Source organism: Manis pentadactyla, chromosome 10 (genome assembly GCF_030020395.1).
Source record: "Manis pentadactyla isolate mManPen7 chromosome 10, mManPen7.hap1, whole genome shotgun sequence".
Taxonomy (NCBI): domain Eukaryota; kingdom Metazoa; phylum Chordata; class Mammalia; order Pholidota; family Manidae; genus Manis; species Manis pentadactyla.
Window position 1 is genome coordinate 32605207 of NC_080028.1, and position 121896 is coordinate 32727102.

At 49.4% G+C, this 121896-nt stretch overlaps 5 protein-coding genes across 17 annotated transcripts; 4 read left to right on the plus strand and 1 right to left on the minus strand.

Moving 5' to 3' along the window:
- The first annotated feature begins 21901 nt into the window (after positions 1 to 21901).
- On the plus strand, positions 21902 to 29859 carry AQP2 (aquaporin 2). The gene is made up of 4 exons (XM_036890897.2): positions 21902 to 22370; positions 25090 to 25254; positions 25621 to 25701; positions 26394 to 29859. The coding sequence occupies exons 1-4, from the start codon at positions 22011 to 22013 to the stop codon at positions 26601 to 26603; spliced, it is 816 nt and encodes a 271-aa protein (XP_036746792.1). The 5' UTR covers positions 21902 to 22010; the 3' UTR covers positions 26604 to 29859.
- A 1890-nt stretch (positions 29860 to 31749) lies between these two features.
- Positions 31750 to 36385, plus strand: LOC118915274 (aquaporin-5). Its single transcript, XM_036890872.2, has 4 exons — positions 31750 to 33274; positions 34273 to 34437; positions 34844 to 34927; positions 35706 to 36385. The coding sequence occupies exons 1-4, from the start codon at positions 32510 to 32512 to the stop codon at positions 35889 to 35891; spliced, it is 1200 nt and encodes a 399-aa protein (XP_036746767.2). The 5' UTR covers positions 31750 to 32509; the 3' UTR covers positions 35892 to 36385.
- Positions 36386 to 42529: 6144 nt separating this feature from the next.
- AQP6 (aquaporin 6) lies at positions 42530 to 48007 on the plus strand. 4 transcript variants are annotated; one of them, XM_036890845.2, is made up of 5 exons: positions 42530 to 43045; positions 43792 to 43950; positions 44210 to 44290; positions 44921 to 45175; positions 47816 to 48007. In XM_036890845.2, the coding sequence occupies exons 1-4, from the start codon at positions 42683 to 42685 to the stop codon at positions 45131 to 45133; spliced, it is 816 nt and encodes a 271-aa protein (XP_036746740.1). In that variant the 5' UTR covers positions 42530 to 42682; the 3' UTR covers positions 45134 to 45175; positions 47816 to 48007. The 4 variants fall into 4 exon arrangements, with proteins under 4 accessions (XP_036746740.1, XP_036746753.1, XP_036746730.1 ...); XM_036890858.2 differs by lacking the exon at positions 44921 to 45175; XM_036890835.2 differs by lacking the exon at positions 47816 to 48007 and having other exon boundaries at positions 44921 to 45560.
- A 7321-nt stretch (positions 48008 to 55328) lies between these two features.
- RACGAP1 (Rac GTPase activating protein 1) lies at positions 55329 to 78691 on the minus strand. Of its 6 annotated transcripts, none has more exons than XM_036890779.2 (17): positions 78577 to 78691; positions 72121 to 72209; positions 66913 to 67115; positions 65780 to 65916; positions 64711 to 64780; positions 63038 to 63091; positions 62320 to 62400; positions 61792 to 61909; positions 61305 to 61435; positions 60477 to 60641; positions 59216 to 59311; positions 58933 to 59131; positions 57627 to 57732; positions 57322 to 57454; positions 57048 to 57183; positions 55897 to 56005; positions 55329 to 55568 (listed from the first exon to the last, which is right to left on the minus strand). In XM_036890779.2, exons 2-17 carry the CDS (start codon positions 72203 to 72205, stop codon positions 55493 to 55495), a joined length of 1899 nt encoding a protein of 632 aa, XP_036746674.1. In that variant the 5' UTR covers positions 72206 to 72209; positions 78577 to 78691; the 3' UTR covers positions 55329 to 55492. The 6 variants fall into 6 exon arrangements, with proteins under 6 accessions (XP_036746674.1, XP_036746702.1, XP_036746665.1 ...); XM_036890807.2 differs by having other exon boundaries at positions 72121 to 72205; positions 78577 to 78673; XM_036890770.2 differs by having other exon boundaries at positions 78545 to 78652.
- Positions 78692 to 98008: 19317 nt separating this feature from the next.
- Positions 98009 to 121578, plus strand: ASIC1 (acid sensing ion channel subunit 1). Of its 5 annotated transcripts, none has more exons than XM_036890723.2 (12): positions 98009 to 98702; positions 99532 to 99909; positions 100528 to 100723; positions 117145 to 117295; positions 117916 to 118043; positions 118332 to 118485; positions 118862 to 118918; positions 119379 to 119532; positions 119956 to 120047; positions 120558 to 120637; positions 120729 to 120833; positions 120990 to 121578. In XM_036890723.2, exons 2-12 carry the CDS (start codon positions 99548 to 99550, stop codon positions 121092 to 121094), a joined length of 1584 nt encoding a protein of 527 aa, XP_036746618.1. In that variant the 5' UTR covers positions 98009 to 98702; positions 99532 to 99547; the 3' UTR covers positions 121095 to 121578. The 5 variants fall into 5 exon arrangements, with proteins under 5 accessions (XP_036746618.1, XP_036746636.1, XP_057342546.1 ...); XM_036890741.2 differs by having other exon boundaries at positions 98010 to 98702; positions 118335 to 118485; XM_036890705.2 differs by lacking the exons at positions 98009 to 98702; positions 99532 to 99909; positions 100528 to 100723 and adding an exon at positions 113438 to 114577.
- Positions 121579 to 121896: the final 318 nt, after the last annotated feature.

Genomic DNA, 121896 nt, shown 5'->3' on the forward strand with positions numbered 1-121896 from the left:
AAGAGTGAGACACAGGGAGTTCAAGCCAGACCACAAAGATGAGGCGAGGGAGGGGTTCCCTCTGCCATCCTGCCTCCTACAATGCCACACACTGAGCTGGCCTCCCATCAGCTGCCACCCACAGCCCTCTACCACCACCTGCACCCTCTTCCCCCAACTTCCTGCCCGGCTCTTTTCCTGAGCAGCCTCTGTGGGCATGTGTAGAAAGAGCTGAGGTCTGGACAAAGCCTTCTGACCCAGATTTCCTGAAATGACTAGGCAACCCGTATTGAGCAACTGTGTCCAGGCAAGCTGCACGTGGGTTGCCACACATACCAAGCCACAGGGACCCTCGGGCCTGGAGCTCCTGCAGCCAGTCGCAGCCCAAGACCCAGCCTCCTACGAGGACAATCCTGCCCAAGGGAGATGCTTTGCCCTTCATTCTCACCCAGGTCTTCATGTTCTTTATTGCAGCACATGGGAGGTGCTGGGAGACAGGAGGAGGGTTTGTGTGGTCTCCCTGTCTTGCTCTCTACCTATGCAAAGCGTGTGCCTTATTCTGCATGCAGCAAGAGGTTTCCTGTGTGTGGATGGTGACTTCACACTGCTCAAGTAACTGCAGGGCCACGGAAAAGGAGGTGAGCACTGTGATTCATGCTGAGGTGTGGATTCCACACTTCCTTTGGTAGAAGAACTACCAGCTGGCGTACAAAGTGGCTGATGTGGGATCTGAATATTCTGGAACCTCTGGCCCACTTCTGTGAGAAATGATGACCCAGCCCTTTTACCAGGCCCATCCTTAATTTTTGCAGGATCCAGGCATGGTTCTCATACCATGTGTCTAAATATTGAAAAGTTATCAGTCAAGCTAACAAAGTATCCAAGTGTTAAATGAAACATATTCTACCAGACTACCTTGACAATATACTTTCAGAAGGACATTTTTTTCTAAATATGTAAAGCTCTGGTTATTATATAGCTGAATGTTGACAAAACACCAAAACACTAAATTCAATTATTATTGCACTTGACTGTGAGTATGGTTAATGGGCTGGCAATGCTTGGTTGAGTAATAAATGTATTTATAATTATACATTAATAAATGATTATATGTTTATTCAATAATTTTTTTTACTTTCCTTTGTCAAGGAAATTTACCACTTATGTGGTAATAGTCAAGATTTTCACATAATTTGTGTTCTGCTGACAATCATGCCAAATTAGGCAATCCTCCTTGACTCATTAGGGTTCCTCGTTTTTTTATTAACTTCAATTTGGGGAAACTTCACTCTGCTGAGCCTAGAAATTATCACTATAATTCTCAAAGCAATACATGGATTCAGAGCTAAACCACAGATTTTATGTATCATGTGCAAACAAAATAATGGGATGGCATATGATATATTACTGCTGCCTCAAAATAATTACAAAATGTTTTTATTTCATCATATAAGCTGCTATCTGAAGCCATAGCTAGATCTATAGAACAGTAGTTCTCAAACATTTTTATGCTGTTTTGTATTTTTTAAAATTGTTTTGAGGATTCCAAAGACCTTTTGTTATTGCAAATTATAACTGTCAATATTTATCATATTAGAAGTTAAAATGGATGACTCTTACAACACAACACATAAGCACACATTCCATGAGCCACCAGAGCAATGATGATATCACCTGTCAGCCAGCCTCTGGAAGACACTGTATACTCGTGACAGAACTAGCATGAAAAGGGCAAATGATGCCTTAGTATTATTATGAAAATGGTTTGGACCTCATGGACCTTCTGGAAGGGCTCAGCAATCCTCAGGAATCCTCGGACCACACTTTCAAAACTGCTTTGGTAGAACAATATGAAGAATTAGTATTGTGCTCCTTACGTGTTACTTGGACGTATAAATATACAAATAGAAGAGTTAATAAGAATTAGTCTTAAATGTTCCTCAACTGCTCTGTGCAACTTTTGTGAACACTGCACTAACCCCTGAGTACATGCAGAACCATGAACTGGAACATGAAGGGAAGCAGGGAGATGGACCTGCTGCTACGTGCTTTGTCACAGGCAAACTCAGAAAGGCCTCTCAGCTTCGCAGTTTGGGTTTTCTTTTTGTGGAATGAAGACAGCATCCATCTATGCTTCCCACCTCAGTTGTGTACCTTGCTTGAGGGTGGGCCCTGTCTTAGTTACCATTGGGTCCCCAGCGCCCAGTGCAGTGTGTGTTCTGAATTAGGAGCTCGCGGAGTATTGTTGAGGTCAGCACATGTCTGGTGGCCGTCCTGCCAAAGGCGGCCATTCCATGCACCTGGGAGTCAGTCAGGTTGGGAGTGTGAGCTCGGAGGGCTTTTCTCCTGAGGTGGAAGGTCTACCACTTCCAGGTAAGTTGCTGACCTGTCAAGGGCTCAGTTTCATCATCTATAAAAGGGAATCATAATGCTAGTAACTACCTCGTAACTGTCAAGGGACGTAAATGGAATAATCTGTATAAGTCAGTTAGTGCATGACAGAGAGAGGGCTTGATTAATGTTAACTATTTACTAGGCAGGCGATTTCAATATGGAGCAGATAGATTCGTTATAAATTAACTCTTAGCTTGGTGAGGGCAAGGACTGTGTCTCACATACAAATGAATTCTAGAGCTGAGCTCCACACCTAACACACAGCAGGTATTCATCAAACAGGCAAATGAATGCACTAATGAATGAATACATGAAGGGATGAAGTTAGTTACAGCTAACGTGTTTTACCTTCTGCTCACTGGCAGTATGGACCTACCTTGCTTCTTCAGCTATTAAATTTCTAGAATCACATTCTCATCCTCTGAGCTCCTGGCTCTGCCGTTTGCTGAAAGTAGAAAACAAACCACTTATGAATTATTATTGACCTGGTAATGTTGCCTTCTACCACCACAGGGTTCACCATGGATTCTCCCATGAATAACCGGAAAATTGGCAAAATACGATTTTCTTTCTACCAGTTTACCTAAATTAATGTTTATCTTTATTCTTTTAGTTAGTAACCCATGTTCATTATAGAAAATAATTTTTAAGCAGAAAACACAAAACAAAGTCAAGCAGAGAACTATCAGTAACATTTTAGCTTATTTCTCTCTACTCATATATAAACATGGGGGTATGAGTAACTTTTTCTTTTCTTTACAAAACCAAGTTCTTACACATGCTCTTTTTTACTTAATGTATCTTAAACATCTTTCCATGTGACATTCTCTCCCACGACTGCAGGGACCTTATTGTTGGACACCTGTGTGGTTTCCATTTTCTTTCTCTTACACATAAGGCTGCCATCCCCACTCATTGTTTCCTGTGCATGCACACTGTGAACATGTGCTGGTTTACAATAAAAAGAACACATTTTCAGTATCCAGTGGGATGTGACCATTACTGGAGCCTACTTCTTGCCCAGATTCTTACATGACCTCCTAACTGCAGCAAGAGCCCTTCTGCTCTCCCCAGGGCCTATGGCTCCTCCTTGCCCCTCATGTGGTCTAAGCTGGCATTCAGGCCCTTGACAGGTTTGTGCCCATCGCCCAGAGGACACTTCCTCTGCTCAGCCCAGCCTTTCCCACCTTCTTTGCTGATGGGACCTCTGGCCCATGACATCCTCCAGGTGATGGTGTGGGAGGGTGCTTTTTCTTCTTTTTTAAGATATTTGTGTCCAAACTTACTATGAGAAGCACGACCTGCCTTTTCTATTGACGTGTAATTCACGTAACATAAAATTCACTCTTTCAAAGTGTACAGTTCAGTGCATCTTAGTATATTTGCAAGGTTGTGCCACCATCAGCACTATCTAATTTCAGAACATGTTCATCGCCCCAAAAAGAAACCCCATAACCATTGGCAGTTTTTCCCATTATCCCTCTCCCTCAACCCTGGGGAACCACTAATCTACTTGCTATCACTGTGGGTTTGCCTATTCAGGATATTTCACATAAATGGAATCATAAAATAGGTGGCCTTTCACGTCTGGCTTATTTCACTTAGTATAATGTCTTCAAGGTTCATCCATGTTGTTGCATGTGTCTAAATATCCTTCCTTTTTAAGGCTGAATGCTATTTAATTGTGCTGATACACCACACTGTGGTTATCCATTCATCTGTTGATGGGCGTGGGTGGGTTGTTTCCACCTTGGGCTGTGGTAAATAACAGTGCAATGAATGTTGGCACATGATGATCTTTTTGAGTCTCTGTTTTCAATGATTTTGGGTATGAAATGGAATAGGACTGGAAGATGAGCTCATTGAGGGCTGGGGTCATGCCTATTTATGTGAAAATATTTCCTATGGCCCTTGGCATGGAGCCTAGAACTATGGGGGCGCTGTGTATAGGCTGAATGAATAAATGAATGTGTGGATAAATAAGTGAATGGTATCGAGTCACTCATACAGTTTATATTCTGGTCAGACATTCTTTTTTTTTTAAATTTTCTATTAAGGTATGATTGATATACACTCTTACATGAAAAACATGAAAAAACAATGTGGTTACTACATTTACCCATATTATCAAGTCCCCACCCATACCCCAATGCAGTCACTGTCCATCAGTGCAGCAAGTTGTCCGGTCAGACATTCTTAACAAAGAAGAGCTTAGGAAATGCATTCATTAAAGTCATGATTACACCTCTATTGACAGGTATAGTCATGTGTTGTTTCATCTGAGGTCTCCCTAGTTTATTATAGTCATTATAATGCTTGTTAATAAGGGAAAAATGTGCCCAATTTACTGGAGGAGTTGTATCTGAATTGCATACTCAGGCATTCCACAGCCAGGGCCTCCTTCGATCAATACTGTAACATAAGGACCAGTCTTATCAAAGCATTAGAACTTGCTTAAGCTAAAAGATTATTAGCCTTTGAATTAGCACTCCAAACAGGGCTCTTTATTAATCTGTTAATGATTTTTGTTATTTAGAGGGATAAGCCCTAATCACTGTGGATACATGCTCCCAGAGGTACATGCCCATAGTTGTCCCTTAAACATTCCTTTGCGAAGCAGAGCTTAGAGTCTAGGAGCACACAGTCCAGGAGTGGAGTTGCACACACCAGTCTTCTGAGTCAGGGGGCCCAGAAGAGGAAGGCGGGAGTAACGCTGCCTGGGAGGCAGGGAGGTGTCAGGCCACATCAAACCTTTGAACTGAGCCTGGAAACCTGCCTAGGATTTTGTCAGGTACAGACAAGGACTGGAGGGTTTGGGGCAGGGTGGGCAATGTGTTCCAGGCAGATGGAATGGCTAGAGGCATATGCACAGGTACACACTTGCACCTATACACACACACACATGCTCAGATGCATCCTTCTCCCAAGAATGGGGACAGTCAGAACCTGCTGGGAAGATGTCATCATGTCCACTGGAGTCAGCACACAGCTCAAATTTCCACAAGGCCCTGGGTTCCAGGTGTCTGTTCCTCAAGAGGACATTTAATGTCTGCCATCCCCTGCCTTTCTTCCCATCAGTACAGGCCCTCTCTGGCACCAGGCTGGGCATTCTCTACCAGGTCCTCATCACAGCAGATCACAGCATGAATTCCAGGAGGCCCAGCATGAAGTGGGCCAGAGGTTACTGGTCCTGATGTAACTCAGGTGTTGCAAGATGGAGACTCTACCGCATGCCGCTGCTGGGGCCTCTGGCTGGCCAGCCACACTGTGGGGCAGGGGAAGCATCCATGGCACTGCGGACCATTGAGAGGGGTGTAGTTTTGTCCAATATTTAAAGCATTGCTTAGAAACAGTACCAAAGTGCTTTCTTCCTTCCATTAATGACAAGTATTTATTGATCACACACCTCTTAAATTTTTTAATTGGTGTATTACAAACATACATGAAGATGCACATGTTATTAGTATAAAGCCTGATGCAGCTTCACCAACTGAACACGCCCATGTAACCAGAACTTGGATAGACAGAACGTGACCAACATCCCAAACCAACTCCTGTTCCCAGTCTCCACCTTCCCCAAGGACAACCGAGTATGTAATAGCACAGATTGGTCTTGTCTGATTTTATACTTTATATAAATGGAATCCTCTAGTATGGACTCTCTTGGCCTTTACTTTTTTTAAAAAATTGAGGTGTAACTGACATAAAACTTTATAGTAGTTTCAGGTGTACGATATAATGATTTGATGTTGGTATCCACTGCCAAATGACCATCACAATAAGTCTAGTCACCGTATGTCACCGTATCAACTTAAAAATTTTTTTTCTTATGATGAGAACTTTTAATATTTATTCTCTTAGCAACTTTCAAATATGCAATACAGTACTATTAACTGTAGTTACCATGCTGTACATAACATCCCCATGACTTATTTATTTTATAACTGGAAGTTCGTACCTCTTGACCCTCTACATCTCCTTCACCCACCCTCCAAACTCCCTGCCTCTGGCAGCCACCAATCCCATCTCTGGATCTGTGAGTTTTGTTTTGTTTGTTCATTTGTTTTGTTTTTTAGATTCTACATTTAAGTGAAATCATATGGTATTTTCTTTCCCTGTCTGACTTATTTCACTTAGCATAATGCCCCCAAGGTCCATCCATGTTATTACATTTAGTATGAACTCTCTTGGCACTTTTTTAAAATTGAGGTACAACTGACACATAACATTATATTAATTCATGTATACAACATCATGACATGGTATTTGTATATACTACCAAATGACACCACAGTGTCTACTTAACATCTGTCACCATAACAACTTATAAAAATTTTTTCTTGTGATGAGAATTTTTAAGTTTACTCTCTTAGCAATTTTCAAATATGTGCTACAATATTATTGATCACAATCATCATGCCTGAACACGTAGATTGGTCAAAGACTGAAAAGGGAAAGCAAGATAGCATTTGAAGGACTAGCTCTCATGTGGAATATGGATCCACAAATGTGAAAAGGAGTAAATCACATGGATGGGGGTCTCTATGGTCTCTGAGAGGGTGGAGAGGGCAGGTGGTCCAGTGGCAAATGCTCTGGTCTAGGAGTCAAGGACTTGTGTTCAAATTTGATATCGGTCCACAGTTTGCTGTGCAACCTTGGAAAATCTCCCTTTCTGGACCTCAGTTGCATCCTCTGCAAGGTCAGAGTGGATAATAGTTTCCTACCTTCTTTCCACCACCTTCTGTTATCTGTCCCCACTCCCCACCACTGCCATGGACATCATGCTTTAAGAATGTTACCAACTGAGCAGACTGCATGTAAGTAATGATTAATTTGTTTCCCCATTTCTAGTTAAAGGAAGACATATGGAGCAGACTCAGATCTGTAGCTGATTGTGAGTGGTGCCACCCCGAGTTGACAGAATTCCAGGGAAATGGAGAGGCCCTTTATGGCTGAGTTACTTGATTGCAGCCTCTTATCAGGGCAATGTTCACAGCCTGGTGCACCCAGTGAATTACAGTGAACGGCTTGAGAAGCCCCATCCCAGCTTTCGCACAGCCCTGGGCCCTGTACCTCTGATGAAATAGGCAATCTTCTGACTTCCAGCCCTGATAAGCCAAGGGTGTGGGGGTTGCCCAGCTCTCCTTGGAATGGACTGCAGAATTCAAGAGTGTGGGACCCCTACCCTGAGGGCCTCCTTCTCCAGTTGACCTCAGCCCCCAAACCCAGTCTGTACCCTTTACTTCAGTAAGTCCCTGGCCTGGCCATAGTTGGACAAGTCCTCGGGGACCCAGAGCCATCTTATACTGCTCCAGGGTACTATTTGAAAAATGCTGACAGAAAGTGAATTCCTGGAGCACTGTGATAGCTGCCCTCTGCAGCTCCAGGCAACCCCTCCAGTCTGGGGAAAGAACTCCAGGGTGCTCTTCAGGAATACAGCTTGCCACCTCCTCCAGGGCCTGCCTCTTCCTCCAGTCCTGGCTGCCCAGCGCTCGGGCTCTGCGGCCTCACTCTGTCATCCCCGAGCACTCCCTACTTCCCAGCCCTCTCCCCATTTCTGTCCATGACCGAAGGAGGGCTGAAGTCTGCTTGAGACCACGATTTGGGCTCGCTGATGGGGAGCGGAACCACACCCAGAATAAGCCAGAATGGGTCTAAGCTGGGGGCAGGGAGGAAGGAAGCTTAGGCAGGAAAAGATTTGGTTAAAGAGAGCTTCTTGATAAAGGAGACATGGATGTAGCAGATGGAGGGGGCAGAACTATGTGGAAAAAGGTGTTTGGGGGAGAGGGACACACTGCAGCTTGGATGGTCTCCATGCACCATGCAGGGCAGTATGAGTGTGCAGGGCACCCAAGGAGTAACCTCTAGAGGAATGGAGTAACCAGAAACTCTCTAGGGTAATGAAGAGGGATTCTCTGGGGCAGGAAGACAGATGCAACTAGGTGGGGGTTGGAGGTGGGGAGCAGTGTGCAGTGAGTTTTCTGAGTACTTGAAACTTGAGATGAAGACATCTAGACTTGGTTGGACATTTGGACATGCCTGGGGCAAATAACTGGATGGGCAACATAGAACAACCTGTCAATCCAGCATATGATCCAGTTTCACTGTCTTCAAGGCAGGGTGCTGGGCCGTTGTACAGGGGAAAACAGAGGGAACTGAGGGTAAGGCTTGAGGTGTCACCTTGGGATTTAGAAGAGCTTGCCTGCTAGTCCATCTGGGTAGGATTCTTGAAAGAGAAGTAATTTCTGAAACAATGTGATAGATCATCTGGTTATAGGAAACAGTTTGAATATGTGCTATGGACTGGTGCCATTCTAGAAAACAAGGGTGAATAGTTGTGACCCCTGCTGACATCATTGTGGAGAAGGCAGATCATGGAAAATTCAACCCAGTAAAGATACAGTGCTTGAGAAAGGCTCTGATGGGGGTGAGAAGAGTCTAGAGTCAGGTAAATTGCATTTTGACAGATGAACAGTTCTCCAAGGGGTGAAGCAGGTACATACTCAGAGACTCAAAGATCCTATGAGGATCTGATGAAAGTTATGGCCCTCTGAGAAACACACACACACACTTCACATACATCTAAGTGGGAATCACCAGAAAAGTCCCTGAGCCAGCAGGAGCACAACAATGATCAAGGACATTGATCTCTGGAGCAAAGATGAATCCCAAGGACAAGGACTCCAGTCAGGGCACAGCCTGTCCATTGGTGGGACAGGAAGGTGGGCCTCAGCAGGAGCTGGTTCCCCGTGACCAAGCTCTGCTAAGGGTGAGGCCAGCATGGCTGTCGGATGAGGCACTGGGTGAGGAGGGTGACAGGGGTGAACACCTGAGAAGGCAGTTAGTGGCAGTTCCCATCATGAAGGTGGGGGTGGCGGTCATGGTGAGGACAGAGTGTGTAAAGGCAGAGGTTTCAGAGTTCAGTGAGCCTTAGTTTGATCACATCAAAGATGGCCCAGAATTCAGGTGTGGACAGTAGTTTCTGGGGGGCTGGGCATGTGGAGGGTCAGCATCGACCAGAGAGCCTTGTTGAAGGGTCTGTGCCATCCTCTCCTCATTCTCACCCCTACATGGTTCAGACGATATGACCTCTGGAGTCTGGCAATTGCATTGTGAAATGCTCTGCAGGTAATTCCGATCCATCCCTGGTACTTGGTCTTTGTCTCCCAGAACAATTTTTCAGGAAGGTCATTGAAAAAGGAACAAGACACTGATGTTCTGAACCAATTAGACCACTGGCATCTCAGCCTAGCCCAATTAAGCCAACTAACCAATTCATTTGACACATTTTTACTCAGCTTCCATACTGGCCAGGTGTTGGAGACCCAAGACCCAGCTCTGATACCATCCATGGTGGGGAAGGCAGACCTCAGCAGGGACATCACAATGCTGTGACAGCTCTGTGATAAGGGAAGTGCAGAGGACTCTAGGAACCCCTAGGAGGGGCAGTCTTGGGTCACTGGGGAAGGCTTCCTGGAGGAAGAATAGGCCCAGGTCAAGAGCCAGCCAGGAGGGTGGAAAAGGCTTTTCAGGAGAAGCCACCTGTGCACAGCCTGGAGGCAAGAGCGAAAAGACAGTTCAAGGGAGTGCAAGTGATCTCAAATGTGGCCTGTGCCTTGAGAGAGGGGCTGAGGGGCCAGGGGTGGAGTTTACCCTGCAGGAAATGGGGGTGGGAAAGGGCTCAGAGGGGTGCTGTGGGCTCCACTGTTGCTCAGGCCTGGAGAAAGAGAACCCTGGGGCTAGGGGGTGGAAGAATTGGCTCCTTTGGGGATCTTGGCAAGAGATATTGAAGGCCTGAATGAAGAGAGTATTCATGGGGCCAGAGATGAAGGGCTGGGTTTCTCAAAAGCACAACCCCAGCTGTGGCTGACCCCTCCTGAGAGGCCTGGTCCCCCATGCACCAGGGGCCTGCAGAGAGAATTGTTTTGGAAACCCAGTGTCCAGCCTTCACCACTGGAGCTGTGAGTCCACATGGCCATCCAGCTTTTCTCTGCTCTTCTCTCTGCTTCCTCTTCCCTCTCTCCTCCTGTCATTGCAGGGTCCTCTGATAGCCTTTCTCTTTCCTCAGCATTGTCCTAAAACTCCTCTCCACCTCCTGGAAGCCCAGCTCTCCACCTTTGTGGGGATGGTCCACATCTGTTTTGTTCATTCACTTTCTCAGTTCCAAAGGCCTTCCCATCAACTTTTCAGTCAACCCCTCCCATACCACACCTTGGAGCTTGTCTTTCCTAAAACACCCAGATTTCTCAAAGCTTAAACTCTGCACTTGCTGGCCACATCCCTCCATGCTTCTGCTTCTGACTTCCGCATTTCTGCCTGTCTGTCCCAGTCTCACTCACCGAGACTTCCGGCCCCCGTGTCTCACCTCTACCTTCTACTCAGGCACCAAGACCCTCTGGCCTCCACACGCTCCCCTGTCTGCCGCCCCCTACCCAGTTGCCCATTGCAGCCACCCAGCATCCCCTGGGTGGATGGAGTTGGCTGCCTTCCTGGCTTCTAGCACTAGGCTGCTGTGTCTCCCTGAAGAACAGCAAACCACCATGGAGATCCTGGCCTCTTCCCTCAGACAGGACCTTTCCACTGCTCCCCACTGGTCTGCTCTCTGTTCTCCACTGCGGCTCCTTCAAACCTTCTCCAGCACCCTCAAGCCTCAGCTCTCACTTGCTCTTGGAGCAGCTAACTTCCCTCCTCATTCACAAAGAAGGCAGGAGCCTGGAGGTGAGAACGCCCTCAAGTTCCTGCCACCCGCCTTCACGCTGCAGCAGCATCCCTACCTCCCTTCCTTCTGAAGCGCCAACCCCCTCCTCCTGGATCCCAGCTCCTCCCTGGCCCTGGAGGGTGTCGCTACCACCTCTCTTGTCCCTCTCTCCAACCTTTCATTCTTCCCTAGCAACTCCCGTAAGCATTGAAAGCCCCTCTGCCCTTCCCTTCTGTCCTGCCCACATTCACTGCCACCCACCGCCTCTAGTTTCTGTGACTTCCCAGAATCTTCTCTTTCCCATCCCAGAAGCACCTCAACATTAGAACTCATCTCATCATTTCTTCCCAACCTGCTCTTCCTCCAGTGCTCCCCATCTTGGTAAAGGGCAACAGGGACCAACTACACATTTTGAGTCATTCTGTACTCCTCCTTCCCTCAACCCTGCATCCCGCCATCCACCAAGTCCCCCCTAGGGCTCCTCCTTAATATCTCCAGAATCCATCGTTATGCTGTGATGTGCCATACACTCACCCTGCAAGTCTTCAGCATGTTATTCTTTAGGTATTCATTCAACAAGCATTTCTTGCAAAGCCCATCCGGTGTAGCACTGGCAGGACTCACGTTCACAATTCCAACTCAGGCAGTTGCCCCACTTGGCACTTGACTCCTCTCATACTAATACCAATAATTGACCTGACCTTCACCCTCATTGACCAACCCAGTCTCACCTCCTAAGCCACTTGGAAGTTTGTGCTCCTCCTCACTGCCATCTCTGGTTTCTGTTGGCCTCATCCTGACCTGTCGGTGGCAATTATGATTAGGAGTGGTGAGGGCTAAGAAGCCTCAATGGCAGAAGTGGCGGTGCTGGGGAAACCATCTGAGATGGAGCCGGTTGGGGTAATAACTCTATTAGAGCTCCTTTCAGGGCATTTATTAATTTATGAACTTAATAAATACTTACTGAGCACCTACAGTGTGCCAGGCACTGAACGAGGCCCTAGGGATACATCAGGGAGCAAAAAATACACAGGTTCCCCTTTCTCTCGAGGAGCTCACAGTTTAGTGGGGGAGGCTTTCATCATATAAACATCATAACTATGATCAGGTGAGTGCCCCAGCAGGGTAGCATGTGGTGCTCGAACATGTAACAGGGGGGCTTCATCCTCTTGGAGGAAGTGATGGTTAAACTCGGATCTGAAGGATGGAGATGTGCTGGGAAAAGAGAGGAGGGACGGAGCAACCCCGGTAGAAGGATCAGCATGAGCAAACGCCCTGGGGGCAAGCTGAGGCAATGCATAGGACAAGAAATCTTGCACAGCACACACTTTGGTTTTTTAATTATAAAATAACATAACATAAAGCTCACCATTTCAAGCATCTCAAAATGTACATTCCACGGCATTTAGCAAATTCACCATGTTGGGCAACCACCACCACTCTCTGGTTCCAGAACATTGCATCACCCCAAAGGGAAACCCCGCACTCATTAGGGAGTCACTCCCCATTCCTGCCTTCCCGCAGCACCCGCCAACCACTCTTCTAACTTTCTGTCTCTGTGGATTTCCCTATTCTGGACATTTCATATAAATGGAATCTCACAATTGGTGGCCTTTCGTGCCTGGCTTCTTTCACTCAGCATAATGTTTACAAGGTTCATCCATGTAGCACGTACAAGTACCTCATTCCTTTTGATGACTGGAGCATATTCCATTGTGTGGAGAGACTGCATTTTGTTTATCCATTTATCAGTTGGACATTTGTGTTGTTTCCACCTTTTGGCTATTGTGAATAGCACTGCTATGAACATGTGTGTACAAGTTTTTGTTTGAACACCTGACTTCACTCTTTCAGATATACACCCAGGAGTGGAATTGTGGGGCAAAAGGGTACCTCTGTGTTTAACTTTTTGAGGAATAGCACACACTTCCACTGAACTTGTTTGACATTACTTAAGTTCAAGCTCTGTTGGTAAAACAGGGGCAAAGGTGACATCTGAGAGTAAGCACTGTTATTTTCTGATATTTGTAATTTCTTTCCATCTCTCTCCATTCAGGTTGTTTAAAGTGGAGAACAGGCTGAGCAGGGCCATCCAAAAAACTGTCCCACAGACTGAATAAATGGCCCCTTATGGGCAGCCCCTCCAAGCCAGGGCTCTTTGTCAGTTTTATTCCATGAGGCATCTCAAAGGCCTAAAACAGCACTTGGCACATGGCTGATGCTCAAAAACTATTTGCTGCATGAATAAATAAATACAGTGAACTGTTCCAAGTGCTCTAAAATCCCAAGAAAACAGACATTCGTCAGCTAGAATCAGAGAGAATGGGCCAACCTTAAAGCCAGAAGGTGGGTGCTGAGATAAGACAAGGATTTCCTAGAGCCAAGGCCCTCAGCCCATGGGGAAGCCTCACCTCATATTTTTGAACACTCACCATGTGCAGGTACTTTCACATTTGTTTACCCAGAAACTGGAGAGCATGAGTGGCTCTGGATTCCACAGCCAGGCAGCCTAAGAGGTGGACCCAGAATCCCCCTCCAGGCTGGTGAACATCCAGGCCTTGCTCCTGTGGTGGGGCCAGCAGTCCCTCCATCCCATGGGCACCCGGCCCTTTGGTGGGGGAAGGTGAGCCCGAGGGGCCCCTGCGGAGAGTGTTCAGTTCTCTCCTCCCCAGCGGAGGCTGGAGGGGGGAGGGAAGGATAGCAGCCAGGCGTGCAAATTGGAGGAGGATATTGAATTGCAGCAAAATGAGCAGAGGATTAGGTGCCTCACCTGGAAAATACCAACGCCTGGGCCGCTCTCCTGAGAAGCTGGCGGGCCCAGCGCCGGGCAGAGCTGTGGTTGGACAAGGGTTCAGGAGGCGGCTGGGCACAGGCAGGGAGACACAGTTTGTTTGGCTGAAGCCCTCCTCTCCAGGCTCTCCACCCTGGCCTGAGCATCCTGCACTCACGGGGCTCTGCCTGCCTTCTGAGGGCACAGCTGGGGGGATCAGAACTGGGATGAGACACTGTCCTCAGGCCCTTCCTTCAGGGAGTGTTGGGGAGAGGGGGATAAGAACACACCCAAACACCCAGAATTCTGAGGGGTGGGGTGGGGGAGGCGGCCTTGACTAAGTCAGGGAAGGCTTCCTGGAGGAAGGTGAAGGGTGTGGGGCTGGGTTAGGTTTCAGGCAGATCTGAGTTTGAATTACCCCTTAACTACTTCTTAGCTGTTTGACCTTGGGCAAACTGCTCATTCTATAAACACTTTTTTGAGCACTTAGCATGATTCATTCCAATCACACGTTAAGTGTTTGACCATCTAGGTGAATTAGGTACAGCTCTTGTCCTCAGAGCTGTAACAAAGCATTCAGGACAGCAGAATTCATCATGCTGCCACAGAGGGGAAGCAGGGTGCTGTGGGGCAGGGGCAGAGGGGTAGCCAGCTTAGCAACCCTGAGCCTCCCGTACCCTAATCCATAAAATGGGGTTGGTACCACTTCACCACATCGTTGAGACAACTGGTTGAGATGTGTATGAGGCTAGCTGGGCACCTCACACAGCAGGCTGGCAGGACAGGCCTTGAGGAGGTGAGGCTGTTAGAGGCCAAGGCCTGGTAGGGGCATGAGGGGGTGTGGTGCCAGGGTGGGAGGCAGGCGGGCCAGATGGCATGGTGGGGAGGAGAGAGACCCTGCACAGAGTCTGAACAAGGTCCCTCCACCCAGTCGCTGGAGCCCACAGATGCTGGAGGCAGGCACTGGGGAGCAGGGCTGTTTGGCTGCAGCTGTTCTGAGTGGGAAGTCAAACAGGTTTGGGTGACCTTTGCGAGCAAGGTTATGGGATGCTGCCTGCAACCTTTCCAGCTTGTCACCACGCTTTCTCTGGTAATGACCTCAGCATGGCCCACCTTGACATTCACAGCCCCTCTCTAGGGCCAGCTGGTAAATGCTTTCCTCCTCTGCATCCAGACCTGTGGGGAGGAGCCCCCCCAGGGTGGGCAGAAGCCCAGGGAGCCGTGGGGCAACCATGGTACCCTTGGTTCTTTGGGGCCTCCAGCCTGGCCAGGCTCCCCCAGATGGGAGGAGGGAGGAAGCCAGGAACTAGGAGTCCAGACAGGGAGATCTGCCCTCCTCCTCCCAGCTGGTCTTCCCTCCTACTAGCACCCACCATGCCTCCCAGCTGCCCTCCTGTAAAGAGGCTTTATTAACCTGCAGCTGGGGCTTCTCCCTGCTGCAGAGCTGCAGGGGACCCCATTAGTCAGCTTGCCCAACACTTCCCCTGGTGTACAAACTCCTGTCACAGTTTCCCTGGGTTTGCTCAACCTTTTTGGATTCCTCCAAGCAACTGGGTACTCACTACTTTACAAGGCAGGGAGACCTTTCTAAAACCCCTTTACAAGGCAGAGGTTTTAGAAAGGTCTCCCTGCCTTCAGCCTTTACTCACACCTAATCCTTTCCAAATTAGGACAAACTTGTTCCAGACCCCTCCCCACCCCACCAATGCACAAATGCACACTCCCTCTCTCTGTCCAGGCTCCAAGAATCAACTTCTGTCCTGAATTGGGTCCTTGAGGAATGCCAGGTGGCTGCATAGGGTGCAGGGCAGGGCACAGGTAGGCTTAGGGGGATAAGGGCTAGCAGTTTTACCCATTTATTCACTTGACAACTTTTAGTGAGCACATCTAGCATGCCAGACCCTGTGCTAGGCGCTGGGGGTGCAATGGCGAGCAAACCCAGATGTGGGCCCTGCTCTCTGGGAGTTCACCGTCTGGAGAATCCAAACACTGAACAGGTAATTATAAGCCTTTGGGTGACGCAAAGGTGCAAGGCACACAGTGGGTAGAAGGTCCCGGGAGTGTGTGTTGCTGGGGCTATAGGAAACCTTCCCCAATGAGAAAACTATTTTTAAGCCAGGATCGAAAGCAGTGTTATTCAAACTGGAGTGGCAATCCATTAGTGGGTCATGAGATCAATTTAGCAGTTGGGACCTAAATTATTTTTTTGGTAAAATACAGTAAAGCAATGTAAAATATCACATTTAGAAAATATTGTTTTGTGAAATGTTAGTTTTAATTTATATATATATATATATCTGTCTTTCTATGTATTGAGATGATGTTGATGGGTTAGGATATGAAATGTGTTTCTTCTGATAGGTCTCAATCAAAAAAGTATGAGGCCTGGAGTTTGAGGAGGTTAGCCCTGAGACAATGCTGGTGACACATGGTCCAGGCAGAGGGAATAACACGTCTCAGGCCCAAAGATGAAGGGGTGGAAGGAGGATATGCCAAGCCCATCTGGCCTTGCCCCATGGGCAGTGGGGAGCTTTGGGAAGTTGGGTGAGAGCTCATGTTCTTCATCACTGGACCCCACTCTGTGGGCAGTAGGGAAGCTGCAGGGAGCTGTCCAGGCGCGAAGACCTGCAGCCTTCTCCGCACCATCTGGGCCTTGGCTGGCAGGGCGGTCTGGCCTTTGGGGTGGGGCTTGGAGGATGAAGTCAGCCAGTCACTGGGCGGAAAGCCTGAATTTCTGAGTCAGACAGACCTGTATTCATAGCTTGTCTCTGCTGCTTAGCAGACATGTGATCTTAGGCAACTTTTACAACCCCTTGGGGTCCCCCTGTGTAAAATGGGGCTAATAAGACTCATTCCCCAAAAGTCCTTGTGAGGATTTACCTTGAAATGCAGATGTCCCTAGGCATTCAGTCCTCTGGGTTCCCCTCTGCTTTCACATAAAATAGCGTTGCCAGATTTAGCAAATAAAAACACAGGGCACCCAGTTAAATTTCAATTTCAGATAACAAATAATTTTTCAGTGTGAGTATGGCCCAAATATTGCTTGGCATATACCTATGCTAAAAATGTAATTGTTATTTTTCTGAAATTTAAACTTGGGCATCCCTATTTTATCTGTAGAACCCCAACGTATGAGATCCAATAACTTCTACTTGCAACCCTACATAGAAATCCAGTGGCTCACGCTCTGCCCCAGAACTGCATGGATCCGAAACCTTATAATTCTTCTCAGACTTCCTGAGGGGCCAGAGCCCCGGCACCCCACTTTCCCACTGGCTGCTTCCTGGCGCTGCTCCCTTCACTCTGTCCCACTTCATGTGACTGTGGATCTGCCCTGCCCCTTCTCCCTCATCCCCCAGATTTCCAGCCTCATAGGCTGTGGTGTGTGACCCACTTTTACCAACCTTGTGGGGAGGATGGAGAGCATTTGGCCACTTGACTCAGAGCTGGAAGCACACCTTATGTCAACTCTCAGCACTGGCCCTGAATTCTGTCACTGTGCCCCACATGGGTCATCCTCTTTGGCCAGCATCGACACCCAGCTCCTTCCTCCACTTTTCCAGATCTCAGCCCCCTCCTTCTAGCCCTCAGCAAATGACACACAAATCCCTCTTTCTTTATTATTCAGAATCCAGCCTTCTTTCTCACTTCTTTCTGATCATGATTATTTCAGGGTGAAAGAGATTCCCTTTCACCATCAAAAAACTCCTCTTAAAGCCAGACTCCTGGGGTTCTATTTCTGCCTTCTGACTTGCTAGCTGTGTGACCTCAGGAAAGTTACTTAACTTCTCTGTCTCATTTTCTTCATCTCTAAAAAATGGGATGCTAAAAGGATTATCACAGGATTGCTGTGAGAATTGAGAGAGTTAATACATATATGAATGTCTAGAGCAGTGCATGACAGAGTGAGCACTAAATATGTGTTTAATACTATAACTGCTACATTTCATCAATTCTAAGGTGTACTTTTGTCTCATTTTAATGTCTCTTACAACTGTGGTATCTTACAGCAGCTGAAAGTGGTTGTTTCTACCTGTGCACACTTAAGCTTGGCCAGGTGAGTTCCATGCCTTCTCACTCCTACATCTGTCCAGTTTAATTACCATTTAAAATGTCTTCAAAAAGACAGTATGGAAGATCCTCAAAAAATTAAAAATAGAGCTACCGTATTGTCTTGCCAGAGGGTTTCAGCCCCGGGCAAGTTCACTATGGATTCAATGTGACCAAAGAAATTGATGGCAAAACATTCTTGGGGTGAAAGGGTTTTACCCAACTTTATTTCCAGGTGGCAGGTCAGTCACTAAAATCCCGTTCACTCAGAGTGAGTCTGCATGCAGCAAGCTGATCTCTGCCTCTGGGCCCCTCTGTCCGCACAGCTGTCCTCTGGGCCTCTCTGCCTGCACAGCCGTCCCACACAGCTGTCCTCTGGGCCTGTCTGCACAGTCGTCCCGCACAGCCATTCTCTGGGCCTCTGTCCTTGGCATTGCCACCACTCCAGCCTCTGCTCTGCTCTCCTGCAGCCTTGCAGCCCTGCCATAGTGTCACTCACAGAGCCCTGGGCAGAGCTCTTCATATAGAGTCAACAGCTATGTATTGACCACAGTTGTGCAGTGAGCTGGTCAACCAGGGCCAAGTGAGAATCCTGGCCACAGGAACTCTCATTTTATCCACACGTATGAGCCAGCAATTCCACTTCTGGGAATACATCCAAAGGAAATGAAAACACTAGCTCAAAAAGTTATCTGCACCCGTATGTTCACTGCAGCATTATTCACAATAGCCAAGACACAGAAGCAACCTAAATGTCTATCTGTGGATGAATAGATAAAGAAGTCATGGTAGAGATAGGCAATGGAATATTATTCAGTCATAAAAAATAAGGGATTCTTATCATTTTCAAGAACATGAATGAACCTTGAAGGTATTATGCTAAATGAAACAAGTCAGAGGAAAACAAATGTTGTATGATCTCATTTATATATGTGGAATCATAAAAACAGAAAACCAAACTCAGAAAAAGAGATCAGACTTGTGGTTACCAGAGGGGAAGGGGAATTGGAGAAAGGTAGTCAAAAGGAACAGATTTCCAGTTATAAGATAAAAAAAAGTACTAGGGACGTAATATACAGCATGGTGACTACAGCTGACACTGCTGTATGATACATAGGCAAGGTGTTAAGAGGGTAAGTCCTAAGAGTTCTCATCACAAGGAGAAACTTTTTTCTCTTATTGTATCTATATGAGAAGATGGATGTTAGCTGAGCCGATTGTGGCCATCGTTTCACAGTATATGAAAAATCAAGCCATCATGCTGTGTGTCTCAAACTTATGTAGTGATGTTTGTCAATTATTTCTAAATAAAACTTGGGGGAAAAGTTTACACTGTGGTTTAGGAGTTGAACTAAGTTACTGTGTATGCAGAAAGACATGGAACTGAGGGGCACCGCAAAAATTTGACATTTAGTGAAGCAAGTAGTTATCATTGAAGAATGACCACAGTTCCATATTTACTTGCAAAACAACAGCCAAGTGTTTTGTGGAACCTAAGAAGAGTCCCACAAGTAGATGAAACTATGTTATGTTTTATTACTGAGAAAAGGGCAAAATAATTGCCAGTCACATCCATGATAAAGCTTACAGGAGTATCTGAGACTTGGGAAGATATTCTGGAAACAGCAGTGGACAATCTTGTAAGAATGGCACATCACTACACTCCTGACGGCACAGAGGGTGATACTGTGTAGAAAAACATCAGGAGCTCTGAATCAAAGAGGAATTTAGGAAAGCTGGACTCTGAATGTGATGAAATTTGGGGACTGTTTTAGCCAATTTGTTTTGCCAATGATTTCCTTTTTTATGCATGCACAGGAGTGATTTTGACTTTAAAAATGGATGTCTTAAATAAATCTGAAAGCCTTCCTTCAATACACACAAAACAGAAATTGTTTAAAAAAATATTTTGGGGGTTGTTTTCCTTCACTGCTTTTAAAAGTTATTTTTAATTATGGTAAAAAACCACATAACATAAAACTTAACTATCCTGACCATTTTTAAGGACACAGTTCAATAGTATTAGGTACATTGATATTGTTGTGCAACCATTGCCACAATCCATCTCCAAGAAAGCATTTCTGTTATACTCCAATTAGTTGTGCATGATACAATTGATGGCACCTGGGACCTCATGAGACATGGCACAGTGGCCACTGCAGACAAAATGCAGCCCTTCCCCCCTCCAGGACTCACTGCGTGAACCCCACTGGCTTAAACAGGCACACCTTCCTCCCTGGCTCAAATGGAAAACACGGCATAAGTAGGAGTCCATTCATGTTGGTGCCCTCCTCTCCTCCCAGCTCCAGGCCCAAACCAGAATGTGGGCAAGTGGCAATCTCTCTGTAGTTCATGTTCTAATCTGTAAAATGAGATACATAGGCTAGATGACCTCTAAGAGCCCATTGGTTCTAGATTTAGGGCTGTGTGACTGAATGGCCACATATACACATACACACATGTGGACTGGGGTTTAATGAGCCACAGAGAGAAGCTGTGACACTTCTGGATTTATCAGCAGGTAAGAGATTTTCACTTGATGAGGTTAGGAGAGGTCCTGCCCACAATCAAGGGTCAGCAGGTCCTTCTCTCTCTCAAGATCATGAACACCTTGACCAAAGAGGAGAGACTGGAAAGGGTGTGTAGTCCATCCAAGGGCACACAGCAGCACAGGGGGCTGTACTCTGCAGTTTCCAATTCCTCCCAGATTTCTGTTCCTGCAGCTGTGACTTGCCCAGGGATAGGAGGCAGAGCAGGGTCCAGAAGGGTCCTCATAACTGCACTCTGTGTCTAACCTTGCCTTTGGGTCCCTGGAGAGGAAGCAGGGCTGAAGAGGCCAGGAAAGAGCAGTGGAGTGGCACCTGGGGACTCCAGGACCTAAATGTCTCCTAGACCCCAGGCCAGCGCAGCACTGACAGCAGGCAGGGGCATCACCCAGATGCTGGCCTGAGTGGTCGCCGAGGCCGGAGAGTCCCTTCTCGAGCATTGCAGCCTCTCTGAGCCTACACAGCTCACCGCCCCACAGAAATGTCCTCCGCCTGTGGCAGGGGTGGCTCCGAGCCCCAGGGGGTGCCTTGAGTCCGTCACAGCTTCCGAGAACCTGAACTGTTCTCTGCCTCAAGGTATAAATAATGCTATTAATAATAGCTGATATTAATTGACAGCTTACCAAGGGTCAAGCACAGCTCTGAGCACTTTACATACCTGATTTCATTTAATCCAAAAACCAATCCCACTTAGGTTTATTATTCTCTTTTTACAGAGACAGACAAGAAAGGGGCAAGTCACAGAGATGGACCAGGTGATGGTGGAATGGAAGCCCCCAGCTGCCTTAGACAACTCCAGTTTGACTCTATCACCCAGGGCCAGGGTCCCAGGGCCACTCCAACCACCCCCTGCCTTCAGGCTATGGGAGCTGCCATTTGGCTGGAGTTCCAGGGAGGAGGGGAAGCCTGACAACCTATAGGTGACTGCAAGACAGCCAGCACAGAAGAGACACAAAAAAATCTTCATGCTTTGGAAGGTTCACATCACAAGCCACCCAGTGGTTTTCCATCCCCTTCAAGAAGGAATAATTGGAGGTCAGACAGCAGGAGGAACTTCCCAATCACTAGATGGCATAGCATTGACATCCTCTTTCATGGGCATTGGGTGAGGTATTGCCCCTGCATTGGCCAAAAGTTGGAGTAAGAGAGAAGGGGGTTGGCACAATCCCCTACAGGAGCCCCATCTGCAGAACTGGTGGGGGGCAGCGGGAGGTCCAGGGGCAGCAGCTTGGGGTAACTGAGGGAACAAACACGGAAAACCAGGTACGTCAGTCCTTATCTGGAGCTCATTAATGGGGAGCGTTAGTCAGCTGTGAAGGCCTAGATGGGGTGATAGGCATGCGGGTGGGCAGGGGTGGAGAGTGGGGGCAGGAGGCAGCCATAGGGGAGCAGAGGGCCTGATCTCCACCTCCACCCCACGTGTCCAAATCGAGGATGGAACGACCCTATAAATGCCCATGGCCCAGCCTCCCCAAAGACCCTAAGACAGAGAGAAAGAGAGAGACAGGGACTGAGAGAGCTGCAAGTTTCCGGGTCCCGAGACCTCTGGGCCAGCCCACGGAAGGCTCACGGCATGTGGGAACTCCGGTCCATAGCCTTCTCCAGGGCCGTGTTCGCAGAGTTCCTGGCCACACTCCTCTTTGTCTTCTTTGGCCTTGGCTCAGCCCTCAACTGGCCACAGGCCCTGCCCTCTGTGCTGCAGATCGCCATGGCCTTCGGCCTGGCTATTGGCACCCTGGTGCAGGCTCTGGGCCACATCAGTGGGGCCCACATCAATCCTGCTGTGACTGTGGCTTGCCTGGTAGGCTGCCATGTCTCCTTTCTCCGAGCTGCCTTCTACGTAGCTGCCCAGCTGCTGGGGGCCGTGGCAGGGGCTGCTCTGCTCCACGAGATCACACCACCAGACATCCGAGGGGACCTGGCTGTCAATGCAGTGAGTAGCCAGAACTCCATCTTTCCCACAAGGGGCAGATCCTGGGGTGTGTCTGGTAAAGGATAAGAAGGAACTAGAGCTGGGAGAGAGTCTGGGTGGGGAGAGAGAGAGACAGAGAGGGACAGAGGGAGGGAGGGAGATGCCGGAGCCAGGAACACAGCTGACAGGAGTCGGTGCAAGGAGCAATGAAGCCAGAGCAGAGGCAGGATCCACATGGGCCTGCTGGTGCCTTCTGCCCTGAGCGACATGCAGGAAGAGCAGCAGCATGGTGTCTGCTGATTCGAGGCCTGCATTACAAGGGCTGGGAAGAACTCGGCAGAGGGCAGGGCTCCTGCACAGACCTGCTTTCTGAGCTAGGAGGAACCTCGGAATGCAGGTCCCAAGGGTATTCGCCAGGGAGGAAGGACCCACCATTTCTTCAGCACCTACTGTGTACGGACTTCATGGCAGGTCCTCCGCACAAGCCACACGCTGACCCTCACAACCGCCCTGTGAGGTATGGATGGGCATATCTGTTTCTTAAGGGGTTGGAAACTGAGGCTCAGAGAGGGCAAGCACCAGACCAGCCTTCAAAACCAGGCCTGACTACAAACCTGTGACCTTCCCACCTGATCACTGTTCTCTCCCTGAGCCATCATCTAAGCCTTGTTTTGCAAACAAGGAAACTGAGGCTCAGAGAAGGGAAGTGACAGGTGAAAAGTTTTGTAGTTTGTCAATAGCAGAGAAAGCACCAGAACCCAGGGGAATGCAGAAGGGACAGGCCTCTCCAGACCGCGGAGAAGGGCCCTGGATCCCATGAGCTAACTGTTGATTATATGAACAGGGGCACCTGCGGAGCTGAGGGGGCTGCTGCAGCCCATTCCCACCACCACATGCCACCCTCCGCCATTCCTGGGTCTGTGCAAGGCCTGGACATCTGAGGGCATGGGTGGGGACACTGAGGAGTGTGACCATTTCCATTGAGAATGAAATTAATTCACTCTGCAGCAAGTAAAGATCCAGTTAGACTGAAAGAGGGACTTCCTGAGAACATGACCAAGAAAGCCTCAGAGTGTGTGACTGGGGAATCTTCTCTAATAGCTAGGCAATGGGAGTGCTAAGGGGCCATGGGGACCCTCAGTCCTGCTCCTCTGTCATTTCACAACTGACTGGGCCCTTAGAAGGGAAGGGCCGGGGAAGCCTCCCCCAAGTTATTGCTCAGCATTTACCATCCTGAAGAACTGGGGACAGCCCTGCCTGGGTGGAATGGGGCAGCAGTGGGGAGACTCACCCTGAGCTAGACAGAGCTACATGGCCCCCAAGGCTGTTCTGAGTGTCCTCTGAGGCCATTGGAAAGGCCAGCCTGGCCACCAGGAAGTTACCATTGATGCATACCTGCTCTGTGCCAGGCCAGATAGCATCTCCTTCTCGGTACAACATTATAAGGTAAATTCTGTGATCCCTCTACCCTTAGTGGTAAATTGAGGCTTAGCATTCAATTGATTCAAATAACAGAACCAGTAAGTGTCAGCACCTGGGAATGGACCCAGAGCTGTCTGACATCAAACTCATGTCCACACCCACACCCTTAGAGCCACTATCTACCAGTGGGAATGGGGCTCTGGCTCTGCCCTTGTCATTTCCAGTCCTCCAGAATCCATTCGGTCACCCCCATTTTACGGAAGGACAGATTGAGGCTGAAGTAAATAAGATCCCACAGCAGGTCAGAGGCACCCAAAGTGGCTACCTTCAAAGCTCTTTTCACTGACTCCACTAGTGCCTCTGACACTGGACGGCAGGGTGGACTAAGGTTAGGCCCTAGAGAGACCCACAGGAGCCAGCCTGATGGCTAGGACCCAGGAGAAGGAGCCTGGGAGCTGAGGGCTGTCACAGCTCTGCCTGGTGTGGTACCTAGCCCTAGGGGGCAGGGTGTAGGAACAGATGGCAAAATCCAGGGTTGGATGTGGCCCAGTTGTGAAATCACCTCTTTGCACTGCCCCAAGTTCTTTGTTACCTAAGGCAGGGTCTGCTGGGACCACAGGCACCCCACATGGGTGTGGAGGCATCATGGTACAGGGCACAGTATGCCCACCCCACCCTTCACAGGGTGTGCAGGGAGCAAATCCACAGGGCAAAACTGAGGCCATGTGGGGTGGGCAAGGTCAAGGGGAGCAGGCAAATGTCAGAGGAAATAGTTGTCCACGGAACCCATAGAGGGAGGGCGCACACTAGGATGAACCCCAGACCCAAGTCCCTAGGCTCTGCCCCTGGGAGCCCTTTGACCATGGGAAGAAAGACCACAGGCCTCTCATTACACCACTATTTGTGGCCTAGAGAGAGAGGAAGGCCTTCCTGTTACCTGGCCTAAAACTTCCTGCTATAATCAAAAACCTCTTCCTTTCTCGTCCTTCAGGAAACTGAAGTGCTGGACCTCAGCATCCTTTGCCTCTCACATTGTAGGCACATAACCCCAGCCCCCAAATCTAATGGGCTTTGGAGTCAGTTTTCCTACCTCTGGCCTGGGGACCATGAGCAGTCCTGTGGTCCATCTCTCTGCCTTTGGGCCACAATCCAGGAAGAGACTGTCAGTAGTTTAAACTAATATGGCCAGTGAGCACAGCTGTTTGACTCCCAGCCTGGAAGCGTCTCTGGAGCCTTGACTGCGGGTGGGCAGGAAGATGGAGGCAGTGTGAGGAGCATGCTCTCAGCGTTCCTCCACCCACCCACTCTCTGTCCCCAGCTCAGCAACAACACAACAGCTGGCCAGGCCGTTACTGTGGAGCTGTTCCTGACCCTGCAGCTGGTGTTCTGCATTTTCGCCTCTACTGATGAACGCCGTGGAGACAACCTGGGCACTCCCGCCCTCTCCATTGGTTTCTCCGTGGTCCTGGGCCACCTCCTCGGGGTAGGTCATGGACACTGATTCCAGGCTCCCTGGAGGGACGAGACATACAGATCTTCTCCCCCGAAAAAGACACATAGATCTCTCTAGAAACAGATACAGAGAACCCCCAAAAGTGACAGGCACAAGACCCACAGAGGAACAGATGTTCAGAACTCCCAAGAGGGACAGCCACATGTACACACTCGAAGGGGCTGACTTCCAGCACCCTAAGGGGACAGATATCACTCCAGTGAACACAGAGCCCTGTAAATGTAACAAGAACTTAATTGTCCATCACATGGATTCGCTTCAGATAGAGGTCAGGCACTGGAGAGACGCCCAAGGACTCTCCCCTCTTCCTTCCTTGACCACCTCCCCCTGTTGCAGATCCACTACACGGGCTGCTCCATGAATCCTGCCCGCTCCCTGGCTCCTGCCGTCGTCACCGGCAAGTTTGATGACCACTGGGTAATGGCTGAAACTTCCCTGCCTTTCCCATCCCCAGAAACCCATCTCTGCAAGGGCTGGAATGAGTGGGGTGGAGGACTCGGCAGACCCTTCATGCTCTTCCTCCTGGGGCCCTGGGGGGCTTTGGGCTCCACCCCTGAGGTCTGCTATCGGAGACTCCGTTTCCACATCTGTGAGGGAGGATAACAGCATTTGCTGCCTCCTTGACGTTTTGCAAGGATTAAGTGAGGTTACTGGTATAGGACAGATCACAGTGCGTAAGGGCTCGAAAATTGGCCATATTTATAGTAGCTAACATATATTTTAACTATTTAGCACTTATCTGGTGCCCAAGATTGTGCCAAGACTCACCCTAAGAGCTTTGCGAATATTAATCCATTTAGTTGGCACAACAATTGCAGAAGTAGGTAGGACTATAATCAAAGGACACTGAGGCAGACAGGTAAGTAACTTGCCCAAGTTCACCCAGGCCGTCCGCTTGGGAAGTCGCGCCCTTAACCCCCAACTGACAGTCTTCCCTAACAGCGAGTGTTGACAATACGTATTGCACGAACACGCGTTTTATTACGTTAGTCGCGTGCGGGTCTCCCTTTCGCACCGAGTGCGAGTGCGGAGCGGAGCGCATCCCCAGCCAGGAAGGCGCTGTCGGGCTGGCCCCGTGCCTGCCGCCAGCCGCGCTCTCCACTCCACAGGTCTTCTGGGTCGGACCCCTGGTGGGCGCCATCCTGGGCTCGCTCCTCTACAACTACGTACTGTTCCCGTCTGCCAAGAGCCTGTCGGAGCGCATGGCTGTGCTCAAGGGGCTGGAGCCCGACGCCGACTGGGAGGAGCGCGAGGTGCGGCGGCGGCAGTCGGTGGAGTTGCACTCCCCACAGAGCCTGCCCCGCGGCAGCAAGGCCTGAGTGCCTCCCGCCCGCCCCGAAGGCCCCTGGCCCGGGCCCAGGGGGGCTCAGAGTGACTGCCTGCGACCCCAGGTCGCGTCCCAGGCTCGGGGCACCCGCCACCCCCGCCAGGCCCGGCCCTCCTCTCCTCAGGGCCAAAGGTGGCCCCCAGTGCAGTAGCTGCCTCAGGACCTGCGGGCAGCTGCGGCCAGGGCTGCAGGGGTAGCAGTGAGCCTGTCCTGAGGCTGAGGCAGCAAGTTGTGGACCCCCTGGCCCCTGCAGGGAGTGGGGAACTTGGGGACTGAGCTGGGGAGAGAGGGCAAGCAAGCAGGCAGAGGAAGGCTCTGGAGAGCCAGCCCAGTTACTGGGGGGAAGAGGACCAGGGTCTGCAGACCCCCACCTTGGAGGAGGGTGGTCTGGGAATGGTGCATCAGGTTTTGCTAGTGTGCAAGTATGTGTTCACCCATGAGGACCTCTCTGTCCCCAGAAACAGGTGTGTCTGGGGTGGTGCAAGTGTGTATTGGCTGGCAGCCTCTCACTCTCCTCTTGACCCCTTTGTTTCTTCCTACCTGTAATAAATCCACTTCTTCTACAGTGGATGAGTCCCCACTGCCAGTCCTTCCCAGGAGCTCTAAGAGTGTGCTCCCAGGAGAAGGGGAGGGGAGGGTCTGGAGAACCCTTGCAGAGGGCTGAAAGGAGGCCCTGATTTCCAACCCCTAACCTGCCCCTCCTGGAAAATTCCCTCAAGCTGCAGCACTGGGCCCCAAAACTTGCTGAGATCCATTGCTAGAAACAGAGAGGTATCAAACCAGAGACTTGCTCCTGCAGAAGGGGCCTCTGGAGAAAAGGAGGGTTGGGTGGCCAAGGACCCACTTTCTTCCCTGAGGGAGGCCCTCTCCAAAGGAGGAAGCAGGCATGTGCATGTGCATGCCTGTATGTGTGTGTGCATACTGTACATCTCCAGGGGGCTCCAGACCCAAAGATTAGCCTCCCCTTGTTGCAGAGAAAACAACAGCTCTTTGTGGGCCCCTGACCTTTGTCTTGGGAGAGGGGGAGATTTGCAACTAGACACTTCTTGAAAGGAGACACTCAGTTTCGCAAGTGAGCCTTCTCGCTCAGCGCACACCTATGGCTGGCTGGGCAAGGCACTCAGTCACGCAACCACAGGCCCCAGGTAACACCCCTCCATCACCCATCCCCAGGTAGCAGCTCTTTCCCCCAGGAATCTCTCTCCCCACCACCTCCCCCTTCCGATTCCCACCACAGTACAGTTATTGGGGAGAGAGCAGCTTAGCACTCTCAGGACCAGAGAAAGGAAATGACTTGTCCAGGCAGAGGCATGTTTGTGTCTAGAGCCTGGGCTTCTAAATTTCCAGGCCAATGCAATGGTTCTCAAATAACATTATCTGAGATTAAGTGAAATGATGCATGTAAAGATGCTGTGTGAACTGTATTCTTCATATCAATCATGCATTATTGGGATCATTTCATTACTTCTGCTTCCAGTAGAGAAGGGGCCTGATCCTTGGCTTCTTCTACCTCTTTTAATTGGTGGTCAGCACAAAGGCAGTGCCCCGGGAACCCCGAGGTGCTGGCAGAGGGAGATGGGTTTGGCCTGGCTCCATCCCGGTCCACTCCCCACCCTGAGGGTACCCTGGCTGTTCTCACCCTTTCTCCCTCCCACCATTCAGACAACCCATATTCTCCCTCTGCCTCCAGTCTGCTGGACACTCACTTTGAGCCCCCTTCTGCATGCTGTCTGTTGCCTCCCTGATTTCTAGGCTTTTATCTGTGTCCATCCCACACTGTGTCAACCCAGTACCTGGAGTCTCCACCCCGTTCCTGCCCTCCACAGATGGACTACAGATGCGGAGCATCACTGTAATGTGCCCACCTCCTCATCTATCTCTTGACCAAAGCTCCCTTTGAAATCAGGAAAAGCCTTCCCTGAGCCACAGATGCTATGGAGATGATTCTCCCAAACCACTAACAGCTGGTGACAGCCCCTGACCTCACTACTTGGGGAGGGATTGAGTCAGAGACTGAAGTGACCTCTGGGGCTGTACTCCTGGTAGCTGAGCGTCCTTGCTCTGAAATTTCAAAGGCAGCAAGGCATTGAGGTGTTAGCTAAGCCTGAATGTGTCCCAGACACCTCATCCCCACCCGACCTAACCCCAACAGCTCCCTCTGGAAGTTGCCAAGAATTTCTATGCCTGTTCCACTTCCTGCATTGCACTTCCCCTAAAACTAGATGTGAGATTCCCTACCACTTCCAGCCCTGATTGCCCAGATTAGGGTCATTAAGGTCAGAAGTCAAAGCAGGATTCAAAGTGATGGGAGTGGAGGGGAACTGACACCTATTGAGCATCTTTTGTGTCCCAGCTCTGTGCTGGCTGCTTTACATGCATTAGCTCACCTAGTCCTCCTAAAACTTCAGGCAGGTTAGGGAAGGACAATGACCCCCACCCCCTGCCAACCATGCAGGGTTTTACTATTTTCAAAGCTTTCCCTTATCATCTCCTGTGATTTCTCCGAGCTTTGTGAGATAGGCTGAGCAAATATTGTTCTACCCATTTCATAGATTAAGAAACAGAAACTAAGGGACTGTCTAAAGTCACACAGCTGTGTGTGGTGGAGCCAAGACTTGAATTCAGGTTTTCCTATTCAAAACTCCATGATCTTGCCGCTCAGAACTCAGAGGAGACCAGGTATGGTCTGAGGCAAGTACTAGGCCCCTCTTGGGAGTCCCTGGCAGAAACCGAGCACACAACTGAGACTGTGAAGCCCAACCTGCTGTCCTGTGGTAGACACAGACCTTGGGGATAGCCATGGCAAGGTAGGGAGAAAATGACAAAGAACGTGGGACTGATTTCTGCCCTTATAGAGATCCCAGACTGGAAGAGGGTGGAGGTCAGGCACACCCCAAACAGGACAGCAGCAAGGCAGCATAAAGGCAGGTGGACAGGCCTCCAGGTCCCCAAGCTGGGAACAGAGAAGGCTCTGAGCTGAGGGGTGGAGGTGGGCGACCACTGGGTCCCAGCAACAGCCAGTCCGACATTCCCACTTTGTGCCAGATGACTTTGCACTGCAAATGTTGCTTTGATGTCATTTTGTATCTTTAAGCTGTGATTCTGTATGTATGCAATGCCTCCCAGCAAGACTGTCACCCCCATGGGCTGACATTCTCCAATACAACTTCTCTCATCTGTCTTATCTAGCACAATGCTCTGAATATAGTAAGCACTCAATATATGCTCATTTGTCAATAAATGCTGTTTCTTCCCCAATCTAAAAGTGATCAATACAGTCCAAAGTGCCAGAAGACAGACTGGAGTCCCTGGTACATCCTGAGCTCCTCAGAGCTGCTGTTCGGAATGGTGTAGAGGGGATTTCAATGCTGAACAAGAAGCTCAACTAAGGTAGCCTGTGGTGGCAAATTCCTGCTGCCAACATGGCCAAAGAGGGATCCCAAGCTTTGTGACCCAGTGGCACAGTGGAGAGGGCACCAAGACATGGGCAGGCTGTGGCCTCTAGAGAGAGCCTCTGAGGCTGGCAGGGTAGGGTGAAGTGCTAAGGGCAAAGACGATTCCAGGACACAGCAGCTCCTGTTGTTTCTTTTGACAACCTGGAGACCAAATGACCCTGATGATTAGAGAGAGATGGAAGGACCTCAAGCACAGGCCTAGGAAACATACCCAGCTGCTCGCTCTGAGCAACCTTGACAGATCAGCCCCACAGGCCACTCCTGGCAATGCCCAGGTCATGGTGCGACCCTGGGCCAGGCAGTAACCTCTGAGTCTGACTTCTTGACAGGTAGCGCAGAATCAAATCACACAGTGGAGGCCAAAGCCCTCTATTAGCTGTAAAGGACTGGACTCAAATTCTCAAATAGGAGCTTCCCCTGGTGGCCCACTTTCCTGTCCTTCCCACTCTGAGACGACGGAGTTTGAGACCTGTGGATTCATGAAAACATTGCCTGAAGAGAAAAGATAAAAAAGAAGTTGGGAAAAGTGCAGACCGGAAGCAAATTCAACATTAAAGGGGCCTGACCCCCAAAGGCCTTGGGGGCATCAGAGTCATTGTTCCCGTCTGGCCCAGGCCCGTGCAGTGCCCTGAACCCCAAGCCCAGATGGAAATCCCGTTCACAGGACCCATGGCACAAAGGAGGGACAAACCTCCTGCCTTAAGAGAAGAGACGCAGAGGAGGAGCTGCTCCAGCAGGAAACATGGGACAGAGGAACAATAGCGGGGTTTCTTCGGTCCCTGTTTTCTTTGGCCTCTTAGCTGCCACCAGGCACACAGCCTGCCCCTTGGCTTTCCTCCAGGTGCCTCCCCTCAGCGCCTGCCTGAGGGACTGCCTGACAGACTGCCTGAGGAACACCTGTGCTCTCCCTCCGCTGGACCCTGTGGCTTAGCTCTGCGCACAGCCCTCGGGGGCTTTTTGTGATACTGTCACAACCCAGAGGAAACTTTACTAAGCCTTATTCTGGGCCAGGCGCTGTGTAAAGTGCTTCCCAAGGACATGTCATTGGTGGGGGTAGGGGGTGAAGGGAGGGAGGTCTTTAGTATAACTACTCTCCTGGGATCCTATGGTGCACCCCCCACGTCTCCAAGTCCTGGAGGGCCCTACAGCCTCATTCCCCAAATGCCTAACCAGGGAATGGAAGAGGGTGGGGCAGGAGGGACTGTGGCGAAGAGCTGGGGGCTCTGACAGGAGTGGGAACTGGGACGAAGTGTTAGCCAGTCCAGCAGTGGGAGGACTTGACTTCAGGGGGATGGAGGAAGACCACACGTAGGACAGACATGGAAAATGAGGTAGAGACAGTCAGAAACGAAGGAAGTCACAGAAATTAAAGAGGCAGAGGAAAGGTCAAATAGGAGATAGAAACTGAGAGATGAATAGAGACTGAAACAGAGACTGAGGCTAAGACTGTAAAGAAAAGAAGAGAAAAACAGAACTTGAAAAGAAAGGGAGACAGAGGGAGAGCCTAAGAGGGACCAGAATGAAATGAGAGAGGTAGGGAGACTGACAGAGAGGACCAGACAGACAGAGGGAGAAAGACGGGGAGACTGAAGAGACAGCCCGAAAGGACTGAAGGAGAAAAAGGAGAGATGGAGAGACTGCAAGAAGGGAAGAAGACTGGTTTCAAGGAAGAGAAGAGTAAGGAGGCTGAGGGGAGGCAGAGAAGGAGAACCTGAGATCCAGAGTCGGGGGCTTCTCCCAGGAAGTCCCGAGAGGCCCGGCTGGGAAAAGGGCGGTCAATGGAGCGCCTTCGCCCACACGGCTCCCCACTCCCAGGGCCTCTTGCCTGACGCAAAGCAAAACCGAACCCGGTCATGCCCTCTCCCATCCTAGGGACAAAGTGGACCCCTGGCCCCCACTCCCTCCGGGACTCGCTGGGATCCCACGGGGAAGGGCTATGCTGCTGGAGGGGCTGGGATGACTGTCATGGGGAGGGCGCCGTCCAGGGTCCGCCGCCCGCTCTCGGGCCGCCCCGCCACTGGGCGTCTCGGCCTGACAGGCGCGGGGCCCACTTTTCCCCAGACGCCCCTGCTCCAAGCCCGCAGGCCAGCCCGGCCCGGGCCGCGGAGAGGCCGCGACGGCCGGCCTCCCCGCCCGGCCCAGCCCGGCCGCCCGCCCCCGCCCCCGGCGGGCGGCGAGCTGAGCAGCGCCGCGCTCAGGAAATCGCCTCACTGCCGCCCTGCCCGCCGAGGCCGGGTCAGGATGCCCGGGTCGCCGAGGTGAAGGAGGAGCTGGACCCAGGTCCGAAGGGAGGAAAAGGGCAAGGCCTCGCGCAGAGATGAAGGCCCGGCGGAGGTAGACGCCCCGAGGTCGGCAGGACCCGGGAGGCTGGACCGGGCGAGACCTCCCGAAGAGCCGGAGCCAAGCCGCGCGGACAGAGCGCGGGAGGCGCAGGGGGCGCACCATGCGCGGGCCCCCGGCCGCGGGCCCGGGCTACACCGCCGCCTGGGTCTCGTGGCCCGCGCGGGTGCGCTGCTGTCCCGGAGGCGGGACGGGCGCCGGGCCGCGGGCGCGCGGAGCCCCGGGCCACGGCGAGCCCGCGCCGGCCGCAAGCTCCCCTCCTGGCGGGCCGCGCCTGCCCCTGGGCGCGGGAGCCGCCCTCGCTCCCCCCGCGCCGGCCCCGCGCCGGGGCGCCCGCCCACTATATAGCGCGCCCCTGCCGGGCCCGCGCCAGGCCGCCAGCCACGCAGCGGGCGCCGCAGAGCGCGCCGCGCCCCGGAGACAGCCCCCCGCCCCCAGCGCCGCCGCCGCCCCGACGGGCGCCCCCCGCCGCCGCCGCCGGCGCGGCCCGGCCCCTGCAGCCACCATGAAGAAGGAGGTGTGCTCCGTGGCCTTCCTCAAGGCCGTGTTCGCCGAGTTCCTGGCCACCCTCATCTTCGTCTTCTTGGGACTCGGCTCGGCCCTCAAGTGGCCGTCGGCGCTGCCCTCCGTTCTGCAGATCTCTCTGGCCTTTGGCCTGGCCATAGGCACCCTGGCCCAGGCCCTAGGGCCTGTGAGCGGCGGGCACATCAACCCTGCCATCACACTGGCCCTCTTAGTGGGCAACCAGATCTCCCTGCTGCGGGCTGTCTTCTACGTGGTGGCCCAGCTGGTGGGCGCCATTGCCGGGGCGGGCATTCTCTATGGGCTGGCACCGGTCAATGTCCGGGGCAATCTGGCTGTCAACTCGGTGAGTGCCCTCAGGGCTGGGGGTGGGACAGGGACCCTCAGGTGGGCTCCAGACCAGGCCCCCTTACCCCGTTTCAAGAATGGGTGTCATAGAGCGGACCAGTGCACACCCTTACCAGGAAGGAGACAGCCTCCCAAAGAAGATGAATCCCCTCCCGCTGCCCCTTCTTTCTCACAGGAAACCCCTGCCCTTTCTCCTGTCTCACGCCTGACTTCTGCTTTCCTCTGGGCACCCGACTGTACCTGCCTGCTCTTCAGTGGAATGGTTTCATGGAACCATCAAAGAGAGATGGGTTGTAATCTGGGCTTGGCTGACCCTGGCCTCCCTGGGTGTTATTTTTCTCAGCCATTACATGCATTGGTCATAACCTACCACAGCAGGTGTCAAGGGGATAATATTTAGAAACCATGCATATGAACCCCATAATATGGTGCCAGTGCATAGGATCTCTGTTGAATATTGGTTCCTGCCCCTGGCCCCCTGCTGCCTCCTTCTCCTACAGCCCCAGATTTAACCCCCATGTCCCATGCAAACTGGGTTCATTAATCAAACACAGAGGAGGATTTTCTCAGCCATTGTCAATCTGTGAGTCAGCCCCACTGGAGAGACGGGTTTGAGGTTGGCACCGGCAGCGGGTCAGGCATGGGCGGGAGGCAGGCTGGGAGTACAGTAGGCAAACTGGGCATCTGCCCAGAGAAGGGAGGGTAAATGCCTGCTTGTGGGGTTAGGGACTGGGCAGAAAGGTGGACAGGACTGTGTCCAGGAAAAGCTCCCCCCACACTCTGCCCTTTGACCACAGGCCTGTGCTCTGGGCTTTGTGTACACTGTAAAGTACGTAGTCTCTTCGGCAAATGACCAACTTGATGTGTCATGCACAGGGCTTGATTTCCAGGTGCTCAGGCTATAGGTGTCCTTGGAAACCAAAAGCCTCAACCCCCCAAACCCCTGGCCATAGACCCAGAAGGAGGCAGGGGCCCTAACACACCCTCCCCTTGCAGCTCAACAACAACACGACCCCAGGCCAGGCCATGGCGGTGGAGCTGATTCTAACCTTCCAGCTGGCGCTCTGCATCTTCTCCTCCACTGACTCCCGCCGCACCAGCCCTATGGGCTCCCCAGCCTTGTCCATAGGCCTCTCTGTCACTCTCGGCCACTTTGTGGGGGTGAGTGGTGCTGCCATTCGCCTGGGGTTGTGAGGAACCCCTTAGGGCAAAAAATGGGGCCTAGATCAGAACCCCTCCAGACCAATGAGCCCTGCAGTTAGGGCCTGGAGTGAGGCTGCTCTACTCTGGTTCAGACTTGATCCCCCAAAACATTCTCTAGCCTGAGGAAAGATGGGAATAAGTGGGAGTTGGGGTAGGGCCAGGAAATAAATCCAAGCTGAGGACAGAGATGAGGGGGGGGTGCCAAGGGACCCATGGAGGGAGAGGTCACTGGCCTAGGAACTGGGACACTTGAGTTGGAGACCTGGCTGAGCCCCTGAATTGCTGGATGACCCTGGGAGGGTCGGGACCCTGTGGGAGTGGACAAGCACATCACTCTCCTCACCGCCTCCCTGTCTCTGTGCAGATCTACTTCACCGGCTGCTCCATGAACCCAGCCCGCTCCTTCGGCCCATCAGTAGTCATGAAGTGGTTCAGCCCTGCACACTGGGTGAGTCTGGACCCTACCTCGGCTCCCTGGCAGTTAAGGCCTGGAAACCCAGCCATGGCAGCCTAGAGCAAACTGGCCTTTCTGAATGCTGTGCACCCAGCCTTGGGGATAGGCCCCAGGATATGTGGCTGGAGAGAGCAGAGCATATGGTAGGGGATGAAATATGAAACAACCAGAACCAGGGCAGAGGTAGATTTATATGGTAGGTGACCCCAATTGGCCAGGGTGGGGTGTGTTAATGTCTGTCCCTCTAGGGAAGGGAAGAGGAAATGTACTTCTGTGTTGGTCTCTGAGGATTTTCTGTCTGTCCTTCTGGGGATTTTCTGTCTGTCCTTCTGTGTTTCTATCCTCTCTGATGTTTTGTCCCTGCTGAAGGAGTTAGGAGAGTCTTCCTTTCTGTGGGTCTGTCCCCCTGGACAATCTGTCACCTCCTTTGAGAGCTCATGGTCTCTCTCTCTGTTTGTCTCTCTGAGGGTCTACATGTCTCTTCCCTCTGAAGGTTCATTTATCTCTTTTTAGGGTGGGGTTGGAGGGGCGCTGTCCCTCTGGGGGTCTGTCTGTACCCTTTGAGGATCTGGGTGTCTGTTATCCATGTCCCTGTCGCTGGGGAGTAGGGTGTCAGTATATATCTGTCCCTGAGGTGGGAGGAAGTCCTTCCCTCTGGAAGTCTGGACATCCATGTCTTCTGAGTGTCCTTGGGTCTGTCCTCTGGCGGGGGAGAGGTCTTGGTTTCCAAGGCCTGGGGCTCAGCCCCCTGATGCTGCCCTGTCTCCACCAGGTGTTCTGGGTGGGGCCCATTGTGGGGGCTGCCCTGGCTGCCATCCTCTACTTCTACCTGCTCTTCCCCAACTCCCTAAGCCTGAGTGAGCGTGTGGCTGTCATCAAGGGCACGTATGAGCCCGAGGAGGACTGGGAGGAGCAGCGAGAGGAGCAGAAGAAGACCATGGAGCTGACCGCCCACTGACCAGCGTCAGGCAGGGGCCAGCCCCTCAGTGCCTGAACTGCAGGGGAAAAAAGAAAAAAATATGACAGTGAAGCCTCCTTTCTCCACAGCTGGGTCCCCTGGGCTGGGGAGGAGGTTCTGGCTCCCCAGGCCCCACGGTTAGAGGTGGAGCAGGAACCCATCATGGGACTGTTGGGATGGGGGCCAGAGGCTTGGGGCTGGTGGGGAGGGGTCTCTCTGAGCCAGGGAAGACTGATGCCGTGAGTCAGTGCCAAGCTCACAGGCAGCCTCAGGGCCAAGCCTGCAGTCGGCATCCCCCCACTGTCCCCATCCTCTCCTTAGGAGGCAGAGGGATCCCAGCCCCTAGAAGAGCAGAGGCTGACCTTCTCGAGAGCACCTTGGGAGGGAGACGACCAGTCCATTAAATGCTGCCTTACTTATTTCTGCTCAAGAATGCATGGGGTAGAAATGCTGGTGTTTGGGGTGGGGGCTTCCCAATAAACCACTGACATTCATGCTCTGTCTTGTCTTTCCTCAGAAGCCTCGCCTGGGGACACTGGTTCGTCACCTCTCCTCTTCGTCATCCCTCTCCCTCCCCCACCATCTCTACACTCTTCTGTAGAAAGACAGGGAAGCTGAGGCCGGGGGAGGCTTAGAAAGTCAGAGAGATGGGGTTGGGAAGAGAAAGAGACAAAATCGAGAAACAGAGCTAGAGGTCAGGAGGGGGCAGTGGGCGCAGAGAAGGAGGGGTCCTCATCCAGTCGCCTGTCTGCTCACCCCTCCCACCTCAGCTATGTCAAGTCCCTGCCACTTGAGGGCCTGGCACCAGTGCCAGGGTGTACCAGGCAGGGTGGAGGAGAATTGAACCAGTCGGCAGCCCCTTGAGATACCAAGGGGCTGTCATTGGAAGGAGGCACAGATCTGGACTCCCCATAATGCATCTCAGTGTTCCAAGAAGATGCCAGGTTGGGGCCTGTGCTCAGAGGGAGAAACCCCCTGCCCCCTCCCCCATATGCAGAAGCCACTCCCGCCTAGCCCTGTGTTCTCCCACCATCTTCCCCTCAGGGCCTCCAGCTCTGCCCTTACCGGTTCTTGTCCCCTTGCCACTGACATGCCTTTGGAAGCCTCCCTAAACTTGCTGAGCCTCCACCGCTTAAGCTCTAAAATGAGGAATAAAAATGCTTTCCTCACAGGGTTATAGGAATATGATGAGAAGAAGGAGGGAGATTCCTGGGATGGGTCTGTTGGGGTGGGGGGTGGGGTGAAGGGCAGGAGTTCCTGCAGGTAAGCTACTCAGGCACAACCCCGGAGCACAGTTAAGGAGTCTGGTTTGGAGTTCAACTCTTGGGCAACTTTGGGTAACATAAGCTCTCTTAGTTTTAATGACCTCATCTATAAGATAGGGTACTTGTACCCACCTCATGGATTGTTGTATGAATAAAATGAGACAATGGGTGGAAGAAAAACGCTTGTGCAAACACGGCCAGGCACCTCAGAGTGAGCGCTCCACAAACTAATGGGAAAGAAGCCAGCACATGCATTTCTGGGGCCCCAGCCACATGCAGTCCAGGGTCTGTGCAGGTGGGGGTTAGGCCCAGAGGCCGGGGTGAGGTGGGGCACACTCCCTGGCCTTCGTCCAAACTCGAGTCTAGTAGCTGTAAATGGAAGCTGCAGCCACCCCTGCCCTGCCTGCCTCATTGGCTTACAGTTAGCACCAGATGGCAGCGTGGGGGGGGAGCCTGGGTTCCCCAGTAAAGAGCAGTCCCCCACCAGCCATCTCCACTCCGCCCAGGCCGTAGAGCCAGGCCGCAAGTGCAGCTCCTGCCAGCAGGGGGGGACCTCGACCACCGAATCCACAGCGGTTGGGCTTCCTCCGCAAGTCCGCGGTCTCGGCTCTGGCCAGCTGGGGCGTGGGGGTGGAAGACACAGGGAGTCGCTCAGGCCGGGGCCAGCAACCCCCCGCCCCAACCCCGCTGTCTGGGAGGGCAGGCAGAAGAAAAGGGGATCCCTTGCCTACTCAGTCTCCGTAAGACGCTGGTACAGACACAGCCATGACTGGAGGCTGGCCTCTCCCTCCAACCCAGAAACTTGCGTTCCTTCCTCTGACGGGCCTCAGAGAGAGCCTGACGGGGTGAACGGTGGGCCTGTGGGGGAAAGACCGTTAGCGGTGGGAAGGAACCCCCCAGTGCGAGGGAGTTACAGGCCCAGCCAGAGGGCGAGGGCCCACCTAAGGCTTCGGCTTCACAAGTCGCAGCGGTTCGGGCTGTTTGGCCAGCAGAGGGCGCTGTGCTCCTTGTTGTCCGCTCCTCCCGACGCTGCTCAGCCGGGGCTCACAAAGGCCTCCGCACACAGGAGCACACACACTCGGACCCCGCACGTCTACACCGCCCTTGAGTGGTACCCAGGGGATTGGGTCTTCTCGGCATGGCCTGCGCACTCCGCGTGTGTGCAGAGCCACATTACCAGACCTGGAAGCCTGGCTCCAAGAGTTCTTGCCGAGGCACCTGTGCGTCACACCCAGGTACACACGTGGTCCGTCACCCCGCTGACCCTCTGCTCCACTTGACGATGGAACCCAGGAACTGCCTTGGTTCTTTTATAGGGGGCTTCCTTCTCTTCCTCCCCCTCCCCCTCTGCCCAGGGGCTGCCGGTTTTCACCAGATAGGAGGGTGGACGTGGTGACACGAAGGAGAGCTGAAGGACTAGAGTAAAGACAGAATGGACGGACGGAGGGTTGGTTGTCGAAATGGATGGCCAGAAGGAGTTGTAGCGGGGAGGGCCAGCCCTCTCAGCCCCACGTTGCCTCGGCCGCCTCCTCAGTCAGGTGTGGGGTAGGATATCAGACCGCCTTACTCTTCCACATTTTGTGGGGTTTGGTGGGATGATGCAAGGGAAGCTACCCCGAATCCTTCTATTTCTGACGTGCTTTCATTTTCCCTCTTCTTCTCTCCCAGCACCTTTCTCCTCCTCTCTCGCTCCCCTACATCTCCAAGCATGAAAGGACCTCAGTTGGGGCTCACGTTACCCTGTGTGCACAGGCACATACACCTCCCCATGGAGACGCCCACCCCAGTGGTCTGGGGAGACAGCCAGGTGTGGAGCCTTGGCAAACGCCCCGGAGCATGAGTGGCCTCAGAGCTTGGCACTATAGCCCAGGACTGGCCAGGCCCAGGGAGGTGCTGGTGGGAGCTGGAGCAAGCTGTGGCCAGTGCCCACCTGATCTTGGGATGAAGGGCCTTGTCCTAGGTCAGGCAGGGCCTGGGGGCTCTGCCTCAGGCCAGCTGGAGACAAGGGCTGCTGCTGCACTTAAATCTCAGCTGCCAGGGCCTGGACAGGGGCTGCTGTACTGCTTGTTCTGGAGCTGCCACAGCAACCAGGCTCTTCCCACCAGAGCCCAGCTGCACACCTGCCTCACTAGAGAAGGGAGGGGCTTATAACCAACATTCCTGACTTGGAGACACTCACTTAGATATCAGCACCTTGACTCCTAATAAAACATGGGGAATTGGGAATTATCTCCATTTTATAAGTCGGGAAACTGAGGTCCAGAAGTTAAGCACTGCTCAGGGGTGCAGTATACCCAGCAACGTTCAAATGCTCTGACATGTGTTGTCGTATCAAAGGCTCTCAGCAGATAGGTATTGCTGTTCTTTGGTGCCTGGTGTGCTGAGAAGCTGAGGGTCAGTAAAATGTAGGCACTGGTGTTGACCTGAAGCCCTTTATGGCCCTGGGAGGCCATACAGGAGGCAAGGAAAGAGAGGTCTTTAAGGTTCCCTGGGGCAGCCCCAAAGCAAGGAAGCTACCATGCCAGGGAGAAATGTCACCTGCACTGCTCCACAGCCACATTCCTTCATCCCTTGAGCATTTATGGAAAGACTCCTTTATACCAGGCATGCATGGGAGTCTGCAGTGAACAGTGGAGGCACTGAGGAGGCTGAAGCCTTAAGTAGTCGTTGGCTTTGCTCAGCCCAGCTTCTCTACGAAGTTTGCCCTGACTGCTGGAGAGGAAAATCAGGGCAGGCTGCCTAGAGGAACTGGACTTGAGTAAAATCTTGAAAAAGAGACAACAAGGAAAAGCATTTCAAACCCATGGTCTCTCCACTGCTCTGTGATTACCCAGGCACCTTATAAAGAAGCCAGTAAAGGGAGAAGTAAAGACCTCAGATGAGATGGGGTCTGGCTAAGAGAGGGCCCGAGTCACTCCAGGGGAGCCAGAAGGACAGGGAGGTGGCACTGACTTGGACACAGGAGAAGAGCAGCCTCTTCTTCAGGGCCAGAGGGAAGCTGGTGAGGGCCTGGGGAAGCTGCAGAAGAGTTTGCAGCTGGGGAGGAAGGACTGGAAGACATCATGGGGCTTGTTTTGCTTTCTAGGTGGGACAGGAGGCAAGTTGATCTTCTGAAAGAAAGCCAGAGTGAGTCAAGCACCAGAAGAGAGTGGGGGAATATTCAAGTAGGCCTTGGAAGAATGGGAGAGAGGCGACTGGGGGTGGTGGAAGGCTTGCTGAGCAGAGCCGCAACCCCTGCTGAGGCCAGAGACCATGGACTTGTCATGGCAGCAGTCTGCATGGCTGGGCGAGTTTCTCCAGCAGTGCTCAGCAGCACAGATGGGGGCAGTGGGGTGTGGAGGAGAATGAGAAGGGAGAGGTGCAGGCGGGGTGGGGGAAGGAACAGGAGCTAGGACAGTGGGGCACTGATGCCAGGGGACCTGGTTGCAGAGGGAGGGTGAAGCCAGGATGGCTGGGTAGGGAGGGAGTTTTCTAGGACTGAGACAGGGGACAGAGGAAGGACAGGGGCTAGGACGGTTCACTTGAAGATTTCAGAGGGCCCAGTCCCTGGTGAGGATAGGTGTAAGGCCCTATGAATAGGCAGCTGAAATGAAGCAACCATGAAAGTCGCCAGCCTCCAGGAGGTCAACAAGCTTTTATTCATCTATTTCATTAATTGAACAAATATTTAATGAGCACCTACTGTGGCCAATCCTTGTGCAAGATACTATATGTAGGGTTCCTGCCCCCTAAGGGGCTTGCTGTCTCATTAGGGAGACACATTAGCACCATGACAACACCCTATGGTAACAGTCATGTCTGAAAATGCCCAGGTGTGATGGGAACATACAGAGGGGTCCTCACCCAGAAGAGGAGATGACATGGAAGCTGAGCCTTAGGGATGGGTCAGGAGTTACCAAGCAAAGTGGGGCAAGGGCTCTCCTAGGAGAAGAGGGAACATCCTCCAAGGAGAGCCCAGCATGCAGTGCTCCAGAACCACTGGCCATTTGGTGAGGCCAGCCAGAGGGTAAAGGGCAAGCCAAGGAGTGGGGAGAGGTAGGTAGGAGGAGCAGGATGGCAGAGGCCCTTGTAGGCCAGTGCAGAGCCTGCAGAAGGGACAGGGAGGCTTTGAAGGGATTTTAGCAGGGGAGCAGCAGGATCAGATTTGCATTTTAGAAAGATCACTGGGGCTGCAGTGTGGATAATTGATTGGAGCGGAGCAAGGGAGCCGACAGAGAAAGCCTGCAGGGCAGCAGGGGTGGCGAGAAGAGGGCACAGTCAAGAAATATTTAGGATTCAAAATCAGCAGGACTTGATGCCTTATTGGATGGGGCAGGAGGGAGAGAGGGGGTCAAGGATGCTTCTCAGGTGCCACCAGCTGAGCTGGAGAAAACAGGATGAGTGCATTTGGGAGAGTGCAGGGGAAGATGAGGATCTCATTTCCAGATAGCTTGCATTTGAGGAGCCTGAGGACAACCAAAGGGCACCCAGGGGGTGGGAAGACATGGCCAGGGATGAGGTCAGGGCACCTGAGGTGGCTAAGAGGGGGGACTGTATTATTTTAACAGCTAGGCAGATTCTTCTTAGGGAGGGAACACCTTTATCTGAGAAAATACCTTATGCTGCTGTAAGAAGGCAGAGCCCAGGGCATGGGCAACCAGAGGGCCAGCATAGCCACGAAAATGGGTAAGCTGCCCTGTGTGAGGCATGAGGAATTGTTTTGGCGCCTGAGCAGGGAGGCTAAGGGAGAGGAAAGCAGGAAGAGGCAAGGAGAAGCTGATGAGGGACAGTGGAAATTCCCAGCTGGCAGGTGGCAGAGGTGCCCACAGCCATGCGTGTCATCTGATTAGCTGTGGGACAAACCCCTCCCCCCTCTGGCCCTCTGTACCCACACACGCCTGTCCTTAGTAGAGTTGACTATTCACATCTGCTTTCTGTGAGTGGGGTTTTAGGTAGAGGAGAGAGCATTATTTCACATCTAGGTTTATGGGGCACAGCAGTGAGCCCATTTGGAGGCAGAGCCTACAGGCAGAGGAGGCAGAAGAGGGTCCCTGGGAATGCACAGGACCCTCTGAAGCAGGCTCTGGACTTGGGGATCTGAGTGATCTTGCTCTATCTAAGCTGACACTGGGGATCGTGAGCGCCCTGGCATCCTGACCCACCGCTACTCCTGTGCCTGCACCCTCAGGCTGGGCCTCTGAGAGTTAGGCCGGTCCAGCCTGGAAACTTGCTGGGAAGTTCCAGCTCAGCGTCTGGGTAGCCCCCGCACCAGATGTCAGGTGAGCTCAGGGTGGAGCAAGCATGTGAGCACCACACCTCATTCCACCCGCACACCTCCACCCACCCAGACACACTGAACCGTCAGCTTGCTTACTGCCATTCTGACCAGCCAGAGAAGCCTCTACGCAGTGAGACAGCCAGAGACAAGAGACCAGAGGAGACAGGAGATCGGAGGCAAGAGAACAGAGACCCCGGGAGCAGAGGAGGTGACAGCCAAGGCACCAGGAGCTGGAAACAGTGGAGCCAAGAGGGCACAGCTTAACCAGGATGCTGATGGGCCCATTGTGGACAGCCATCAGCAAGGCGCTGTTTGCCGAGTTCCTGGCCACGGGGCTTTATGTGTTTTTTGGCGTGGGCTCAGCCCTGCGCTGGCCTTCGGCCCTTCCCTCTGTACTGCAGATCGCCATCACCTTCAACCTGGCCACGGCTATGGCTGTGCAGGTCACCTGGAAGGCCAGTGGGGCCCACGTCAACCCTGCTGTGACTCTGGCCTTCCTCGTGGGCTCCCAAATCTCCCTGCCCCGTGCTGTGGCCTATGTGGCTGCCCAGCTGGCAGGGGCCACAGTGGGAGCTGCTCTGCTTTATGGGGTCACACCAGGGGACATCCGAGAGACCCTTGGGGTCAATGTGGTAGGTGCAGGGAGGGGCACCTGGCTGGGTCAGGAAGAGGGTATCCAAAAAGGTAGTAAGGGTAGAAGGCTAGGCACGAGGGGAGGGGACAGGAAGGTAACAACTTGGCCACATGCTCCATATCAGCTCTGGGCTGGACTCGCACCCAGGAGAATCAGACTGTGGCCTGAGTGCAGGCAAGACAGGAATGGGATTGTGGTACAAGGAACAGGTGGAGTGGGAAAAAGCCACACTAAGGAACAGGGGTACCAGGTATTCAAGGGTCAAGGTAGCCAGAGGGCTGGGGCTGTGGGTAGTGGCAGGGGACCCTGAGTGCACTCCATTCTCTCCCCAGCCTACCCCATGTGCCCCACTCCTGTTTTCCCATGTTCCTCCTCCCCCCGGGTTCCCCTCATCATCTCTCCTTCCACCTGCTTCCCTGTCTCTTTCTTCCACTCCTAGCCAGTCTCCTCCTAGTTGGCTTGCAAACACTCATCCCAGCTTCCCTTTCCCACTCCTGAGCCCCTGCCTCTCCACCAAACCACTGGCCCCAAACAAGCGCTGGTGGAGGTGCCACTCAGTTGCACAGTGAGCAAGTATCCGGGGCTGACCTGAGCCCCCCGCACAGCTCTCCCCAGTCTGTCATCTCCATAGGTCCTGGGACTGGCAGAGGTAAGGTGTCCCCCTTTACAGTGAGGAAATGAGGCCCAGGGGGTCACCATCCCCTGGCAGAGCCCCCCAGGCTCCAGCATACCCCCCTCGCCCAGGTCCGGAGCAGCACCTCGACCGGCCAGGCAGTGACAGTGGAGCTGGTGCTCACCTTGCAGCTGGTGCTCTGTGTGTTAGCTTCCACCGACAGTCGTCAGGCATCCGGCTCCCCGGCCACCATGATTGGGATCTCTGTGGCACTGGGCCACCTCATCGGGGTGAGGGACAGACAGAACGCCATGTACAAGCACACACTGGTCCCCCCTGGGGAGAATGCAGGGGCTCTGAGGACCAGGAAGTGCCTTTCCCTGAGCCCCTCATGCCTTGGGGCTGTGGCTGGGCCCCCACGCCCCGGCCCAGGATACTGTGCTGTGGTGACGATGCTGGGACCAGGGCTCTGAGGTAGGGCAGAGGGGACTGTCCTTTCCCAGGCCCTTCTTGATCCTCCTCATACCCGAACTCACACTTGCTCCCCAGATCTACTTCACGGGCTGCTCCATGAACCCAGCTCGCTCCTTCGGTCCTGCTGTCATCATTGGCAAGTTCACAGTTCACTGGGTGAGACCCCCTGCTGGCAGCCATGGGGAAGGGAGAGGGTCCGGGTAGGGGCATAGGGACTGTGGCTGCACCTGTGCTGGGTCCACAGAGATCTGGGGGGACAAGTCTCCCTACCACAGACCATCTTGACCCCCAGAAGACCAGGGTGAGTATCCTAGCTTGTACTTCCTTTCTGCCCAGCTTCAGTAGCACAGGGTACCCAGTCAACTGGCAATAAATAGGCCAGCACGGGAGCTGCAGCCTTGGCCCAGGCCTCAAGTTCTGGCTGTTTCTTTATTCACTTTCTCCAGCTGGACCATTTTCCAAACTTGGGTAAAGAAAAGACAAACAGAAATAGACACACACCCCAGCAGAGACAGGAACAGCAGTAGCCAGGGCTCCTGACTGGGACAGGGGAGGCCAGAGGAGACCGGCAGGATGGCTGAGGAGGCTAGCCCACCCCCTGCAAGGCAAGGTCCCCTCATCTGTGTGGACATGGGGCCAGAGCTTGTGCTTGTCAGATTTGCCACCTCGTAGAGAGTGCAAGAGCTCCTCAGAGATCAAGTCAACACTAGGGAGGGAGGTAAGGGTCTCGAGCCACCCCATGATCCTGATAGCTCACAGGCAGTGCTCATCTCTCTGCCTCCTCAGATCTTCTGGGTGGGACCCCTGACAGGAGCTGTCCTGGCTTCACTGATCTACAACTTTATCCTGTTCCCGGACACCAAGACCCTGGCCCAGCGACTGGCCATCCTCAAGGGTGCTGCGGAGGTGGACGAAGTGATGGGGGTGGAGCCCCAGAAGGAAGAATCCCAGTCCAGTTCAGGGGACACTGAAATGGGGAATGTGCATCAGATGGCATAGAACGTGGCCCCTGCCCTCAGCCTACTGAGACGAGCCTGGGAGGTGGGCAGCATGTCCTGTATGACTGGACTCCGGATTTTCCTGGGGGAAGGGAAGCTTGCAAGAGGGGATGGGGAGGCTTGGCCGCTTGTCCTAACAGAGTAGGCGGGGGATGCCAGCTCCTATCCCTGCATTACATTTCTAGACAAAAAGGATCTGGGGAGTAAATCTGTTCAGTTTCCTCCTCCCACATTTCTTACTGGAACAGAGCAGAGGAAGGCAAGGGAATTCATGACTGCCTTCCCCGTCTCTCATCCATCTGGACTCCAGAATTGGAGCCCAGACAGCACTCTGCTTGGAGACTGAGGGCTATAGGAAGCTCAGGGAACCCCAACTTCTCACCCTACCCTTGGGGAGGAGGGGCCAGACTTCCCAGAAGAATCAGGCCCTGGGACCCAGAGGAATAGATCTGCTCCTGGGTATGGTTTGGGGGCTATGGCTTCTTGCCGCAGACTGGGGGCTTCCTGAGGACAGATTGCCCTCCCAATAGGTGGTCATTCCCCACTCTTCCAAATTCAAGAGAGGACACCCACTTGAGAAAAGCTGACGGAGAGGAGCCTTTTCTTGGGCTGGCAGAGGGGCAGGATATAGGCAAGGGAGGTTTGGGCCAAACAGGCCTTTCCAGGGCAGGCCCTCCCCAGGCGTTTGCCCACTGTCCACCCCACAGGCTCATTCATAGGAACAAGCATTCAGAAGGGGAAGTTCCTAGCCCAGCCCTCGGTCTATGACTTGGGGCCACAAGCTGTCCCTAGCGTCATTCTGTGCTCCACCAGGATCCCCAAAAATCTGTTGAGTAAGTCCCAAGGAACTAGGGACTGACCGAGACAACCAAGATTTGCAATTAGATGCCTCTGAAGGATCACCAGAGTCTCTATCAGTTCGTTAATATTGACAAACTGCTGTGAATGTACTCTGCCTATGATTTGGGGTCCTTCTGGACCTCTGCTTCCTCAGCTGTAAAATGGGCACAATCCTCCCCCAGGAACTGCTGTGAAAGCAAGAGATTGGAATTGTTTTTCGAAGTTAAAATGCTAGAAAAACAAACTCAATAAATGACAACTATTGTTGCTGTTACTGTACTTATTGGGTCTGAGAACAATTGCTGTTGGTAAGGGGAGGGAGGAGGGAAGAAAGGAGAGGGAGATGACTGAGAGGGAGGGAAAAGAGAGCCTGTTTTCTCAATATATCTGCTCCACTCACCAGGGCCCTGCCTCGTCCTCTCCTGGGCCTCCTGACCTGGGGGCTTTGTGTGCCGAGTGCGGGGTTGCAGAGGGACCCTGGAGTGAAGAGACAAGCCAATAAAAGTCAGTTCCTCTCATCTCTATGGTGCCCATCACCATGGTACCCTGAGGTACTGAATCCATAAAAAAGATGGGTCCTTTTCCATGATGTCTCCAAAGGCGCTGGGATGGGGGAAGGGCTGCCAAAGTCTTTCAAGGGCAGGGTGACAGGGCCCAGCCTGTGACTAGTGCAAGAGCTGAGTCCCCGAGGCTTGTGGCCGCGGTAGCTGTGCTCAGTGTTCTGGAACACGGTCGGGGCCCAGCACTATTCACATCTCTCCAGGCTGGGCCCTGCTCATCCATCTCCAATCTCTCAGAGCCTAGGGCTTCTTGTGCCCTTTTAGGAGCAGATCTGTGTGTGTGGAGGATGTGATTGACTTGCTAAAGGTCACCCAGCTCGGTACCACAGCCCCCTAAGGTCTCCCCTGCTCCAAGCTTAGAATTTTCCAAAATAGAGCTCCAGGGGGCTTATACAAGCTGCAGCCAGGGGAAGAAAGCAGGAACTGGAAAGTTGAAGAGGGCAGTGGGGTGGAGCTCCTGCAATAGGCTAAGCTCCTAGACAAATTATATCTGCATCCCCAGAGCCATGCACACCCTGGGTGCTCGATGTAAGTTTGACGAATGAATGCTGGGTGGCTGGGGAGGGAGGAGCGGCAGTAATTGATCAAGAGAATTCAGGAGTTACAGCTCCAAAGGAGCCGAGATGACAGCAGCTGAGAAACCTCTGCTAGCGGGTAGGGGCTGCTGGGAAGAGGGCACACAGCCACGCTTGAGCCCCCACCCACTACCCGAGAGCAGATTCTGTGATCTCTGTCCCAGGAACTTCCGGGACTGAAGGGTGTTGCCAGGAGAGAAAGCTGAGGGCTATTTTCACAAATAGTCCTTTTAAGCGGTGCTCCATCAGACTAAGGTTAGACTCTAAAGAGCATCCGAGGTTAGACCCCAGAACGAGTCAGCAAACGTTGGTGTCTACTCCTCCAGGCCCTGTATAGGACAGCTGGCCATCTGTTTGGGTGAGGCAAGGTCTGGCCTCCCAGCAGCCTCATCTCTGTGATTCTTGCCGGGGCAGGGCAACACGCTTCAGTCACAGCCCCCGGACCTGGGTGCGGGATGGGAACCTGGGGAGGACAGAGACCCAACCAGGCAGACCCTTGATGTGCCAGCCCTTCCTCCCATTTGCCAGGGGAAGTTTTTAATTAATGGTGTATAATCTGATCTGGTCCTTCTCCCTGCTGAGCACTGCCTTCAATCAGGGGAGCCATCTGCAATTGCAATTCATAATTCTCCCCAAAGGGAGGGGGTACTCAGGACGGGTGCCTTGGTGATTAATACAATTAGCCTTTTATGTTGATGATTGTCTTAGCAGGAGCAGATGATGTGAGCACAGGGCCTAGGCTGTTGCTGCCTCATTGGCTGGCAGGAAGCACCTCTCCACTTCCCACCCCCACTGCCACCCCCGGGGTGTAGAGGACACACTGGGACCACACTGCAAGGGGGAGGGCCCAGAGAGATTCTGGGACACGCCTGGGCTCCTTGTACTGAGGGGAGAGGTGGACCAAGACTCTCACTTTCCAAAGAAAATCACTTTGACCTAAAAGATCTGTGCAAGGTTTAAAGAAAAAAAAAAAGACTACATAAAGGTAGAATAGGGATTGAAATAGTTTAAAGGCCCAGGCACTTACAGCTGTGTGAACTTGAGCAAGGTACTTAAGGATCCTGAACATCACTTCCCTCAACTGGAAAATGGGGTCGATTCACATGGGGGCTTGGAAGAACTCCATGGGATGTGTTCCGTGCTGTGCCTGCCACACAGCCAGCTCTCCGTCTCTGGGGGAGCACGCGCCCTCTGCCAATGGGCTCAGCTGTGTTGCCTGCAGTTTCTAACAGACTGGCTATTGCTAAAGAAAGGATCACTTCCTCCCCAAAACCAGGCTCAGCTTGAGCAGAGGAGAGAGAATGTGTGTGTTTGAGGAGGAGGATCCCAAGAAAAAGTCAAGAGTCCAGCCCAAGACATAAGGGCCTCCTCAGAACAGAGCTGGGCCACTGCGGTGATCACGCCTGGGAACTGGACCGGGGGAGGCTCGGGGACTGAGGAAAGGAGGCTGGGGGCGTACACCGAGGTGAAGAGCAGCAGGACTCTGAGCCTGTGGGTTTCCTGTGAGAGCTAAGGAAACAAGGGAGCAGCCATCAGAGCTGAGGGTTTAAGAGGCAGCCCAGATCAAATTCTGCGACCTCTGATCTGTAATGAGATCGAGTGATCTAAAACTAGCTGATTGCAAGAGTCCCCTGGGTCAGGAGAGGAGATCACCTCAGTCCCTCTGGGCCCAGAGTGCTGGCATACAGGGCCTGGAACGGATGGGAGAGCTCCCTTCAAGAGAGAGGTGAACCCACAGCCAATGCCGGGGCCCTAGCCACATCAGGGGGAAGACACGGAGGGAAGCAGGGAGGGGAGAAGCTAAAGGCTAATCAGGATGAAGCGTCCGGCCAAGTGGTGGCCTCTCAGGGGGTCCTCACAGCCAAGATCTGTAATCACTTCTCAGGGAGGGGCAGCCACACCGAGGGGCAGTCACACTGAGCAAAAGCTGGAAGGCAGGCATGGTTGTTAGTGAACGGGCTTTATGAGCGGGGAGTCCAGTGGTATTAATAGGATGCAGTTAATGGGCAGAAAAGTGGGGAGTGAACAACCATTTCAGACCTCTGGTTAAATCAGATACAGGGCCAGTTATTGCCAGAGCTGGGGTGAAGAGGGCCAGAGACAGGGACAGGGACCAACAACCACCCCACCACTCCAGACAGATGGACAACGCCGGCCTCTGGCCACGGCCACATGAGGCCAGGACAGCAGTCGGGGGTGTCTGGTTATGGAGCACCAGGCTAAAAGCGCTTCCTTAGCTCAGAATCTGCTTCTGGCCCTCTCCAGGTGCCTTGTTCATCTGGGATCTAGCCTTATTGTCATGGCCTGAGACTCTCCTAAGCCTCCAGGACCCCCTCCTCTGAGCACTCACTTGCATTCTTGCACCTAACACATGACTTCATAGTTATTTGAACAGCTCTCTCTACCCAAGCAGGAAGACCTTCTTAAACAAAATTATGTTTCAGCCTACTTCTCATCTCAGGGCAATAGGTTCCTTCACTTGACTACCCTTTTTCTGTTGGTCCCCAAACCATGGCCTTCTAGTTTTAAGGGAGCAAAGACGTGGTAATTCTGTATCTGGTAAGCAAATTGGACAAAGAATTGCAATAAATACTCCCAACTCCCTATCCAGTCTTTAACACCTCTAACCTCTTATGTGTGAAGTGTTAAGGTGCCCACATGTCTCCGTACTGTACTGTGACTTCAGAGCCGCACCGGGATAGGTGCTGTTTTGGTCATAGCCTCACTGATTCAGTGATTTTTTCCCCCCTCCGACTCAGGGGTCAGATGTAACAGCTCTGGGGGGCCATACCTGGGACTGATGTCAATACCCCCTGCAGTGCTCGTCTGCCTTTTCATGCCAGATGTCCTGGGGCTGACCCTTGCTTTTCCTCTGTGCAGCTTCCCTCAGACCCAGAGGAACCCCCTCTTTTAAATCTCTTTGATTACAGCTAAGTGGCAGGTTCCCTGGCCTCCATGTCTGGTATGGCCCTCAGTCTATCCCGGGAACAGCTAACACTTCTAACCCAAAGAACATGGACAGTAAGATGCATCACTATTTTATGAGCCACTAAGAAGAAACACTGCATTGTATTTTTAAGCTACGATTGATTATAGACATCCCAATTCTCAGAAATCTTAAAATATGTTTTTATGTGCATCTTACTATCAAAGAAAATGACCATTCAAATCTTGGCTCACTAAATCAGATTTTAAAGGGGACTGGAAGGCCAAAGTGGGACCCACTCTGGAAGGTCTCAAGTATCCTCCTAGAGTGGGTACCATCGCCCTCATGGGCTCTCAGTACCTCTGGCATACCTGTTGCTCTTCTAGTTTTGAAGTACCCAGGCCACCCCTCATGGTAAACACCTCCTCTCCCTCAATGTCAGGGAGTCCACTGAAGAAGATCCCACTTTTTTCATGCAGGCAAAACATGCCAAGCTGGGACCATCATTTCAGAGGAGATAATCACCCAGCACTCCAACACCATTTACCCAACCACTTCCCACCCTACCAGGTTATCTTTCCCAGACCCTCCAGGCCAGTGCCATGAGAAGATGCTGAGATTAGTCATTTCCTCTTAATCTGGGCTAAGACAGCTCCCTTAAACTGCCGACTGCAGGCAGTTCCTGTTAAAGCAAAGCAGCTGGAAAGGGTTTAGCCCTTTAATGCCAGCAGCTGTATTTCCAGTGTGGCTGCTCTGCCGAGGGGCTGGACTCAGTCCAGAAGCATCAGGCATTTAGCCCCAGTCAATCTCCTAGGAGGAAAGAACAGCCAGCTCTCTGGGAGGAAGGGATGTGGTTCATTTAAGTACCCCTCCCCCAGGCTTTGCTTTCCAATGAGGAAGAAAATTCCCAGCCCCTTCATATCTCTCACTCTATTAAAACCTGGACAAACTATATCATCTCACAGGCAGAAAGAGCTTTCTCTGTGGCAAGAGCGACTCCCATTTTAAAAACTCCCCTAGGATAGATCCACTTTTGACAACAAAGACTTTAACCACTAACCACAGATTCATTCTCCTTTGTTTTTTTTGTCTGAAGTCTATTCTTCTGATCCTAGGTGTGCGCATGTGTGGACACAACAGACTGACTACCTCTTCTTAGCACTGGGCCCTAAGGTTGATGAGGGAGAAAGTGAACAGCCCTCAGAAAGCCCTGGCACACAACAAGCTGCTGAAGAGATCACTCAAAGACTTCTTACTCAAAGCCAGATGGTGAGCACGAGACGGGGTGACAGCTAATGCCACTCATGGGGAAAGCCAATAAGCTAATCTGCTGACATGTTGCTAGAAGCAGGCTGATGGTTTTGGCTCAGAGACTTGCCCGTTCTTGGCTCTAAGCGTCACAGCACACAAGATGCACATGGGTGGCCTGAGAACAAACTCCCACCGGCAGCAACCTCAAGCGCTCACACCAGCTCATCATCCTCCTTCCACACAGAAAACAGGTCCAGATCACCAGACCCAGGTCTTCGATTCTACCAGACAGTAACCCCAACCATTAGGACATTCTCCTGTCCCAAATACTTTTCCCAGCAGTCTGGGCCTCCCTGCTCTTTCTGGGTTACCCGTTGAGAGTATATGAACAAATCCACATACAGCCCTGAGTGGAATCACTTATATACCCAATAATATATTAACAGGCCCCATGATGCTGAAGAAGTCTGAATTGGCCAAGTATCACAGCTGACCTCCAAAGTGGGAAATGCAAGCCCCCAGGTTCTCATCCCAGCTAAACTATGTGGCAGTTTGTGGGAATTTGAGCCAAAATGCCTTTCTGAATTTGTCAGTTGGGATGTCACCTATGTTCCCCTGCACATGGGTGTGGTGAGTTCAAGTAAGACGATAAATAAAAGCACTGTTTTTGTAAATCACATTATACTTCCTAGAGGCTTTATGGGGAATCGGTTCTGAATTCCATCTTCATTCATGACCAGAGAAGATATTGACTGGCAAGTGCTCTATTAGAAGCCTAAATATACATTTACATGTGTCTGAGCTAAGCACACAAATGGTGTCCAACTGTGTGAGATGTGAGAGTAATCTGTATAAAAACAATGCAACTAAATGAAGCCTGGCAAGTTAGAGAGAGAGAAGGCAGACAAAAGGAAAAATTCCTGCTTCCAACTGAGTCCCCGAAGAGTGGCCTCCTTTCCCATCCCACACGACTGCAGAGGACAAGGCTCCCACACACTACAAGGTCAGGTCTGGTGATGTCAAACTGTCTTCTGCCTGACTTCGAGAATAGAAACCATCAACAAATACAGACTGGGAGAACCAGAGTCTAATAAACTATACAAGTTAAGAACCCCCTGGCCTGGGGCCTTCACTTATTTACAAAATAATATAGCAGCTGCAGGGAGCAGGATCTTTTTAATTACTAAATTCTTCAGTTAAGTAGCCATTTTCCAAACGCTGTTTACACTAAAAGCACAGTGACTAACATGCCCTGACCCTGCAAGCTTAAAAGCTTTTGCACCAGTGGCTAAAACTTGAGTCATGATCAAGACCATCTCCAGAGCATATGGGTGGACAACCTTCCGTGTGAGCTCTGCCGACTTGACCACTGAGCTTCAGCCACCTTGCTTCTTGGCTCTGGACTTCCGCAACAGTGCTCTCCTGCACACGCTGGGAGTCCAAGAAAAGGGGATGCCTGATTAAACAAACCACTTGGTGTTCCAGGCACAGCAGTGGGTCTCCCAAAAGCTTTTCCAAGAGCAAAATCACATACCATACGGATATGCATATGTATGTGTCTGTCTATTTGACGCTTGAGGTGGGCAGGGAGGTCCTCCTGCAACCCACCAAAAACAGCAACCTAGTATCTCTGCCCTCGGCACTCACTCAGCAGTATTTGTCCCTTTGAGTTGCTTGATAATTTAAGCATGAATTTAAAAATACAAGGCCCCTTTCCAGATGCCACAGGTTCGGTTCATAGCCAGGATGACTATTTTTGCCATAGTGAATCAAGTGAATACTCCATAGTCCTCTGATCAAAACTCATATGTCTTCTTGCCTTCTATTCTGCAAGCAATGAATGCACTGTCTCAAGGAAGCAAAGATCTTTAAACACCTAGTAGTAATAAATGCAAATTGGTGTTGCTGAATCAAACCATGTAATGCTTGCTCAGTTAAATAAACATCAAACTTAGGAGTCTTACACAGACTAATGGAAAATGGATTTCAAGATTTAAAGGTTACAGTTATTAGCAAATGAAATAGTAAAGTTGAACTGCATGAAAGGCAGAGTGAGAGGCGGTCCAGGGGCAGAAATAGGAGATGGGAGTGACAGTCACTCCAAAGCACTGGACCCTTTCCACAGATCTTACATCAGGTAGTATAATTTAATTAAGAAAGCCCTGGAAGTCAAATTGTTCCAAATGAAGTACTGTTAAAGAAGCGAAGGTGGGTACATATTTCCCTTCGCTAACCTCAGAGTTATTTCCATGGCTAGGTCTCTTGGCCTAGCCCAAAACTGAGCAACTGGCTGCCAACATCTGACACACAGGACCATTTCCTTTTCCGTTAATGGGCCATCAGTTCCTGCATAGGGTAGCCTTGCCTACCCTAACATTATACAATCCATTTACTTCCCCTACATTAGCGACTTCAAATGCACCTTGGGGAGATACTACTGAACAGCAGATATGGATCCAGGCCAACACGAGGCTTGCAGAGATCTAAGAAAAGTGAGGGCATCAAGAACAAAGTTTAAAAAAATAAAACCCACAGGCCTGTGTGTGTAAAAGGGGAGCCTGGGGAGATGGGACCCATCCTCTGATGATTTGCTGAGGCAAAATCTCCCTGCTGTGAGAGCAGCCACCTCCTGGGAAAAAAGCCAGTAGGTTGCCTCCTCTCTCCACGGTTACATATTAAGCCTGCAACTGTTTACGCTCAATCTCAAATACATTCTGTTCACCAGCTTCAGAGTTCCAAGTGCAGGTGCTCTCAGTTAATCATCCCAACTCACTCCAGAGTCACTTCCAGCCGTGAAGGATGTTCCAGGCAGCCAGGCAGCCAGGGTCGTTTTTTTAAATTCTGCACCATTCTGGTCTCTAAAGACTCATTTAAAAAGTTTGTTTTTTGTTTAAAGTAGTTTCTTCAAACAAGAAGGTAAGAGTCATAGGACAAATCTGGGACTTCAATTTGGACAATGAAAGATACTTGATGAGAAACGAAGAAACAAACTCCTGGTGGTGGTAAAGCTGGGACGGGAGGGATGGAGATGAACAGACTCAAAACACTCTGAGAAAAATATTTTCGAAGAAAAGTGTTGAAGATTACCTTTTAGGACAAGAAAACTGACTCCACATTCATTTTGAAAAAACTATTTACTTTTTTCCAAATGTTATTCCAAATATGTGTTTTATAGACAAGGGTCACTATGGGTGAGAAACATTCTATTGAAGAAAACATTTTTATAATACTGGAAATAGTTCTAATAGAAGAAAAAGTTCATATTTATCTAGATGTGCTATGTTCCATAGGAAGATTTCAGCAACCAAAGTGCAAAGACAAAATGACTGGCTTTTCTGCCACACAAAATACTGACAATCTTCCCTTAGAGCCTACTTACTCTTAATTGTTAGTTGGGATGCCAAATAGGCAGCATACTGACCTTAGAAGTAGGGCTCCAATGGACAAGGGGGTGGGGAGCCCAGGATCAGAATGAATTCACCTTAAGAACAAAATGGCTTTGACCCCAACAAAACCCAAAGTCCAGCCAGAGGCCCGTTAGAGATAAATACAAGTTGTAATATCACTTTGACAAGGTCATGCCACTTAATACTATTAAACCTAATCAATCCAAATTAAAGCTAAGCATATTCCCATTACTAGTTTCATCTTCACCCCATCCCATTTTTAGGAAGGCTGCAGGTCATAACTCAGTTCATAATTGAGGAAGGGTGCCTCCAAGTTCTCAGAAGGAGAAGGAGCTGTTGGAAACCCTCTGTTCAAACTTTCTTTACCCTGCCCTCCCCCATCCCACCCTGACAAGTCAGTCTTACCAAAGAGGTAGGGCTTCTGCCATTGTCTCATGGAAATTTGTTCTAAATAACACCAGAGAAAGGTCATTTCATGAACAGCATTTGGTTTTAAGCCAAAGGGATGCCCACCCCAGCCCCCAAAAAATCATGATGAATTCTGTATTATGCCTTCCACCCCTGTAAAGATCTCCCATCTAAAAGCTCCCACCAATGACAGCACAAGGTGTTGATATTATGTTACTTGAGAAGCAGAGAGAGATATATATAGTTTTAATAAAACCCCCATGCACAATTAAACTTGATTAAAAGCCTGGAGAATGCTAAAAGTAGTAATGAGTACAGGAGGCTGCCGAGCAGAGAGTACAGGTGCCCTTCCTTGCCGTCAGTAAACGCCAGGAAGTAACTGGAGACGTGACTTCACTTGAGCATTGGAGAGGCAAAAAAGTTGCCTTGTCGTCCTAGGTTTGTGGCAGACTTGCTCTTGCTCCCAAATCTAAAACAGAGAACAAATTGGAAAAGTACTCTATAAAAAATGGTAAATAAACAACTCTAACATTACTTGATAAAATCAGCCAGAAGTTGGAAACCCCCAACAGCTCCTCTGTAAGCTACCCTTTGAAGCCTGAGATGACAGAGGGGAAACAGTAAATTCCTTTAGGCCCTTTTCAAAAAAGGGGGTCCTTATGGCTCCAGGTTTCCTTTTCAAGACTAGCCACTATCTAAGATCTAATTAAATTTTTCTTTCAATACGCTTCAGTGTGATGGGAAAGTTGAAGGAAGCAGTCATTTTTTCATTTCCTAAGCAAGCCAGTTCCACATACCTGGGAGTGTTCTTGGTGAGGGTGGAGCGGACTCTCTGCGACAGGGAGCTAGATGAAGGAGTCTTGAGAAGCTGATGCTCAGGAGTGGTCACAGGGCCCAGTAAACTCACTTCAGTAAAAGTTAAGACATATTTTTAAAGGAGAGGGAAAAAAAGCACCCTGTAGGTGGCTGGTTTTAGCTGAACACACTATGAAGCATTTAAAAAGTTAACGTTAGAGACCTTGCAAAGTCCCAGAGATCATTTTTGTCATCATTTTGTAACACACCAGTATTTCTTTTGAACTATGCAGGCAACTGCTCAATCAACAGTTGACATTCACTTCTCGATTTAGGCCATTCACAAACCCCAAAATTCACAAATCTAACATCTATTTGATTTACACCTACACTAGAAAAAAACAATATGCTCCCTTAAAAAGGAACTTTCAATAATGAAAGAATACATTTTTGGTGGCAATACAAACCGGCAAAAGTCTTTTGGTGTAATACATCAAGAAACAAAAATGTTCAAGCCCTTTAATTGATTTAATTTATATAAATTCCCATCCTGGGAATTTATCATTAGAGGAAAGAAAAGATATTACATACGCAATGTTGATGGCAGCATTATTTATAATTATGAAAAACTGAAAATAACATTAAGACTTAATAGAACATTTCAGTGATTCCATAACATCTTTCTATGTTGATAATAGTAACCGCACTAGAGGGGGTAAGGATTTAATAATATGGGTAACTGTTGAACTACTGTGTTGTACATTTGAAACCAACATAAGATTGCATACGATACTTCAATAAAAGCAAAAAAATAAATACTTAATAGAACATTTAAGTAAATTACATTTTATGACCATAAAAATGATAAATAAGATTACATAGTAACAGAAAAAGTTCTCACAATAAGCTAAGTGAAAAAAGAACAAATTATTATATTTTAAAAATATCCTTATGGGTAAAGAAAATGTGGAAAAGTAGAAAAAGATATTAGAATGGTAGAACCATACAAATTTTCCTTTAATGTTAGATTCTCCAAAGGAGTTTAATATGTATTGAAGAATATGAATCTCAAATAGCTCTAGCAAGGCAGGAGAGGGCACATGACCCAAACTAGAGAGGGAGTCAGGTCATCTAAGCACAACTTAGGGCTTACCTTTAATATCTGGTGTCTGTGGCGTAGAAAAGGCATTTGAGTTTTCAATGACATGCATGGGGTCAATGTTCTCTTGTTCCACCATCATGAACTGACTCCAGTATTCCAGGGGCAGTGAGAGCAGGCGTTCCACTACCTACCAGCCACCAGACGTGTTAGCAAACTTCCAAAGGCTCAGGGCTCACTCCTCATCATTCTCTCATGTTACACAAATTCATATATATATAAATAGATACACACACACACACACACACACACACACACACTTGCCTACCTTGGGCTGACGCCTGATGTCCTGTAACATTATCATTGGATCTGGATTGGGCACAGCATGGGCAACTATTGTAGGACCAAAAACTTTAGCCAGATTGGCAATGTCCATTTTAGTGCTTGGGCTCTGAGCCACTCTAAGCAAGAGAGCATTCAATTAGGAGACTTGTTCCTCCACTTCAATGTAGACCAACATGCACGATCTTTCAGAAAATAATTCATCCCTCACATTCCCTCCCTAACATGCAACCTGCATCTTCCACTTGGAAAATTCCCTAACTCCCAGAAACAAGTTTCTGCTGTACCCACCTCTGCAGGTGAATCATGAGGAAAGCTAATGTGTCTCTGTTGGCCTGCGGCAGTTCACCAACAGCCTGGTACATGGCAGCTATGCTGTTGTCCTCATCTGCGATTTCTGTACATGAAAAGAAAGCACCAAGAGGCCTAGACTTCTTCTCCTTCACGGTGGGCTTCCAAGATATTGACTACAAAGTCTCATCTATACAATAAGCTTCTGAAACTTCTGATTAGGTTCATGACTACATCAGACTCTACTTTCATTATCAAGCAGGATACTGGCCAACAGTTCAATATTAGAAATCAGAGCCTTTAAGAAACCAGCTCTTGCAGTTAGAGAAAGCAGCTGGAAAGCCATGTTGCTAGGAAGGCAGACATACAATTGCAGTGAATACAATTATCAAGAAGGTGTTCATTTATAAAACATGTTTAGGGCCTACTATGTACCAGGTAGTGTTCTATATACTCAGGATAAAGCAGAATTGAACAAAGACCTTGCCTCATGGAACGTACATTTTTTGGGAGAGTTAATCAAAAAAGCAAGTATCTCTTAGGTAGTGATACACATAATAAAATGAGGCAGGCAAAAAACTAGAAAGTAATGGGGGATGTTATTTTAGAAAATGTCTTTAGGAAAGGAGTTCTGAGGCTAAGATATTAAAAAAAAAAAAAAAAACAGAAAAAAAACCCTGAAAGAAATAAAGGAGCAAATCCTGCAAATATCATTCCAGTCAGTGATGAGCCAAATCTTGTATGGTCTTTGGGCCATGTGAAGGGCTACGGGTTTTATCCCGAGTGACAGGAACCCCCTGGCGAATGTTGAGAACAGAAGGGGCATCACCTAGTTGAAGTTTAAAAAGGACCACGTTAGCTACTGTGCAAGAAACATACCCTAGAGGGCAAGAGCAGAAACAGGAAAACCAGTGGGTTCTTAATCACTGTTGGGTGAGAGATGTCAAGAGTAGTATTCGTAGAAGGAGTGACAAATTTCCAATTTAAGGTACATTTTACTAGACCTCTGCTGACCAGATTTGCCAGTGGATTAAGTATGGGGTGTGAGGAAAACGAATCAAAGATGGCTCCAAGTTCAAAAGGACAACCTGAAACTTGATCAAAAACAACAGGAAGCAACAACAAAAAGCCTGTTGGTGCCCTGCTGGTCAGAGGACAGGCAGGCATGGGGAACGCGGCTACAGCTAGTCGTCCATCAAAGTACTCGAGCACCCACCATTTCAGGCACCGTGCTGTAAACAGTACACAGACAGTCAAGAGTTCCTGCCCTGCCGGCCTCAAGTCAGACACTGAGATCAGCCCTTACCTGCTGCTTCCATAAAGGTTTTGTTTAGCCGGAAGGTCAGAAGGGGTTCTTTGAGGTTTCGAAGGAAGTCTTTCAGGAGGCTACAGACAGCATGGATGTCATCCACTTTGCTGAGGAGGGGCACAGATTTCACTCTGAGGAATTTCTCTTTTAGCTCTTTTACTGTCCGGTCACAGCCTGAGATCCGATACAGGCCTGTCTGTTATCAAGATGACACTTTCAGTTAAGAACCTCCTAATTATTAACACATAACAAATTCACCCTCCCTCAGGTTGAGTCTTACCTCAGTCAGCCCTCTCTGCTCAATCTCATTTACACAGTGGACAACAATGGAGGGGATCATTGGGGAAGTCTGGGACACATAATCTGCCAGCATTCCCTGAAAAGGGAGAATTTTAAATTATTATTTCTACCACTTAGATAAGCAGAGGAAGACCAGTGAGAAGAACCATCTCCAGAAGAATACTCAGGCTGGTACATCACGTCTATTTTCAAATTCCTATTCCCCAAGCATACATTAGAACAGAGACTCTCAATTACTTTCCCCCCTCCACACCAGGACTGATTTATGGTCACATATTCTTGCAAGAACAAGTAAATAAGACCACTAGCTACAACTCCGCCTCTGCTTCTCTTCTACTCAAGGGCATCAGAGAGCAAGCAATAATGACTTGTATTGCTCTAAAGAAGAAAATCTTTTTTACATTTAAATATTAATTACACTTAATTCTTAGTAAGACAAATTATTTGACACAACTCACAGGTGACACAAACCTACCTGTAGGGAAGAATCCCATGGTTCTATATTAGAGTACAGAAAATTTGTAAAAAATTGCCTGCATGGATAAGAACTCTTTTAAAGAAAAGTAACACTTGATTTGCTGGGGGTTGGGTAGCAGCATAGTCATTTTGTTTTGATTCTTGCTATGTTGCTTGTACAATAAATTTCTTAATGGATTGACTAAATTTTTAGAAATGAGCAATCTAATCTTAATAGCCTAGTAATGGACTATCTCTAACTTAAGAGAAAGAATGTTCACAGATGAAATTATATGATGAGTGGGACTTGCTTCAAAACATTCACTGTACAGGGCTGGGAGGAAGAGACCCCAGTATTAATAAATCAAGATTGGACATGAATCAGTATTCATGGAAGTTGAGTGATAGGAACCAAGGATTAGTTATCCTAATCTCTCTACTGCCGTATGTTTGAAATTTCCCAATAAGATAGGATGGGGAGGGGAAAGAAGGGAAGAAAAGGAAAGGAACAGGAGGAGGAGGAGGGGTAGGAGGAACAAGGGAAGGGAGAGAGAAAGGAGAAGACAAGGAGGGGAGGGAAAAGAAAGGAGAGAGTTTGGTTTGGAATGTTTACTAAACAGAGAAACCCAAACAGGACTCTGTTGCAAGTTAATATTTTATAATTTCTATTCATTCTTTATGGAAGGAAATGTACTTGGCATCATTAATTTTGGAACAAAACCTGATGTTAAGCTTTGGAAAAAGCTATAGAAGCCTAATACACTGCTGGCTCCTGCAGGTCATACCTCTCCGATCTTGACAGGCGTTCCTATCAGGGTAGGAATGCAGGGAAGGGGGCAGCGGTCCCGACACTCTGGATGAGAGACCACACGACAGTCTCGACACTTCAGAGACAGCTTGCCAAATTTTATCCGCTTTCCACATGGAACACAAGATTCAGGTTTAATAACCTGAGGATGACACAGAATGGACTGAATTAGAAAAGCGTCGTCAACATCAACTAACACGGATTAAGTACGTGCCAAACAACCTTCTAATCCCTTTACGAATATTTACTTGTGTAGTTCTCAAAATAATCCTACAAATAGGATTCTTTTTGTTTTCTTCATTTTAAGATAAGGAAACAGCAACAAAAAGAGGTTAAGTAACTTGGGTGTGGTCATCCACCTGAGGGGAACAGGGCACAGTTATGGAAAGAACTTGTGGACAAGGAGGCAGAACACCATGTTAACTCTGCCACTTATTTTCATGTGGCTCAAACATGCCAGTTGACTCCTGAGCCTCAGTCAGTTTGCTTGGGTTTTTATGAAGAAATCAAATGCGATGAAGTTAAAACGTGCTATATTTAAATTAGCATAAAATGTTAATATGTGTCACTAGAAAGCATAAACAACTGCTTCTGAAAACTGCTTTCTTTTAATTCACTCTCATAGAATGTAAAGATAAACAACTGTAACCAGTAGTTACCGCTAGAGAGTGGGATTGGAAAGATGAAGGAAATTCAACATTTAACTTTATAACATAAGGTACTTAAATGTGTATCTGGTATTATCACTTTCAAACTTAAAATATTAAATGCACCCCAAAGGAGGAGCAATCGCAGGTTTACATACCGTCTTAGAGACAAAGTCATGCAGGCGCATCCCTCCGTTACTCTGTGGAGTGCTGGGATTGTCTGTCTCACTTCTTGGCTCCAGCTGCTTGCTGCTCAAGGTGGAGTCACTGTTCCAGGGCTGTAAAGCACCTAGAAAACAACCAACTTTTAGCTTTGTGTTTTAAGTATTTTGTTCCTCCTCAATTAACCCCAATTTTGGTATATTTGATAGATAAACAGTAATGTGTAACCATTAGGAGAAGTGAATATAATGGCTGTGCAAAAAAACCTTTTCAAGAATTACAAGTATGTATACAGCAGGGCATCGGCCAGGCTAGCCAGCCATCCACAGGTAGAGCACAACAAGTGCTCCAGCCTGAGTAAGCAGCAGGAAGAAAACTACCCAAAACATCCAATCCCAGCTTCAGCAAGGGTCTAAGGAACCAATTCTCCCCAGATTCTACCAGTTGTTTAACACGGGCAATTTAGCCACAAACGCAGCAGACCTGTCTTCCTCCGGCTTCTAGTCCAGTATGGCACTGTCTCAATGGTGGACATAGCTTCGATGGGCCCGCCATCGTTGGGAACAGTCACTGTAGTTTTTGCAACTATGGATTCATTCCCCTAAAACACATGTAATCATGAGGGAAGGACAAGCATTTGAATCTAATTCCCCTTCTGCTACAGGGTGTTTTGAAGTGGCTGAAAAAGTCCCTGGTCTGTCAGGACTGAAGGCTCCAGCTCAAAACACTCTTAAGTTGAAATCTCACAATTCAGAACAGAAATATAGGTCATGGGGGCATATATACAAGCAACTAAGAGTCAAACATAAAGCTAACAGTTGTTTACTTAATCAGAGTAATTTCATTCAAATGGATGCTAAGGATCCTATTACATAGAAAAACTCTCACCAAACATCTCTATCAAAGTAAAAAGGTTATCATTATGCAAGGTTGACTCAGGGTTTTTAAAGCTTGGGGCCCCTAATTTCTGATGTGTTCAAGACACAATGCTCTTGGCCTGACCATTCTTACCTGGTCTACTGTGGAACCAATGGAACGAGTCTTCTTTATAGGTCCAGGGGGACCGTCAACAAACTGTCGGCTACTAGAACGCTAGAGATGGGGCAGAGACCAATAATTTTAGTGCCAAATAGAAGATCTGAAGCACAAAAGATAAAATGATTCCACTAGACAACTTGGATACAAGTCCTAGGTACCAGAGCTAAAGTAAATAACAATGTCCTCTCTCTCATTGCCTGTTTCCTATAAAGCTTAAGTTATACCAACACAAAATGCCCTCAGTGCCCTAGAAGAAATGAGCAAGCTTTGAAAAAATTTAGATGACAGCACCAGAAAAAGTAAGGCTGTAATCCCATCTCAGGACATGAAGTCTTTGGAAACATATTAAGTACCCTAAACAAGTCCATACAATAGATCTATGTATATCCCATTATATACACATTTCATCTGAAAATTCTATTAAAGTCCTACATTCTTATGACAACCGAAAACAAACTTAAGTACATCCCTTCCACTCAATGAACCGAGGGCAGCTCAGACAGTGAAATAGGACAGGATTCTGTCCAGAGTTACTACTTCAAAGAACATCAGTATCACCCCCAGCACAGATTCATATGTAGTATGTGGTTAACAAAGGCTAGAGGGACATGTCAGGATTGCAGCATCATGGCAAAATTTCTGGAGAAAATTTTTGTTACTTTGTAAAAAAGACTAAACAAACCATACATACCCTCTTTTCTCTCTTCTTCAGTTTGAAAGTCTTTACCAAAGAAGAATCCCAATCCTGTTGACAATGACACTGTATTAGTTTATTTCTGTGGTTAGGCCTCCCCTAAACCCTGTGCAAATAAATTGACAGAGAACTTTAAAGGCTTCGTGAGCCAGACTACCTAACTTACATGCAGGAAGAGGGGGAAGAGAGGGTCTTACGTGTTGTAGCTATAGAACTACAGTAAGTTGACATGCTTGCTTTCCAAAATTGAAGCTATTATAATAGAATCAGGAATCAATACCACAGAGGCAAGAAAAGGTTAAAGAATCAACTGCTGTTGTGATTATTTCCAGTGCCTGGTTCTTATTTTTGATTATTTTTGTAATTAGTTTTAGATCTTACAGAATGTTAGGCACCACACTGATCGTGTTCGATGTGATTCTTGCTCTTAAGGGATTGCTATCGTCTCCTCAGATGTTCTATACAATATAGCCACTTTAAAAGTTCTAGTTTAGGTTTATGTCTCTCAATCATCCCTCTTCCTTGGGCCCTAAAAAAAGACATTCACCACTGAAGAATTATTTGTCTTATACTGTGGTCTAGTTTTACTTTACTTTATATCATTTGTATTCACTTTTGTAGCCACCTGTGACTTCCTTACTCCTGATAATCCCCGAAAACACAAAATCCAGAAAGAGTTGTACAGCGCAATAGTAGCTTAGTTAAAAAAATTTAGCCTCTCTAATTCATGGTCAAGTAATGTAGCTACTGGTTGTTTGATTCAGTTTTAGTTACAACAGATACCGTATCACAGATCTAGCTCCAAAATCAGCTAATATGTTCTAGTTTTATTATATATCCCAGACCTATTCTATATCATTCCTTATTTTAAAAATGTGATTACCTAATATTCATATCTATAAAATGGCAATTATCTCCCTAAACACTTAGTTTGGACAGAAAACTCCTAGCCTATGTAATGGGTAGTTGTCACTTATTTTGCTATCATCAGAAAACCAACCACCAATAATCTCCTGAATTCACTGTTTGCTAGCTTTTAGCCAGTAAAACAGAAAATATAACAAAAATCAATAAACTACCAATCTCCTGAACATCAAAGACTGAGATATCAGGAGATGTCCTTTTATGCAGAAACACAAGAGAAGGGTGCTTCCCTGCAAAAGCAGGGTAACAAAGAATTTAGACACATTAACCACTGCTGATCAAAGCATTCATAGTGCCTAGAAACTTTCATCAGTCTTCTGGCTGGAGATCTAGGGCATTGGTTTCCTTCTAATTGTGAAGTATGACTAAGTTCTACTCAAGAACCAAACTAATTCAGAAATAAGGCACAAGTCTATTCTCCCCGAGGAGCAGCAAATAAACCTTGCTTGGATAGAGCCTGGCTAAATTTTTTATTGCTAGCTGAGGCTTTAATAAGCCAAGATATAACCAATTAGTACACGCAGCTCACAGATCCATTAAATAAATTTAACATCAGGCCAAATTCTGAAGTCTACACTCTCACTTCCAGAAACTAAACAAATACATAAGCCAGTCTGTTAATTTATCATTTTAAAAACATTAATTAATAAAATAATACTAAAGGAATTCCAGAAGAGACGACAGAGATTCCTGAGGGAACATGCATAGGAAAAATAAGTACTTATCAGAGATCAAATGTTCATTACCAGAGATTCATCAGTCTTGTCAAAGCTGATATCTGATAAAATGGAACCAGATTCATCAATAGTTGACAGTCTATATGAGTAAAACAACAGTGTTAGACACAGAAGACTGTGGAAAGTAATATCCGTCAACACCCAGAACAAATCACATTGGTCAGGTAACATAAGCAATTTCCCAGCAACCCTTCCCTATGAAGACAACTGCAAGTTCAAACCCCAGCTATGCTAGGTTACTTTTTATGGTTTTCATGGGAGAACATGTGCAAGCATGTGTGTACGTGCACGCACATGTACACATGCAGCACAGCTGCTTTTGCAGCAAAAGCCTTAAACCAGCAGTTGGAAGTTACAGTCAGGGGTATGGGTGCTCTTTCCTGCTGACTTTGTATTACAGGCTAGTTTGTATTACAGGCTACTAAAAATTCACAAGGCAGTAGAGGGAAGTTTAATTTGATCCCAACTGTGGTTGCTTTCTACAAAGAGAGTATTACCCAGCATTGGCTTTTTAAGAAATTAAGCCCATACATCTTCTTAGTTATAAAGATTCCCCATAAAACAACCAGGCAACAAAATAAAATAGCTGTAAGAGTGCTGACCTTCCCCTACGTATTGTATTGGAGGTGTTCAATTCAAAGCCAGGTTGAGACTATTTTAAACAGTGATGTTGTGGAACCAAAATTATCATCTGGCCTTGGCTCACAGAAGGCTTTTCTAAACCAGAGGAGCCACAAGAGCTCTCTAGAGAGTAAACGCTGAGAGCACTGCTGAACTGACACTTTCACTCTTAGGTTTCTCAGCAGTGTGCAGGATTAGTAACTGATGTGCATTTTAGCGCCAACATCAAAATTTTACCCATGGTGAAACAACATCCTAAGGAAAGATAAAAAACAAAACAAAACAAAAGAAAAAGGAAGGACCTGTGCCTTTATTTCCCACCCGCCCTTCCTTCAAAGTTGCTTTCTGCTTTATTCAGCACCCATTCCAGCAGCAGTATATTTAAGAGTTCAGATAACAGGAGCTTCTGACAGCTGTGCTGCCTGTGGTCCGATAACAACAGATGCAGTTCCCCCACCTTTTGTTCCCAGCATTGCTGCTGGGTGGTTGGCCTCTGTTGAGAAAAGCCAGAGCTGATTTTTGCTCCTCGCTTAGTTGAATGCTGCCAGATGTGTCACACATGAGCATCTCTCGTATCAGCTGAATCTGTCTTTCCTACAGACCAAAGCAGAGTAAAACATCCTAACTAACCAGGAGAGAAAGCTTCACCTCAAATTTATGGGATGGGCAGACCAGAATACATTAAAATACAGCATTATGCAAATGAGCCTTCAGAAAGGCTGCTACACCAACAGCATATTAATTCACATCAGGCCCAGATTGTGTCTCTGATTTCTGACTGGTAAAATGAACTCCTTCTAGAATAGTGGGCTTTCTGCTACAAGACTGTTTATAAACTGTTAAGCCAAGAGGAGAGTATTGCAAAATGAGAATCCCAAAATAGACTCTATGTAGCAAAAACACTTTTGTGTCATTTTATTGGAACAATTATTGGCTTCTATGGATCAAAGCAGCCCCCACTTTTCTAAATGGTGGAACAAAATGCATTAAAATGGATACAAAGCTGTGACACACTGGAACCAGACAATTTGAGCTTACTGAGGCATCTAACACTGTACCAAGATGGATTAGTGCCTCCTAGTAAATAAAGGCTTTCCTTTGTACCATGACCCACCCTGGTACATCAAAATGATAGGTTCTTTGTCACATTGCTCAACTGGTTCAATATATCTAGCCCCTTTACCCTGAATTAGGAGCAGTGATGAAGGAAATACTTAGAGTTGTCTCGCCTGTATCAATGACCAAAGTACTAGCTATTGATATAAGGATGAGGATATTCTGGGTAGCATGGCAGATCAGACTGTATCTTGTGACAGATCAAGCATGCTTGGATTTGCCTGACTTTCCTGGGAATTTTAATTCTCTAAATTCTCATTTGAAATCTACTGATACTTTCAAGTCTAAAGGAGAAAAATTTTAAATAACAGGATTCCTACGCTGCAATTTCAGCTCCAATCATAGACAATGGACAGGTTGCTTTTTGTTCTTCAGTGTGGAAGAAACTGGGTATATCTGGCAAGTGCGGACATTATCAGATGAAGCTTCCGCCTGCCCCGCTGGCATGATTCTAGCACAGCAAACAATACACACCAGCTTTTCGCAGTCAGCCTCAGCTCGCTGTCTCCGTTTGATCTCTACATCCACTTGATTGCGGGCGTGCTTCAGCTTAACATCCAGAGCACTACGCTCAGTTTCTGCTTTCATCAAGAGATCCTTGTATTTCCCCAGCTCGTGGTCTGTTCTCTGCCACCTTTTTCGGAAATCCTCAAAGTCCTTTGCTAGCTGGATGAACTCTAAGGAAAGGGTGGAACTTTAATAAATGCAAGCAGCAAACAGAGTATAAAGGCACTAATAAATGCATCCTCCAGTTAGTTTTACTCCAAATACATAATTAAGGGACCAGCTAAACATGGGCAAGTCCACCTGAAAATAACCAGGAGCAGATCCTGGATATATGTTCACCACCCTAGATGAGCTTTGTGGGGAGCAATTCCTTTTCCAATAGGCCACTTACTTTGGCTTAGCCAGTGACATCTACTGTGGAATACAGTAACTCATTAGTCACCTGGCTGGCACCAGATGTAATACCAACACTGAAAGCTCCTGAACAGACGGCAATCAAAGGGGAATACCTGTGGGGCAGCTGTCACGCACCAGGACAGTTACAGCTATAAAACAAAAACAGCCTCCTTTATAGTCATGCATTGCTGTGCCAGAGAGATGTCAAACAGCAAACTCAAATGTAACTGCTGTAATATGCTCCAGTAGATGTAGATTAATATTATAGATGTCTAGGCCTGCAATTCCATTCAGTTATGTAACTATACAAATATTGATTTGAAAGTAAAGAGCCAATTTGCTTTTGCTGTTTAACACTGCCCTGAAGGGTATGTAAACATTCCAGTTGGAAAGACACAGGAAGAGAAAATCATACTAGTTTGGGGGGAGGCACTTATAACGGAATGCGGACTCTTCAAATGTCTGCAAAGAGAGCCATCACTTCCAAGGCATGATAACCCTGGTGGCATTCATTCTTACCACCTGTTATTGGAAAAGACTGTTCTTCTATAATGCATTACTATTTTCTAGGTAACCTCAATCTATCTCTAAGCATCACTCTCCCAACAGTATCATGGACGAAGTTTCCAGGTGTACATCTGCTGCTGGTCAAACTAACCCAGTTTACAGTGGAAAAGTAGGCCAAATTTTTCAGAGAAAGCTGGCAGATCCGTAAGATCACTTTTCCTATCTGAATTGAACCTAAGAGCATAGAAACAATGCCCTTTCCAAGCAGCTTTAGTAATTTGATTAAATTTCAGATTTACAGATTAGGATACCAATTCGATATACAGAAACTATGTCTTACACATAAGAAAACCCGTTTTTAGCAAACAACAGGTTTCAGCCAATCAGGATATTATGACCTAGTTATCTTAGACAATGTAAATATCAAGGATCCAAAAAAACAGAAGGTATTATTGCAATTTAAATGGTTTTAAATAATAAGCTGGTTTAGTTAGCAGTTTGGAAGACATTACTAATATTTTTTTCCCCTTAATTTAAAGAAAAAGAAAATAATGTGTCCTCCTGCAAATTTAACTATTATGGATTCACAATTAAAAAACTGAAAAACAAAATCTGGTTCTTAGCCATGTTTACTCTGGCAATTCATCCAGTAGTACACTTATAATGTGTATACTTTTCTGATGTATGTAATACTTCAGTTTCAAAAAATAAAGAATAAGAAACACACTTTTCAACTACACAGTCTAAAAACTTTCTAGCTCCTCACTGTGGTCAATTAAATGTTTCTAAATATAGTGCTGCATACACACTCCAATTACTGAATTCAAAAACAATTTGAGAATGAAAAGAATTCCATTTGACCTAATTTTGCTGGTTTGTTTGTTCTTAGAACATTCCTTAAGAAGTCTTATTAAATAAGGGCTTTAATGCTTTTTCATTGTTAATTGGCATATATTATAGATCTAACTGTTTGGACAATGGAATTCAAAGCAAATAAAGTATTAGCTCATTTCAAGGAAGGAGTTCCTATTTTAAAAGCACAAATTATTAAATTACTAGTTCAGCTTAGTTTGTGGTAGACCAAACCCAGAACACTTCTATACCTAAGATATTACTGTTATGTACAATTCTGTTATGAAGTAAGTTTGCTAGGATGGGTCAAAAAGTCACTTTAGACTACAGACAGGAAAAACCTTGACATTGGAGATCAATAAACATGGCATTTTTTGGTCAGTTTGTGACTCACAATTTGACTTGGTACTAGTCCCTGTCATTAAGTACACATTCAAAAAATTTATTAAAATCAGATTATCCCCTTTAAAAAATTATGTGTATATTAACTTACAAAATACATCAAGATGGAGAAAGGAGAAGGGAAATGTCCTTAAAATAAATTGATGATCTTTGAATCATTAAAAAAAAAAAAAAAAATAGAGGATTTGGTCCATAGTGCAGCAAACAGATTAAAGCAGTTCCAGAAATCTTGTTTTCTCAGTTCACTCCCCCTGGGGCCTTTGCACAGGCTCTTCCCTTTGTCTTCCCCACTATCCTCTAAGCTTCTTAGAGGCAAGAACCCTGTGTCTCTTTTGCTCTTTTATCTCCAGTGCTTTGTACTCTGCCTAGCACATAATAGGCCCTTAAATATTCATTGAACAAATGAAGAATTGCTGTTCAGATCAAATTAAACTCCAAGCATCTAAGCCCAGCTTTCAAGTCTAATCAAACTTACCTCCCACCACTATGTAAGCCTTCTTTCTGCCTAAATCAGTTCGTCCCTACTCCCAGAAGACACCCATGCTCATTTCTGCCTTTTCGCTTGTGATCAAGCTATGTACTCCAATGGCATGCCCTACCTACTCTTCTTTATGTATCCATTGTCTGGTCTCATCTGCTCTATGGATCCTTTCCTAACCTGTTTGCTCCACATTAATTTATCTATACTTCTGCTAAGTACATATTTTGACATTTGTATATCTTTTGGTTTCATGAGAAAGAATCCTGTCTCAAATATAAATACCATAATATTGAAGACAGGCACCATTATTAGACACACTTTGGTATCACGTACTGTACATAGCAGAGCACAAGCCTATTACGATGTTGGTGTACAACAGTCACCTGAAATATTAAGTTACATTTATTCCTACTTTATACAACCAACGTCAAAAAAGTTCAGGCAGTTCATGATAAATAAAAACAGAAGATAAAAACCATGTAGATGGAAAACAAAGATAAAATACCTAAGCTATTAAAGTCATTTTATCTGAATATTGACCTTCACTCTGATCTTTCAGTACTCGGACTTAGCTTAAAAATAAACTATACAAAAAAGAGAAAAAGGAATGAAGTTATGATGATGAAAGGCACGAGTAAGGAGTCAGGATACTCAGGCATGGGAGGAATTCCCAAGACCAAAGAAAAGGACAGACACTGGGGTGGTTGCAGAAAGGAGATTCTAGAATCTAGAAAAAACTGAGCCACTTTAGTTCCTCAAAAGCCAACGTTCCAAGATAGAGACTTGAAGAGGGAGGCAAAACACACCTCTATTTTATAACAGAAACCAATGGGAAGAGAGAAATTTGCTTATAAAATCAGGGTACCTGTAAAAATTAAAATCTTGGGTTTTTTTTGGCATAATCACTTCCAAAGTATTTTCATAACTAGTATCTTGTTTTATCCCCAAATCCTCACAGCACTCCCACAAAGAAGACACTTAGAGTCCTATTATACAGATGGAAAAACAGACAAAGAAGTAACAGCTAGAAGCCAGCACTAGTTACTGAGACTCCCAAACCTCAGATTCCTCCCCCTGCCCCCACAGCCTATCAGGTACCTCCTTCCTGGAGATCTTATCACCACTCTGTCTTCTACCCATTTCCCGGTATTTTCATCTTCACAACCACCATTTTAGTTAGGACTCCTAGTGCCTCCCCCCTAAGCTATGGCAACCATGTCCCACTCAGTCTCCCAGCCTCCACCTCTGCCAGGGTAACCTTCCAAATGCAAGCTCTGCACATGCCACTCCCCCTTAGTCCTGTTCTCCTCAAGCCCCCACCCTCTTGCCTCTACTCAGGTTGTTCCTTCACCCTAAATGCCCTCTTTCAGCAATGTCTGTTGGGATCCTACCTTACATCTAAGGCTCAACTCAAACCCTACTTTTCTCCATGAAACCATTTAATCATCTCTTTCCCTGTTCTCTGAATGTGCAACAAACTGTGATAGGTTCTCACTAGATATTTGCTGAATGAACCTGAATTTTAAGCTCTCTTATTCAATACTCTTTCCCACTAGACTCCAAAGTAATCCATCTTCTGAGATGATGTGACCTCAAAGAGAAGCCTAATTAGTATGCCATTATGGTTACTGAGCTGGTCCCAGATGACAGGGTCACGCAACAGCTACTAGAGAGAGACAACAGAATATTGTTTTGAAAGGCCTGCAAGTGGGTAAGCTATTAAAAACATCAAATTAAAGAAAATAGTGAATGGCATAAGCAAGACACCATACCAAGTACTGTGCATATTTTCTTAAAGTTTAAGACATAGTTCCTAATTACTTTTATGCCAATGAGGCTGACTTAAGAGCAACACTTACTAAATTAGGTATTAATGAAAATCTGGTATCTGATATAGGAGAGGATGGCAACACAAAGAAAAGCTGGTAAAGAATAAATTCCAGAGACGGCTTGTATCAGTGCTATCAGCCCCACCTTCCTTTCTCACGAATTTACTTCCTAGACAACTATTGTATCACCTCCTTTCTTTCCCCAGTTCTCTACCCAATTTCAGTCCTTCATTACTGAACATCAAATACATAAAGTAGGTAAAAACAGATGAACAGTCCCTCCTTCAAAAATAAATTCCACATTTTTCTCCTCTTCAACTGAAAATGTTACAGAACACAGGGAAAGCACAGGATAAAAATGCAGACAGCCACTAAAGAAGAAAGCAACATCTTTGGAAATTCAGTAGCTTTTGCCCAGTTAGTGATACAGAAATGAAACTGAACTAACGCCAACTACTCAAGGGAAAGAGAACCTTGATAATGAAAAAGTCTGGGTAAAAACCATTTAAGAGCAACTACAGAAAAAAAGTGACCATTTAGAATGAGTGCCCATTAAGCCTTGACTGTGGATAAGTGTCCATCACTTTCTCTTCGGGGGAGGCAAATAAAAAACAACTTTTAAGATAAGATCACACTCCAGATTTAAATAAAATGCAAATCTGAAGTCAGTTTTTTTCTCTTCACACAGGCCAGCTCAAAATGACTTACGGAGTTCATTTCCTTCACTGAGAATCTCCACCCGGCGTACAAGCTGCTCAAACAGATTCCGCAAATTCAGCATCGTAGTATCCATCTTTCTGCCAAGAAATCAAATATACATTAGGGGTCCTGCCTTCTCTCAAGATAAAAGATACAGTAGCAATTCAATACAGCCATCAGCAGCTAACATCTGGACTCTTCCATTTGTAGCTACCATTATAAGAATCTTAAGCCAACAATTGATGTTTTGTGTAATCTTTATTATAAAAACAGAGTTGGAATGTTTAACATTCATTTGGAAATTAGAAAAGCATTTCAGAATTCTGAATATAACCCCCCTTTCTGCCTACTCCTTTTCCTTCATTCTGGAAGGAATTCAGTCACTCTGGAGCTGAGAGGAAAGCAATTAGGGACAACCATGTCAGTTGATTACTCGGTGACCAACTACAAAATGTGGTTGTTAGTCAAGCCTATTGATCAATACAACACTTTTGCCACTTTAATCCTTCTGGACTTTGAAGACCTTCAACATAACTTAAAACGTTTCTTTTTAATTTCATCTTTTAGCTAGTACCCTGTTGGCAACTGCCTTTTAAAACGCAGGTCACGGTCAGCACATTTCCTACCAACAGCACAGATGACGTCACACAAGTGATTAAGTGGGGAAATCGCCAGCTCAGCAGCACAAGAATTATTTCTGTAATGCAGGGCTCTCTGCTGGACTGCATGCAGGGACTATGCCTAATAAATTTATACTAAGTAGGCAAAGGATTATGTTGTACCACATTCTGGCATCAAGGAGACAATATACCACCTTCACAGTTAGAAGGGCAAAGGAAAAATCATTTGCTACTGTGTCCTGTATAGTGAATTTCAGGCTTCCTATTTCCCCCCAAAGACCTGCTGATATTACATTAAAAATGATGTCCTTACAGGCAGTTCTGTTTCAAACAGACTAACTGGCAACACACTGAGGAAATAAGATCTTCATCTAACAGTCAAGAAAGGAAGACATCAACTGTACGGTATGAAAATTATCAAGGAAATGAAATTTAAAAATAAAATTTCATTTGAAAATTGAATGTCATCAGAAATACCATTAAAGAATTCTTATGTTTCTCCTACTCGCTCCTTCAACATTCTAGTCCAGTTCCTTATTTCATGCAACTAAATAAAATTTTAAGAACTCTTTTATGAAAGTTTAGTGATTTTACAATGTTTAGGAGAGTGCGCCATAAGCTATGAGGGCAAGAAAGAAAAGAAAAAAAAACCCCACAAAGGACAAAGGAATATATAAACATAAAGATATTTTCTATTAAATGCTACAGAATTATTCATTTGTGCTTGTATGATGATTGCTCTAACAGCAATAAAGCTTTCAATTCCAAGAATGGATGAAATATATACCTGAATCAGGGCCGGAAACCAAGTTTTGAAATGGCAATGTGTCTGTTCCAAGCTACATAATCACAGCAAACTGCTAAGCAACCAGACTAACAAATTTATTACAAAGATCTTTCTCTAAACTAAGAACAGAACTAAAAGAATAGCATTAAAACTGGCAGGAAGAGATCTGAAAGTCATGGAGATGCCTGTGGATTTAACAATATGACAAAATAGGCAAATATATCCAAATGCTACAGGGCAGGGGCAGGGAACTCAGTAGATTATTCAAATGATAATATCCTTTGGGTCTCAGTAAAAATGGAAGATCCTGATCAATTTTAATATGGGGTATTAATGTCTATCATATCAGCACTCATCTGTATATCTGACTATATATATATATAAGACAGTTAGCTCTGTACATAGGAAAACTTTAGTCTGAAATTTTTTTGGTCTAGTCCAAGAATGCTGAAAAGATTTCATAGCACAACTACACTATTAAAAACTGGTGGTTTTAAAAACATTTTTTTCAGAGGGATTTTATGTCTTAAATGACAATACAACAACCTGATCCTTGTCCCCTTAAAAAAAATCCTCACATCTTCTCAAATTCCTCTAGTCCATTATTCTTCTTTCCCATGTTCTCTCTGCATACCACCCCATGGGGTGAGGGTTGCAGGGTTGGGGGTGGTATTCTCTTGAAAATACAACCTCATTCCTAAAAAGACTAAGGACACAGAGAACCTACCTGGGGACATCTCCTCACCATAGTATCTGTTATCTCATACAACTACCTCAATCTACACTGTTCTCCTAACATGATGCCTGGTACCTAGGAGATAGCTATTTAACTCAACTCCCAGTACTCTATTTTAAAGAGGTGACCCATTCCTGTGAGATCATTATAGTCTCCAGATTTAGAGTTTTACAAATAGTTTGATTATGGATTTTTCTCTATACTTCCCTCTCAACACCAGCTATTCCCTAAAGTTCAATCCTCCAACCTCTCGAAGAACTTATCCCACTTTAGTCATTACATCTCTACAAACAACTCACCCACTTATCTCTCTGGTCCTTGTCTCCTCTGAACTCCAACCCTGCAGCCCTTCAATTTGCTTGGGATGCCTGGGTGTTGGGCTTGATTTTGAGACATTGCTCTATCCTCCCCACTCATATATATCAACTACCCTACCCACTGATCTACCTTTACCCCCTACCCTACTGACCCCAATTTTTATTTTTCTTATTTTTATCATTCTCTCAGTCATTCAGCTTCAAACCTCAGAATTACCGTAAGTTACTACCTTGTATACAAGTATAATCACAAACCTGTGGACTCTTCTCTTATGTGTAGCATACCCAACCCCTCATCACTTGCAGGTCGTCATCACTAACTTTAACTGACCTTTCCCCTACTGCTTTGATCAGCTGGCACTCAGACACATACACCTTGCACTCCAATTATCTTTATTATGTTTCTCCCCTATGTCCCAGGTAGACTGCAAATTTGAGAGAAGCCTTACATTTAGCACTACGGTATTACACACACAATTTAAAAATAAGTATCTGATAATTATATCAAAGAACACACACAGACATACCTACCCACCCATGATTTTATTGTCAATACAATGTCCATTCTACCTGATCGATGTATAATAATGATGAAAAAAAAAAAGTCTAAAAAAGAGGGTGTGGGAGGACAGAAGCCCTGGATAAAGTTTTAGTTTTTCTATTCAGACCTTGGTTAAGTCACTTAAATTCTGATTCATCTATAAACTGGAATAATAACTTGCCCTATGTAACTCACAATACCATCAATTAAAGTAGGTAAAAGTTTCATCATGTATAAATGAACCATACTATTAAATTACAGGGTATTATTATACTGGGTATGAAATTTTTGTGTTTGTTTTGGTCTGAGAGCTGTTACTTACACCCTAGAGCAGAGATTACCAAACCATGGCTGGAACCCAGACCAACAATGGAGGAGACAACAAAATTTGACCAGGTCTAGGCTCTTAAACAAGTGGTTCTAAGTGAGACTTACAGCATCTCAGAAGAGTTAGTTTTTCTTCTAAACTACGTTTACTTAAGGTAATCCAAAAACAGTACTAGAAAAATAGAATTCTCTTCTCTTTATATGATAGGGGACCATGGATTTTTATTAACATTTGATAGAAGTGACTCAGGAATTATTTATAGTATGACAAAATATCTTTCTGCAACAGTACTAACTCTGATCTCAGCCAAATTATAACTCAAAAACCTAAAATTTACTCATCTTATTCAATGTCCACTGAGAAGGTCTTAATTTTTCTGCTGGGTCACATTTTCCCCCACATGAAGACTTCCTTATTTCTCCCCCTTTATTATTTAGCTCCACAGCTAGCAGATACACTAATGTAACAGGAAACAGAAACAAAGTCATATTGCAGTACACTGCTCTGCAGCTGTAAAACAGCTGTCACTTCTCACTACAGAGGAAATGCCTTTTGAGAAAGCTGAAATGATCCCTGTGTGTAGCAAGAAAATCAGTTTGTGGAGCACTTTAAACGAAAAGGTGCTAGAGAATCTCAGCTGTTATTGATGAGAAAGCCCCAGAGGAGGAGAAGTCACTATGTTACAGATTCCCAATCTGTGAGTATCCCTAAGGGAGCAATTTCACATCACCAGGAAAGAGTCTCAGCTTGATGTGATTGCTTTGAGTTCCCAATTTAATTTCAATCACCCAGCCACGAGACAGAGATCGTCCTTCAGAATAACAGACTATTACAGATCTTAACTGCAAAGTATCCTGGGGAAGTCTCTATCCTCTTCTTCCTCCCCCTACAAACATCAAATGACCTATACATCAGGTTTTAGATGCATCACGGGTGTTAAATATTGTAAGACAAAGCGATGGAAGGTTGTCTGAGTTTTTCAGGAAGAGTTTTAATGAAAAACAATTTCACAAACATAACTAAATCTGGAGAGTCCCAAGAAATTAACAATATAAGTTTTCTGCTGCCAAGGAAAATCATTCCCCAAGACAGTCTCAGTGTTACAAGATTCCTTCACATGAAAGCATTTCAGAGCAATTCTTTTTCCCAAATGTCCAGCTTCTGCTTCACCATATCAAAAGGCTCTATGAAACTGGTAGACAGAAGGAATATCTTGAAACCAAAAGTTCTTATGAGCAAATCAATTGCAGAAAGAGTAAACAGACTGTCCTCAGTCCAACATGAATGAAGATTTAAATAAGAAACAGAATGAGTTATTATTTTTCTGAAAATTACTACCAGTTCAAAATACTAAGTTGTCCTCTATTTCTCCCTCTTCAGTGAATTCTTCCCATTCTGAAGTGTTTCCATTCTTCAAAGTCTAGTAAAAGTTTTACCAATTCACTAAAGCATTCCCTATCCATTTCAGTCCAAAATTATCTCTATTGTCCACAATACTCATTTGGCAGGTATAAAATACTGCTCCATATTGCTAATTTTCTGTTAAAAAAAAAAAAAGCAAAACACTAAAGTTTTTTAATAGTGAAACTAAAACCTTACCACCCTAAACAATTACATGCACTTCCTTACCTAATCTTTGCCCATTATGCACTCACATTTCATAGAACTGCAATCACAGATTATGTATAATTTTGTATTTTGCTTTTTTCTACCATGTTTTCATTTAAGTTACAAAAAGTTGATTAACAACTATTTGTTTAACCATTTTCTTCTTTGGACATTTAGGTACTTTCTAGTTTTTCAGTTATATCCCCCTGGAATCTCTTGCATGGTCATTCCCTCACCTCCTTCAGGTATTTATTCTCAGTGAGGTCCTTCCTAACCATCCTATTTTAAATTGCAGCCTTTCCCCAACATTTCACTGCCTTACTTTACTCCTAAGTACTTAGCTCCAGCTAACATAGGTACATATATTGTCTAACTCCTCAATAGTTAGTTCCAAGAAAACAGAGATTTTGTCTGTTTTGCTCACTGCTGAGCCCCCTGGTGCCCATAACAGTGCCTGACACTTGGCAAAAATCAACAAATATTCATCGAATGAATGAACATCACTGCGGATAGTGTTTTTCTGCTGGTGGCCCTGTTTCTTAGATAAGATTTCCAAGGCTGGGATTACCATATCAGAGGGTAAAAACCTCTAATGGCTCTTGATAAATACTGCCAAAATATTTTCTAAACAGGCTGTATGAGTGTACAGTGCTCTCAACAGGGTAAAGGTCTACTAGATTCATCAGTTATCTTTTTATAAGTTCTATCACCCCAAATGAACTGCAAGCTCCTTTAGAGCTAAGTAAGACTGTCTTGTAGTTACATTTTGCACTTTAACACCTGTTGAGCAATCAAGCTACAGGAAAAGCGCCTTCTCTAAACACTCAACAATTGAAAAGCCGAAAAGCTCACCCCACACATTAAAGATAATGACATTTCTTTTAAAAGGTGGAGGCCTTATCTTCTTACCCACACCACGTTCCTATACACACCCTCCGCCTACGAATGAAATGCTGTGAAGAGGAATGTACGCCAAAGTTATCTACTGAGGCTAAGAATTAGAATGGGAAGGGCAAGATGTCATTGCCTAGGCCAGCCTACCTAGACGCACACAGCCCACAACGCAGAGGCTCCACTTCAAGCCGCCGGCCTTTCAAACACTGGGGCTCTTCCCATCGAAAAAACTTTGTTCCTCTAAAAATGATGGGGGTATTACCGCACCCGCTCCCAAACTGTATTCAGGTGAGACCCACTTCTTTGGGGTGCATCCTGCTCTATTCAGGCCCCCACCTCAAAAAGACGCTGCCGGCTTTCCACAAAACACAGCGCCGAGAAAGCCCCCCCAACCCAGCCACCTCCCATCAGGCCGCTCCCGGCCCCGGCCCTGGCCCGGCGAGGGCCGGGCGGAGGGGCTGCCGGTGTCGGCCTTCCCACGACCCCCGCGGTGGCCTCGGCTCACCACCTCGCGCGCTCCCCGTCCAACCACAAACCTAGCCCCAAACGCACTTCTTCTCGCAGCCCCGGGCGCCCCCTGCGCCGGGTCTGCCTGGCCCCACCTGAGCAGCTTCCACTTCCCTCCGCGCCTCACCCAACGGCAGAGCAGCTCCGCGCCTCCAGCTCGGGTTTGAAATCCTGCACCAACCAATCACAGAGAAATTTATTCCTCCCTCGCTGTCCCTCTACGCTGCAACGCACGCACCAGGGTCACGGGGGCGGGGGGCAGGACTGGGCATGCGCAAGCTGTTAGAGACGCCGCAGGCAGCCATTTTGACTAAGGTCAATAGTTGGCGGGGGTAAGGGGTTTTTTTTTTTTTTTTTTTGCCGCAGGCCTTTCATGAAGCTGTTCAGGATACCATGTTGACTAAGGGCAAGTGGTTCTTCTTGAGTGCAAATTATTCCTGGCCTCACTGTACCCCTTAGGGTAGGGAAATGAACCTTTTGGAAACTACCAACTGACCAGTGTCAGATCTTGCTGTTGAACAGGAAGGATTGCGGAAGGAGTTAGAAGAGCAATCATTTGCAGCTATAGGTAGTGAGCTATATGATGTCTTCATTCATTGATGCATTCATCCAGGTTTTCATGTGATGCACATTTAATTAAGTGTGTCAAATTCCTAACACGGGCTTTACTAGGAATTGGAAAAATAAAAATGATATGATCCAGGAGCTACAAACGGAGGAGACAGTTCGAAAAAACAAAAATGAATACAAAATGAAAATACTGTAATTCCATTTAATAAATGTTCATTTAGAACTTGGCACTGTGCTAGCATGGGACTTCCATATTTTTTCATCCAGACCCACAGTGAGAAATACATTTTACAACCAAGTATCACAGAACCTGCTTATTCATACTACATATAATGTACTCAACTTTTCTATTCTCCACTCCCCACCATATTGGTTGTCTCTATGTCGTTGAATTTATTACTCAATAATGAGTGCTACCTGCAACTTAAAAACAATACTAACGCATGCAAGAAGCAATGTGGTTTCATAGAAAGATCACAGGTTTTATGACCAGAAAACTTCACTCCATCTAAGCAAATACCAATGGAGCAATTTTGAGTTGCAGCCATACTACTGGACCAGCTGCATTATCACTTTTTAACTCTTCTGTACTTCACTTCCTCCAGCTATAAAACAGAACAAGTACCCTTTTTATCTCACAGGTTTATTTTTCCAGATCAAATGAATGTGTGGTATACTATTATACTTTGTAATACTATTACACTTTGTAAACTGTAATACAGTTTGTTATTAATGTTACTAGGAAAGAGATGAAGAAAGGAAATATTAACTGTACATATATTATCCATTTAATCCTCCCTACAAGCCTCAAGTTCAGGAGCACTCATTGATTGCATTAGCTTGTGCCTCCTTAGACACCTATAATACAATTAGATAAGTTTGAGGACAGAATATGAGTAAAGTGCTTTAGAAGCACGGATGAGGAAGCAATTAATCCTATCTGGGGTGTGGGAGTGTTAGAAAAGTCTACAGAGACTTGATATCTGAGCTGGGACTTAAAAACTGAATAGGAATTTGCCAGATAGAAGGGGGTGGCAAATTCCTGGCAATGGATCATGTGACCTCTCAGGAATGAGTCACGTGTATATTTAATAACTGTACAAGCAAAAAAGCAAGTTACCTCAACATGCAGGTAAAATTGGGTTTCAGGGGGGTGTGATGCCCTTTGGGCAGCTTTGGCCTAAGCTGGGGAAGAAAAACCTGGCAAAATACGTTAGGACCAGCCTAGGAAGGGACTGGACTTTATCCTGTAATAGACATAATGACAAGACAATGGGTCTTGGACTGTGATTAGGTTTGCATTTTACATAGGTCAAATGCTCAGATTGCATGGAGGATTGTCCGGAGAGGGAAAAATCTGAAGGTAGAAAGACTCTTATATCATTAGGGAGAAAGGACTCAAGCTGAATTAGGCCAGTGGCAGTGACGATGGGAAGGACGGGACAGGTGGGCAAGATTTTCAAGAAATGAAAGAGACTTACTAAATGACTGGACTGAGGGATGAGGGAGAGACTGGGATGTAAGATGACTCAGCTTTCTCCTTCTCCTTGTCACCCTTACCCACTCACTGAATGCACCTCTTAAGTATCTTTTGTATGTCCCCACCTCTCTCCTCACCATCACCACCCTGGTCCAGTTCAGTAATCCAATTGGCCAATGAAACTGTTTACCCCTTGCATTCTTTACACCCTGAGTGATCTTTTTAAAAGGCTATTCTAATCATGCCTCTCTCTTGTTTAAAACCATGAAGGACTTCAACTTCCTCCTCAATAAAGACCAAAATCCTTAACAAGGCTTCCTTCCTGACCCTCTGGCATTTGCACTTAGTCTTCCTCACCCCCACTGCCTCTTCCCTTGGCTAAATTCTACTCACCTTCTAAGCAGCTTAAATGTGTTCTGCTTTGCTCAGGAAGGTCTCAGAGGCTTGGAGCCATGCCTTTCCTGTAAGCTCCCCTACTACCCTGTTCCTCCCCTTTCACACATGCCTCATTCGATTCATCTTTCTGGTTCTTCCAGTTACCGGTTATATGGCCTTCCATAAGTCATGTATGCATTTGCTCACTTGTCTCTAAGTGGAAACCATAGTAACACCTATTTCACAGAGTTTGAGAGGAATAAATGAGATATGCATGTAAAACACTTAGCACAGTTCCTGGCATACAGTAAGTGCTCAAATACTCCTTATCTTCCCTACTAGAGGATAAACTTGCAGAGAACAAGAGATGGTACTCCTTCCATTTACTGCTATATCCTCCTGTTTTTGCAGCTCCAGTAAACAGCCATCTGAGGGAGCAGAGATGAGTTCAATGGGATAGAGGTAGCATTCCAGGCCACCACCCAATCTCTGCCCCAAGGCACCACCACACCCCTCCCATACCACACAACCCCCTTCCTTGTTGCCTGAGACCAGTGAAAAGAAAGCATAGGAAACAGTGTGTGTGTGTTTAAGTGTGGCCCTTAACCCTCTTTCTTCCCAAACTGTAGTTCTCCGGGTAAGGAGGCATCCTGGGCCAGCACTTGTAACGGGAAAAGCGAGAGAGCTCGTTCCAGAAAGGATGTGTTCAATTCCTGGCTCTGCCACTTAAGAGTAGAGATCTTGGCCTGGTTATTTAATCTCCCGCGTCTGATGAGCCCCACTCGCCCAGTGGTTCTGAGGTCCCCGCGGGGTAATGGCTGTCAAAGGGCGTCTGTCTGCTGGGACGCACCCTCGGAAGACCCGTGGGTGCCGGGGCGCGCCGCCCTCGCTGCCCCGGGGAGCGCAGTGCCCCGCCGCTACGCATCCGCCGGTGCGCCGCCCGCGCCCGGCGCCGCTAATGGATTTATGCTAATAGAAGGACGCGGGTGACCGCCAGAGCGCGCCCGCGCTGCACCTCGTGCGCCGGGCCGCCTGCCCCGAAGTCGCGACCCAGGAACTGTCAGCGGCAGTCCCTGGGCAGGGGGTGGGGGGACGACTCGGTCCCTCACTGAGGTCGCTCTGTCACCGCCAGAGTCCGTCCTCATCCTCTCTCCCACTCTGTTTCTGCTCTGCTCACTCCCTGCCTTCATTTGAGAATTATTGTCCCCTCATTAAACCAAGATGTTTTGAACATTTCTGCATTCCTAGCAGTGTGCTAAGCATGGAGGTGAGGTGGGGTACAAACAACACAGAGGGCAGAGGCGGAGATTGTGTTCCCGGACTTCAGGGAGAGCCAGTCCCCTTCAGGCTGGGAATCAGGAGAGTCTACCTGGGGAAGAGGCCTGTGAGCTGAGCTTCGATGGGCGGATGGGATGCCAACGCGGAGGGGAGTGGATAGTAACAAGTCAAGAGTCAATCCGCTGGGGCTGTTGTGCAAGGATCTTGATTCCCGGGGGGAGGAGTCAAACTGGAAGGAATTTTGAGCTCAGTGAGAGACCTTGAATACCAAGCCAAGTAAATTAAATTTCATTTTCAAAGCACTAGTGAGCTACTGAAGGTGCTTGAACAAATGACAGGCCTGTACTTCTTAGTTCTCTAAGAGAAGCAGCAAAGCATAGTGGTTAAGAGCATGGGCTCTGGAGTAATACTGGCCCTGGCTCAAGGTCTAGGTCCCTCACTTATGACCTCTGTGATGGGCAGCTTGGCTTCTCTGTGCCTCCATTTCCCGATCTACTAAATGGGGATGATAATTCTAGTGTAAAGGGATATTGGGAGGATTAAATGAGATAGTGCTTGAAAAACTCTTAGCACATGCCTAGCACGTTGTAAGTGCTCCATAAGTATTAGTATTTTGTGTCTCTGTCTTCCTGTTTCTTCCCCCTCTTTCTTATGATGACTCTTCACCCTCACATCAAAAAAGCAAAAACAAGAAGAAAATCTTCCCAAATCCACATTTGTCCGCTTCATGCCTAGGACTCGCCCTCTCACAATAAATAGTGTTGAATAAAATCAGACTGTAGTAAGCGGAGAAAGACAAATACCAAATGATTTCACTCATATGTGGAATATAAGAACAAAGAAAAACTGAAGGAACAAAACAGCAGCAGAATCACAGAACCCAAGAATGGACTAAGTTACCAAAGGGAAAGGGACTGGGGAGAATGGGAGGGAAGGGAGCGATAAGGGCAGGGAAGAAGAAAGGGGGCATTATGATTAGCATGTATAATGTGGGGGGGGGCATAGGGAGGGCTGTGCAACACAGAGAAGACAAGTAGTGATTCTACAACATCTTACTACGTTGATGGACAGTGACTGTAATGGGGTTTGTGGGGGGGACTTGGTGAAGGGGGGACCCTAGTAAACATAATGTTCTTCACGTAATTGTAGATTAATGATAACAACAACAACAACAAAATCAGACTGTAGTAGAACCAAGTCGCCTTCAGAGACATGCCTGTGCCTTTCCCAGATGCCCAGGCTCTGAGGAGCCTTGCTTGGGGGTGGGGGGTGTAATTATTGAAGTATTGAACTCATCTCCACCAGATTCTACCTCTTAACTACAGACTACAGCTCATTCACCCCACCTCTTCCTGTCCCTGACAACACGCCTGACCCTCAGTAGGTTCCTGCTCTATGTCAATGGTTCTCAAAAGTCAGTGGGCATCAGAACCCCTGAGGCCTCTTGTAAAGCCCAGAGTGCTGGCCCACCATTTGCGTTTCTGATTCAGTAGTCTTCGGTGGGGCCTGAAAATTTGCATTTTGACACATTTTCAGGTGATGCTGATGCAGCTGATCTGGGGATCACACTTTGAGAACCACTGCTTTATAATAGCTGTTTAATGGCTACATCCAAGAAGGCAAAATAGCCTCACCATTCCGTTTCAAGCCCAGCTGGTCATGAGAATCCAAAATATGGATCCAAGGCCAAGAATCATGAAGAGTGAGGTTCAGGGATTTTCTAAAAACCTCCCAGGTGATTCTGATGTGCAAACAGGTTTGGGACCCACAGCCGTCTACTGCCCCCTCGTTCCACCCAACACTTCTGAATTGCCCTCCTCACTGAGCCCACCTCAGCTCCAAGCAAGGACCATTGCCTATCTGCATGTTACTCAGAGGACATAGCTACTCCGTGCTCAAGGGAGACAGGCTGAGAAAAGGCCGAGGAAAGTAGCTAGCTCTTTAAAAAGACCAGAGATTTATAAATTATCACAAATACCACTTCTACTAACTGTTAGCCCTAAAAGTCAAGCCAAGAGCCCATTCTCAGGAGTCAAACATGGAGTCAAACCTGGATCTCTCCCTCTCCATTCTGCTTCAGTTATCTCCAGTGTACAATGCGAATAATGGGACCTACTTCACAGGGTTGATTTGAGAATTAAAAAGGAGATTATGGGTGCACATTTCCCCTCCCCACTCACTTTGTTATTCATCCAGAACTTCCACACACATCTCATTAGATTTTCCCAACAGGCCTGTGGGGTAAAAAATGCATTGTTCACACAGAGAAGGAAATGTTCAACTGCTAGCTCCCTCCCATTTCACATATGAGAAAGCTGAGTCTCAGAGACTTAAATGGCTTGCCTAGATTCTGTCCAGTTTGGGCAAATAGGGGAAAGGGCTGGAGGAGAGCTGGCTCCTACTCTCCACTCACGCCTCTGTTCTTTTACTGTCTCCTTCCCTGCAGTTCCTTTTGCGGCTCCCTTAGGCATTTTTTACCTGAATCTGAATGGTAAGACAGAGTGGTGCTCTCTGCACCTCTTGAAGATGCTCCTGTTCTCCTGCCCACTCCTAACCCTCTCCCTGCAACTTCCTCCCTCGTTAGGTCCCTGTAGAAATGATACCGACAGTTTTTGTGGCAAATATCTACCCTGAATTCAAATTCTGGTGCAACCCAGAATTTTACTAGCTGAACAGATCTCTTCCCTTTCTAGGCTTGTTTCCTCATCTGGGAGGTGAGGACTGGTCTAAATAGGTGGTATCCAACTGTAGAGGCCCCGAAGTGCTCACAGGAGAGTCAGCCCCCACCTCCGTAAAGACTGTGAGTAACCCATCAGGGTGTAACTGATTGACTGTATGTGCAACTATGCGATTGCTGGGAGGTGAATAAATACAAATGAGTTTTAATGATGTAATCAATAACTCTGTTATGTATCTTCTCAATCAATAGATACAAAAAAAAAATACAACTACTCTTAAGGAAAACCTGGACTGGATCACTGACAGAAGAACCAAGCGGCACTCCAAGGGTGGAGATTTATTTTTTACACCAGCGGGCTCAGAGGAGAGTGATCTCCAAAGATCTGAGCCCCGAGTACAGCAGGGCCATGCCTTTAATACATTTACTACAAAGCTAGGGGGGTAGTCGGCCCCCAGGAACCGTTGCAGTGGGAGCCATTAGGTCACTATTGGTGTATTCAGGATGCTAGTTATACCTTAATCCATTTCTGTAAAGGTTACCTGGATACCATATTATAAACTTATGGGTTTTCACGACTATGATCAACAAGCTGTTCCATACCGTCCAGTGGGAGAGGAATACATTGTTACATTGTTTCAGTCTCAAGCACCCAAGCACCTTGTGATTCCTCTACATTCCGGAAGCCTTTACAGAAACCCTGTTTCCTTGGCTTCCCACTACACCTGCCAAGACTCAGGCTTGATTTTGGGCAAAAAAAAATGAAGGACGCAGGGCCTCCAGCTCCATCCGGCTGAGCACTGTACCCTCCCCCATGGCTGCCTCCCCCTGCTGAAGACGGGCCACCCCTTGTCACCCTGGTCGTCCCTGGTCAGCAGTCACCTGCTGCTTCCTTCTGGTGGACCCTGGCTCTGAGCAGGGACTTTCTTCCCACAATCACGACGCCCAACTAGCCCCACTCGCCCTTTGCCTGGACTCTGGGAATACCCAGGCTGAGTCTCTCTAAGCCCTATTCCTCCCTCCCTCCCACACCCTTCCATGACTCGAGTACTCATCTAAGCGGGAAAGACCAGGAAAGGCAGCCAGAGGAGCAGGAGACATTCATATTGGGAGGCTTCTCTGGGTAGCAGCATGGACAGCAAGCAGGACAGGCGGGCCATTCTGGAGAGGGTGGGCACACCCTGCCTCTCCCCATCTCAGCAGGACCATCTCCCAAGCTTCGAATTTTGGCTACACACACACACACACACACACACACACACACACACACACACACACACACACACACACACACACACACACACACACACACACACACACACACACACACACACACACACACACACACACACACACACACACACACACACACACACACACACACACACACACACACACACACACACACACACACACACACACACACACACACACACACACACACACACACACACACACACACACACACACACACACACACACACACACACACACACACACACACACACACACACACACACACACACACCAGGCCCGTCAGCTCTGTAGAAGTCTGTTTCCCTGGGGTGCCGGGTCTGCTTCATTGCCCACAAAGCCCCTCCCATCCGCTTTCACAGGGGAACCCTCAGTCATGGCTGCCCCAGAGACCTCCAAATTTTCAAGTGTTGTTCAGCCTTCTAGAGACAAGGCCATCTCAAATCTGGGATCGCTGCAGCGGCTCCATTTCCAACCCAGCCCCTGCTCCTCCCTCAGCCCTCAGTGTGCCCCTCCCACCTCTGAGATGCCTTCTGGGCTGGGAGGGAGGTCAGAGTGGAACCCATCCTGGCAAAATGAGAGAAGATTAGAGCAATACATTTGCTGTCAATGGCAATAAGGCTGCCTGAACAAGGTAGGAGGAATATTTGATTTTGGGCTCTCCAGGGGTCTTGATGGAGGAACACTGGCAGCCTGTAGCCGGAGGCCTGACAGAGTGGGGAGGGCTGGTCCCAGTGCACGCCAAATGGGGAACCTGGTGTCCCAGCCCTCTCTTCTCCAGATGGACCACATCCTCTGCAGTCACCCGCAGAGTTCCAGCGCCCTCGTCTCTCCCCTCCCATCATTTTTCCCTTTCCATTGCCAAACTTGTTTCCCTTAAGCAGTTTTTCTACCCTGTGCAGGGTGATGGAGCAGAAAGAACACTGCTCTAGGGGTTGCAATGGAGACCTGGGTTCTAACCCCCTTACTGCACCCAAGCAGGGACTTCGTGCAAGTCACTGAGTGTCTCTGAGCCGTGGGGTGGTGCAGAGTTGCGAGGGCAACATGGCAGTGCTCCGTATGAGCTCTGTGAGCTAAGGTCAGCTGAGCCATTCACCGCTTCAGTGGTCTTGGGCAACATCACTTAACCTCTCTGAGCTCCCATTTATTCATCTATAAAGTGGAGGTGAATCAAATCATAAGGCCTGTCTATGTCCTAGGGCAGTGGTAAACATCAGCAAAGCTGTGGATATGAAAGCTGTAAACAACTGTGAGGACAGCATTGTCTTGTTACATGGGTGGGATTTGGGGTGTGTCCCTGGCTGAAGGATGGGCCTGAGCTTCATCCAGAAGCTCCAGAGGGTTTCCTCTGGCCTTAGGGTCCTCCCTCTGGACCCCAGCCTCCCCAGTGGGTGGAGGATATAGCCTCTGGGAAAGGCGGATGAGGTGATGTTTTGGTCAAACAGGTCTCAACCAAGGAGTCAACTCTCCTGGGCCCATCCTGAAAGACATTCTTGGGTGGGGGTGGGGGTGTGGAGGGGTGTTTAAGAAGCAGCTGGCCAATAGAGTCTCTTTATCCTCCTACCTCCTCCTACCCTCATGTCCACATACGAACAGTGTCCCTGTGCATTGTGGCAGGTCTGCTTGGATATGAGTGAGACACTTCCGCCCAGCCTCAGGTGAATGGACAAGGTGCTAGGCAGGAGAGGGTGCAGTGAACTTAGGTGATGGAATTAGCATTTATTTCCAGGCTACCTGGAAACACATGCAGTGTTCTTCTTATGACCTCTGGTCTATACACAGCCTGAGAGGTAGGTATAATTGACACAGAGGTTGAATGACTTGCTTATTACAATAAGCTGGAAGGAGCTGTGACTCAGGTCAGCCGGATCCATCACTCCACACTGCCTCCCACTGGAGCAGAAGGCTCAGAGCTTCAGTGCAGGCCTGGCTCCATGTGGCTGAGCAAGGAAACTGGGCCTATCTTTAAGAGGATGGCACTACTTAACCAACTTAGCACAGAGAATGCTTTGGGAAGAGTAGGGCGCCACGCAAATGCGGTATACCTCCATGTGCTTCCTTCCTGGTTCCAACTGCAGTTCCCACCACTCCCCAGCATGATCCTCCCCTGTGGCCCAGTCTCCTCACTTCATTTCCATCTGACGCAGCAAGCTGATTCATGTCTTCTCCTCTCTCTCTGCCTATCCAGATCTGACCCATCCTTTAAGGCCTAGATTAGGGGCCCCTACCTCCATGAAGCCTGAAGGATGGGCCTGAGCTTCATCCAGAAGCTCCAGACAGTGGCAATAAGCATAGGCTTCTTTGACTTACTGTTCACTTTTTATGAATGTGTCCTTATTTCCCAGGAGGCCCCAGCTGTCTGAGGTCACAGCTATTGTCTCCTATCACTTTGTAATCTTAGACAGTCTGATACATATTGGGTGTTAGAAAGACTTTTGCAGCTGGAAATGATGGTTGTGGTGATGTTGCTCATGATGGGACCCATTTTTTAGTTTAAAGTGGAGGTGGGGATGGTGGTGACAGTGGTGATGGTTATGATGGCAGTGATGATGGTGAATTTGAGCGCATGGTGCTGTTGATAGCGATGGTGGTGATACTGACGATGTGAGTTTGAAGATCATCGTGGTGAAGGGAGCTGTATCAATTACCTATTGCTGTACAATGAATTACTCCTAAAACTTAAAGGCTTAAAACAACATACATTTATTATTGCATGCTATCTATGGGTCAGAATTCTGACTATGACTTAGCTGGGTGCTTCTGGCTCAAAGTCTCACAAGACTGCCACCAAGGTGTCTCATCTGTAGTCTCCACTGGGGGAAGATCTGCTGCCAGGCTCACTCACATGATCGTTGGCAGGATCCAGTTCCTCTTGGGCTCTTGGACCTTGATGGATATTGGCCTGAGGCCTCCCTCAGTTCCTTGCCATGTGGGTCTCTCCTTAGGGTACCTGGTGACATGACAGCTGGCTTTCCTCAGTGCTGGTGAGAAGGTGTCCAGGATGGAAGCCATAGTCTTTCTGTAGCTTAATCACGAAGTAACATCCCGTCACCTCTGCTGATTCTACTCACTAGAAGTGAGTCATTAAATACAGTCCACACTTGGGATAGGATTACCCAATGGCATGAATCTAGGAGGCAGGGTCACTGAGTCACCTTAGAGGCTGCCTATCACGATGGTGGTGGTGGTGATGACGAAGGGAAGGTGGAGAGTGCTGGTGGATTAGGGATGCTAGGTTATCTGAGAGGGAAAGTGTCAGTGTCCATATTAGAGTTGTAAAGTGGTTCCCCTAAACTAGATCTGGGCAGAGGAATCCAGCTGACTAGAGCCAGATATACAAGACCCACCCTCCTCCACTATACTCCAGCCCTCCTGAGGCCCAGGTCCACATCCATTCCCCCAGAGTCCTCCCTCCCCACCATTTCTTTGTCAGTCACCCCACCCTAGGCTGGTACTCTCCTTTAGGCAATTAATGAGCTAAGTAATTGCCAAATGGAGAGCAATTACCACCAGCAATCAAAGGGAGGAAGAGAACAGAGTGGTCAGAAGCCCAGGGGAGACAGAGAGGCTGCCAATTTGGGGGCTGTGGGTGGTCCTTGCAAGTTGTATAAAGCCATCATCCACCCTGGCCTATGCCCAGTCCTCATGTCCTTGGTCTCCAGCTCCACAATCCCACAGGACACAGCCCACCACCACCACTGCTTTATCTTTCCCCTCTCAATTCTTCACATAGGCTTTAGGCCAGAGCTTCACTGAGCCCAGGGGATCCCATCCTCTTGGGTCCCCCTGCCTCCATCTTCTGCCTCTAATCTCTGCCCACCTCTGACTACTTGGTATTTCTTAAAATCCCCCCAGTATCACCCCTGTTCTCTGATAAACACCGAAGGGGGCTCATCTTTTCTGATGAGGGCCTCATACCTACAAGGACCATTACCAATCCTAATCCTACCCCAATACCAAAGCCTACTTATCTGGAAAGTCCTTTTAGGCAGCCAGGTGATATTGGGTGCCATGAGCCAAGTCCTCGTACAGGTTGAGTGACAGGGGTAAAATACATTAGATTGGGAGTCAGGAGACCAGGATTCTAATCCCAGATTTGTCACTCACTAATCAAGCTACTTCTGCTCTCTGGCCTCAGTGTCCTCAACTGTTTAATGGTGGTAGTTGAAAGTGGAGAGTGGCTTAGATGACCTCAAAAGACCCTGCTAGGCCTAAACTCCTCTGATTCTGATTCCCTTGAGAAAGGTGGAGGTTGAGTGGAGAGTTATAGCTCCTGGGAGGCTTTATCCAATGTGAACTAGAAGCCACATGGCTGAGAGAATAGTTTCAGTTTGCAAAGGATAGTCAAACCTGGTCACAATGGGGAGCCTTCATTCTGTGCGTTGTAGGAACCCCCAAGGCCTCCCCAGCCTTCCTTTCCTGCACCTCCACCCCCAGGTGCATGACCTTAGAACTGCCAGCCCCTAATCAGCACATCCAGGTGGTCACCATCTGCCAATTCTGTCTCTGAGATATCACTAACTTCTTGTTTCCTTTCTCCCTCCCAACACACCCATCCTGTCCCACCCTAGTTCAGACCTTGGCCTCTTCTCTCCTGCACCTTCATAAAACACACCCTAACTGGCCTCATGCCTCCCACCCCCTTGGTCTACCTGAGGCCTCTCCCTTCGGGTTTTTCCCTCTGACCAGTCCTTCTTAGTCCCTTTTGTCTTTCAGCCTCCTTTCCTGCCTCCCCTCCTTGTGTTCACCCCTTAGATGTGGGCGAACGGCCTATGGCTTTGTCCTTGGCCATCTCATAATGGCAACATAATAACAAAAGCAAAAAATTACTAGGATTTAGTGGTGCTTAGACAGTACAGAGGGCCTTCACATGGATTTTCCTTAGATTCCATAAGGTAAACTATTCTCTCCCATTTAATAGAAGTCAATTTTGCATTCATGGAGTCTCTGAAAACTGTCCTTTCCTTTTTATTTCCATCGCCACTGCCCTATTTCAAGCCCTTAATGCCTGTCTTAGACCTTGCTTCAGCGCTCTAGCTGACATAGTGCAGGTCTTAGCAGCCGGTGAGAAGGGAAGGATGTAGTTCCAGTTAACCAACTGACCAAGGGCTTTAGGTTTAACTGAACCAGACCAGACCCCACTCAGAACACAGTGGGCTGGACTGTAAAGATAAGGCACTCAGAACCAAAATCATTTTAGGGAAAAGATTAGGGTCACACATAAAAATTCAGAATATGTGATTGTCCAAGCACAAAGAGAGTTCCTGATGAAATAGGCAAAGGGCTGCACAATGCAGTCCAGGAGAATCTCCCTGGAAGCCCCACCCGCCAGGACCTTTGTGCCTGGTCCCTATTATCTCCACTCAAGCCAATCTACAGCCTCTGTCTGCTGCTGCAGGTACACCCTGACTCTAGTTTAAGTCAGGAAAATCCTGCCCCAGGAAGAAAAAAGAATAAGCATAAGGAAAATAATATTAGAAATACTGAACAAAGAAATTTAAATTCATGATATTGTTTGTATAATGGGCTTTTTGTGCAGTCATTGTAATATTGTTTTGTCTGCTTTTAAAGATGTGTATGACTTTGAAGAAAACCTGATTTATGAAGAGTTTAATTGATTTCATTTGCAATCAATGTTTAAGTATTTGAGGAAATACAATTTGCTGAAGTCATAAGTTTTTGATTTATTGGTTCTATAAGTGGTATGAGAATATTTAAGGGAGTGTTAATAATTGAATAAAGATTAATGAATTGGATATCAAAGTAGAAAAGAAGTGAATACTCCTTTCCATGCCCCAAAGTGCCTGACACATTAAAGAATTTATCACCCTAAACTTCCCATCTGTGATTTCTGCTGCCTTTAATTAACTCCCATTCTATTGCCAATACCTCTGTGATCCCATTTCCTCATCTATAAAATGGGGTGGTATTACTGAACTACAAAGAGGGTGGTTGTGAGGATTTCAGGAGAGAATTCCTTTCATATTCTTCCCAGCACACAAATGCTTCATAATGTTGGCCATCTTTATCTTCCCCCAGTACCACTTTGATCATGCCACCTCCTGCTCAAAACCCTTCCACTGCTTCCCAATGACCCCAGACAAATGCAAGCAACCCCCACAGTGTCAGGAACCTTCCAGTCCTCATCTCTGCCTGCTCCCGGCCGGCTGTGGCCCTCACGCCCCCGCCACCCCTCAGACAGCCCAAGTCACTATCACGTCGCCTCATCGTGGTCCTCTATCATTTCGTCCATACTGTTCCTCCTCTTGAAATGCCCTGTCTCCCTCCCATGCCACGAGGGCCTATTTAAGCTCCTACCCATCCTCCAAAACCCATCTCAAGTGCTGTATCGTCCAAGACGCTTTATGGGTCATTAACTTGTCCCTCCTTGGAGCACTTTATTAGCAGCCCTTTCCTGGCAAGCATCCCATTCTGTCATGTATCAGAGACAATTACTTATGTATCTGGTCATCCCAGTTGGGCCATAAGCTCCTTGAAGGCAAGACTCACTTCTAATAGATTTTGGAGAATGCATGGCTGCCCTGCCCAGGTCCTGGTGCATAATTCGTGCTCAGCTAACAGGTGGTAGATTTTTCTGTCTCTGGATATCTGTGTCATCTAAGCAGAAGCAGCAGGGACCAGATCACCTCAGACCAGCATCTCCACCGTCGTGGTCTAGGCAGACCATAGTGGCACAGGAAACTGAGGGAGCCAGCAGCCTCCATGTGCCAGGGCCCATGGGACAGACGGACAGACGGCAGAGCCAGATCCCAGGAGCATGTGGAGCTGTGTCTGCTCAACTCATCCGCATTCCCCCAGACACTCAGCCCCTCAGTCAGTCAACGTTTGTTTTCTCAGATACTTCTGTGCCAAGCCCTGTGTGAGGCAGAGCAGACACTGCTGGTGCCAGTTCCTTGAGAGGCGCATCCATGTGCCCGGAGCTCCTGTGTGTACACATACATGTGCCCACATGTGTCCCACACAGCCGAAGTCCCCTCTCTGACAAGCCAAGCCGTCTGTGAGCCCAGGCTGAAAGGGCTGCCTTTTATCCTGTTTCCAAACAACTCCCCTTTCTGGGACAGCACCGCTGCTTCTCCTGCCTGTTTGCCCCTCACCGCCTCCTCCCTCTGTTGGGGCTGCCGCTGATGGTGAAATTTGGCTTGCAACACCCTCTTCCTCCCCTTCCTGCAGGCCTGGGAGAGGATTAAGCCGCTGGAGTCTGAAATCGGAAAGATCCCAGCTTCTGCTCCCCAGCACCTCCCCACGCCTCCTCCCCCTCCCCGCCCATGCAAAACCAGAAAATTAATCTCCCCTTCTGCCTGTGATATGGCGGGCTGCGTTACAAGCTGGGAGTCGAGATAAAACGGGGTGCCGCGGGACAGCGGCCCAGCGCAGGGGCCTCGGGTGGGGCCGGCCTGGGAGATAAGGGCCTCCCAGCTCCATGAATTATTCACCCGCACTGCCTCCTCCGGCTCAGAGGCCGCCCTGGGCGCTGAGATTGCGCCTTCCTAAGGGGCCTGGGTAAAGTGGGAGGAGGGTCCCTGGGGAAGGCTGAGGCTATGGAGGGGTCCTCCTATGGGAGGGAGAGGGGAGGATGTGCTTAGCTGGGGGACAGCTCAAAGACACAAACACCCTGCAGGACCACCTGATGCAGAGGAAGGAAGGTGTCCCCAGGCCTACGGGACCCCCAGACCCCACCATGGCCCCCAGGGATGCTCCTCATGTCTGCAACTCACTAAACACTATTGAAAGGCTGCAGTTGCCAGGCTCAGGCCAGGTCCTGGCCTCTGGAGAGCTGGGGATGAAATCCCTGCCCTTGAGGTGCCCAGATTCCAGTGCACCTGCTGAGCATGTGTGGAGCACCGCCCACTCCCCCAGGGTTTGCCTTGCCCACAACCCTGCTGCCCAACCCACCTTGGGGAGCGGGTAGGACGGGAAGACAGAGGACAGACCTGCTTCCAGGACAGCCAGAGTCCACAAAACAGAGACCAGGACAGCTGGTGCAGGAGGGAATTGAGGGCAGTGGTAAGGGATTAACCAGGGAAGTTTCTCCCAAGAGGAAAAGCCCCAGACACTCTGGGGGTCTTTTGTTTCTCCTTCGTTCATTGTTCTTTTCAAAGACTCAGAATTTTAAAGCAGAGAGGGACGTTAGCAGTCTCTTCCCTATCTCAGAGTCTCTATTTCTACATCTCTCCTCACGCTTTCTCTCTCATCTCAATCCCTCTCCTCCTCCTTCCTCCCCTGCACTTGCCCTTTTAATCTCTGCCTTGTGCCAATTTCTCCACCTCTCATTTGCTCTCTGCCTTTCTGTGTTTCTCAATCCCTGTTTTCTCTTTAATCATCCCTTCCTTCTGAAGGCATGACTCCCCAAATGACATGATGACATACAAATTGGGACATGTGATGGAAGAAAGGTGGTCATCTGCTGGTTCCCCAGGGAAGAAGGGAGGAAAGGGGTCCAGCAAGTTTCTGGATGTGCAGATGAACTCCCAAGACCCCCAATAAAATATCAGTGTGGGAAGAGAGCCCCCACCAGAGACCCACTGGCACAGGAAAGAGACTGAGATACGCAGAGCGCAGGAGTGAGAGGTGCTAGCAGAGGGTGAGGACCAGCAGAGATCCCATCAGGATTGCATTGGAGGGGACTCAGCCTGGCAGGCAACCTTGGACCTGCTGGTTTCTGTAGCAGGTATGGACCCCACACTCGTGAACTGGTAAACAAGGCACTTTTTTTGAGATCCATATTCAAGTTGGAGAGGGAGGACCAAGGAGGGAAGAGAGAGAAGGGGTGGAGAGTGAAGAAGGGCCAGCAATAAAAGTAAGACGGGGGCAGGAGGAAATGGTGAGCCCCTGAAAGATGGAGAAGGCAGTGACTTGGGTGGGAAAGAGGGGGAAAAGTCAAGTGGGGGTGGAGAGAGATTAGAGAGAGGAATGGGGAAGAAATGGGGAGCACAGTGGGGTGGGGGAAAGGCAAGGGCAGCAGAGAAATGAGGGAGGAGGGTAAGAGGAGCACCTGTACCAGAAAAGAGAAAGCAGGTGGAGAAGATGAGGATCACGGGGGCCATGTGGAACCCAGAGGGTGGAGGGAGGGGTGTGTTGATGCGCCCCTCAGCCTCAGGTCCGCAGCCCCTTCCCGCCCGCACACTAATTAACTCCTTAATTGTCTCTGCATTTGCTGAGCTAGCAAATGAAGTGGATGCAGACAGATGGGGGCGAGTGTGATTTCACGCATGGGGGAGCGGAGAAGAGCTGCCTGAGAGTCCCAGGGGGCCTTGCCTCCCTTTGCTCTCCCCCCACCCAGTTCCTGAGAGGCTGAAGGGTGCTTGCACACCCGGAGCAGAGGGGACCATCTGCAGGGGAAGTGTCCATGGGGAATTTGCCCCATCAGACTGTCAGGGATGAAAATAATACTTGCCACTATTGAAGGAACACTTACTGTTTATCGGGCACATGTTGTTTCTTCACTGTAGGTGTTAGCCTGATTTTATGGTTTGTGGAGAAAGTGAGGCTCAGGCAGGTTAAGTAATTTGCCCAAAATCACACAGCATTGATGTGACAGAGGTGGGGTTTGAATCCAGGCCAGCATGTTGCCAAAGTCCTGGGTGGGTCCTGGCCACGTGCCTTGTGCCGGTGCCTCATCCTCCATTTCACTCCTGGCCTTTACACTAGAAACAACTGTCAACGTGTTCATCTCCTTTGACACTGGGAGATTTTGAAGGCAGGGACTGTGCCAGGCCTTGCCCTCTTGCCAGGGCCAATTCTGAGGTTTGACACAGGAAAAGCCTCAGTGGAGGTTTGCTGAAATTTATAGGACAGGGATGGGAGTGCCTGTGCAGGGATCTATCTCACCTCAAATGAAGAGGAAACAATAGCATGAAGAACTTAGGTTGTGCACAAAAAAGGACTTCCAAGGCTGGGGCCAGTCATGCGAGGAATAATACTGAAGACCTGATTCAGACCCATGCATTCTGAAGACCAAGATTTCTCAAGACTGGATGCTGTATTTTAGAGGTCTTGAATAGTTGGGAAACCTGGGCCCCACCCCCCAGATATTCTGATTCAATTGGTCTAAGGTGGGGGCCACAGCATCAACATTCTGAAAAACTCCCCAGGTGATTCAAACGTGCATCCTAGGTTGAGAACCACTGAGATTCTTCTCTGACCTGGCTGCACTGGTGGTTTTAGCACTGGATCCAAACACTAATGCTAATAACTTATTAAGGATATTCTAAGTACAAACTAATGTGCTAAGCACTTTCTATGCATTAGCTCATGTAATCCTCAGAAATTCCTGTGATATAAATATTATCCCCATCTTACAGATGAGGAAACAGCTCAGAGAAGTCTAGGGACCTGCCCATGCTAAGGAATAGCAGGACCAGCTCGGGAAGCTGAGATTGCCTGATTCACATCTCCTATCTTCCCCCAGACTCCTCCTGAGGCTGCTCATTGGCTTCAATCAGTCCCTGCCTGCCTCCATCTCACCTCATCACCACCTTCCTTCCACCCCCGCTGCTCCCTCAGTAACATCCCGGGTGACTGAAGCAATTTGCAGCCATTTGAAGAAGCTCCATGTGTCACTCAGTCTGCGAGGGTGGGGAGTTAGGGGAATTACCGATGCTCCGAGATGGCCCTCTTCTCTGCCTGAGGACACTTGGAATTCAAGAATCAGACTCTGCCCAGTGCTTCCTCTGGTTCTTTTTTGGGGCCCTCCCAGGCAGAATTCCCATTCCGAACTGCCCCCTTGGGTTGATTCTAAGTATCTGGGAGAGTGCTGCCACCCAGTGGCTGCCCAGGGACATGGCAGCCCTCCAGCACCTGGTGCTGCTGGACAGCTCCCCAGCCTAAGACCAGAACTCAGGATCTCCACCCTTCCTTTTGTCAGCTTCACGCCCAGGCCCCTAGTAAACGAATCTCACTCTCCTCCACATGCTCCTCCTAAGCCCGTACTCCCCTTAGGGATGTCCAGTTCCCTCTCTGGCTTTCCACGTGTCTCCTGCCCCCAACCACTTACAACTTTTCATCCAACTTCTTTCCACTATGCCAGTCCCTTCTCATTACAGGTTCTTTCTTCTATCCTAGAGCCTTGGGAAAATACTTCTCACCTTCTTTCTTCCAGAGCTGCACCAGCCTGCAAGTGGAGTGAAGAAGCTAGAGATAGAATTCTGGTCCCCCACACCCACCTCCTTGTCATCTGACACCATCAGATCTCAACAGTCTCGGTGCTAAGAGCCCCTAATGAGCATCAGCAAATTAACAACTTCCTTTGATTGCTCCTTCTCTGTTAATTGGATAGGGAGGGACCCCCAAGGCCTCTCAGAGAGGAGGAGGAAGAGAGACAAGGAGAGAGGTGAGAGCTACAGGAGCAGCCCCCAGGCCTGGGCTCAATGCCCCAGAATTCCGATCCATCTCTGAGAAGCTCCCCCTTCCAGCTCTTACTCTTCCTGTCCATCCCCATGCCCCTGAACCTCCACCCTCCCAACCCCATCTCCCTTCCCTTTCCCTGTTTCTTGACTCCTGTCCAAATCCCCTTGACCTCTGACTATTTATCCTTCCTACTCTCTGCTCTTTTTTTTTTTTTTTTAGCGGTTTGGCAGTAAGGGGCTGCAAATATGCACCACTGCCTCCGAAAGGCAAGTCGAAGGCTACAGGGATGGGGTTTGGGTGGCCAAGGCTGTGTGTTTGTTTACACATGTGCATGTGTGTAGGTATAGGCGGGTGGCAGGAATAAGAACAGGTGCATACATGTAAGCTCTTGAGTGCCTGCCCTGTGGTCCAGGCCTGTGGGTTGTGTGGGTATCTAGGGGTGTTTGTGCCTGTGAATGGCCTGGTGCTACTCTGGTCTGCATGTATGTTTGTGTCTCCACACGGGCCAGTGCTTGAATCAGTCAAGTGTGACTCGGAGCTTGCGTGTGTATGTGTGTGTGCACGCGTGTGTGTGCCACCAGAGGAAGCAGCAGCAAGAAGCAGGACATCGATCCGAAGGAGACAGCTCGGGGAGGGGGACGCTGGGGGCAGACACCCTTTCTCTCCCACGCGCGCGCGCGCGCACACACACACACACACACACACACACACCACAGTCACACACACAAGCCATAGGGCCTCGCAGGCAGGGAGACGGCTCCGGACCGGAGGGAGGCAGCGCCGCCGCGAGCGGTCCGGAGGAGAGGGCGAGGCAGCGGGGGGAGCCCTCGGTCCGGCTCCCGGGTCCGGAGCCCCCGCGCGCACACCGGCCCTGAGACACCCTCGCAGACACTCGTAGGCGCGCACGCGCACCCTCTCCCTTCCCCCTCCGCCTCCCCTCCTGCCGCCTCCCGGCCGGACGATGGATCCCTGCAGATCCCGGGGCTGAGAGCACCGCGCACCACGCACCGCGCCGAGCCCGGGCGGACCCAGCCGAGGCAAGCAAACGAGTGAGCGCGCGCGGGCGGGCGAACAGAGCCGAGCCGAGCCGGGCCGGGCGGGCCGCTCCCTGCAGGGCTCTGCGCGGCGTGCCGCGGCGGCCGCCGGCTCCCGCTCCGGGCCATGAGCCCTTCCGCGGCTCGGCGTTGAGCCCGCGTCCGGCCCCGCGCCCCAGGACCTGCCGCCCCTTGCCGGGTGCCCGAAGCCCCTTCAGGTGGGTCTCCGATCCCTCGCCTTTGGCTGCAGGACCCCCCAGTGCCCCGAAGACGGGACTTTGCTCCCCTCTCGCTTTCCCCAGCTGCTGGGGCAGCTCGGTGGCTGGGGAGGGGGGCGGGGGCCGAGTCAGGGATCTGGCTGCGTCGAGAAGCTGGACTGACGGCGGGGGGAGGTTGCGTCCGGGGTGGGGACGGCTCGCAGTCACAGGTAAACCCCCACCCCCGCCATGCCTCCTCCTCGGGCTGCCCTCCACCCCCAACCCCAACATACATACATCCAGCCTGCGCCGTTAAGGGACCTGGAGACGCCCGCAGGTGAGGACTCAGGCTGGGCCCCTCCCCAACCCCCTGGGCGCTCTCTGGTCCAGGTTTAGCTCACCTGGGGGAAAGCCCAGTCCTGGGGACACCCTGGACCGGGAGCTCCTGACCTCCGGTTCTGCCCATCTTGGGGAGTTTTCCTCTCAAGGATGGGGTGGATATTCCTGTCCCAGAGTGACCCCACATCTGGAGGGAATTCCTGCGCCTGCCTGTGGGAACACTGGGACTTCCCTCTCACCCTGGGGTGACTACATCTGGGGTCTCCCCTGGCCTGGGAAGCTTCCCTAAGAGAGCATTCTCCTGGCCTGAGATGACTCCTGAGCCCCTGCATTTGGAGAAACCCTCTTCTGGGAGTGTGTCCCTCTGCCAGCCACCGCTGGCCTTGCACACCAGGGAAATCTGCCCCAGGGGCAGCGACCTCTGGAGACTGGGGATTCCGGAATGGACACATTTGGAGGAACCCCATGTGCACTCTCATCCCAGGACAATGACAGACTCCTCCTCCCCCAGGATCCCCTTGGCCAGGATGGAACTGAAGGCTGAGGAGGAGGAGGTGGGTGGCGTCCAGCCTGTGAGCATCCAGGCCTTTGCCAGCAGCTCCACACTGCATGGCCTGGCCCACATCTTCTCCTATGAGCGGCTGTCTCTGAAGCGGGCACTCTGGGCCCTGTGCTTCCTGGGCTCCCTGGCTGTGCTGCTGTGTGTGTGCACAGAGCGGGTGCAGTATTACTTCCACTACCACCACGTCACGAAGCTCGACGAGGTGGCTGCCTCCCAGCTCACCTTCCCTGCCGTCACGCTGTGCAACCTCAACGAGTTCCGCTTTAGCCAAGTCTCCAAGAATGACCTGTACCACGCTGGGGAGCTGCTGGCCCTGCTCAACAACAGGTGGGTGGTTCCCCCCAGCCCCTAGCCAGGCTCCTGGAGTTGCATGCATCCTAAACACCCCACTAGGGTGCTTGTCTCTCTAACCCACCATAAAGTCCACACTACCCTGCTGACAGCACCCCAAACCGGACACTCACAGCAAAGGAATTGGGATACTGCTGAGCACTCAATTAAGGGCACCCAATCTCTGATCCCAGCATAGTCCAAAACAGCTCTATCCTTACCCAGCTTGGGCTATGAGGCATCATCACTCTCAGTGGAGTGATCTTTGCCCACCCTCCTGTTCCTTTGTCTTGATCTCCTCACTTGGCAAACAGGGGCAGAGACTATAGTAGAGAAGCCCTAGCTCCTGCCTTGATCTCTGCCCCACCATGTGCTGAGATGCCCAGCTCCTGGGTAGCCACTGCAGATCGCTGTCCTCTCAGACCCCATAGGGCAGGTTCTCTGGACATGCTTGGTTCTCCCATTGTACCTATGCCCAGGCCTGATTCCCAGGGCTGGATGCTGCCCTGTTACCCCTTCCCCTGACTGTGAAATTGGATATGGGACACTGGAGGCCAACAGAGGCAGGAACTGAAAGTCATGCTGATGCATGCACTGCTCACCCCTGGGCTCCAGGTATGAGATACCAGACACCCAGATGGCAGATGAAAAGCAGCTGGAGATACTGCAGGACAAGGCCAACTTCCGCAGCTTCAAGCCCAAGCCCTTCAACATGCGTGAGTTCTACGACCGCGCAGGGCATGACATTCGAGACATGTTGCTCTCCTGCCACTTTCGGGGGGAGGTCTGCAGTGCCGAAGACTTCAAGGTGGTAAGTGAGTCCCTGGTGTGGGGCTTAAGTAAGCCTGTCCCCCAGAGGAGGAGACTAACCTTTCATAGTGCTTGCTACTCTGGGAGATGACTCTGGGTGTCCCTGGGGCCTGCTTCTGGCAGGAGGGGACTTTGTTCAGCACAGGGGCACATTTGCTGTGTATGTAGACCTAAGCTTCAGCTTTATGTCCATGATGGCAGGGAGAAGAGCCCACAGTGCACAATGACACAGAGCCCAGTAAGGCCTGGACCCCATTAGCGTGCCTTTCCGGCCACAGGTGTCAGAGCTGGTGGGGAGGGGAGAGGGGGTTACCTGCAGCCTGTTACTTGAAATTAGGTCTGAGGATCATCATCTGGGAACTTGGCAGGACTTTGCTGTCCCACTTCCCAGACCTACTGAATCAGAATTTGCATTTTAACAAGATCCCTAGATATTTTGAATTAAAGTTTGCGAAGCACCATTAAACTTGGGAAGAAAGCTTTCCTAAATAGTGGCACAGGTAATTTTCTCTGTGCCACTCTCCCCCACCCTGTTCCTAGCACACACATGCACACTATCTGGTTGGGTTTCCCCTTTGCCAGGAAGAACCACAGAGCCAAGGGCTGATGAAAGAGAGATGATCTGGGGTACACAGTCACAGCCCAACCGGATGCTTTTTTTGCTTCTTAAACTGGAGATGCCCCACAGACACACCACTCTCCACAGTTGGGGCTGCCTCAAAGCCAGCACCCCAGGGAGGGTTAGGGGAACTGACTGGCAGGTCATGTGCCAGGTGATCCTGGGCATACAGCTTCCTGAGGGGTTAGAATCAGACAGAGGCTGGAAAGGGACCAAAGGGCCTGGAGCCATGTATGAAAAATAACTCCAGATGAGAGGACAATGCTTATAACTCTTCAGAATGCTTTCTAGATGCTCCTTCAATCCCCTGGGTAAATAGCCATATAATCTCTATTTTACAATGCACAAACCAAGACACAGAGAGGTAGATGAGTTGCTCAAGCTCACATACCTAGCTAGTGACAGATTCAGGATTAGAACTTAAGTCTCCTTAAGCCCCAATGCAGTGTGCTCTTTTTGTTAGTATTGCTGACACTGGAGTTATTGTGTCCACTTCAAATTTTGGCCATTGCTCTTTGAAAACCCAGTCTCCCCTAGACATTCTTGGTCTCCATGCCTGTTCCCAATTCTCCACTCTCAAATCCTCCCTTTTCTCCCTGCCTATTTACCCTCCTACTTGCTCACTTCCTTCTAGCATTATGGGAGCATGGACTGTGTTTTTTTTTTTGTATGTAGAAAGGCTGGAGCTATGGTTATGCTTATTTTTTTTCCTGAGGTTACACAAGACTTCCCAATCTCTTTAAGCCTTGCTCTGCAGACTGGCTTCATGGGCCTTTCTTTTTTTTTTAATTAATTAATTAATTTTATTAAGGTATTATTGATATACACTCTTATGAAGGTTTCACATGAAAAAACAATGTTACTACATTTACTCCTCTTATCCTGTCCCCCCCATACCCCATTGCAATCACTGCCCATCAGTGTAGTAAGATGCCACAGAGTCACTATTTGCCTTCTATGTGCTACACTGTCTTCCCCGTGATCCCCCCCACACCATGTGTGCCAATCATAATGCCCCTGAATACCCTTCTCCCTCCCTCCCCACTCATCCACCCCCACCCCTCCCCTTTGGTAACCGCTAGTCCCTTCTTGGAGTCTGTGAGTTTGTTGCTGTTTTGTTCCTTCAGTTTTGCTTTATGGTTATACTCCACAAATGAGGGAAATCATTTAGTACTTGCCTTTCTCTGCCTGGCTTATTTCACTGAGAATAATATCCTCCAGCTCCATCCATGTTGTTGCAAATTGTAGAATTTGTTTTTTTCTTATGGCTGAGTAGTATTCGATTGTGTATATGTACCACATCTTCTTTATCCATTCATCTACTGATGGACACTTAGGTTGCTTCCATATTTTAGCTATTGTAAATAGTGCTATATAAATATAGGGGTGCTTATGTCTTTTTGAATCTGAGAAATTATATTCTTTGGGTAAATTCCTAGGAGTGGAATTCATGGGTCAAATGGTATTTCTATTTTTAGTTTTTTGAGGAACCTCCATATTGCTTTCCACAATGATTGAATTAGCTTACATTTCATGGGCCTTTCTTTAGTCCTGTTAGGCAAAGATTCCATGATCACACTCCTTGCTGACCAAGCTGATTGGAACTTAATATGATGCAAGAACCATTTTCTTTCCTCTTTTCCTTTCTCAGTCCAGGAGAGTCCTGGATTCCCCAGAGCCCAAGACTAAAGGGTTCCCAGGCTTGCCAACTATGTTCCCAATAGTAGTAGCACCATAGGTGAAGGTGGAAGTGAAAGTAAGAACCCTCCTGCTCTGCAATATACACAACACACAAGCAGAAGGGCCACCAAGAAAGAGAAAAATCCATTCGTTTGGATGGTTTTTAGTGTTGGGTGAGAGAGCATTTTGCTTGGCAACCTGAGAAGGTGCTAAGGTATAAAGTGGGGGCATAGTCCACAGAGAGTGTTCAGTTGAGGCTCCATTTGTCCCTGTGTCCAGAGAAGTTCCAAGTGGTGATGCTAAGACATGTTTGGTTCACGGAAATGGAGATGCTGAAATGTGACTGGTCCATGTTATCTGAGGGGACAATTCTAAGCAGTAAGATGGGTGTATGACTGGTTCACAAAGTCCTGGAGCAATCTAGGCTCTTTCTCTTGCTGGGGGTAGAGATACATGAACTAGGAGCCTGCTGGCCCAAAACTGCCACATCTTGGTTCTAAGGTGTCAGGGAAGACCAGATTTTTTCTGTTTCTGAGCCCTGAGCCTGAATCTAGCTGGACCTAAACCTCTCAGCGCCTCCTTCTACCCTCTCCTGTTGACCACACTGCCAGTCCCTTTCCATGTCAGGAACTCCCCCACTTCTGCCACCAGGATGTTCCTGCACTGCTGGGAGGTTGGTTGGGTCGTGTCTGACACATGTGTGGTGGAGAAGGAGGGCCCTGGCACCTGTCTGCAGCCTCCCGCTCCTAAGGAGCACTGCGACTCCTTGCCTGATGCCCCACCTTCCCTTTCCTCTCCTTGGTCTCATGGTTAACATCTGCCTCTCCATCCTTGCCATTCTCTGCTGGGCCGCAGGGCATGTATCTTGCCCCTGGACAGAAGTGGCACTGGCAGAACATGTCTGTCTATTGGGTCCGACTTAGGAGAGACTATTTTGAGAGCACCACCTTGAGAGCAGAGGTTCTTAACTGTGGGGCAGGGTGTTGGGGAGGGTCCAAGCCCTGGGTTAACGTGTTTAAATATAGTGTGCCTGGGCACATGTAAACTCTTCTGTGGGTTTCCAAGGGCAGCCTCATCCAGCCATAAGTATCCTGTTCCTGGAGCACAGGTCAGGGGGCATAGGAAGGGCATACTCTGGCCCCTCAAAGACCCCAGTTCCCCTGGTGGGGGTCTGCAGCAACAAGTATTTTCCCCCAGATACACTACTGAATCCAGTTCAACTTCAGGGGATGGACTGGTGGTCACGGAGTGTTTGACCCAGTTCATCCCCCAGCTGTGGCTGAGTCAGCTTGGGACAGTGAAGTGAACAAGCAGAACCTGAGCTAAGTCTGAGAGAAACTGATTTGAAACTCATTGGGACAGAAGAGGCAGAGGGTGGTGGGAGCAGTACCCCCCACGGCAGCCTGGTTGGGTAGAGGCCTCACAGCTCTCTCCTGAGGCACCAAAAGATCAACCAAAGATTCCCCCCACCACCTCCAGGGCCCCTCTTCCCTGGCCACCTCTGTTCCGTCGTGGTGGGGGTGCTTGGTTGCCAGGGCAACAGTGTCTGAGGCTCCACTCTCCTGCCCCACCTCGAGGCCAGCCAGGCCAAGGCAGAGGTTCCATGGAGAGGGCCCAGGGGCGCAGCTGTGTGCCGGTGTCTGGGAGGGGGCTGGGGAGCAAGCACAGTGGCAGCTGGTGCCAGCCTCCAGCTGCACCTTATCTGTCCCTGGCAGTGGGAGCTCCGATGTGGCTGGAATGCTGAATAGCACCAAGAGGAGGGGGCTGGCAGATGATTGTCTAGTCTGCCCTATGCCACCTCCTCCTCCAGCTGAGACCCAGAGCTTTTGCCTGGGGCACAGAGAAGTAGGAATTTATTTCTGGACCCTGGAAGAGAGGGAAGGGGAGGGCAGTGAATAGAAGTGGGCCCACCCCCACGACAGGCAGTGCCTTCTAAGTGCCAGCCCCAGGCTGCTGCCGGAGAGTGGTGGTGAACAGGCAGACCCTGTCCCTGCCTGCAGGGAGCCCAGAGTTCAGTAGAGTACCCTAGGAGGCTTGGAACTGAGAGGAGGGGATGCTACAGGACACGGCTTTGGAGCAAGGAGTAATGTGCAAGGGACCAGAGGACCCTCATGAATGGGGATAGTATTCTCTCTTGGTTGGGGGTGAAACTGGGGGACACAGAGTAGGGAGGAGGACCCCCACCCAGAGGGTTGGTGGAGTAAGGGAGGTGGGCACAGAAATTCCCCCAAGGTTCTGGAGGAGACAGGAATCTTCTGGAGCACCTCTGGAGGTGAGATGCTGATATAAGAAGTGGATTTAAGTGAGTGATCCTGGGGCTAGAAGTGGGAGGAGAGGTCATCTTACTACAGGGAGAGCCAGGCGATGGCAGGTCCCACGGAGATCCGGGACTAGCACTGCAGCGTCCTTATCCCCAGGGCTGGCTCTGTCCTTTCACTGACACCCCTCATACCCTAGTTTGCCTCACTGCCCACCCCACCCCATGGCAGCTCAGCCAGGAGCCCCTGGGCAGGGCCCAACCTTACTACCTGGGTTTGTTCTCTCCAGCTAGGCAGGGAGCAGAGGAGCTACTGAAGGAAAATGCTGCCTTGGGCTGCTTGCTGTGCAGAGAGGAAGGTGGGCCATGGGTGACCCCGCCCAGAGCCAGAGGCCCCGTGGAAGGTGCTGGCATGGGGGCATGCACAGGCTGCAGAGCGAGGGGGAGTTTGGAATGAAGAGGCTAACTTTGGAAGAGCCACTCTCCTGCCCTCCCAGTTCTTGAACACCTCCTCTGTCCTTCCCTCCTTCCGAGTGCCTGAAGTTGGAGGAAGGACACTGGAGTAGGGCCAGTTGCTGGAATCCGCAGGACCCTGGGGTGGGGTCTCCCTCTCCCTCATACACCGATACATGCAGACATCCTTTGGGTAACTCGTTTTCCCCTCTCCCCTCTCCCTCCCCCATCCCTTGCTATTTCTGACTCCACCCTTCTCCAGACTGCTGTCAGCTAGGGGGCTACTCTAAGTTAATAGATCTTCCAGCTGCTGGCTAAAGTAATAGGGAATTGATGTCGTAACTAAGTGCCCCTGGGAGCAGAGCTAGAAGTGCATGGGTGGAGAGGCGGGGCCTCTAAGCCTTGGGTCTTTCTCTGACACAGCCTCTGAAGAACCAAAGGTATGGCCGCTGCAGCACCTGGTGTGGGCCCAGGCAGCCCAGAGGGGAGGCCTGCTGAGGGGCTGGGTGCCTTTGCTGTGGGTGGTTCTGCTGTGGGGTCTCTGAATAGCAGTCCCAGTTCCGGGGGGCACAGTGAGGGAGACTGAATATTAGGACTCAGGCCCTGGGGTTGGAGAGCATTGAGTGCCACTTAATCCACCCCTGCGACAGGCAGCCCCTTCTAAATGCTAGCCCCAGGCTGGTGCCAGAGAGTGGTGGTAAGCAGACAGATCCTGTCCCTGCCTGCAGGGATTCAGGGCAGTACCCTAGGAGGCTTGGAGCTGAGAGGAGGGGGAACTACAGGAAACCACAGGGCTTTGCAGCAAGGAGTAATGTGCCAGGGATAAGAGGACCCTGGACATGTAGGTGGAGTCTTCCAATCTTCCCCAGCCCAGCTCAGCTATTCAGAAACTCCAGTTTTATAGCATGTGGGGGTCTCCCCCGCCCCAGTTGATGAGTAAACCAGTTCTCTAGGATAAGGGTCATGGCTACCTTGGGCCAGGCCCCCGGGCACACCTCCCCTCACAATGTTGGAGGTGGCTGCTCCGGGAGACTCTGACGTCTGGCTGAGAACCTTCCACTCACAACCCCACATGGGGATTCTGGGAGACAAAACTGGGAAGGAGATGGCAAGAATGAGAAGAGGTGCCAGGTGCCTGGTCCGGTGGAGGGTGAAGCTGGGCGTTGGACCCTGGGGGTTCTCTTTGGACATAGTTTCATCTGGCCCCATTTTAGGCCCAATTTCCTGTGAGGAAAGGGGGTGCCAAATAGATTGTTAAATTATCCTTTGCCAAGGGGCAGCTGCTCTTCAGCCTCTGGGATCTCTGGCTAAGTCTACGCTGGCCCATGTGTAGACTAGGTGTGCAGCATGAACATATGGATCAGACATTTTCCCAGTGGAAAATTAGCATGAAACTGTTGTGTATTTGCCTTGTGGGAAGGTTCCCTTAAGAAACTGTAAGGACAGAGACTCCACCACTCCAGGCTCTCCAAGGCCACTCCTAAGGGAGAGGTAGGGCAAGCTGTGATTTTTCTGAGCTCCAGTGAGTTCTTGGAAAGAAAACCCTTTCTCACCCCTCTCATCTGTGCCCCCTTGATGCGGTTGACAGTCCTGGGGGCCTGCAAGGTTGGGCTGTGTGACTTTGGGTTGTGTGTATCTAGTTGGTGTGTGGCATCATTGTGCTGGGCTGGGAGCATCCTTAGGGGAGAGACTGCTGCAGTGGCCTTGATCACAGACAGCAGCCAACCCAGACTTGCTCATGACACTCACTGCAGGTGTGCTCCACATGTGCAAGCACAAATGTGCACACACAAACATGTACGTCTGAAAGTGGGAGAATGTGGACATAGACTGGGGTGTGGAGTGGAGGGTGGATGTGCATGGAGGCACACACAGCTCTGTGTGACCGTGGGAGAGAGCTTGTGTGCAGGCAAACCTCTGGATGCATGCGGAGCACATACCAGCAAAATTAATCATCTCTATCAGTCGCACTTTGCAATTTACATATTCCCTTTACTTGAGCTCATGTGATCCTCATAATTCTGGGAGGCAGGAAGATGTTAATATCTTCATTTGAAAGGTAAGGAAACTGAGGCTCACAGATGTTAGGTGATTTGTGATTTTCCTGAGGTCATGCAGCCAGTGAATGACAGTGGGACCCCCTGACTTCAGGTATTCTAAGTCCAGGTTCTTTGTGCGTGACTGTAGGAGCAGGAGTGTGTGTGGTGGAGGATGCTGCACCGGGCTGACAGCTGCCCATGCTTGGTAGAGAAGCAGCGTGGAGAAGAAGGAAGGGAAAGAAAGGGTGCACAGGAGAAGGAATTCCAGCCTCAGGTTGAGTACACTAAGGCTTTTGGCTCCTCTGCCTTCTCACTCCACCATGTGCCCAAGTCCCAAGCTGAGATAAACCCATGACTGGCTTTCCTCAGGGTGGCTGCAGGGCAGCCAGGCTCTACCAGATGAAGTCACACAATGGGCCAGCTTGGAATCACATTACGTTCATGATCAACATCCTTAAATGGGCCTGCAGTGCTGCTTGGCAGCACCCCTCTGTTGTCCTGGTCAACTTGCTGTACCCATTGATTAGTGCAAACTTCTCTACTCTTCTCATTTACCTTTCCCAGCCTCCTCTCACCCTCAGCAGATGACCTTGCTTCCCTCTTCATAGAGAAGATGGAAGCTTCAGACAAGATCTACCCTTCCTCTAGACACCAAGCCCCAGAGGGAAGCATCCATGCTATCTAGGTGGAAGTCTCAACCTATTCTTTCCATCTGATCTCCTACCTTTATAGGAATTTTGCTTAAAGAGTCCATACAAGCCATACAACCTGTACAGTTGTCTCTCTTTCCTTTACAGTCAGTCTCTCTCTCTCCAGTGGAACCTTCTCACTGGCATTGAAATATGCCTAAGATTCTCCCATCTTAAAATATATAGCTTATAATAGCAGCTAACATTTATTGAGCACTTACTATGTATTAGGCTTCAGGTTAAGATAAAAAACAAAGAAAAGAAACAAATGTCTGTGAACTCCACAGCCCCCTCTGGCTCCCACAATATGTCTCTACTTCCTTTCACAGACAAAATTCTTAGAAGAGATATATACATTCCACTGTCTTCATTTTCTCATCTCTAACCCGCTCTCGGATCCACGCTAGACTGCCTTCTTCCCCTGCCCCCAGCACTCCACCAGAATGGTCCTACCTAAGGCCACCAGTGCTCTCCATGCATCCAAATCTTGCAAGCATTTTTTATCCTTGAACTTCTCAAAAATACTCAAAACGGCTGACCACCACCTTTCTTTCGAACTAGTCTCTTTCCTGACAACCATACTCTCTGGATTTTTCTCCTTTATGTAGCCACTCCTTTGTCTTTTTGCCAGTTAATTTTCTTCTACTTGACCATTGAATGTTGGGCCTACTCAAGTCAAAATCCCAAGCTTTCCTCCTCTATTTAATTAATCATGAAGTTACAACTCAACGGTACAACTTGATGAATTTTTCATCAGTGTATTTTTATGTTGGTGTACCTTACAATGTAATATTTTACAGATAACATTAGTATTTACATATGTATTTACATTGGTATGAAAGTGTAAAACATTTCCAGCACTCCAGAAAGTTCCCTCAGGCCCTTTTTTAGTCAGTACTACCCCATAAGATTTTACCATTATTCTAACTTATGTCAGTATAGATAAATTTTACTTGTTCTTGAATTTCCTAGAGTGTATGTATCCTCAATATTGTCTACACACTTTTGTGTCTGTCTTCTTTTACTCATGATTATGTCTGTGAGATTCAGATTCAGTCTCATTGTGTGTAGCAGTAGTTAGTTCTTCAATGCTGGGTAATATCTCAGGATATAAATATACCATGTTTTATCCATTCTCTTGCTAGACATTTGGGTTCTTGCTAGTTTGGGGCTATTATAAATAAAATTACATGAACATTCTCGTTCACGTCTTCCGGTTGACATGTGCACTCATTTCTCTTGGTTCTTTTGACAAGGAGCTATGGTTAAGTCATAGGTTAGGATTCTGTGTAGCTGTAGTGGATACTGCCAAATCAGGCCTTGCAACTTTCTTTTTTTATTTTTGTTTTTTTACATTATATTCTATTCTTGGGCAGTCTTATCTTCACTTGTGACTTCAGTTACTATCTACACATCAACAACTGCCAGTGTATGTCTCAGCCCAGCTCTCTCCTCTTAGAATCAGCCCCAATGGCCAATTTCCCACTTTACATCACCAGGGTTCAAAAAAACCAGTATGTAGCAAGCCAAATTCATCATCTTACCTCCTGAGCTAGTCCTTTACTTGTGTTCCTGAACCAGTGAGCCCCCACCCCATTCACCCACTATGCAAACCAGGAATCATCTCTGGTGCTCCATCTCCTTCACCTCCCTTAAAAGGATCTGCCAGTATTGCCTCTTCAACACCTCCACTGTATGATCCTGTACTAGGCCACCCCACCACCCCATGTCTCACCTAGAACTATTGCAATGGCTTCCTAAGAGGTCTTCCAGCAGCCGCTTGGTCTCTTCAAAACACTGCTATGATCACTTAAAATCCTCCACTTAGGAGCCTCCCATTGTCCTTGGACAAGAACCCTTACTGTGGCCTCCAAGGCCCTGAGGAGTCTGGGTCCTGCCTGCTTCTTCAGCCTGTTCTTACCCTGCTCTCCAGCCATATCATTGTCTTAGCTCTCTCCCTTCAGGACCTTTGCACTGACTCTATTCATTGAATTACACTCCCTCCCCAGTACAGACCTTTCCTTAAATACTCCTTCCTATTCTTTAGATGGCAATTCAAACAGCACTTCCAAAGCCAAACCCTCCTTGATTCCCCAGTCTGGGCCAGATCTCTCTGTCATTCACCCCCATAAATCCATATACTTTTTTTCAAAGTACTTATCATACTTTGTAATTAAACATTAATTTTTGCGATGTTTAAAAATTGCTGTCTGTCTCCCCCGTTAGACAGTAAGCTCCATGAAGCCAGGATCCTGGACTTTCATCTGTTCTCCATGTGTCCCCAGCACATAGACACTCAGTAAATATTTGATGAGTAAATGAATGAATGAAGAAGAAGGAAGGGATTTGGAGAAGATGAGCTAATCTAGTCTGAAGCCTACTACTTGCTCTCCATGAGACTTGAACAGGTCACTTGCCTCAGTTTCCTCATTGGTCAAATGCGGGTGGTTACTCAAACCTGCATATTTTGCTGGGCTATATAAGGATCCCATGGGATATCAATTGAGAAACATGAAGCATTCCACAGATGTGAGGGGTGGTTAGAGTCCAGAAAGAGATGGAGAGAAAGTCAGAAACCCCTGAATTGTCACATTCAGCTTCAGAGAGGTACTGGGTAGGGAGTGACATGGGGAAAGGGAGCATCCTGGGACAGAGAGTTCAGAATTGTGTTGTTCTGCATGTGTGTGTGGTTGGGCACTTCTGGGCTGTGTATGCTTAGGGGTCTGTGTGTGCTGCTTGACACTGAGAGAGAAAGTGCAGTTGGGGTCTGTGTGTGTGTGTGTGTGTGTGTGTGTGTGTGTGTGTGTGTGTGCACGCACATGCCCTTCTCCCTGGTGAGGCCCCAGACTAGAATGGACCCCTGCCTTAGTTTCCTCCTTTGGGAAGCCCAATCTACTTCCTCTTCCAGGAAATCTGAAGGAGGGGAACAGTGCCCTCTAGTGGGTGTGGAGTGCATGGGCAGCAGCAGCAGCCCCCACCCAAGCCTCAATCTAGGCTGGCCCCACCCCACCCCAAGTCTGGAACCCACCTCAGAAACACCTCCTGAGAACATGCAAAGCCCTCAAAACTGAGGTCTGGTAGGCAGGAAAAAAATGATCATGGGACAGGAAACAGAAAAGGAACCCATGAATTCACACAGGAGATGCCTGAGGACAAGAGCTGAAGGTGGGGTCTCTCTCTCTCCTTGTCTCTGCAGGGACTTCTTTCTGGTTGCCCTGGGTGTTCCTGGTCTTTCTTAGTTCCTGTTTTTCCACATGGTCCCCGAGTTCTACTTTTCATTCTCACAGCCCCTTCCTCAAGGAGCCACTGGCCACTACTCATGCCTGAGGGGCCTTGAGCAGAGCTGGACCCTTTAGGCTGTTCCTTGCGTGGACACTAACTATGCCCTGTGCACTCAGGGAACACTTCTTGGAGGAGGCAACGTGTGAGTAGGGCCTTGAAAGATGAGTAGAAACTCTCGAGATGGCATGGAGCTGTGGATAAAGCTCGTGTGTCTGTGGAGTGGGATAAGGGCATGGTGGCTAGACACTGAATTGGGGTGGAAAGGCAGGGAGGTGAGGCTGGGAGGTGAATTGCAGAGGCCTTGTAGGTTCTCCTAAGGGAAGCAGGATTTTACCAAAAGGCCTTGGGGAATGAGAGAAGGTCTTTAATCAGAATGGTCAGAATTTTACATAACGTGGGGAGAAACTGCGGGAGGAGACAGAGATGAGATGAGGAGTTAGGGTGAGCAGTTGGAAAGTGGTTCTTTAGGCAAAAGAGGAGGCCAGTCTGAGGGTAGTGGTGTAAGGATGGACAGTGGCCAGATCTCAAAGGCAGCTCTTCTCCTGGGGCCTCTGTGTTCCTGGCAGCAAAGCTGAGGCCAAAGGTCCCATGTCAATCAGTTCTGCGGGAATCTGGCACCCTGCCTCCCATCCCCAACATGCTGCAGGGTCTCTGCAAGCAGGGTAAAAGGAAGATGGATGGAGCTGGGAGGGAGGGATAAAAAGAGGGGAGTGGGGCTTGGGGTTGTGTGGTGCTTAAGGAATAGGAAGGCCCTAGGAGACTTGTCTAACCCTATTGCTCCTCTTCTGGCCCTGCAGAGGAAGGGTTAATATGCCTCACCTCCCTCCCTCCCTTCCCCTTCTCCCTTCAGGTCACCTTCTAGGCCCTAGAGACTTGGCTGGTGGCTCAAATTCCTCAACCTGTGGCCCTGACTAATCAGAGCGCAGAGGGCCAGGGGCCTGGGGGCAGGGAATGACAACCTGGGCATCTGTGAGGCTGAGGGCTTGGCGGGGGCGCCCCAAGTTGGTTCCCAATACTTTCCACCTGACCCAGGACTCTGTCTCTGTTCTAATCTTGGCTCTTCCACCCACAAAAAGAGAATTCCTCGAATTCCTCTCCTGACTGTTGTGGGGTGGGAAAGCTGGGCTGGGCTGGACAGTGGTCATCTGCCAGGAAGCTTTTCAGCAGCAAGAAACCGGTCCCTCCCTCCAGTGCCAGGAACTGGCCTTAAATGAGTCTGTGGTCAGTGAGAGACCTTTGCTAATGGAACCTGGGCCAACCCCCAAGCCACAGAAGGGAGTGGAGGAAGGGAAAGTGACCCCGTCACCGCTCAGCATGGGGGATGGTGCTGACTTAAGGAGGATACGGGTCAGGGACTGAGAAGAGTGGTAAATGGGGCCACAGACTGGCTGGAGGGAAATTGGAGGTCAAGGGAGTGACTGCAGGGGACTTAAGTGTTCAGAGTAAATTGGAGTCAGGATAGTGATTGGGAGGGGACTAAAGATCAAGGGACTAATTAGAGAGACCTGGGGTCTAGGGGTATATTGGGAGAATTTGGGGGTCCATGAAATGATTGGGGGTGGGGGGATTTATGCACCGGGGGAATCACAGAGGAATTTGAAGTCTGAGAGAGTGCTGAGAGGATGTGGGGGCTCAGGTATCTCAGAGGAATGACTGGCTCAGGTAAGAATGAGGAAGAGGACCCAGAATCGGGCTGGGAAGGCTGACGATGTGCTGAGGCCAGCGGATGCCGGGGAACTTGAGTGTGTGCGTCCTGGGGGAGGGTCAGGCACTGCTGCTGGCTGAAGTGGCAGCAGAAGGCTCTGCTAGGTACCATCTCACCTGGAGACCCTGGGTGTTCCCAGGGTTTCCACTCTGTCTTCAATCCTCTTTGCCCTGCTGGAGCTGGTGGCAGGAAAGGGGCTCTGGCCCCCCTCCTCTCCATCAGCCTCCCTTTCCCACTGCCATCAATTATTCATCAGTGTAGACACCCGCCCTCCCTAGCAGGGAGGCTGGTCCTCCACTCCTCGCCCCGCCCCACCTCAGCCACACTGGCTCTGAGGCCCTGAGAGGAAGGACAGCCAGCCAGGTGGCCGAGACCCGGCAGAAGGGCTGGGTAGCTGGCCCCACTGGCCCCTGCCTGGGATCACACCTCCTTCTCCCTTCTGCCAATCCACCTGGTGCCAGGAAGCCCCTGGAGAAGATGCCCATCCAGATATTCTGTTCTGTGTCACTTTCCTCTGGGGAGGAGGCCTCAGGGCCCTTGGGAGATGTTTGGGGTCCCCACCACCAGGAGCAACGGGACAACTCAGAATCAGAAGAAGAAGAAGAGAAGGAAAAGGAGGCAGTGAGGAAGGAGGCCAGAGAGGGGGACTCACCCACGGATTTGGTGGCCTTCGCCAACAGCTGCATGCTCCATGGCGCCAGCCACATCTTTGTGGAGGGGGGCCCAGGGCCGAGGCAGGCCCTGTGGGCAGTGGCCTTTGTCCTGGCACTGGGCACCTTCCTTTGCCAGGTAGGGGACCGCGTTGCCTATTACCTCAGCTACCCACACACGACTCTGCTAGATGAGGTGGCCACCACGGAGCTGGCCTTCCCGGCAGTCACCCTCTGCAACACCAACGCCGTGCGGCTGTCCCAGCTCAGCTATCCTGACTTGCTCTACCTGGCCCCCATGCTGGGGCTGGATGAGAGTGATGACCCCGGAGTGCCCCTTGCCCCACCAGGGCCTGAGGCCTTCTCTGGAGAGCCCTTTAACCTGCATCGCTTCTACAATCGCTCCTGCCACCGGCTGGAGGACATGCTGCTTTATTGCTCCTACTGCGGGGGGCCCTGTGGCCCTCACAACTTCTCGGTGGTGAGTGGGGGCCCATGCCTGGTACACCCCAAGGGTGTCTGCCATGGCTCACCTGACCGTCCCTCCCCTACTTCCTCTGTGGGGACCAAGCTTCCGAGAAAGCTGGCCAGATAGCATCCAGGATCCTGAGGGTAGGAGCCAGGCCGCTATTCCCTGGTCTGTGCCAGGACTACTCTTCCTGTTAGAATCTTGATATACATGTGGGCTAGCTGGTAGTTAGTTGCTGCCCTGAGGCCCCTGGTATCTCCCTGAATATCCTCCAGCGTCTCCAGCCCTTCCCCAGGTCTCCCAGTGACCCAGCAGGGCCAAGACCTTATTGCATCTCTGAGGTCAATCTTTGATCTGATGGTGGGTACCTATGCCTGGCCTTAACAATTTTGACTGTCACCCCTGGACTGGAACTGGGGCAGGTGCCACCTGGTGTTTGGAGGTGCAGAAGCTGTGGATGGGAGACAGAAGAGTGGGGACAGCCCCTGCCTCCCCCCTACTCCCATGCCCCTTGTCGGCAGCTCCCACAGTGGGAATCTCATTGCATCCTCACTTTGTCTTCCTGTGCTTTTCCTACAATGTGTGTGTGTCTGTCTGAGGGAAAATAACAAGCTTCCTCTAAATCTTCTCTACCTTCCCTCCACCCCTACCCCTGGCCAAGCTCTAAGTGCCCAGGGACCCTCTTCCTTGGGGAAGTCCTCACTGGGAGAGTTGGCTTCCTGCTTGCCCTCCCACTCCAGTCTAGAGCCTTCCCTGCTGAGGGACCAAGTGGCTCCCTACCCTCCTCCCAGTTCAGCTTCCAGGCCCGTCTGCCCTGATCCCCCTCCTGCCACCTCCAATTGCCAGATGCCAGGCCTTCCCTTCCCACAAACCAATCCCTCAGTCCCCCACCTCCTCCATAGTGCAGGTGCAGGTGGGTGTCATCAGTGCATTAGGGCCGACTTCAGACAGACATGGATCTGGCGGTTTTGGCCACTGGGCCTCAGACAAGCCAGGAGATAAAAGAACATGCAAGAAGGTAAGGGGTCAACCTGGGTTCCTCTGGACCCAAGTGTAGAGCGGACACTTCTCATACAGAACCACTAGGTGGCAGCAGCTGCCCACCGATCCGGAGCCCAGCCCTCTGAGCCTGTGCCAGGCTGGAGCTCCCGGTGGGCCCGGGACACCCAGAGTCCCTCACATCCCCAGATGGAGGGTGGGCATGGATGTGTGTCCAGCCTGGAGCCTGTGGTTGAATGCCACAAAACCTGGAAGTGGGGCTGCAGGATTAGGAGTCAGAGTTTCCTCTCTACCTCACCCACTCAATGGGGGCGAGCACATGTTTTCTTTCCTGGAAGGGGAGGAGGAGGAGGTGTTCTAGGATGGGGGAAGGGGGCAAGGACTCTGTTTCCTACTAACCCCCACTTCCCTGGCTGCTCAGTCTGGCCCGACACTGCCCATCTTTCCTGGGCTGTGTCTGTGCTTGCTTTCTGGCTCAGTTGGTGGACTTCATCACCATCTAGCCGTGGTAAAACCACACTCAACCACACAGGGAGGCTGTGGGGAAGGGGCCGTAAAGGACTGGTTCACTCGTCTCTGTGGATGAGGGCTGCTCTGGGGCTCGGAGTGGGGAGACCGCCCAGGGCGGAGGGCGCCCTGAGGCCCTCATGGCTCTGCACAAGCACCGCCAACGGGCCATGGCCCTGTGCTCGGTACCAGATCTGGGGAAGAGGTGCTGTTGCTTGGGCAATGCAGCCCTGGGTGCAGCAACTGCATCTGCTTTCAGATTCTGGCGTAATGGGACAATGATGAACCTGAGGGGCTACTGGCTGGAGGAAATGACAAAGCTGAGCTTGGTTTGGGGGAAGGTCTTGGGGAGAGCAGGATTTTAGATGCCTGAAGTGAAATCCAGAAGAAGAGAACCTGTGACTCAGAAGGTCCCGGGAGCATGGGCCTGAGGAGAGGTCCCAAAGAGGGACCAGGACAGCAGCTCCCTGCCTGCCGGAGGCCCAGTGGCAGTAATGGGTTTCTGGTGACAGAGGTGTATATGTCAAGGTCCCAGCAGGGAAGAGATTGCCACTCAGTTTAATGGAAAAGTCCTTAACAAAGGGACCGTTGACAGAATTCTGGACAAAGTTAAAGTAACCAATGAGGGGTGTGGAGGCACCTACCAGTAGTGGGAAGTTGTTACATACAGCCTGAGGGGGCACAAGGAGGCAAGGGTGTTATGGAGGAAGCCCTCTGGCAGGATCTGTAGCCACAGGGTCCCTAAGCCACTGCCAAGGCACTCAGAGGGGTTGGGGTGGTGAGGAGAAATACCCTGATCTCTCCCTCCTTCTGCCCTCTGATCTCTTACTGCTTCGCCCCATTGGCCAGATGCAACTCGAAGCCCATCTAGGTGGCCAAGGGGCACAGGCAGCTTAGCTCTCCAGGGCAGAGAGGAGCCGAGAATGGGTGGGAACGAGGAGGTAGAATGGGGCGCATAGGAACAATCATTCCTGTAGGGTGTCTAGCTTCTGGCAGCTGGGCGGCCTGGGGACAGCTCTTGGTGTGTGGGGGCGTTGGCAGGACTCTCAGGCTCTCCACTCTGTCCCCACCAGGTCTTCACACGGTACGGAAAGTGTTACACATTCAACTCGGGCCGAGACGGGCGTCCGCGGCTGAAGACCATGAAGGGTGGGACAGGCAATGGGCTGGAGATCATGCTGGACATACAGCAGGACGAGTACCTGCCTGTATGGGGGGAGACCGGTATGTCACCTCTCCCCGGGCCCCCTCCCCACAGCCTTGGGCCTCAGCCTTTGCTAGGGGTCTCCCAAGCTCTACTGTGGGACCTGAGGCAGGGCTTGGGCTCTCCTACCTTCCTCCCAGCATCACCAGCTCCATCTCCGATCCGACCTGCCTACCACACTCACGTTTCTTGGGCTCCCCCTTCCTGGCTCAGTTACTCTCCAAGGTGACCAGCCATCCCTTTCCATCAGTGGCTGCCACTCACTCTATAAGTAACTCCTTCTCTTCTTGGGCTGGTGCCTGGTCTCGGGGGCCTTGGGGCTGAGAGACATGGGGGAGATGGGAGAAAAGGAGGGCAAGAAATGGACAGCATCTGAGACAGTGAGAAAGATTTTGAAACACCAAGATGTATAGCTGGAGCCAGGTATGAAGAGTGCAGGATGCAGGAGCCATAATGGCAGCAAGGGGCTGGCAAACCCAAGGAGGCTGGGCATGGGCGAGGGCACCATAGACTCCCCTGCTCCCATCTGTGCAGCTAAGCATATGCTGCGCTTATTCCCAGGAGAGGTAGGATGCCAGCTTAGAAGGAGGTCAGGGAGTCAGAAGTCCTCCCAACCACCATCTCCTCCCCATTCCCACAGATGAGACATCCTTCGAAGCCGGCATCAAAGTGCAGATCCACAGTCAGGACGAACCTCCCTTCATCGACCAGCTGGGCTTTGGTGTGGCCCCAGGGTTCCAGACCTTTGTGGCCTGCCAGGAGCAGCGGGTGAGAGGGCTACCGAAGGCCGGTCTGGGGTGGGGTCTTGAAGGGTCAAGATGGAGTGGTGGGTAATCAATAACAGGAAGGGCAGGTGAGCTAAGGCCTGGGTTGCAATCTGACCAGTTGGAAGCATGAGTAACCTAATGAATGGGAATGCTCTGTAAACTCAGAGACCCTCAGAGGCTGCAGGGGGAGAGGGGGCAGGACTCCTGGGGTCTATGTCTTGCCAGAGAAGTCCATCAGGGTGACTTGGGGAGAAGTCCCCACACACCCCCAGCTCCCCTGCTCTCCCAGCAGCTCATCTACCTGCCCCCACCATGGGGTACCTGCAAAGCTGTTACCATGGACTTGGATTTCTTCGACTCCTACAGCATTACTGCCTGCCGCATTGACTGTGAGACACGCTACCTGGTGGAGAACTGTAACTGCCGCATGGTGCACATGCCAGGTCAGGCCCCAGAGCTCCAAACACAGTCCTGGGGCCCCTCAGCCTGCTCTGCCCCTCACCAGCTCCCCATGCATATCAACCTTCTGTCACCATGGAAGCAAGACCTGCTGGCTTCTCCCCACCCCTGTTCCAGCCCCATTCCATACCCATATGGCTCTGTTCTCTGACTCCAGTTCCTGGCTCAATCTCATCCATAGGGGTAGGTGGGAAGTGTCCAGGAGGGATGGACTGTGGGGTGGTCACCTCTGGGACAGACTGAGGGTTGTCTAGTCCTGCTCATCCTCTACCAGCTTCCAGCTTCTGGGCCTTTAGTACCACCACCATCACAGGACCCCTTTAATCTCCATTCCATACCCCTGTGTTTTCTCCTCTGTAGGGGATGCCCCGTACTGCACTCCAGAGCAGTACAAGGAGTGTGCGGATCCTGCTCTGGGTGAGCGCCCCTGTCCTGGGGCAGTCTCGGGGGAGGGAAGGAGGTGCTGCCAGCCCCTACATAGGGGTTTCAGACCAAGTTCCCAGAAGCTTCAAATAACTCCTGGATCAGGCTTCACCTGAAGCCTCCTGTGTCTGACTTGAGCAAGGCTGGGAAGAGCATCTCTGAAGGCCCCTATAGAAAATGAACTGGGGTCACCGGGGAGGGGCCCTCACCCTCTCTCATCAGCGCATCAGCTGGTTGACCCCCAACGGCCCTGAGGAGATGAAATATAGGATTAAGAAATATCCATGGGGATGCTGGATGAGGATCAGCACAGGGTGGGCACCGACCTGGGGTGAAAAGTCAGAGAAAGAGAAGGGGCCCAGAGGCCCTTTGGATAGGGCCAGGATGTGCGTGTTGGGAAGGTGCTGGCAGAAGGGCACCACTCAACTGGTACCTCTCACCTGGCTGGGTGCAGACTTCCTAGTGGAGAAGGACCAGGAGTACTGTGTGTGTGAAATGCCCTGCAACCTGACCCGCTATGGCAAGGAGCTGTCCATGGTCAAGATCCCCAGCAAAGCATCAGCCAAGTACCTGGCCAAGAAGTTCAATAAATCTGAGCAGTACATAGGGTAAGGGCTCTGACTGTGAAGGGTGGGTGTGAGCGGGCTTTGGTAGGGGCGGGCAGCAGACAGGAGGAAGTTGAGAGAACATGGGGAAGGCAACCAAAGAGTCTGGGCTGGGCACAGAGGGAAGAGCAAATTGGAACAAGCATGGGAATTCCCTCTTTCTCTTTCCTCATTGTTTCATCCTCTGTCTTCGTCCTCTCTGTTGTGACTGGGATCATCTCACATTTGCCAGGGTGCAGTGTCTTTTCATATACGCCATCACATTTAAGCCTCAGAACAATCCTAAAAGGCAGATATCCCCATCAGCATCTCATTTTATGGATACGCAGACTGAGACTCAGAGAGGATAACTTGCGAAGGTCACCTAGCTAGTAAGGGACAGAGATGTGACTTGAACCTAGGTCTCCTCCCCCAACCCCTTTGCAGGGAGAACATCCTGGTGCTGGACATATTCTTTGAAGTCCTCAACTATGAGACCATTGAGCAGAAGAAGGCCTATGAGATTGCAGGGCTCCTGGGTGAGCTGCTGATGGCATCTGTCCTTTTCCCATGCCATGGGCATGGTGCGACACCCTACTACCCAGAGCAGGCTGCTCACCTCTCCTATGAGCTCTTCCTCCCCTGCCAGTCCCCCAGGGCCTTTCCCCAAACTCTGTTGTCTCTGTATGTTGGTGGGGAGGGGGATGAGTCCTTTATTAGGGCAAAGTGGTAGAGACGGGCCGGTGGGCATGAAAGCAGGACTTATTTCATATGCCCTTGAAAATCTGCCCAGAGAATAAGAGTGTTGGGACATTTTGTAAGCAATTATTTTTTTCCAAATAATTACCTATTCATTTTAGAAAAGTAGAGAAATGCACGAAAGCATAGAGAAGAAGAAGAAAAAAAAAACCCTCCAGAATCATTTTGTGCTCCTTCTGTACCAAGGCTGTCCATTCTTTTGCAAATAGGACTTGCCTGCCCCTGTCCCAGGGAGCTCTGCCGCTCCCACGGTGTCCTGACCCCACTGACCTTGCTGTGCCCCCCTGCAGGTGACATTGGGGGCCAGATGGGGCTGTTCATCGGGGCCAGCATCCTCACGGTGCTGGAGCTCTTCGACTACGCCTACGAGGTGAGCTGAGCGGGGGCGCGGCGCCGGGGCGGGGCCTCTGGGGGCGGGGTTCCAGCTGGGCCACCCACTTACCACCCCACCCCCGGCCCAGGTCATTAAGCACAAACTGTGCAGACGAGGGAAGTGCCAGAAGGAGGCCAAAAGGAGCAGCGCGGACAAAGGCGTGGCCCTCAGCCTGGATGACGTCAAAAGACATGTGAGGGAGCGAGAGAGGGGAACCCTCCGGCCCCTCCCCCTCCCCCGCCACCCCAGGGCCACCCCCCTTGCCTCCTTTCCTTCTCTGCCTTCCCCACACCCCAGCGCCACCTGTGGCCCTTCCAGTAACCAGTCCCGTCCCGTGCCATTTCCTCAGAACCCGTGTGAGAGCCTCCGGGGCCATCCTGCTGGGATGACGTACGCTGCCAACATCCTACCTCACCATCCGGCCCGAGGCACTTTCGAGGACTTTACCTGCTGAGCTCCGCAGGCCACTGTACCAAAGGCCTAGATGAGGAGGGCTAGGAGAGCAAGGGACCCAGCTGTCCCCCCAACATCTGGGCGGCTTACTCCCCCCTCCCAAGGCAGCCCCCCACTCCTGGGCAGTCCCTTCCTCTTGTCTGTGGTGAGGAAGGAGTCTTACCATAGAGTCTTCTCCCCGCCTCTGTCCCTCTTTTTATTTTTAACAAAACTAATCTAAAAAAGAAATTAAAAAGAGAGAATGGGGCAAGTGACCTCAGGCTGCCCCTGTCTGCTCCATGCTGCCTCCCCCAGCTCCCGGCCTGAATTCTGTCTGTCTGGCTGTCTGTCATCTGAGTGTCCGCCTACATTCTGTTGTCACCAGTCATCAAAGCCCCCCTCAGCGGGGCATGGAGGAGATCTTCAGGGCTTGGAATTTGGCCCCAAACCAGAGAATGTACCTTTAAGGGGAGGGTTAGTTGGGGGAGGGGCTTCCCCAGCCTTAAGAGACCCTCTGGCTCAGTGACTCCCCCAAGTCCCAAGTCTCCAGGTAGGAACTAAGAACCTATCTCCCCCTACACACCATGTGCAGTGTCTAGGGAGGTAGGGGCGGGGGATCCCCTGAAGACGTGGAGATGGGGACAAGACGTGGCCCTGGTGCTGTAGGCCACCTCCAGACACCTACAAGTCCACCCCCCACCCTAGAACTACTGGAGAGAAATCCCAAGAGGCAGTGCTCCTCTACCATCCCATAAAAGATCCAGTGGGTTGACTTCCAGCTCAGGGAGAGGGGCACTGGTGCCTAACCTCACTGGTCCTTCTCC

Coding starts and splice junctions, on each gene's coding strand:
- AQP2 (XM_036890897.2), top strand. CDS start 22,011: ATGTGGGAACTCCGGTCCATAGCCTTCTCCAGGGCCGTGTTCGCAGAG. Junction 22,371..25,089: donor GGGACCTGGCTGTCAATGCA/GTGAGTAGCCAG, acceptor CTCTGTCCCCAG/CTCAGCAACAACACAACAGC. Junction 25,255..25,620: donor TCCTGGGCCACCTCCTCGGG/GTAGGTCATGGA, acceptor CCCCTGTTGCAG/ATCCACTACACGGGCTGCTC.
- AQP6 (XM_036890845.2), top strand. CDS start 42,683: ATGCTGATGGGCCCATTGTGGACAGCCATCAGCAAGGCGCTGTTTGCC. Junction 43,046..43,791: donor AGACCCTTGGGGTCAATGTG/GTAGGTGCAGGG, acceptor CCCCTCGCCCAG/GTCCGGAGCAGCACCTCGAC. Junction 43,951..44,209: donor CACTGGGCCACCTCATCGGG/GTGAGGGACAGA, acceptor CTTGCTCCCCAG/ATCTACTTCACGGGCTGCTC.
- RACGAP1 (XM_036890779.2), bottom strand. CDS start 72,205: ATGGATACTACGATGCTGAATTTGCGGAATCTGTTTGAGCAGCTTGTA. Junction 64,781..65,779: donor AGCAATGCTGGGAACAAAAG/GTGGGGGAACTG, acceptor TTACTCATATAG/ACTGTCAACTATTGATGAAT. Junction 56,006..57,047: donor ACAGACACCAGATATTAAAG/GTAAGCCCTAAG, acceptor CTTTTACTGAAG/TGAGTTTACTGGGCCCTGTG.
- LOC118915274 (XM_036890872.2), top strand. CDS start 32,510: ATGCGCGGGCCCCCGGCCGCGGGCCCGGGCTACACCGCCGCCTGGGTC. Junction 33,275..34,272: donor GCAATCTGGCTGTCAACTCG/GTGAGTGCCCTC, acceptor CTCCCCTTGCAG/CTCAACAACAACACGACCCC. Junction 34,928..35,705: donor GGTTCAGCCCTGCACACTGG/GTGAGTCTGGAC, acceptor TGTCTCCACCAG/GTGTTCTGGGTGGGGCCCAT.
- ASIC1 (XM_036890705.2), top strand. CDS start 113,924: ATGCCCATCCAGATATTCTGTTCTGTGTCACTTTCCTCTGGGGAGGAG. Junction 120,638..120,728: donor TCTTCGACTACGCCTACGAG/GTGAGCTGAGCG, acceptor CCCCCGGCCCAG/GTCATTAAGCACAAACTGTG. Junction 120,834..120,989: donor TGGATGACGTCAAAAGACAT/GTGAGGGAGCGA, acceptor CCATTTCCTCAG/AACCCGTGTGAGAGCCTCCG.